This window comes from Medicago truncatula, chromosome 3 (assembly GCF_003473485.1).
Source record: "Medicago truncatula cultivar Jemalong A17 chromosome 3, MtrunA17r5.0-ANR, whole genome shotgun sequence".
NCBI classification, from domain to species: Eukaryota; Viridiplantae; Streptophyta; class Magnoliopsida; order Fabales; family Fabaceae; genus Medicago; species Medicago truncatula.
In genome coordinates, this window is record NC_053044.1 from 42,689,315 (window position 1) to 42,831,278 (window position 141,964).

The 141,964-nt window shown below is 33.2% G+C and overlaps 17 protein-coding genes, 1 long non-coding RNA gene and 2 other non-coding genes across 26 annotated transcripts; 12 read left to right on the forward strand and 8 right to left on the reverse strand.

Moving 5' to 3' along the window:
* Positions 1–470: 470 nt before the first annotated feature.
* LOC11416112 (uncharacterized) lies at positions 471–6,017 on the forward strand. The gene is made up of 14 exons (XM_003601851.3): positions 471–761; positions 1,101–1,266; positions 1,347–1,604; positions 1,805–1,979; positions 2,514–2,575; positions 2,686–2,849; positions 2,977–3,086; positions 4,187–4,245; positions 4,348–4,482; positions 4,568–4,818; positions 4,924–5,071; positions 5,297–5,372; positions 5,480–5,530; positions 5,677–6,017. Exons 1-14 carry the CDS (start codon positions 700–702, stop codon positions 5,889–5,891), a joined length of 1,932 nt encoding a protein of 643 aa, XP_003601899.2. The 5' UTR covers positions 471–699; the 3' UTR covers positions 5,892–6,017.
* Positions 6,018–7,227: 1,210 nt separating this feature from the next.
* LOC11422677 (sufE-like protein 2, chloroplastic) lies at positions 7,228–8,377 on the forward strand. The gene has a single exon (XM_003601852.4). The coding sequence runs from the start codon at positions 7,310–7,312 to the stop codon at positions 7,892–7,894; it is 585 nt and encodes a 194-aa protein (XP_003601900.1). The 5' UTR covers positions 7,228–7,309; the 3' UTR covers positions 7,895–8,377.
* Positions 8,378–11,446: 3,069 nt separating this feature from the next.
* TRNAR-ACG (transfer RNA arginine (anticodon ACG)) lies at positions 11,447–11,519 on the reverse strand. The gene has a single exon. It is a non-coding gene; the product is annotated as a tRNA-Arg (tRNA).
* Positions 11,520–11,981: 462 nt separating this feature from the next.
* Positions 11,982–16,044, forward strand: LOC11419459 (uncharacterized). 2 transcript variants are annotated; one of them, XM_039831625.1, is made up of 4 exons: positions 11,982–12,137; positions 12,450–12,603; positions 14,530–14,646; positions 15,580–16,044. In XM_039831625.1, exons 2-4 carry the CDS (start codon positions 12,487–12,489, stop codon positions 15,841–15,843), a joined length of 498 nt encoding a protein of 165 aa, XP_039687559.1. In that variant the 5' UTR covers positions 11,982–12,137; positions 12,450–12,486; the 3' UTR covers positions 15,844–16,044. The 2 variants fall into 2 exon arrangements, with proteins under 2 accessions (XP_039687559.1, XP_003601901.1); XM_003601853.4 differs by having other exon boundaries at positions 14,530–14,640.
* A 1,955-nt stretch (positions 16,045–17,999) lies between these two features.
* Positions 18,000–22,306, forward strand: LOC11422678 (uncharacterized). 2 transcript variants are annotated; one of them, XM_024779729.2, is made up of 16 exons: positions 18,000–18,306; positions 18,648–18,699; positions 19,192–19,337; positions 19,455–19,566; positions 19,687–19,827; positions 20,010–20,114; positions 20,225–20,308; positions 20,393–20,508; positions 20,660–20,761; positions 20,845–20,958; positions 21,057–21,113; positions 21,204–21,270; positions 21,377–21,430; positions 21,590–21,664; positions 21,761–21,796; positions 21,951–22,306. In XM_024779729.2, exons 3-16 carry the CDS (start codon positions 19,318–19,320, stop codon positions 22,065–22,067), a joined length of 1,200 nt encoding a protein of 399 aa, XP_024635497.1. In that variant the 5' UTR covers positions 18,000–18,306; positions 18,648–18,699; positions 19,192–19,317; the 3' UTR covers positions 22,068–22,306. The 2 variants fall into 2 exon arrangements, with proteins under 2 accessions (XP_024635497.1, XP_003601902.1); XM_003601854.4 differs by lacking the exon at positions 18,648–18,699.
* A 5,944-nt stretch (positions 22,307–28,250) lies between these two features.
* Positions 28,251–29,017, forward strand: LOC11408932 (probable E3 ubiquitin-protein ligase XERICO). Its single transcript, XM_003601855.4, has one exon. The coding sequence runs from the start codon at positions 28,459–28,461 to the stop codon at positions 28,912–28,914; it is 456 nt and encodes a 151-aa protein (XP_003601903.1). The 5' UTR covers positions 28,251–28,458; the 3' UTR covers positions 28,915–29,017.
* Positions 29,018–33,236: 4,219 nt separating this feature from the next.
* Positions 33,237–34,125, reverse strand: LOC11411486 (hornerin). The gene has a single exon (XM_003601857.4). The coding sequence runs from the start codon at positions 34,074–34,076 to the stop codon at positions 33,429–33,431; it is 648 nt and encodes a 215-aa protein (XP_003601905.1). The 5' UTR covers positions 34,077–34,125; the 3' UTR covers positions 33,237–33,428.
* Positions 34,126–35,130: 1,005 nt separating this feature from the next.
* Positions 35,131–38,312, forward strand: LOC11414782 (WPP domain-interacting tail-anchored protein 1). Of its 2 annotated transcripts, XM_039831626.1 has the most exons (3): positions 35,131–36,024; positions 36,431–37,641; positions 38,183–38,312. In XM_039831626.1, the coding sequence occupies exons 2-3, from the start codon at positions 36,487–36,489 to the stop codon at positions 38,249–38,251; spliced, it is 1,224 nt and encodes a 407-aa protein (XP_039687560.1). In that variant the 5' UTR covers positions 35,131–36,024; positions 36,431–36,486; the 3' UTR covers positions 38,252–38,312. The 2 variants fall into 2 exon arrangements, with proteins under 2 accessions (XP_039687560.1, XP_024634758.2); XM_024778990.2 differs by lacking the exon at positions 35,131–36,024 and having other exon boundaries at positions 36,140–37,641.
* A 133-nt stretch (positions 38,313–38,445) lies between these two features.
* Positions 38,446–39,735, reverse strand: LOC11433785 (putative clathrin assembly protein At4g40080). The gene has a single exon (XM_003601859.4). The coding sequence runs from the start codon at positions 39,568–39,570 to the stop codon at positions 38,584–38,586; it is 987 nt and encodes a 328-aa protein (XP_003601907.1). The 5' UTR covers positions 39,571–39,735; the 3' UTR covers positions 38,446–38,583.
* Positions 39,736–47,857: 8,122 nt separating this feature from the next.
* Positions 47,858–48,382, reverse strand: LOC11415009 (E3 ubiquitin-protein ligase ATL31). The gene has a single exon (XM_003601862.2). The coding sequence runs from the start codon at positions 48,380–48,382 to the stop codon at positions 47,858–47,860; it is 525 nt and encodes a 174-aa protein (XP_003601910.2).
* Positions 48,383–49,837: 1,455 nt separating this feature from the next.
* Positions 49,838–53,590, forward strand: LOC112419875 (uncharacterized). Its single transcript, XR_003009942.2, has 5 exons — positions 49,838–50,104; positions 50,360–50,513; positions 52,054–52,196; positions 52,301–52,409; positions 52,660–53,590. It is a non-coding gene; the product is annotated as an uncharacterized lncRNA (long non-coding RNA).
* A 1,163-nt stretch (positions 53,591–54,753) lies between these two features.
* LOC11417614 (E3 ubiquitin-protein ligase ATL6) lies at positions 54,754–55,419 on the reverse strand. Its single transcript, XM_003601865.2, has one exon. It carries the CDS (start codon positions 55,417–55,419, stop codon positions 54,754–54,756), a length of 666 nt encoding a protein of 221 aa, XP_003601913.2.
* A 10,065-nt stretch (positions 55,420–65,484) lies between these two features.
* On the forward strand, positions 65,485–66,815 carry LOC11427787 (protein MIZU-KUSSEI 1). Its single transcript, XM_003601866.4, has one exon. The coding sequence runs from the start codon at positions 65,525–65,527 to the stop codon at positions 66,257–66,259; it is 735 nt and encodes a 244-aa protein (XP_003601914.2). The 5' UTR covers positions 65,485–65,524; the 3' UTR covers positions 66,260–66,815.
* Positions 66,816–67,437: 622 nt separating this feature from the next.
* Positions 67,438–72,718, reverse strand: LOC11416113 (probable glucan 1,3-beta-glucosidase A). 3 transcript variants are annotated; one of them, XM_039831629.1, is made up of 11 exons: positions 71,774–72,354; positions 71,614–71,705; positions 71,398–71,513; positions 70,906–71,025; positions 70,437–70,622; positions 70,058–70,216; positions 69,351–69,520; positions 69,095–69,250; positions 68,484–68,836; positions 67,911–68,090; positions 67,438–67,830 (listed from the first exon to the last, which is right to left on the reverse strand). In XM_039831629.1, the coding sequence occupies exons 2-11, from the start codon at positions 71,687–71,689 to the stop codon at positions 67,745–67,747; spliced, it is 1,602 nt and encodes a 533-aa protein (XP_039687563.1). In that variant the 5' UTR covers positions 71,690–71,705; positions 71,774–72,354; the 3' UTR covers positions 67,438–67,744. The 3 variants fall into 3 exon arrangements, with proteins under 3 accessions (XP_039687563.1, XP_024634213.1, XP_024634214.1); XM_024778445.2 differs by having other exon boundaries at positions 71,609–72,351; XM_024778446.2 differs by lacking the exon at positions 67,438–67,830 and having other exon boundaries at positions 67,940–68,125; positions 71,614–72,718.
* A 609-nt stretch (positions 72,719–73,327) lies between these two features.
* On the forward strand, positions 73,328–74,681 carry LOC11422679 (uncharacterized). Its single transcript, XM_003601868.4, has one exon. It carries the CDS (start codon positions 73,859–73,861, stop codon positions 74,483–74,485), a length of 627 nt encoding a protein of 208 aa, XP_003601916.1. The 5' UTR covers positions 73,328–73,858; the 3' UTR covers positions 74,486–74,681.
* Positions 74,682–74,740: 59 nt separating this feature from the next.
* Positions 74,741–81,530, reverse strand: LOC11415010 (ATP-dependent RNA helicase DEAH11, chloroplastic). Its single transcript, XM_024778444.2, has 3 exons — positions 80,536–81,530; positions 77,177–80,312; positions 74,741–76,202 (listed from the first exon to the last, which is right to left on the reverse strand). The coding sequence occupies exons 1-3, from the start codon at positions 81,382–81,384 to the stop codon at positions 74,992–74,994; spliced, it is 5,196 nt and encodes a 1,731-aa protein (XP_024634212.2). The 5' UTR covers positions 81,385–81,530; the 3' UTR covers positions 74,741–74,991.
* Positions 81,531–99,980: 18,450 nt separating this feature from the next.
* LOC11415011 (homeobox-leucine zipper protein ATHB-6) lies at positions 99,981–102,351 on the forward strand. Its single transcript, XM_003601871.4, has 3 exons — positions 99,981–100,438; positions 100,581–100,957; positions 101,525–102,351. Exons 1-3 carry the CDS (start codon positions 100,372–100,374, stop codon positions 101,987–101,989), a joined length of 909 nt encoding a protein of 302 aa, XP_003601919.2. The 5' UTR covers positions 99,981–100,371; the 3' UTR covers positions 101,990–102,351.
* Positions 102,352–103,185: 834 nt separating this feature from the next.
* TRNAS-AGA (transfer RNA serine (anticodon AGA)) lies at positions 103,186–103,267 on the forward strand. The gene has a single exon. It is a non-coding gene; the product is annotated as a tRNA-Ser (tRNA).
* Positions 103,268–117,964: 14,697 nt separating this feature from the next.
* Positions 117,965–118,726, forward strand: LOC11411487 (uncharacterized). Its single transcript, XM_003601874.4, has one exon. It carries the CDS (start codon positions 118,082–118,084, stop codon positions 118,544–118,546), a length of 465 nt encoding a protein of 154 aa, XP_003601922.1. The 5' UTR covers positions 117,965–118,081; the 3' UTR covers positions 118,547–118,726.
* A 236-nt stretch (positions 118,727–118,962) lies between these two features.
* LOC11414785 (LMBR1 domain-containing protein 2 homolog A) lies at positions 118,963–128,654 on the reverse strand. 2 transcript variants are annotated; one of them, XM_003601875.4, is made up of 14 exons: positions 128,162–128,651; positions 127,203–127,282; positions 126,530–126,688; positions 125,348–125,561; positions 124,587–124,673; positions 124,349–124,488; positions 123,952–124,032; positions 123,761–123,825; positions 122,497–122,669; positions 121,370–121,500; positions 121,180–121,267; positions 120,341–120,554; positions 120,104–120,207; positions 118,963–119,939 (listed from the first exon to the last, which is right to left on the reverse strand). In XM_003601875.4, exons 1-14 carry the CDS (start codon positions 128,327–128,329, stop codon positions 119,481–119,483), a joined length of 2,163 nt encoding a protein of 720 aa, XP_003601923.1. In that variant the 5' UTR covers positions 128,330–128,651; the 3' UTR covers positions 118,963–119,480. The 2 variants fall into 2 exon arrangements, with proteins under 2 accessions (XP_003601923.1, XP_039687564.1); XM_039831630.1 differs by lacking the exon at positions 118,963–119,939 and having other exon boundaries at positions 120,104–120,224; positions 128,162–128,654.
* Positions 128,655–141,964: the final 13,310 nt, after the last annotated feature.

Here is a 141,964-nt window from a genome sequence, read left to right on the forward strand (position 1 = left end):
ACATGATAAACAATCAATTCCATGAACTCAAAATCTCAAAAATTTTACTAAACGAGTTTCAATGTAATTCTATATCATTATATTTAATCAACACCGATTCATTTTTAATCATCTAAATATTCACTCCAGCCTAATATTCTCTTTTGAATATTGTCTCTAACACTCTCTTTAATAGTCAAATGTGACCTAACAATGAGAATCAAAGGTTACATCAATACTATTTGAAAATCAATTAATCATGTGGATATAACTCTTAATATCGATTGTTGAGTTGGGTTAAAGAATCTGCGGTAAATGTTGTGGGAGAGAAAGAAGAATTGATTGAAGGAATATTGTTTAGTGATTTTGGTAGAATAGAATGGGCGAGAAAAAGGGTGGGTTTACATTAGTGGAGCTAATTCCATTTTTGAACGTTTCTCTCTTTTACTACATAAGAGAGTTAGAGTATATATCTATCTTGGGTGCGTCGACAATTTGGCTGCGAAGAAAACAAGACCACTACACGTGTGCAACAACCGTCCTCATTCACTTGATAAACTAAATTGATGACAATTAATAAAAGTCTCAATCTTTATCCATAAATGGATTGATTAATCATTACTAGTAGAGTAGCGTATAATTAATACTAATTTACTATGATTACTTAACTGCGTGCGTTGGAGTTGGAGGAACAGCAAAAGCAAGAAGAGTAAAGAAACAATGAAGTGTTTATGTTTATCCATCTTTCTCTTCATTCTCCTTTCTCTCTTCTCTTTTCACGGGTAGGTTTCCTTATTGCTTTACCTGTTCATCATTTCTGATTATTGCAAAATTCAATCCTAACACACTTCAACTTTCTTTCAATCAAAGCTTGTTCTAACCAGTTTCTTGCTTTTCAAGTTTTACAATATGCCATTCATATTCATTATCATTATCATTAAATTATTAAAGGGCTTAATTTCAAACTACTTGTTGGTCACAAACCATCAATTATGTTCAGGCAGTATTATCCATAACTAGATTCAATCGAATCCCAATTTGTTCAATCATGTGAGGTATTAGACAAATCAGTAGGGTTATTCTTATTTCTAATCAATTTGTATGTGTTATTTCAAATTCAGCGTGTCATCTAAAAATGTATCTGATACTCAGAGTCACCTACAACTAGCTAGCACCCCACCAAGAGGTTGGAATTCCTATGATTGCTTTTGCTGGATAATTTCTGAACAAGAGTTCTTACAAAGTGCTCAAATAGTTTCTCAGCGGCTCCGCGATCATGGATACGAGGTATGTATTTGTGAGATTAAATATGTTAGTATTATTTTAGTTAGATATAGATATGATATATTTGCTTCAAATACTTGTAGTATGTTGTGGTGGATTATCTCTGGTATAGAAGGAAAGTTCAGGGTGCTTATCATGATTCTCTTGGATTCGATGTGATTGATGAATGGGGGAGGATGATTCCTGACCCAGAAAGGTGGCCTTCTTCACAAGATGGGAAAGGGTTCAGCGAAGTAGCTAATCGAGTGCATAACATGGGTTTAAAGTTTGGGATTCATGTTATGAGAGGGATAAGCACACAAGCTGTCAATGCAAACACGCCTATCCTAGATACAACAACGGTAATGCTTTGTAAATCTTGTATAACTTGAATGAGTTCATTTCTTTCTTGCTTCTTTTTTAACGAAAAAAGTTTGGTTGTATTATTCCCTATGTAATATATTTTTATCTAAAATTAAAACATTATGGGCGAGATATGATGATATTGTTTTACCTTAACCCCAAGTTGCTCCTTTGACTTCCTCACCTTTCAATTTCTTAGGGAAGTGCTTACAAAGAATCTGGCCGATTGTGGTATGCAAAAGACATAGGGATCCCTGAAAGGGCTTGTGGCTGGATGACTCATGGTTTCATGAGTGTAAATACTACGTTGGGTGCTGGCAAAGCCTTTTTGAGGTCCCTTTATGTGCAGTATGCTGAATGGGGTGTTGATTTTGGTACTTGGACTTCTATTTTATAATGTTTATGCTCTGTCGCAACATAGTCATGTCATGGATGACAACCATGATGATTTTATACAATTTATTGCATCAGCTTCAACAAGTTTGCATAAGTGAAGCATTTATGCCTTTCTTGGTACATTATTTTCACTGTTTGTTACTTTGTTTCATCAAGATTATCGTTTATACTTCATTACATAGAATTGGTAATTTAGCGGTCTCACTCATAAGCCATAAACATTGACTGATTTTTTCATATCATATTACTAAAACTTCTACTTGAAACTAATTATAAAATTCACATAGCCTACTTCTTTGGGACACACTTATGGTAGTAGTCTACAAAATAATTTCTCATTTATTCCAGACATCTACAAATGAGTAGGTATGAAAACAAAGATTATGTTTTTGAGTTGGGGCCTTGGGGGTTAGTGGGTTTACACAGAAACTGTTGTACGGACTCTAAACTATAGTGAGAAGTTGTGACTTCCCTTGGCAATAAATTTGATAGATTTTCTATTTCCCTTGCAGTGAAACATGACTGTGTATTTGGCGATGACTTAGATTTAAATGAAATAAGCTATGTATCAGAGGTATCTTGCAGTTCTATTTCTTCCACATACTTCTTTATCTCATAAACACCGACATTGGTAATATTATGCCAGATGCATCAGCAAACTTACCATATGATATGTCACTGCAGGTTCTCCGGGAGTTTGATCGCCCCATTGTCTATTCTTTGTCTCCCGGAACAAGTGTGACACCAGCCATGGCCAAGGATGTCAGTGGACTGGTCAATTTATATCGTATCACAGCAGATGACTGGGATACATGGGGGGATGTTAAATCTCATTTTGATGTATCAAGGTGGTTAAATTACTTTGTTTTACTTCAAAATATTTGTTTCTATGTTGCAACTTTGTTGCTTCTCAATCTGTGATCTGTTGTTCCATCATCCTATCTTGTAAATTTAGTTTATTTAATTATGAATCAGGGATTTTTCAACAGCTAATATGATAGGAGCAAAAAGTTTAATGGGGAATTCATGGCCGGATTTGGACATGCTACCATTTGGATGGCTAACTGATGGCGCGAGTTGTTGGAGTAAGTCCTAATAGTCTACCTATGTTGATTGAATTTGCTTTAGTATCATGATCTTGATTTATATATTGATTAATATATAAACATATAAGTCACTGTGTTTATTATATTATTACTTGTTACATAATAAAGTCCTTAGAATAGATTGTTTGTTCAATAGAATATCGTGTATGATTTGATCGTGAGACCCTATTGAATAATAGAACAATATTCTTAATCATCTGTGATCTAGTGTTATTGTAAATAAGGACGACAATAACACCTTCAGGTTATTGTGTGAGTAAACTGATAATCACACATATCGTGGGTCATAGATATGTGATATTAAAGGTACATGATATGAACTAGGATATGTGGTATCACAAATATTCAGTATCAAGTCAGCATCCATGTTTAAATGTTAAGAGTGACAAGTATACCTGATTTTTTTTATGACATCAAGTATACCGGATTGACCCACTATGAGAAGGCTACAATCTACATGATAGCCATGTAAGTGTAATAAGTGATTCTTATGGTGACCATAGTGAGTAGTAATTTGACTTAATTATGAATTGATTAAATAAATGAGGGTTGACAATTAATTGAGTTAAATGCGATTTAATCTAATTAATAGTTTGTATTTAATTAAAATAGTTTAATTAAGTACAAAAACTATATCGCTTTTTTTGGGAGAAGCCTAGAATAAGAGTCATGGTTTTGGTGGCTCACTCTTTATAAATAGAAGACGAGCACAATCCCCGAGCAATCTTAACGGTCGTGTCCCCTCATGAAATGCTAGGATCACGTTTCGTTTTGTGTTCGTATGGATTATGCAGAGACGCCGCCGGTATTTCTTTCGCATCGGTTGTCAAAGTTAAAACACACTTCTAGAGGTAAAATCATTAAATGCGTTTAAATTGGTCTTTGATTTGTGATATATGGTTAATCAAGTTATGCTCATTGGAATTGTTGAACTGAGAGGACTATTTTTTTTCCTGAAAACTCCTCTTAAATCCCCGGCAGTAATAAAGTTGTGTTGCTGCTTTTTCTTATTTCTGTATGAGCATATCATTCATGACCCTTTAACCATGCCACTGAATTTTCACCTTTTCCTTTTGAAGGTACAAATGCAGGTCCACATAGGTATAGTAACCTCAACCTATCAGAGAAGAGGACACAGGTATTAGTAAAAACGATAATTGAGTTGCTTTCCCATAAATTCATATGTTGATATGCGTACGTGCCTTATCAAAAGAAACTGAGTTAATGTACTCCTACACAGATGACCCTGTGGGCAATGGCAAAGTCTCCCCTTATGTATGGGGGCGATGTACGGAAGATTGATCCCACAACATACGATCTCATCACAAATCCCACCCTTCTGGAGATTAATTTTTTTAGCTCAAATAATATGGAGGCATGTGAACCATCAACCTTTTTTTTGGGGGGGAAGGGAAATAATATGTTTGCCAATTTAATATATTCTTTTGCGGCATTAGCAGTTTCCTTCTATCACAAGCTTGAAGAGTGAAGATCAGGACTATGGAAGGCAAATGAGAAGAAGCTATACAGAAACAAAAACATCATATACACATTCAATAGGCCTCACTAGCTGCACTGACTCAAAAACAAGTGGTTGGATTAGTGAAAGTCTTGACCAATATCCTGAAAGAATCTGTTGGAAATGGAATTTAGGAAACAATCATCTTCTTCCTCCCTTCTGCATGCACAAGAGAGAATTGAACTTGGCATCGTAATCATATTTTGTCTTGTCATTCTCTGTTCTATTTGCCTAACTTTGATTTGATTATTTATGTTCTTGTTAACTATAGTAATTGTTGTATTGTTATTGATGCAGAGATGAAGAGAATATGCATCAAGATTATCATCATTTAGTTGCAGTCAACAAAATAAAATTTTGCTTGGATGCTTCTGCAAGACGAAAGCTTACTTCTAAAGAGTTCAGGAGAGGTACATTTTCGCCCTGCAGGTTGGATTCAAATCAGGTATGTTGTTCTGTGTTTAAGTCATGTTAGAGTGAGATTTCTTGTAAACATGTAGCCAATGTGTAATCTTGATATATTCAAAGATTATCTTGTTTGTGCATCACTATTTTTATCCGTATACCATACATTAGCCAATTTGTCTTCTTAAAATAACCTTCTGATTTGCAATTTTTTTTACACCTGTACTATATACTATTGGAATTTGATATATGGAGTCTTTAACAGATGTGGCAGTTGAATCTTAATGGGACCCTGGTAAATAGTTATTCTGGCTTATGTGCAACAGTAAAACCTGTCAAAGGTGAAATTCGCAAATACTTGCCATTTTATGGAAATATTGTCCTATGCAATTTGTTGGGTTTATCTTAGTTTATCATTATTCATAATGCTGTTTGGTCATTTGTGCAGCTCCTATTAGTTCTGCTGGTTTTCGCTCTTGGGTTGCAACAGGAAGAACAGGTCAGTTCTCTTGATTTTTCTTCAACTTCACTCTAACATCAAAGCAAATTAGTTGATCATTGACGTATAAGCATTTGAACTAGTATGCTAAAACAAATAATTATTTGTTATTCTTTTCTAACTCCAAGAGTTGTATGTTTATGCAGGAGAAGTCTATGTTGCTTTCTTCAATCTAAGTGATCAGAAAACGGTTATATCTGCGCAGACATCGGAACTATCTAAGGTTTTTCATGGGAGAGACTTAAGTTCTTGTAAAGGCAGTGAAGTTTGGAGTGGAAGTGACATTATAGTAACGCAGGGGACGTTATCAGCAGAAGTAGAAATGCATGGAACTGCACTATTTGTTCTCAATTGCAACTAGTTTGGTCCCAAAAAGAAAGTTATGTGTAAATTGTAACATTTAAAATGCACTTAACCCAAGTCAATTTGGGTGAAGTTGGGGCACACGAGTGTATATGTTTATTAAAAAAAAGAAGTATTACAAAAATCTTATAACTTTTTAAATAACAAAACTCAAATTAAAACTATATACTAACATTACGTTTGTCTGAGTGAAACTAAACTTAGATAACTTGAGCAAGATGACAGAAAGGTGGTTGAGAGGGAGGGAAGATTTCAATAGAGGTGGTCGTCAAACTGTAAAATAAACTCTAATAAGGAGGTTTTCTTAAATGAAAGACCACAAAAATATTTTAATTAGAAAGAAAAATTGTTTATGATGGAAGTCAAGATGGGCTGATATGAATTTATAAAATGATGAACTAGTAGTCGTTCAAGGAACTTGGACACTTGTTTGTTTTATTTTAAAGAATCTAACGGCGAAACTCATACACGCTAAGTAGAGAGAAGTGGCATAATCGGAATGCTTAAATTCTGTAGACCGTAGGCTCTTAAGTTTTCCCAAACTTTCTCCAGAAGCTGGTCTGCCACTAAATGTGTACACTAGGGTGATGATCTTCTTTCTTGTTGGCTTATGTAATGGGTTTGTTTAATGTTTACAAGATTGAACATGTTGAATTAACTAAAAGTAGCATGTTTTCTTTGAAAAACAAAAATTATTTATTAAAAAATTATATATTTAGTTTTGATACAAAATTACTATTTCAAACTTTTTAACATGCATAAATTTGTATAAGATAGAAATAAACACTCACAAGTGAGGGAGGGAGTGTTAAATTTTTGGTGGGGTGACCGGGCGGCTTTAGTGGGTTGTTGAGTGGCAGCAAGTCAAGTCTCCTTGATAATTTGTTTATTTTTTTGTTGAGGAATTGTCCTTAAATAATTGTTTCCATGTACATAACTTATGCTTTTAATTTAACATTATATATAAAATCGTTCAACATTTAAATTAATTTACTTCATCTTCCACATAGAGTTACCGACGATGTAAGTGCTTTAAGTTTAAAAACGATTTCAACATACCCTGACTATATATATATATATATATATATATATATATATATATATATATATATATATATATATATATATATATTTAACTTTTTACATTTCAAGATATTTTAAAAGTATATTTAATACTAATAATTCTTGAGTGCATCCTTCAAAAAAAAAAAAAATCTTTAGTGCAAATAATAACGGAAAGTATTTAGGTTAGAACTTAATTGAAATGATGTCATTGCTTACATGCATTGTTTAACACTAGTATTTTTTTTATAAAAAAGGTTAGAAGTCGTATTACATATCTGACCGCACCATCCCTCCTCTTCCATATCCCATATTCTCCTTCTTTCTCTCCCAATTTTTTTCATTATCCTTAAAATGCTATATCCATTTCCATTCCCAACTTCTACCCTATTAACCCTCCCTCCTTCTCCTTCTCCTTCTCATTTCTCCTCCAAACTTAACGCCGCCATTACTTCCAAACAAATCCATCTCAAACTCTCCGTTAACCCCCCTCCCTTCAACAACACATTAACATCATCTCACGGTGTCACCGACAAGCTCAACAATCTCACCATCGAATTTTCCTCTCTCTCCGAACCCATCGACCGAGTAAAAAGATTATTACATTACGCATCTCTCTTGCCACCCTTAGACCGGTCCGACCGGGTTCCAGAGAACCGGGTGACGGGTTGTTCGACAGATGTTTGGGTGGTGGCCCACATAGACAAAGGTAGGAGAATGAGGTTTCAAGCAGACAGCGATTCGGAGATATCGAAGGGGTTCTGTTGGTGTCTTGTTTGGATGTTTGACGGCGCGGAACCTGAGGAAGTGCTTAACGTCGAGAAAGATGTTTTGGTTGGTATGAATGTAGGTTTGAATAATGTTAAAGCACGTTCTAGGATTAACACGTGGCATAATGTTTTCTTTGCCATGCAAAAAGCTACACAAGATTTGATTTAAGAAAAATGTGTTGTAAACCAAGTATTATTGCACACGTTTATCCGAGTCTTGTAGGATTCAGATGGTCGGAAAATTTGAATCACGATTTGATATGTTTAATTGGTCTTTCTCACGTGTGGAGGATGCTAAGGCTAGCTTAATTTTCCCTATTTTTATTTCTCCTCATAGATATATATATAACCTTTCTTGTATTGGCTGGGTCAATAGATTATAATAGGGTTGGAGGGGTCAATTTCTTTTTCTTCTCTTGAAAAATTGTATAAAGAATAGTTTAACTTTATTTAGATTAAAATTTAGATTTTGGGTGATGGGAGAAAACAATGTGCTTCATAGATTATAAGTTTTTTTGTTTTGAATAAATTCATAGATTATTATGAGTTGGATGCATGTTGTTACAACATTGCATTTGCATTTGTTTGGTGTACTTGTAGGTTAGCCCTTAAAAATATTGGAGTCAATGACAAAACATTTGCTTTTCAATAACTATTAAAATATGCCACACCCTTGCTTTTCAATAAATTAATGGAAGAATCAAGATTCAGTTAGCTAAGCACATGAGGTGTTTCATAAGCTCTCTTAATCTAGTTGAACATGGACAACTTTAAACAAGATGGAAATATGATTTAATGTCTTTCATCTTTTTTATATAAGAAATGTCTTTAAAATTACTTTGAGATTATACCTCCCTTCTTCGTTGAATCAAACAGATCCTTATTAAAATATCTGATGATCTTGACCAGTAACTAAGTATCGGTTGCTACGGAAAATATGTTTACTTATTCTTAGGATTCAACTATATATTTGGTATTTCTCGGTCTTAATCAATCTCTATTAAAAAAAAAAAAAGACTACATATCTGTTTAAAGGGTACATTAATCAGAAGGAAAAATATAGTATAACAGACCCCTCAAACAAAATGGGTGTGTATGTATGTGTTATGATTATGACAAGATTTTTGGACCTGAGTGAAGATTCTAATTAATTTGTTTATTATGTTAAATTAAATGATCATGGTGGGGTTAGTTATGTTTTTTGAAAGGGTAAAAGCTAAAGTTTTTGTCAATGTGATATGATAGGGACCAGGAAAAGCATTGATTTTGCTTTACATTAGCCAATGTAGTAATGTGTATGTCTGACTATAAAAGGTTCATCATCAGTGGTAGTTAGTTGAGATGAAAATTTCAATCTATCATGCTGTTGGATTATGTGGGGTATACCCCTTAATTTCAACATATAGATTAAGGTGTTTTAGACTTCTTTTTTTCAAAGATTCAATTTCATCCCTCACAATTTTTTTTACGGTTCAATTTAATCCCTTACAAAAAAATAATACTGATAGTCCATAATTTTGTTATACGGATGATGGATTAATCTTCTACTCATTATAACAGAGAGACTAACTTGATGTTATTTTTTATCGCGGAATAATTTGAACCGCTGGAAAATTGTCAAATTGAATCTTAACACTACCTTTTTTTATAAATGAAATATATATGTTTGTATAAAGTTTTCTGTGAAAAATTAGTTCACTATTTAGCCTTCGAGATTTAAGTCGTATAACAAATGCCACAGACCCTCTATGAGCCTGTTTAGTTTGACTTTTCAACACCAAGAAGTGATTCTACAACCTTTAAAAGTGAAAAACTGAATTTTTAATGGTGTTTGATTTGACTTTTAAGAATTGATTATATCCTCCAAAAACAATTATCCCTAAAGCTACAAATCCTAACTTCTAACTTTTTTAGAATCAATTCTACATTAAATTTTCTATTTTGATTATTACAACATATTATTTTTCTTTATTGCCCTTTATCAATTCTCCTTCTTTTTGGTTGGTAATTTAATTTGATGAACCAAATTTAATTAGAAAACTTAACGAACCAAATTAGCCCCCGAAAAATGTTTATGGTCATGACTTACCAAATTTTGAATTTTTCTTTACGGTCCCCATTCAAATTTACTGTATTTTTTCTTTTACATCTCCTTTACGCTATATTTTATCATTTTTAGCAACTAATTCTAGCATTATTTAACTTAAATATATTTTATCAAAAAATATAAAATATATGAACAAATATTTTGTAAAAAAATTTAGTTTAGTGATCGTATTTATTATGTTTTAAATTAATATATAGAAAATTTATTTATTTAAATTAAATAATATATCTACATTTAGTATTGATCTACATATACATTCGACTAAGCACATTTACTTGAATTTAACTATGTCCATTTTAGTAATTATACATTCAAAAGCAATTTTGATAAAAACTATCCAAACAACATTCAGTTTGTTTAATCAATTCTGCATTATTGTATCCAAATATAAATCAATTAACTCAAAATCAATTCTATCAGAATCAATTATATTAGAATCAATTATATTTAAAGTTGAACCAAACACACACTTAAATGATGAATATTTTAGTGAAAGAAATGAGATGGATGAAATGTGGGAGATACATAATTTTTCATTTTATATTTTCTCCTCTTAATTTATTAGAAAGACAAGGAAGATTGTACAAAAAAAAGACAAGGAAGAAGCAAGCATTAGTGCGAATAGAACTAGATTTAGATCTCTTAAACAATGTTTCGTGTTAAAAACTTTGTGGATAGAAAAAACACCCTGCAGAATGAGAGACTCTACTAAAAGTGCCCAAAGAATAATCAAACAGAATATCTCAATCAAACATAATTTATTTTTAATCGACCCATTTTCTAAACAAAATATGCAACTGTTTGAAAGTAGATGTTTCTGCTGCTGGTTTTACCGGGTATTTGATGACTTTGTTTTTTTGAACACATTATTTGATGACTTTGTTAATTAGGCGTATATGATGCATGAACATTGCAAGTTGTTGAATTAATTAATTATAGTATTATGTTTGTTACATCACGTCCATTCTCTAGGACTATAAGTTTAATTGATTCAAAAAGTGAAAGGAGACAAGTCCATATTGATAACTAGTGCACGGATGATAACATATTCAATTTTGATGGTCGAATTTTGAATGTTGACATTATTGCTGATGGAGTGAACATGGAAAATGAATTGATTAGGAGTTTGTCCCTTGACAACTTCTACGACATACTTATAAAGTAAGGTGTACCGGTACTTTTATTTCATAATTTTATAAATTAACAATTATTTTTTATGTAATAAATAGCTATTTGTCAATATTTATATTTTATAAAACATCATTTCATAAGAAAAAACATCATTTCATTGTTTATAAGAATTATAGTAATTTTTTTTACATATTATCATAAAAAATAATTTTATTTTGTTGACATTTTTGATGAATAAGATTTAGTTATTATAATTATAAATGATAAAAGATAATATTTTTCTTCAAAAAACAAACTATAGTGAGTAGTACACTCAAATATATTAGATTTACAATATAATTTGGCTTCTACTTTTGTTTTTTACAGTATACTTTTAAGAATTTCATATTGACAACATCACGTAGAAGAACTTGTTATCTTGCAACAAAAAAAAAAATTAAGAGGAAAAAAATTTTACAAAATAAAAAAGCATAAACAGAGCTTCGACTCCACTGGGGATCGAACCCAGAATCTCTGGTTCCGTAGACCAGCGCCTTATCCATTGGGCCATGGAGTCATTTTTGAGAGCAAGTTCGCACAGTAAATACTTAAAACTACTTTTTATTTGACAGCAAAACCATTAATCTAATTCAATTGTAGATATACATTGTTATACAACTTTGGGTTATACAACAATGTATATCTACATTTAGGTTGGTCTAGTGGTATTGATTTAGGATCTCTTATTCGATTTTTCTCGATGTTAATTTCATTGGACTAGTTTGACTCATATAAAAAAATACATAATTCTTCTTTTAAGTTTGAGGTTTGTAAATCCACTTAGGTTGACCTAGTGGTTAGACTTGGGATCTGGGAGTGTGCTCCTCTTCAAGGTCTCAGGTTCGATTCTCTCTGATGCCAATAAGTTCTTTAAGTTTGAAGTTTGTAACAAATTGGTCCTTTAACTTATTTTGATCACACATAGTTTAAAAGAACGGTGTAATTTAATCACAAACATATTCCAAAATATAAAAGTCAATATTTTTTAGGATTCTCCCTTGAGGGGTAAGACGGGTATTTCGCGCGCGAGCCCTATTTCCTTCTCTGAATGCGATGTGATTCTCTCCTTCTCCGTTGTGCTGCCATTCAGCCCCGCACAGCCTCACTCCACCGTTAACCCGCCGCCCACGATCAGGTTATTTTCAATTGCTTTCTTACTAGTGAATTTTTTTTATCAACAGATCCAAAACACTGACATAAAAATTTATTTATAATCTTATATATCTACTTTGTTATCAACAATTGTTATAAAATTCCTTCGTCTTATGAGTTTAATTTTGAAATTGCTATTAACACTCAAACACTAACACTGGAAATGATAACGCAGAATTGGATCCAAATCTATTCTTATAAAATAGCTTCATCTCATGATTTTGATTCCATTTCATGAAGTTTTATTTCTATAGCATTTCTGAACTTGATTACTTTTATTTTTTTGTTGTTGCAGAAAACTATATAATAAACAGTGTTGATGATTTGTGAATATGAATAAGCTATTGGAATATGGGAGGACTGCCATGTTTTATATCAGGGTACTTTCTGGATATGAAGAGCGAAGAATACGGAATTATAGGATGCAGCTTGAACAGCGTGTCCGAGAGGTCTTACATCTTATCTTACTTAATTATTTACATTATTGAGTTAGTTTTTGTTATCTGTTAGAAACCATAGGAGTGTTGTTAGCATTTAGACGGGACATGGGGATTTCATATGAATTGGGTCTCTTCGCAAATTGCAAAAGCCAAGTGGTTAGTCTCATTTTGAAACTCAAATAGACGTGCCTTATTTTAGAGACACATTAGTGAATATAAGGTGTAATAGATTTTAATGGAGCCAGTGTGTGTGATGCATTTACCGATTCTAGAGTTAGTTTAACACTTTTTTTTTTTTTGAACGGATAATAAATGTATTATTTTAGAGCCAGTGTGATGCATCTAAACGTTTCCTCATGCAATCCTGCACCCCCTGCCTCGTCCCATACGTGTCCTCTCTCCAACTCATTTAAAATCTGAAGAAAATGGTTTTTGAAAATAAAACAGCTGTGCGCTTGTGACTAATAACAACATCAAACTCCAAACCATGATAGATTTTGAAATGGAGAAAACGTATTTTACAGCAAACGTACTCCAGAAAAGTTGATTGGACAAAAAGTCATCAACCACATACACTTGAAAGAAAAACTCAAAGTTATAATGGGCATATTTTTTCGAAATTTTTGCCAACGATTTTATTCACAAGGTGTAAATTGAGGGCTCTTGCAGATCCTCAGGAACAGGTAGTCAAAATCGGGATTTTACTTATAATCGGTAAGGGGGAGTAAAATCGTAAATCATAGAATCGTTACATTAATCGTAGGATTATAGAAAATTCATAAAACTCAAGTATATGCATATACATGCATATAAAATAGCATAGGTAAGATAAAAAACCTTAAAGTACACTTGAAATACTTGTGTAAATTTAAATTCAGAAGCATAACTCACATAATAGCATAGTTGCATAACACTTGCACAATTAAAACTTAAAATACTTCTGTAATTATGACACTTAACACTCAAATATCAACAATATAACACTTGAAATACTTATGTAATTAATACATTAAATCGAAGTCATAAGTCTCATACAAAACAGCAACTAAAACTGTCTTTTGTAGCTCCACCACCGCGACCATAATCGTAGAATCGTTTCACAGAAAAGTGGATTATACAGGATTCCACCCAGTTGGGATTTTGTGTATACTCATAACCGGTGAGGGCAAGAATAATCGCAAAATCCTAGGATTTTAGGATTAAAATAGGGATTTTGACTACCATGGTAACAATGGTGGAATAGAGAAAGAGTGGTCTTGTGTTTTTTGGTGATCTCGTAGTTCTTGGTTTGTGAAGATACGTTATTAGGTGCCCTGTTTTTTCTTTTTCCATTGGGTCCAACTAAAATTGTGCTCGATAGATAGTTGTCCATATGCTGATGACTAGTAATATTGGCATCCTTTTCGGTCTTCTATAAATTTGCCCCATGGCTCTGGAGCAATAGCTTCAGGAAGATATTTGCTCGTCCTAATGAAAGACCATAATATGAACAACATTATTTTGCACTCAACCAAAAGCATGTTCACAATTTTGTCAAAAATTTAAACTGCCAACTGGGTCACCTTCAAAAGCAAGTGAGCCAAGTTCTTTTATTTGTAGCAAGTAGGTCAATGTAGGGGCACTTAATCCCAAGTTTACCCCTACTATAAGTTACGCTTCACTTGGTCAAAAATATCATTTTAAGGGTAAGTTTCATGGTGAGAGAAAGAATGGCGGTGAAAGAAAAAAATGTCTCTTAAGGAGAGAGAAAGATGGTGTTTTGAAGTTCCTATTTACATCGGGAAATATAAACATGACATTCAGTTTTTGTTGCGGTAAAGTTGGATACAAGATTTTCTCTTTAACAATGCTTGCTTGCTCTTAAAGTCTTTCTGATATTTATTGTCTTATTTAATTAATCAATATCTGATGTTTATGATTTTCTTTGATGAAAAGGCACAAGCAAGGAAAGCAGCCATAAATAAAGTACCCGAGCAGATTATTTTAACTGAAGTTCGTCGTATGGTTGAAGAGATGCAAGCTTTGAACAAGAAGCTGGAAGAAACAGTAAGTGTGTGTTTGGTTCCACTTTTGGAGAAATCAAAATTAGTTCTAGAGGTGTAGAATTGATTTTGACATGTTTGATTACTCTCAAGTAGAATTGACTTTGACTCCAAAATTGTTTCTGACTTGAAGGAAGAAACTGGAGCTTTTAATTCTAAAATTGATTTTTACACTCACTAGTAAGATACTCGTGCATCCGCACGGGTACCCGTAGGTGTGGATGTTTTGTTTCAAATTTCAATTTCTATATTTTATATATAAGCTGTAAAAAATAAATATTAGTATCAGCTATAACTTGTTATGTGCATAATATTATTTTAAAATATGTTTTGGCAATAATTTATTCCGTGTATAATGATTTTTTTTTATCACAAACAACTTCTCTCGTGTATGACATCTATTACTCCCATCATCAATTTTAGATGAATGAATCCCAATATAAATCACTTTACTTTCAAGTTTCAACTCACCTTTAGCCGAAGTTAATTTTAGAGAATCAATTTACTCAAAATTAATTTTTGTCACCACGTAAACAGACACAAAACAAGTTGTATTCTCATGATTCATGAAAAAGATATGAAACTTTTTAAATTTAGGATTTTTTTTTATTTGGGATTTTTCTTTGAAAATCTCAACCCGTTTCCTTACATGTGAGTTGTGAAATGAAGGTACAATGACTTCTAAATAAAAAAAGTTATATTTATTCTTCTGTGTGAAATGCAATTTTTCCCCAGTTTTGTTGATATTGAATTTGTACCATTCACATTCTTTCATTTTTTTTTTGAGATAAAACATTCATACTGTGTCATGTTTGTCTTAATTGAAATCTTTGTCATATTAAAGTTGTGTGATATATGACTTCTTTTCATTAATGCATGCTCTACAATTGGTCCATTTATAGCACTCAAATTTGTTGCATAACAAGATGCAATTTACATGCAGGAGGTAGCCATTGAAGAGTACTTCAAGCCTCTTGACAAGGAGGCAGAGATTTTGATGACAATGCAACTACAAGGGGAAGAGAAAACTTCGGAGATGATGATGAAAGCACTACAGGAACAAGCTATGCGTCAACAAGTTGAAACAGAAAAAAGTGCAAGTATGCATCAAACAGACAACATTGAAACCAACCAGAAGGAATCTGAGTCTGTGGTGAAAACGTGTATAGGAGAAGAAGAAAAAACTTTGAAGGACAGTGCGCATTAAGAAGACGAGGAGGAAAAATTTCGAAGAACATTTATTTGAATTATTTAAAATTGCATCTTGATGTGCGATCATGTTAGCAATAAGCTTTTTTATGAGGAATGGAATGGTTAAATAATATAATTCCTGTATGTCCGAATACATGTAAAAACATGTAAATTTTGTCATAGTACGTATTTGAGTACCAGAATGAGCTTTGGTGAATACTGTTAGTTACTAACTAGTTCCCCAATGGAGGAGGATTAGGGGAGCTTAAATTGTTCTCGACTCCTCGTCCCAACCCCATGTTTCATTTGAGTTATGCGGGTTCTAAGAAAAGGTAAATTGTGATGATTTTAATGATAAAATGAGTTTTGTTTACAGAAGCACTTTTATTAATTGTAGTCGGTATTAAATGAGTTGAGACGAAGGGAGTATTTTGATACCTAACCATTAAGAGAAGAAGTTGCTTTATTGGCAATTCTTAATTCATCATTAAAGAATTGGAGACCATTTTGTTATTGGCAATGACACTTGCCCAAGTGCTTATTGGTAGAGTAGACTTATTAAAATGTCGGAGGTGTTAGGTTGAAGGAATTAAGTGCTCAAGTTGAAAACGGTAAATTTAAGTGATACATAGAAACTAGTGTTGGAGAAGAGGTTTACATCACAAATATGATATTTTCAGATCATATACTGCTTTATGGTATGCTTGGTTTGGCGTCTAGGAGGTACAATCTTGCCTATTTATGATTTCTCAGAATACTTTTGCAGCATCAGGTAAAATATACAGTGATTGAGTAAAAGGCTAAAATCCATGCATTGGATAATTACAGTACTAACTAACTTCTAAACAAGGCCGAAACTACACACGTTTCACCGTCAATTACGTTCACGTATATGAACATGGCTATGTATGTATCATAAATGGCTAGAAGTGAAGTATACTTGCTTAGGAAAAAACACTAAGGGGGCGTTTGTTTGACGGTTTAAAATTTCATTTCTGGGATTAATCTTTCCTGGGAAATAATAATGGGCATCTTATTCCTGAGTATTTTTAGAAAATGGTGTTTGGTAAATAATTGTCAGATTCATGGGAATTGTTTGTGATAGTGGGTATTTGGGTAGTTATTTCCATTTTAGTACCATTTACATGGGAATCTTTTATTCCCGTCCACTTTCTTTGGGAATAAAATCATGGGTAAGTGGAAGTTATTTTTTTCCTAGGAATTCTTTATTCCCGGGAGTTATTTTTTTAACTTTGTAACAAACATAGGAATCTATAATTCCAACCTCCATGTTCCTGGGAATAATTTTTTAAACCAGGAAACAAACACCCCCTAAAGATTACTATGCAAAACAAATAAGGTAGCACGTAGTATTGCTATAACAACTCTCTTATCTAACTATACTCATATTTTCTATGATGTACCAACTACCCTGTACTCATTGATTATGAATGAAATGATTCGGTTTTATCTTTGTTAATTTTTTTTAAGGAATCTTTGCTAATTATTACTTCCTCCGTCCCAAATTGTATGTCGCTTTAGGAAAAAAATTTGTCCCAAATTATATGTCGCTTTACAATATCAATGCAACATTAATGTTATTTTTCCTATTATAACCTTAGCTATTTATTACTCTCTTTTCTTTCAATTCTTTCATTTATCTTTCCCAAGTTATTTGTTAAGGACAATTTTGTAAAACAACTTATAATATCTCTTTTATACACAATATTAATTGCATTTCTTAATATGTGTGAAATGTCCAAAACGTCATACAATTTAGAACGGAAAGAGTATTACTACTATATTTCTTTTTCGCAAATTTGACATTTTTTAAATACAACAAAAATGAACCGTGGTATCATAGAACACACAAAGATAAAATAAATTAGAGTTTTGGCTCTCAAAATTACAAGACAAGACAATTTACTCTCATTCAAGATTTTGATATAACAACATACACTTTACTTCATTAAATTAGAAAATGTTGGTCAATATAGTCTAGTCTACTTAAATATCACACTCCAAGAAAACATGTATGAAAATTAATAAAAGTCCTATATTTGACCCTGAATAGAATTTAATATTTTCCAAATATCACTATAATAAGTTTTTATTTATTTCCTTAAAAAAAAAAAACTTTTAATTATTCATAATTTCCAACAAATAAAAATTGTAGAAGAAGAAGGGAAACTCCTCCAAAACCCACCTAAAAACCAAACTCAACAAGAGCGTGACTCTCTTGTTCCAAACTCACAACACAAAGATCTTGTTTCGTAGTGCTTCTCTATAAAACCAAAACCCCAACTACACTGAAGGTTCCATTCTTGATTCTTCTGCCGGAAAATTCATCCTCCGTTCTTCACCTTCTTCCACGTTCCGCCTACAACATCATCACCCCTCAGCTGGGGTTTTCTTTTTCTCACTCAAAACTTTTTATTTTTTATTTTTTTTGTTGCTCAGATCTTCATCTCTTTTTCCGGTACGTTTGGTAGTAGTTTCTGTAATTGATTGTTCCTTCAGTTTCTTTATCTAATCTAAAACCCCTAAATTGAAACTTCACTGTAACTCAACTTTTTGTGTGTTACTTCATTTTCTTTAACAAGGAAAATTTGAATAAATTTATGATCCTTCAATTTATTATTGATAGATATAGTTGCTTCTATTTGATTAATGAAAATCAAGCTTGTTTATGATAATTGGTACAATTGTGGCTGTTTTGATTGGCTTATTTTGCTTCCAAAAATAGATTATCATTAACTTCTTTAAGAGACTTTTTGCTTGATATGCTAATCTAAATATGAATCTTTTCTTTCATGGTAGTTCTCATAGAAACTGCCACATGCTTTTGTAATTGGGGAGCTACTAATTTTAGGTAATTATCTTTTCGGTGTGAAAGAGATCACATGCGTTGCTTAGCCTTTTGAGTTAATTTGGTAGGTTATTGAGGAAAAGTGCAAGCTTTTCTTGCATATATGGTTTATTTCAACATCAGATGCTAGCTATATTTGGTTCCTTTGTGGTTACTTCAAGGAAACTTTATCACATTTATAGATCATGCCTTCTAGAGGCGCTCTCACTTTCCTAATTGTCGCTAATCTTATGCTGGAAAAGTTCAACTGAATGTCACTATGATTAGTTGCTTTGCACATTATAGTTTGTTGATTACCTTCATAAATAAGTAGAAGTAACCTAATGTGTCTGTCATTCTCATATTGAGGATTTTAGGTGATAGTAGGAGATACCACACGCCAAACGATATAATTCTTTGCTCTAATAAAATAATTATCCCTTACTCTTAGGAGTTTGAACCATTAACCGGTTTGGTTTATTAATATATCTTTTCGTTATTTTTTTTCTTCGGCAGGGGTTTTTCTTCTTTAAACAAGCATATTTGTTTCTTATACGGAAGATACCTTCTAGTTGATGAATGGTGAAGTGTGAATTTTGCATATAGTTTTATGAGCATACAGCCAGGGAAGTTCCGATATAGATGGGGACCGTTACTCGCAGGTCAGATAATTTGAGATAGCTGACTTTCTGATTCTGTTTGTTTTGACAAAAGCCACATATGCTAGTTTATGTCAATAACACCACCACTGTGTGACATTTTTGTTTTATTGGATGCAGTCCTAATGGTAGAAAACCCAGTGAAATTATGAGGCTTATTGTCACAACTTTTATTGGAGTAGTTTTTGGTTTCTTTCTAGGAGTGTCGTTTCCAACATTGTCATTAACAAAGGTGAAGACTTAGTTTCTTCTTCCTCTTTACGACATACCTTTGTGCTGCAGTAGACTATTTTCAGTTGTTTTTTGTTATTGGATCCAATGATAAAAGTGAAAGCTGCATAACAATTTGCAGTTCAATCTCCCATCTGGCTTGCTTCCCTCGATTGACCTCTCTTACATTGAAGAAAGATATACAGGTCGTCGCGCTTGGTCTTTTATAAACAATAGTAACAGAAGAGCTTTGCCAAATCGCTTATCAAATGACACATCAAAGGTACACACTGTATCATGTCATCATTATTAAGGACATTTTCATGTTCTTGTTCATTAATCATTGATACATTTTTGATATGGAGTTTCAAGAATGATATTGTTTTATATAATATTGGGAAAATGGATACTTATAGTCTGTATATTGATCAATAGCACGCTCCTTATTTTGTTGTTTCTCTACAGATATGGGTTCCATCAAATCCAAGAGGAGCAGAAAGTTTACCTCCCGGCATTGTTGAAGCTGAGTCCGACTTTTACTTGCGTAGATTGTGGGGCAAACCCAGTGAGGTGTGTATCTTAAGACAGTTTATAGGCCTAATATGGCTATAAATTACACATATCATGAACCTTCTGACCTTCCTTGTTTACTGAGGATTTAACTAAGTTGACATTTTCAGGATTTAACGTTCAAGCCAAAGTACCTTGTGACCTTCACTGTTGGCTATGAAATGAAAAAAAATATTGATGCAGCCGTGAAAAAGGTCTTTCTTAGTCTACTTGCTTTCTCTGTTTGACTGTGATTGTTGATGCGTCATGTTTGACTAAAAAAATATTTACTTGAACAGTTTTCAGAGAACTTCACAATCCTTCTATTTCATTATGATGGCCGAGCTAATGAATGGGATGAGTTTGAATGGTCAAAGAAGGCTATTCATGTGAGTGCTCGCAAACAGACTAAATGGTAAGAAACCAGTGTGTTATTAACTTTTGGATGAAAGATTTTCATTGTGGCTTTTGCAGTTAATATACTTAATAGTGCTTAACCTAATTAAAAGTGAGTTGCTATTCCATAATTGTTATCATATCAACTATTTGAGTTTTTACCCTTGTAGGTGGTATGCTAAGCGATTTCTGCATCCTGACATTGTGGCACCATATGACTATATATTTATATGGGATGAAGACTTGGGCGTTGAGCATTTTAATGCCGAAGAGTGAGTATTTGATATGGGAAGGATATCTTTAATTTTTTTTTTTTTGGTTTAAGTTTCATATGCCTCTGTCATTTCAAGTGCAGGTACTTAAAACTGGTGAAGAAGCATGGCCTGGAGATTTCACAGCCTGGTTTAGAACCCAATAAAGGGTTGACATGGCAAATGACAAAAAGAAGAGGAGATAAAGAAGTTCACAAGTAAGAACGACTAGAGTCCCATAGCAGTTTCTCGCGGTTCATGTTTTTCTTTTTGCGAGAATGTGCGTTAACTACTGATTTTCTTGGATTTTTATTAGAGTGACGGAGGAGAAACCGGGATGGTGTTCCGACCCCCATTTACCTCCTTGTGCAGCGTAAGTAACTGCCGGTGTAATGTATTAGTCTTGTATTATCTGGTCTACCGGGCTGTATCTAACTGTGCGTTCTCTGTCACATGAATGCAGGTTTGTTGAGATTATGGCTCCAGTATTCTCGCGAGAAGCATGGCGTTGTGTGTGGCATATGATTCAGGTTGAATGGCTAATCCTAACCGTTTTAAAAGATTCCCACTAATTAGTTGTTTAATGATTCTTTAAGCACTCAGTAAATTACAATTGTATAACTCTTGGCATTGCAGAATGACTTGGTCCATGGATGGGGACTTGATTTTGCCGTTAGAAGATGTGTTGAGGTTAGTTGATTCTCACATTCTCTAAAATCATCAAGCTTCTTCATTCTTACTTTTATGGCATGGCCTTAGCAGCGGCTTACCGGAGAAAGTAAAAAACTGAAAACTTTACAATCTAGACATGTGCTTGAGCTTTAAGTTAACCACTCTTTCCTGATATAGCCTGCACATGAGAAGATTGGAGTTGTCGATGCTCAATGGATTGTTCACCAAGGTGTTCCCACACTAGGAAATCAGGTAAATTTTTCCCCTTATTATTTTGTATATTAAACTTACTAAATTTACTCGCGAGTGACACTATAAAATGCTTACCAATTTTCCTTTTATTTGCAGGGTAAAACAGAAACCGGGAAAGCACCATGGCAGGGGGTATGTTTTGCATTTTTTACCTGATATATCACTTGGCTTTTTATTTTCCCCTAACATTAGGTATATCAAACTAATCAACAAGCCGTGAAGTAGTCTTTATCAGATAAGCTTTGATTATGAATTCCGCTTTATGTTTCGATGTTGTTGATGGTAGGTGAGGGAGAGATGTAGGAAGGAGTGGACCATGTTTCAGAGTCGGTTAGCGAATGCAGAACATGCATATTTCAAGTCCGGCGGTGGTATTGATATGTCTAATTCCACTGGTCATTAGAGACAAAGCTCGAAGCTGACTTGTACACAGCTATGGTCACCATTATGCGTAGACTCCCCTCCCCCCTTTTTTGGAATATATTCTAATGTAACATTTTTTACATGAAGTAGAGTCCTAGCTAGGGACCAAACTTAAATCCAATGTAGAACTTGAGAGCTGATGTGTGATAAATAACTGAAGAAAATTAATACTGCGTTATGTCTCATAAATTACAGTAGAGGTTGCTTATTGGTTTGTAATCCTGAGAGTGAGAGGTGTCGCTTGTTCTTTTTTTTTTCTTTCCTTTTCATATTCTTTCTACTTGGTTTCTAAAGATTATGAAAATAGAAAATTGTCCTTGAAAGTATACAAAATCAGTCTTTTAAGTATTTTTATTAAGATGTTACAGACTAAATAGACAGATTTTTATATATTTTATGGATTAAGAGGATTGGTTTTTATAGATCTTATAAATTACTTATTATTTTGACAGTACATTTTAGAGATTAAATATTTGAGCAGCCACGTTTTCAACTCTGGTTAACTTTCTAGATTCTTTTCAGAATGGACATTGTGGTCACAATTTTTTTTCCTCAGTCATTTAAATCAAATTATCAATGTAGTTTATGTTAAATTGAATACTTAAGCAACTATACATGTCTATGATTCTGACAATTCATGTGCTGTGCTGTGTTGTGTGTGAGCTTCCTTCCTTCCTCATAGTTGGAACCACATAGCTATCCAAAGATCCAACTAGTTCAGGAAACTAAAGTTTCAAAGAGTAGGTTGGAACTCTCGTGTGTTTTACACAGCGGCAAAGCTTTCTTTTGATCCTTTTGTCAAGCTGAATAAAAATTTATTCACTATTGATTGTTAGGCATACATATAATGCAATATAATTATTTAAAAGTCTAACAGTATCAATTTAGGGTATTGGAAAAATAATAATTTATGTAACATTGAAAGTAATTTAGGCATACATATAATGCAATATAATTATTTACAATGTTAGGAAGCATGGTAGAGAGAGTAGTTTTTTTCCTGGAGCATGGAAGGATGTCAATATAGTAATCACACATTTTTTTATTTTTTTTTTATAAAATAAAGTTTAGGTGAGTTAAGTAGTGATACCATTATACATTTCATTAGTGTTGATTGAAGTAAAGTTTTTTTTAAGACAATAAGTTAAGTGTTGACTCCAATTGTGATCCGACGGTCGAAATCGGTGTTTGCGTTATTGCATAAGTATAGTAATCAAACACCATGCTTTTATAATCAAAGGGTAAGAACCAATGCTTTATTTGCCTAACTCATGTTGATTCTTTTTAAATGTTTCTATTTCCAGCTTCTATAATTCTTAAAATTTGGTATGGGATTGTTATTAACATCAAAGTGTTTTTTATTTTATTTTTAAATTCACCCCTTCCTCATTTTACCTCTTTATTTTCTTTCAAATTTCATCTTACCATCCAACTATATTTCTAGAGGTAAAGTAACAAACTATTTTAAAATGACAAGACATTCCCACAAAGCATTTCTCATACTTATTTGCATCATTTCAATCTACTCATTTTTCTATTGCAATATCATTTCTCAGAGAAGGAAGAGTGTCAAACGAAACCAAATCAACGATTTGCTTCCTTTTTTTCTTCACATGAGCTCAATTTCATTATGCATTTGTATTTGTTCCTCTTTTCATTTGGCTAACTTTCTTTGTTGTGCAACAACAAGTGACATTAAGTTCTGTAACTATTTGTTGTGCTAAATCTATCATTGTATATATTCATGAGTGCTACTACTTATATCCATAGGGTCGCTTGGAAACATACGGTGTTTTAGCTCCTTGTTGACTTTGCGTTGACCATATGATTTGTTTGCTTTGCATGATCAACTTGTCTTGAGTTTAGAAATTTTGCCACATGTCCATATTATGAATGTTGATATTGCTTTTGATAGGTGATGATGACAATGTCAATGGTGTTTTTAACATTAATTAGGAGTCATTTCAAAGTCGTTTGAGTAAGTTTTCATTATGTTTTAGTTGAGTTTTATAAATAAATCAATGGATGAACATAAAAGAGTAATTATGCGTATAAGGCCTTGAAACTATGTCAAATCACACAAACCAGATAACTTTGTAGTCGTGTTATACTTTTTTACAAGATTTATTAAGTGATTTCTTGTGGTATAGTCATCATAGACGTTTGATGAGGATAAATGATACAAGAGATGAAGAAAAGTAGAAGGTTCAACTACTGATACATGCACATTGCGTGCTATGAGCTGCGTGTTGCGCAACTGGAGAGAATTTATAAGTGTTTCGATATTGGCTAATCAATGCGTGCATTGAGTTGTGCGTCGCGCAACTTGAAAAGAATTTGAAGATGTTCAACCACTGTCTCATGTGTGATGCACACATGGCTGTGTGCGACGCATACATATTTTCCCATAAATATTGGAAAGACATGCCTATAAATAGAAATGTTCGGCCTCATTGAAAAACCATACTCTAACGACTGAAACACAACAAAATCGCAATTTATAAGGCTAGGAGCAACCAAAAACATTCAGGATGTGAGGATTTATCATACAATGATCTTTTATTCATGTATTTAATAACATATTCAATTGTTTATGTTTAGTTATCATGAGTAGCTAGTTTTCTAGATTTGGTCAGAAAGATGACATTCTTTAAAGCTACTTGAACCATGAGATCTCTTGAATACTTTTGAATGCAATTGAGTTACTTAGTTTTATTCGGTTAATGTTTGTTATTAATGTTTTTTTATGTGTTTACGAATGTTCATAAATCGATCTAGGTCTTGAATGCTTATTAAGCCTAACTTGGACTTGACCTAACGTTAACCATTTAATTTATAACAACATTAGACATATTCTATTACAACCTTTGTGATAAGAGTTTTAACGCACGATCAAACCTTCAATTGCTACAGACTCACCTGTGACATTACGAGGTTGTAACCAACATAGAGGGTTAAGTACAATTACATCGGGCTTAACTATTTTTGTTAGAACGTCGTAATATCAACTTTGGATAGAATTGATTCTGCCAGAATTGATTATGGTAGAATTGATTCTAATGTAATTGATTTTGAGAGAATTGATTTATGTTTGGATACAATAGTGTATAATTGATTAAACAAACTAAATGTTGTTTTGATAGTTTTGATCAAAACTGCTTTTGAATGTATAATTACTAAAATGGACATAGCTAAATACAAATAAATGGACATAGTTAAATGTGAATGTTGATCAATACTAAATGTAGATATATTATTTAATTTAATAAATAATTTTTTATATATAAATTTAAAAAATAATAAATATGATCATTAGACCACTAGTTAAATAATGGGCAAAAAAAAAATCACAAGAAAATTAGCGTTCATACTGCTGGACTATACAACTCATTTTATTCAACACGGCTGCCCAACAAAAATTATAGACGCATCAAAAATTCATGTTAGGCAATACATAATTTGTGAAAGGCAAAAGAAGGAAATAAGAATTTATGAAGGACAATGTTGGAAAGTAATGAGCTCTAATAACCAAAGTATAAAATTAATTGTAGAATTGATTCTACCAAACTCAAAAGTTAGGATTCCTAGCTTCAAAGAAAATTGCTTTTGAACAAGAGAATTGCTTTTGAAAAGCCAAAACAAACATGTGTGAAATTGATTTTTTTTTCTTCACTTTTGAGGATGTAGAAGTGCTTCTAGACTAACAAGAAGCTAAACCAAACAAGCACTAAATAAACAATGGTAGACTCTAGACCCAATTACCAAGTAACGAAAGAGAAGGAAGTCGAACATGACCTAATCGCTTTTAATCTATTTTTACTTCGTTAGTATAAACCAACCATTGCCAAGTGCACCACAATTTATACAACCTAATTTTAGTCGTAGTAGTTGAGTAAGAATTCCACAATCCCAGTTGATACTAAATTTTATAAATTTTACTACTTGCCAAATAATTTAGTAAATTTGCTAAATAGACTATCAATAAATTGGATTTTGTGAATTTTCTAGTCAGCTATCTATCTCTACTTGATGATTTGCTGAGACACTTGGAAACCTACGCATCGAACACACAGTTAGTTAGTAGACAAATTGTTTCTTTTACTATGTTATCATCAAACCATCAGACGATGTTCCTTTGCTCTATTATCATCGAAACATTAAGTGAAGTATTGTGATCAAACAGAACCGATCCTTACAAAAACAATCGGTAGTAGCTAGATCAAGTTCCAGCCGAAGCAGAGTCTCGAAGTATTACACTAAAATTTAATTTAATTTAAACTTACATTTACAATATCCCTTCTTCAGGGAAAAAATCTAAACCAATTGTCATAATCAAAAATCAAAATCTTCGTTTCCTTATTTATGGGGTACAAGTCAAGTCATGTCTAATGTCTATTGTCCAAGCCTTTGACAACTACAAATTAAGTAAGTTACGTACGGTCACATAATCGGTACGTGTTACAATTTTAAATCATACAAGTGTACGCTAACATACAAAATAATAATAAACTCAAATAACGTGACAATAACATTATCCATCAATAAAATGAAGATAAAAATTAACCATTTGAGTGAGATCAATCAAATGTAAACACAATGATACCTATAAGATGTCATTACCCGACCAAACTCCAAAATACTTAAAATTTACCTCATCAAAATCATCCATTCACCTATTTATGTTAATAACATGAATAATAAAAGATAAATCAATGATTTTGATTGAAGTTAATTTAAATGGATAAAACTCTACTCATACTCCGATAATGACTAAACCAAAATTTGTCGTAAATAAAATTCAAAAATTTGATCTACATGTTAAAAATAAAAGGTTATGTTAAGAGTCTCACATCAGATTAAGGAAATTGGAGGTCTAACTCATCCTTAAAAACCGGTTTATAAGGTGAGGATTACCTTCTCTATATAAACTCCTATCAATAGTCTTATCTATCCGATGTAGGACATAGGTTTTTTTCAATACACCTCCGTCACGCCCAACACTCTTTGGGCTTGATGCGTGAATCGGTAGGTGGCCCTTGAAATCGATAGGATCTGATACCATAAGACTCTTGATAAGAGTTTATATAGAGGAGGCAATCCTCACCTTATGAACCAGTTTTTAAGGATGAGTTAGACCTCCAATTTCATTATGATATCAGGGCCTCTCCATGATCCATTGGGCCACCTGCTATCAGGTGGCCGTTATCGGACCACCCACCATTTATGTCCACGAACCAACCCTAATAGTGTTGGTCGTGAGGTGGTGGGGGTGGGGGTGGGAGTGGGGGTGTTAAGAGTCCCACATTGGAGAGCACATGGTCTGACAATGTGTTTATAAGTGGGGGCAATCCTCACCTCACAAGCCGGTTTTGAGGGATTGTGTTAGGCCTAACTACGATTTTTAAGATGGTATCAGAGTCTGTCGAATTCAAGGGCCACCTACCGATTCACGCACCAAGCCCAAAGAGTGTTGCTGGGCGTGACGACCGAAAAATCCATGTCCCACATCGGATAGATAAGACTCTTGATAAGAGTTTATATAGAGGAGACAATCCTCAACTTATGAACTGGTTTTTAAAGATGAGTTAGGCCTCCAATTTCATTAGGTTAATTTTAAATTCAAGAGTTTTGAGTTGATGTTGTGTTGTCTTTAAATAATATAAATGTAAATTTCTTTATAATGTAATGTTCTTTGAGTAAGAAAGTTTTCTGTCCCTTAAGCTAGAACCCCATCTCACCTGAAATTTCTTTCGTACAAAAAACACTATGTAAGCAAAAATTGCCGTCATCAAAGAAAAACTTTGTAATGTAAGCAAAAAATTGACATACACGCATTACACTATACATATATCAATACAATTATATATGTGTTAGTGATGATGATGACGATTGATTGAAACATTTACGTTAAAGAGTTCAAAACGGGTCATGTACCCAACCGGAAATCTAGAAACCTCGGAGGCTCCAATTGAAGGGCAAAGATGATTGCCAGCAGTCACAACCTCTGTGGCCACCGAATACACGTGGCTTTCTCAAACATGCTATTTTTGTGATAGTGAAAGCTCCATATATTTTTTTGTTTTATCACCTCACTCATATACTTACAAAACCCTACACGTGTCGCCACGTGTATATATGACCATGGTTAGTGTTTTTGTAGTCATAGATATGTGACCATAATAATAATGTATCTATATGAGTTTCATGTTTTTTGCCATAATAAATAATTAGAATTAAATGTTGATGTAATATATGTTTGGCTATTAATGTTGCATTGCATTTTCTCTTTATATTTAATAATAATATCCTCTTCTTCTTTGTTGTAAACTCCTCTACTCCTCAATTAACAAGAAACAAATTAATTGAGAATTATGGGCCTCTCAAACTTTCCCTATGCAGCAGAAGGTGTTGTACCTGTGATTGTAATGAACACTGTTCTATCTATGGTTCTATTAAAGAACATGTTTAGATCTATGCTTCAAGTAGTTGGTTGCACATCAACAACTAATTCTTCTTATTCTCCAAATATTATGGAAGAATTAGAAGAAGAACAAGTGTACTCCCAAGAGATTAGTAATTCAAGGGAAAGGAGGGTGTCAATAACACAATACAAGTTCTTGTGTTATAACAGGTCCAACATAGCAAGAAGTAGTAGTTCATGTGGATGGACAAGTCCTATGGTAGAGTGTTGTGTTTGTTTGTCTGGTTTTGAAGCAAATCAAGAGGTGAGTGAGTTGCCTTGCAAGCATTTCTTCCACAGAGGTTGCTTAGATAAATGGTTTGATAACAAACATAGTTCATGTCCTTTATGTCGTTCTATGGACTAATGTCTAGTTGTTAGTTTGAGGCTAATTAGAGTTAATTGTTATTAATTTGTTGTAGTGTTGAAGAAATTATAAATGCTTGTTATTATTTGTTAGTTCTGTGAATCTATCCTCTCTAATTCTGTATGTTTACTCTTTAACTAAGCGATATTGGTGATAATGCTGCCTTTTGCTTGATTTGTATGTGCAATCGTGAATGAGTTAGCTTACATTCTAGTAAATAATTGGGCCATAAAAAATGTTTGTGGGACAAAAGTTAGGTACAATTCTTACGTGTTTTTCCTACAATTCTTTGCTATAAGGAATTTTACCAAGTTTTTTCCTTAAAAATAACTATGAAATATGAATTTTGCTTTTTTTTCTACCCAAGCGGTTCGTAACTTCCAAACTTTTGATCCAATTCAATTCCCCGATCCATTTAATTAAATTAAGTTTTACTAAAATAAGCTCAAAATTGATTGAAACTCTTATTGAGGTAGTTTCTTTTTCCACCACTATACTCTTTTTGTAAAACCTATCTATTTTACTTCTTAGACGAAATTACTCATTTTTGGAAGTATACTTCCTCTCTCAAGTGACTATTGCTAAGACAAGCTTAGTTCATGGTTTTTGATATCGACAGAACTCTTATATGAACAAGAGCATTTCAAATCAAGACTTGGTAAAACGCTCTTACCATGCACCTTATCTTTACTATTCCTTAGAGTATGTTATGTTTGGATGAATGAATATTTTGAGATAATGTAATTTTTTGAGGTAATTTAAATCTTTTAGGTTAGATTTTAATGTTTGGATGATTAATTTCAAGAATTTTTTATATCTATAAAAATTTATGAAGTATTCTGTCCAAGTTAAATTTGAAAATTTTCAAATTTCTCCCTTCCATTTTTTTTCTTTCAAATTTTGCAAGTTCATCCCTATATTTTTCAAATTGATCCTTAGAAATTTTCAAATACTAAAAATTGGTCACTCAAAATTTTGGAACTTTGCAAATTAGTTCTTGTATTTTTCGATTTACAAATTTGACCTAAAAACTTTGAAACTTATAAAAGTAATCCAAAATGTTAACAAAGAATTTTTCTAATACTCTATACAAATTGAAATATTTAGAAATAAAGACAAGAATTAAATTATTTGAATTACCTAATCCAAATATACTCACTCCTCCTAAGAAGAGTGTCACTTTGGCTGTACTATCTCATTCTTGTTAGAAGCGCTGTATGAAATTGAAGTTACTTGGTGTTTTCTAGTTTCCTTAGGAGCTGTACTATCTCTTAGAAAAGCAACCAGTCACAAAAGAATAAAGTAATCAAAAGTGAAAGACAATGAATACGACCGATCTTTGTTTATACAGTTTGGTTACAGTTTGGTCAATGGTGGCTACCTCTACGATTATAGGGCATTTATAGTTCGGTTTTATTGCTTTGCTAGTTCATCTCCTTCTCCGCCCCTTGCCTCTTTTCCGTGTATATATATGAACCATACTCAACAAAAGGCAGGGGAAAACCTATTGCAACAATCAATTATAAACTCAAAGAAAGGAATAATCAAATACAATCAAAACTAAAAATTATTCAAAACAAGAGAGTAAAATATTGATGCATTATTTAGGTGAAATACATTCTCTGAGAGGAATACTACTAAATAAGTTTGAAATTAAATTACTGTATATTTTGCATCTGTATAAATAATAACCTCCATTTGAAGGCCCTTATAGCTAAAGCTAGCAGCTAGCTTCAAATAGAGGATCTCATTCAGGCAAGCCCCAAAGACTTGAGTCTAGAGAATTCAATCCTCCTATGCTCCATCTTAATAAACGCATCAGCTTTTGTATCAACACTCTGAAATGAATTTACACGTTCAGTAGTGGCAATATCAGTCTCTGCTACAGCTGGTGGTGTTATAGGCTCCTCTAGCACAGTTTTGAATGCTACATGACCCTTCTTATGATTTCGTGGACGATCATAGCGTTTCCGAAGCATAGGCTCAGTTACTTCATGGACTTGGTAATTGTAGGAGTTGGAAGGACACCAACCGCGATATATGATGTTTTGTTTTTCCATTTCCTATATATATGGAATTGAAAGTGCCCAGTTCTGTTTGTGAATGGTGTTGAAATTGTGTTCCTACTTCATCTTATATTTATTCATTCATTTTTAATATTCTCATTTCTTGAGTATATATGTCCATTAGTTATATATTCTGTAATGATATAAAGTGATTGGATAGGATCTAATACCTCTCCCTCCTTTTTACCATAAAGTTTGAAATAAGATGAATATTTGAGGCATATTATATTATGGTATATATCTGAAGACTGAAACAGGAAAATTCTTTGGGATGGGCATGAAAACGAATCTATCACTACCACCATTGAATTTGATTCGTTTAGCATTTTTGGTGATGGTCTAAGGAAATGATCAATTCTGTTTTTGCAGGGAATACAAAACTTGTGCTATTTTGTCTTTAAGCCCTTTAGAATTTGGAATCAAATTGTTTGAAAAACAACTCATACAAACTTATTGGACACAAGAATGGTATATAGAAAAGGAAATTAATTGGAAACTTTTGAAGCCACAAAATTATTTTAGACTTCTAATCTCAGTACCCGAATTTTTCCTTGTATGATTCGTACTTAAAATTTTCATCATGGAAAAATTAATGTTTGGGATCTTTATTAACAGAAGTAATTCTCAAGGTTAAAGATGAATGTTAATAAAGGTTGCAAGTGAAAAAAAACCAAAATACTGAATAATATTCAATAGTCAATTCATTCAAAGTTCACTGGGATTAATCGTAAACCTTGAGAATTACTTCTATTAATATTCATGGGTTAATATGTTTTTAGTCCCCTGTAATTTGGGCGAATTCCAGTTTACCTCCTGTAAAAAAATCAGTTTAGATTTCAACCCTGTAGATTCTTTCATTTTAGACCCTGAGGTCATCTGACTGTGCAAACATGATGATGTGGCACGCTGAATCAGCATTTTTGGGTGATGTGGCGCGCTGACTATATAATTAATTTTGTTTTTAGTTTTTTTATTTTCATTTATATTAATTTTAAAATAAAAAAACTGAAAAATTGATTTTAAAAATAGAAAAAATTTCAGATTATTTTTTTTAAAATGGAAATAATCAGAAAAAAGTAAGATTTTTTTTTAATTAAAAAAATTCGAAAAAAACAGAAACAAATTCAAATTTATTCTCAAAAAAAAATCTGAAATTAAGATTTTGAAAATTAAAATAAAATCGATTTTTTTTCATATTATATAATTTTCAAAGTTTTATTTCATATTTTATTCTGAATTATAAATAAAAGTTATATTCAGATTTAAAAAAATAAAAAAATTCCATAATATTTATTTTTGGTAGAAAAAATTAAAAAAAATTATTTCGAAAAAAATCAGAACTTTTTTTAAATTTCAAATTTGGTTTTTTTTTATTTTGAAAATATGTTTCTCTTGTAAATATATTGTTTTTTACAATTTTTTAATTTTCAAAAATTATTTTTCAGATTTTTTAAATTATTTTTTATTTTAAATTAATATAATTTCATTTATGTTATTTGTTATTTTAAAAAAATAGGCAAAGTGCTACGTGTGCCCTTAAAAAAATAAAAAACATAATTAATTATACAATCAGCGTGCCACATATCAGATATGCACAGTTAGCGCACCACTTAGCATGCCACATCAACATTTTGTCCAGTCAGATGACTTCAGGGTCTAGAACGAAAGAATCTTAAATTACACGGTTGGAATCTAAACTTTTTTTTTTACAGAGGGGTAAACCGGAACTCGCCCAAATTACAGGGACTAAAGACATATTAACCCTAATATTCATGGTCCATCTACCGGTGCCTAAAACTTTGACATGCATGGAAAAATTCAGCCCCAAAAGAAGAGTAGTAATACTATGCTATGTAGCTTTTGGACAAAGAAAAAGCTTGCTGGAACAAAAAAAATGGACCAAAGTGAAGGGAATTTCAGAAGGACAAAAAATTGTGAAGGATAAAGATACATGAACTTTGTGTAAATGAGGGCTCTTCTGACTTGGTATATATGAGAAGTGAGTGAATGAAAGAAAGGTTTAGATCTTTACTTGCTAACTGCTAGTAAAAAAGGGGTATGCAAGGTTAGAGTCGGTCCAATAATCTTCAAAAGGAACTGAGGTCTAAAGCAAGTTTTGTTATATAAGGTCTTTTTTGCTGGTGGATCTCAGAAGTTAGGTTTTATTAGTTTCATTCGCATCTATATGTGGATATTTAGGTAAAGAATGATCTGATTTGATGAAGCAAATTTATTATTAATCACAAACTTTAATCATAACATATATATAAAAGTCCATATATTTCATAGCTTCAGAATGAGTTACAGATAACATTGATCATATATAGGAAGCACCATTTATAATCAGGGCAAATTATTAAAATATGAAAACAGCAAACAAAGCACACAATTTATTGATACTCGATCCGATCCAGAGGTAGTAACAGTAACCAAGCAAGCATGCGCATGTTAGACCCCCTTGAGTGTCCAATTGACTTTGTGACTTCCATGACCATGACCATGACCATGAGGCTTAATCCTGTTGTTATTATTGTATCCATATGGATTAGCATAGTGAACATCTCCTCCATATGTTCCATGACGCTCATATCTCATCTCATCCATCTTACTCGCGCCAGAACCAACACACTCCTCCTTGTAAGCTTCAAACTCATACTCCTCATGCTCTGAGACATAGTCATTGTGGCCACCACCATGATGATTGAATGGCCTAACACCACCACCATGATGAGGTGAGTGTTTGTTGGTAGCACCAAAAGGGAATTTTTGGCCATTGCCATGGCCATGGTTGTTGTTACCAAAGCCATGTCCATTAGACATGCTATCCTGATGAAACATGTTGTGGTTTCCTCCTATATTGGAGCCATGGCCATGATGTTTTGAAAAAGAATGATCAGATTCTTTGCCAAAACCACCTGGCTTCATGTGCATGGCAGGGAGTGGAAATTGTTGCTTATCGTAGTAGTTGCTATGGTCAGTGGTATAAGAATCTTGATGGAAACCATGGCTCTGCTGTTGTTGAGCCTTAGCTTCCATCCACATGCCATCTTCACCATAGCATTGCTGTTGTGGATATCCAAGGAACTTCCCTTGCATCTTGTTTTTTCACTACTTTTGCTTCTATTTGAATGATGAATTACTTGTGTTGTGGAATGTCCTTTATATAGGCTATTTTATATGTTTTTAAACGGATGGATGAGAATGCTTCTTTTCACATATATTTATTTATTTAGATGCATCTCTTATCCGAATTTAATTTGGTCAATTACACTGGAATTTTAAATGCTGGGTGTTACATGACGATGGATGATGTAGGTAGATTCTATTAGACATAAATGTTAGTTATACTAGTTAGATCCAAAAGTGTATTCAATAGTAGGTTGTTAGTTGTTACTACTAGTATTTTCCACCCTATAAGTCTTCAATATCGTTTGAACGGAGGTAACACAGTTTTGAATGATGAAACTATCAAATTTTAATTAAAAAAAATGATTTTATATGATGATGGATGATGATATATTAATATAAGATCCTATGGCTTGTGTGAAGGAACCAACTAAACTAATTTGTGTAATTAGGACAGAAACGCATCTGATTCGTTATTATGATGTGTCAAACCATGGAGGATTCCCATGGAACCATATTCTACACTCCATATAAAGAATCTGGTTCTAGCAATTATGTCAGTAGTGCTCAAATATGTACGATATATAATTAAAGAGACAAATTTTCACCCTGCCATCAAATCAAAGCATTAATAAATTTTGCTGAATAAAGGAAAAACTTAATGGAAATGGGCTACTAATTGCAAATTGTTAAAGACTTCCAAAATGACCCAAACCAAGGTTGAACCGTAATTTTTATTTTCTTCTTACTATTGTACAATAGTAGCCACTAAAGTCTAAATAATGATGATATTAGAACAAGGAATTGTTTCATATCGTCTACATGAAATGGTACTTTTATATGAAAAAGGAATATTAGTGCTAAAAAATAAGTTATATTTGTTTTATTGAATCAACAATGATCAAATCATTATCTCAGTCTAAGAATGTAGATGACCTTACATGAATTTACTATACGATGATACAATATTATACAATTTTAGGTATAATTGGAAATTTTAGTTGTGTAATTAGATAAAAATAAAGGGGTGAATTTTTAAATTACTTGACAAAAAAAATCAATTGAAAATTATTCTTAAAAAAGAAATTTTGTTAGGACCGGTTAACTTGTAGCACCAAATTAGGGATTGGATCAACATCACCATTTGATTTCTCGTTCTTCCCTAAAAGCAAATTTGTCATTTTTTTTGTTGAGAAATTCTGATTTTGCTTTCACATATTCAATTGTATAAAACTTATCAAGCTTTGCTTCAATTTTGTAATTATTCCTTTTATTTCTTCAATCCTTTTCATCACATTGTAAAAAAAAATTGATTTTTCTATCAATTGAATTCCTTCATAGGTTTCTGGAACAATTGGGGTATTAGAATGAACACTGAAATAGCTGATCTTGAAACCCTTGTTTCATTATCTGATGAGGATAATGTAATGGGAGATCTAGGTGTTGTTAGTAGCACAATGGTTACAAGGTTGGATTTGAGTTTAGCATGTTTCTCTGAGAAAGTTTCAAACTTGGGAAATTTTGTGATGCATTTGGCAACAATGGAGAGTGAATTTGAGACATCAGAGAAGGATCACATGATGGGGATTGGTTCAGTTCTAAAGGTTCTTGAATTTGATCTGTTATGTGGGGCGTTGGATTCATTGGTTAGAGAATTGGATGAATTTTTGGACAGTTTACATTATGGGATTGTTGAAGTTAGAGAGAGAGTGTGTTCTTGCACTCATTTGGTACAGAGTTTCATTACCTTGCAAGACAAGTTACTTGATTATGAAGAATGTCTGAGGCAGTCTGTAGAGATGTTTATTGAAATTAAAATACATTCAGCTAGTTTTCAGAGGACTTTGTGTTCTTTAAAAAAGATCAAAATTGGTACACAGTGGATCTCATTTTCAATTTCATGAAATTGTTAAAAATGGTATTGTTCTATGAAGCATATAGACATTGACGCGTAAACAAACACTTGACATGACACATGTTAGACACCCGACATAACTTCGATTTGAAGTGTCGATGCGTACATATGTATTTCTTTTGTCTGTAATATGTTTTGCTTAAATCTATTACCTTGTGAAATTGTTTTGCAAAAAGTGGTTACTTTCTTGTGGAGTTCTTCTACTATAACTTTTTTGTCAAGTAAATTGCTTTTATAACAATATTTGCAATATAAGAAGGGAAAAGAACTAAGAAGAATATTGAAGTGACTGGCTCATAATTGTTGTTTCTTGATTGAAATGTGACAAATAAGAATATATTTATGTAAATAGTTTCTGTGTTTTCTTATAAAATTTTATGTTTTTTTGGGACATGTTTGATGACAACAGGTAATAGTGAAATCGTTAAAGAGGGTAGTAAACCTGTGAAAGTTAATGCTGCAGAGATGAAGCTGCAGACAATTGAGCAACAACGAAATATTTTGACAATGCTAGAGAAATCTTTGGCAAAAGAAAGGGATCTTGAGAAGAATTTATATCATTCTAGAGAAATTCAGGAAAAGCTGAAACAAAGTATGTCCTCCTTAGAGCACGAGCTAGTTCAAGCGGAGGAAGAAACTATTGATGTTTGGGAAAGATTGTTTGAGGCTGACAATGCACATGAGATTCTGATGGGAATTTCAAAAAGTCTGTTGAGTAGACTCCAGATTTCTCATTTCAATTTGAATGGTTTAAGTCGGCGTGAATCCGAGCTTCAAGCTAAGCTCGAAACTTTTGTAGAACAATTAAATACCAGGGATATTATTTTGAACAAGATTGAAAGCAGCACCGGTGAATTAAATGTCTCTCTTATAGGTCAGACAAATGGTTCAGAAGCTAGTTCAAAAGACGCTGAAGATACACAAATCCCTTCTGATCCTGAGGTCTTCGCTCTAAGAGGTAAGGTGTCTTTACTTGAGAAGCAGCTAAAAGATTCTGAAATTCATCTACGGAATGTGAAGTCCTCTTCGAATGAATATCAAAATATGTATGATGCCTCATGTGCTGAAGTAAGTAATACGAAAACTCATATTGCTGAACTAAAAGAAACTGTACTTGATGCCGAGAGTAGGGCTGATATTGCAGAAGCTAAATGTAAGTTATTGACAGAGACTAATTCAAAACTCAATGAAGAGTTGAATCTTTTGAAAGGTGATGGAGGCATTATGAAATTGCATTTGCTTGAGAGGCAGCTAAAAGAAATTTATCTACAATTGCAGAATTCAGAATCATCTGTTGAGGCTAATAAGGAGAAACAAAGTATGTTATATTCCACAATAAGAGATATGGAAAATGTGATAAATGATCATAAGTCAAAGGTTTCTAAAGCTGAAAGTCGGGCTGAAAGTGCAGAGGAAAATTGTATCATATTGTCTGAATGCAATGATGAATTGAATGAGGAATTAAAGTTCTTGAGGATTGGATTCAAAAATATGGAGGAATCCTTGGTCCGAGAGAAGGAAGAAAAAATGACGACTGCAAAGGACATAGGAATGCGGGCAAAACTTTTTAAAGAGTTAGTAAAACAACTGGTTATTGAGAGAGAGCGTCTTAAAGATCAGGTATGTGCCACGATAGAGAATACATTTCATGTTAACTATATAATATTACAAATATTTCATGGTCTGTCTTAGCCAATGCCTTCTTATAAACTTCTAGGAGCATTTTTTTATTAGCTTCATGTTTTTCGGAATCCCAGTCTGCCATTATGATTTTGGCAAAACTACACTTTAGAACTTCAACAAAATCACCGTGTCACCGTGATTTCGTCAAAATCACCGTGATTCCAAATATGCACTAGGACTATATAAATTCATTCTCACCCCTCCTTATATTTTACTGCCATTTGATCTTCACATGTGGATCTATTTTGCTCCCTTTTATTTCATAGAATTTCATCTGCATCTCACTTAAATAAGCAAGTTGATGCCATAAGTATGTGATGGGATAGCTTCATCAATGATATATTGTATATGCCTATTTTACCTCACTCTTTTTTATTTGATTATTTACTGCTTTCATAAGCGCGTGTTCATGCGAATAAGTCAAGAACTTAGTTGTTCTAGTGTTTGGCTTACTGAAACTGTTGTGTTTTATCTGTAGTTGTCTTCCCTGGCAAGTGAGAACAAAATTTTGGCAGTGAAGCTAAAACAAATATATAAGGAGGCTTAAGAAGCCTGTGAAACTTCTGCAAGGTCTTTGAGGTTGGTACTTTGTAAATGAATGATTGACAAGAATCTCTTAAACTATTTCAATTGTATTGTAAATTCCCCGAAGTTCAGCCATGAGAACCGAACACGATCCGGACATTGCACTCTTTTATTAGATAACGATGTAAAACCCAGCAAACGAACTATTCCTATTTCTTTCAAGTTTCAACCAAAACAATCCATTACTTCAATTACTAACATCACAATGCTATATACACTTGCAGTGCAAGTTAAGATATCAATACAAGAGAATCAGGCAAAAAAACAATATGTATTATACTACTATTTACATATTTACAAGAACCTTGAAGAAGGAAACCTAATGGAATCAACAGACCTAAGAACTCTGTCATCAAACCGATCAGACTCGGTTCTTCTGTCTTTTGTCACTGTCCTGTTAAGCTTCCCTTCTTCTCTATACACCTTCATCCTCCCAACCTTTTCCTTCAATTCTCTCACCAAATCCCAGAATTTCTTCTCCTCAACCACCTCCATCATCATTATTCTCTCTCTGCACATTTCCAATCTCTTCAAAACACAAACCAATTCCACCACTTCTCCAAAACCAAGACAGCCCAGTTTCTCCCTCTCCCCAAATTCATTAACTCTAACCAAAACTTCATTCATCACCATAACCCCATCATCTTCCACCAAATCCATTATCTCAACAACCACCTTGTTCTGTTCACTCATTGGAGTATTAGGTTTTTTCCCAATTCCTTCCATCAAGGCCAACAAAGAATCAGTTTCTCTTAACAGATCACTATTGGTAAGATAAGAAACTCCTTTCTCTGGCGTCGTTTCACCGAGGAAGAAACCAAGAGTTCTAGAAGTACACAGAAGGTTTTCAATGTATTCCGCGTACCATCGAACCCAAGAAGAGAGTTCCCAAGATATTGAACTTGTTTTGTCTCTGAAGTTAGAGAGGTTGAGGTAGTTTCTACCACCAGTGTAAGGGTAAACGGAGAGCTGGTCACGGAGGATGAACGTGCCATGTTTGACAATGTGGTGAACGGAGATTAAACATTTAAGGGCTACTGCTGAGTTATGAGTGGTTTGGAGACGGTCCATGAGAAGCTCCACCGCAGAGGATGCGGTGGCACGTGAACCGTCTCCAGAGGAAAGAAGAGTCAAGAGGTGTTTGTGTTTTGGAGGGTTGTAAGAATCGTGTGTCGTGGCGCGAAGGAGGGAAAGAGTTTTGGTTTTTGATAAAATTGCAGCTTTGCTTTGTGATGCTTTGTCCTTCATTATGCCTATCATCTCTTTCAGTTTCTTCTTCATTGAAACGAACAACTCTTTCTAGCTTCAATGTGGATTATTACAGATTATGAATTATTGTTACTTGATGATAAAGTATTACTGTTTTGGTAGAGAAAATGAAAATGTTGAATAGAAGATGTTTTTAATGCTAACTTGTTAATGTGCCTCGGTTCATTGTTTGTGTTAATTAATCAAAAGTTAGTGAGACTAGGCTGGGTCAACCCTTTAAAAAATTTGAACAACTTGATTTATAAAGTGAAGGATCACCTAATATCGTTGACTAATTCTAATCTCTAATCTCTAATTAATGGACAACATAATCACTGACGATTATCCAACGCAAGCAAATGAGAATTGACTGTTTTTTTTTATGGGGTGTTTAGTATATTTCTTATATATTGGGATAAATTACATCCATTTCATTTGCGTAAGTTTGAATTATATGTTTTAATATAACACTCATTTCATTAGCATAAGTTTGAATTATCTGTTTTAAGTTGAAATCCATAAGTTATTTTTTCTTGCATTCAACACGTAGTATTACACTATTATTTTTTTAAAAGTAGGATTACACTCATGACATGTGCCAAATAATTTAAACTTGCGAGGATGTTCTACGCATATGTTATGAACTAGGTCTAGACCCAATCGATCATTAATCTAACCCAAAATATCTATATGACCAACTTGAAGGGGTAAGCTCTGTATAAATTAAGAATATGTTTGTTAAGACTTGCTATGATTAAAAATATATAGTCAAAGGCATTAATGAGATAATGAAAGAGTACCTAATTTGGCTGCCTCCCCTCTAAGTTGTGATTATAAGCAAACATTCTAGCAGCATAAAGTACATTTTTAAATACTCAAAATCTTTAATTTATGTTATACTGTTTCATAATTAATAATCAAATTTGTCCTCAAATTATTGCAGCTGAACTGTATGAGTTTTTTTTTTTTTGAGGTAAGCTGAACTGTATGAGTTGAAACATTGAAGTAGTAATAAAAAGGAGGTTTAATGTTAAACTTGGCATCATAAAGGGTCATTAATCTTCAAAAGATGATAGTTTTTTTTTTTTACCATGATAGTGTATCTTCATCAAAAGTATAAAACATAAAATGTTGAATGATTGGAACACATCATTCAGTATAATTATAATCTCAATTATTTATAAGGAAAATTCTATGGTGAAGTCATGAAAATGATTTTTCTGATAAAATTAACACTATAACATCAAAACTGTGTGAGTAATACCCCACTGTTTATACAGTGGCATCAAAAGTTCAGTTCTCATATTATCATCCATTCATCAGATTAACAAGACTACACTTAATCTAATTTTATCCTACCTTGTTTCAAGTGTAACACCCCACAAAGTGTAACACTTAAGACTATCACATAATATCATCAAATATGTTTGCCTGTTAAAGATGTCAACAATAAAATAGTATCTGTAAATCCAAAATGTTGCAAGCATTACTAGATGAATTACTATTAATCATTAATCAGTAATCAACAATTTAAAAATGAATCAAACATTAAAATCAAAATTAACTTTTTCAAAAAAGTCAGTTTCCTGACTGCACCGTAGAAGCTCCTATTATAAATGTCCAGTCCACCATTTAATTGCAATAGATGATCAATTAAAATTAATAGGTTTAATTCCACTTAGGATCCCATTATTGAACTCAAGAAAATAATTCCCTATTTTAAAATTAAATTTTTTGGGTCCCTCTATTTACAAATTTGTTCAAATTTTGGTCACAACCCATGTTTTGTGCCCTGGAGATAGTGACTTCAACTTGACGCAAAAAAAAATGTGAATTTTGGTCTCAAAATTGATAATTTGTCTTGAGATTTACCATTTGGGCATCAAATCACTTTTTGGCGCCAAAAGTCCACATTTTTTTTAGCACAACAACCATGATTTGAGACCAAAATTTTTGTGAATGTGAAAATAGAGGGGCCAAAAAGTTCAACTTTAAAAAGGGAGATTATTTTCACGAGTTTGATGAAATAGGAGGAGATAAAAAAAAAAAAAAAAAAAAAAAAGAGTAAGCCAATTATATTAATATACAAAAGGTGATCAATCATAACATGTGATTAGATTAATAAAAAAATTTAATTAAGCAATAAAAAGTAGGAACTTACTAACTTGTATTCTAAGAGCACATGATAAAGAATCTAAAAATTGCAACAATTTTGCAAGTAGCAACTTTGCTTTGAAAAAAAGAATACTTAAACTTTATAAAGTTTTTTTAAGAAATATATAAACTTTTATAAAGTTGAATATACAACTTTTATGACAAATATTTCTCCATTAAGTTATAGTAAAATGGAGCAATAAGACATTGTGCGAAACAAAAGCAAGCAAGTCACAACTTACAATAGAGAAAACTGACAATCATACCGGAGGAGAACAGGCGAAGGTTTATACCTCCCTATAAAATGGCATTCTATATATGTGGCATCACCACGTTATCCCTACTTCTATATCATAAACTCTTGGAACGTCCATTCATGTGGCTGCAGAACTGCAATGGTGTTGTTCTCTCATGCTGTTGTTGTTACTCTATTATAAGGATTGAAATCTCGGAAACAGGATCCCTTGTGAGTTTGTTTGGATCGACAAATAGGACAATTCAGGTTACGTAAATCAATACAACCTGTGTGAAAAATGTGATCACATTTCAGAAGCAACCTTATTTTGTCGCAGTGTTGAAACTCATTCAAGCAAATTTTGACGCATTCAAGTGTAGCTTTCCCGATCTTGAGTTCTTTCACGGTGGAGTAAAGGAGGGCACTTGTCGATGACTGGGCGGATGAAAGCGCGGCGCAATGGATTGGTGGCGCCGGCGAAGGGTTCAAGGTGTAGACAGATCAAAAGAAGAGGTAGAATGAAAGGAAGCATCCAAAAATACAACCAACAGATAACAATTTTGCTTCAAAAGTAGGATCCGATATTGTTTCTGGTTGTGCATCAGCGTTGTATGAATGAAATACTAGCACCATAAGAAAGACCAAGTGGGCCCATTCAATTTTTCAACAAGAATTCTCAAATCGATCAATCTTAAAAGAAAAAGAAAAGAGGAATGATATATGTACGATCAATTTTAGACTACCTTTTGTGACAACCATTTTTTTCCTCTTTTTATTTGACAAAAACAATAGAGAGAGAAAGAAATAGAGAGATAATAAAAATACATATGAGTATGAGAGAGAGTTGTTTCAAAAGTTGTCAAAAAGTGAATATACAAATATCATTTCTCAAAAGAAAAATACACACTAGACTATAAAATAGAACCTAGGGTTTAGATCTTCATGATCTAATGAGGTTGAAGATGTGGAGGCCGGGGGAGTGAACAAACCTAGAGTTTTCAACTTCTTTTTTTTGTCACACTAGTCAACCTTACAAAGTAGCGAGATAAAAGCCCAAAAGATGAGTAAATAGTCAATTTCTCCCTTGAAATTGTAAGTTTTGTCAATTACCCCTTTGAAATTAACAAAACTTCAATTACCCCCTCTGAAATTGCATAACGTTAATCAATTTACCCCTCCGTCAAATTTTTCTGTTAACTATTTACGCTTATGATCAAATACCCTCCTGAAATTTTGCACTTATGTGCAAAATGCCCCCTAAACTTGAAAATTTATATATGTATATATTTAAAACACAAGAGAGTAACATACATTCCACAAAGATTTATATGACCAATAGCTGCATAAAACATATATTCCATACATATTTATATGATCAATAATTGTTAATTTGTTTGCCTTTAATATCTTTTGAGTCAATGATAAAAAAATCTAAATTTTTAAGTTTAGGGGGCATTTTGCACATAAGTGCAAAATTTCAGTGGGGGTATTTGATCATAGCTGTAAACAGTTAACAAAAAAAAAATTGACGGAGGGGGTAAATTGATTAACATTATGCAATTTCAGGGGGGTAATTGAAGTTTTGTTAATTTCAGGGGGTAATTGACGAAACCTACAATTTCACGGGGAAAATTGACTATTTACTCCCAAAAAGATGATCTATAAGTTTTTCTATCATTTAAAAATTCGCATGGTATAATTTTTTTTTTTGTAGGGGACATATAATTTTGTAATAAATAATTGTCGTTTCAAATAAAAAAATTATCATCCTCTTAAAAATAAAAAAAAATAAATAACAATTTTAGTTATTTTAATATGCAACATTGTATAAGATAGACAAACTCAATCTACGATATGAATAAGAGAAATAGTAGGAACGTTCTTTTTCTAACATTCTCTAACTACTTTATGTGACATTCATTTTCAAAGTGTTAAGAGTGTTAAAAAGAGTGTTCAATTGTTCATCTCATTTATCTACGAATGATGCTAGAAACACACTATCTAACACACATCCCACTACATTCTCTTTTATTGGTTGAAATTCATATGGGTCATACCAAATTATGTGGATAATATAAATTTAATGAGATATATATGAATTTTAACCAATCAAAGAGAATGAGTTGAGATGTGCCTATTAGAGACTGTGATGCTAACAAACATATATTGGATACATACTATTGGAGTGACTTTTTTCCTTTTCAATTTTACCCATTTAAATAAACTATTTTACTATGTCTTCAAAATTAGACTGGTCATAAGCCGACAAGTTCACGAGTATAACTAGGTCATTGGTTGAACCGTATGACTGAATCGGATTAAACCGTCGACCGTGTAACCTGGTCGATATAAAAAAAAATTGTATATATGTAAAACTAGATTGAACCGGATGACTCGATTTATAAAAATTTAAAGAAACTATGACACCAATGTCAAAAATTATTAAACAAAATAACATAATTTCACAAACTATTTTTTTTCGTATACAGAGTAAATTTAGGGTGAGGTGTGGACCTTGATTTTTACATGGATGGGTATTCAACCTCATGGATGGAGCAGTGAAGTGGTATCAAATTTCCTTATTTTCAACAATGTATGCAAAGGAAAAACGAGGAAAAAGGTATCGCATCTCATATGGTTAACAATGACGTGTGTATTTTGATGGAGCGTAATGATGTTCTCTTTAAAGATAAAGTTGCAAATGATTTGGAGGTGGTTGATCACATAAAGCGTCTATCGTGATCTTGGTTCAAATGTGAGGGACGTAATGAAAAATTTGTTCTCAGATCGGTGGTTGAACCCCATTGTATGTCTTTCACACATGTAATTTATTGACTTATTGTAATGACCATCGAGTACCTCTTGTACTCGATTTAACAAAATCTTGCTTATAAAAAAAAAGGTTTATGCTAATAAGTGCCCTTATGGCATTAGTTAAGAAGTCAAAAATAGAAATAAATTATAAATTAGGTACATTTTTTAAGTTTCAAGGTGTGGAATACATCATTCCCAAGATAAACATTCTCTTTTAAGCTTCTTAACAAGTGCCCTTTGCATTGTTAGCATTTCCACAACAAAAAAAAATTAACTATAATATTATGCATATTCTAAAAATAAACAAATTCATATCATATTTAAATAAATAAAAAATTAATTGTAAGACAAATATTTTTAAACAAGTGGTATATGTAATTATAAATTTAATAAATTAGAAGAATCAACTCAGAAAAAGTAGTCAACAGTCAAAGTCATGTCCCTAAAAAAAAGGTCAGAGTCATACATTGAACAATCACATATTTTTCTCCAATTTTAACTAGTTTCTACCGATTCTTTTACATGACAAGTCCAATAACTAGATGAGACTGATTATCCTTTCGATTTGACCGTTAAGTTAGATTGAACCTGATGACTCAAGTTATTAAAATTTTAAAAAACTTTGACTCCTATAAAATGTCAAAAATTATTAAACAAAATAACAAAGTCAGTCTAATTATATATAATATGCATATTTTATTTATAAAAAAATTAATATCATATTTAAATAAATATTAAAATTATTTTTAATTGTAAGACAAATATTTTTAAACAAGTGTTAAAACTTAAAAGTATATGTAATTATAAAGTATATGTCTTGGTCCCTTAACTTATTTTCGGATTTCATTTTGGTCCTCTAACTATAAAGTGTCTCAATTTGGTCCCTTATGTTTTCTGTCGTTACCTCTTTTGGTCCTCTCCGTTAGTTTGTTTTCAAAAATAGTTTAAGATTGGTGATCAAGGGCTAGATTTGAAAAGTACACAAATATACAATGGGCTCACAACATATAATCATTTCTATTTTTCTTGATTTTCCTAAAAATATAAATTTAAAATCACCATCAATCTTCATCTTTTTATATATTTTTAAAATAATTTGTATCCAGATTTTTAAAAATTAAAATGTTTTTCAGAATTTTGTAGAAAAAAATTTTAAAAAAAAAAATCTGACCTTTTTTTTTATATTTCGTAATAAAATTATTTTTTTCAAATTTTGAAAAATATTTTATAAAATTCAGGAATAACTTTTTTTTCATATTATAAAAATCTGAATTTTTTTTATATATTTTTCAAAATTCAAATATTTTCCAGAATTTTGTAGAAAAAAATTAAAAATAATCTTTTTTTCGAAAAAAATATGACATTTTTTATAACCTTTTTAAATTAAAATATTTTCCAGAATTTTGTAGAAAAAATTAAAAAAAATTTTTTTTTTCGGAAATCTGACCTTTTTTTGAAATTTCGTAAAAAAATATATGTTTTTCAAATTTTTAAATCTTGGAAAATATTTTATAAAAATTCTGGAATATTTTTTTTTCTTCTAATTTTAAAATCTGAATTTTTTATATATTTTTCCAGATTTTTAAAAATTAAAATATTTTCCAGGATTTTGTAGGAAAAAAAATATGACCTTTTTTAAGAATGTCGTAAAAAAAATCAATTTTTTTAATTTTGAAAATGATTTTATAAAAAATATGAATTTTTAAATATATTTTTGGCTTAAAAAAAATCAGGTGTTAATCAGTCAATTCAAATAGATCAAATAGTTAAAATGTAATGGAGAGAACCAAAAGAGATAACGACATAAGACATAAGGGACCAAATTGAGACACTTTATAGTTAGGGGACCAAAATGAAATCCGAAAATAAGTTAAGTGACCAAAGCATGTATTAAGCCTTATAAATTTAAGGCTAAAATATGGTTTTAGTCCCTGCAAATATGTCTCGTTTTGGTTTTAGTCTCTGGTAAAAAAAAAATTGTTTTTGGTGAGGGACTATTTTCAAAAACAAAAAATTTTGCAGGGACCTTTTTTAAAAACAAAATATTTTGCAGGGACCAAAAACTACAAAATTGGTTCAGTTATAATGTGTCACGTATGCAAATCATCACAAAAGTGGGGTCAGGGACTATTTTCAAAAACAAAAAATTTTGCAGGGACCAAAATCAATTTTTTTTTACCAGGGACTAAAACCAAAACGAGGCATATTTGCAGGGATTAAAACCATATTTTAGCCTAAATTTAATAAATTAGAAGCATCAACTCACAAAAGGTGGTCAAAGTCAAAGTCATGTCCCTCAAAAAAAGAAAGTCAAAGTCAATCATCGGATATAGAAAAATATTCAGTTCGCATTTTTCTCCATTTTTGATCGGTTTCTACCGATTATTTAACATGACAAATTAAATAACTAGACGGGATCGATTATCCTTTCAGTTCGACCGCTAAGAAATTTTTTAACACTTTTCTTTTTTGAAAAAAGACTTGCTTTTAAAAAATGACCCACAGAATTATCCTCCTTCAAAATTACACAAAAGTAGAGTTTAATATCATACATACATTCACCAGAAATAGTTCATAAATAATGCAAATTCTATAGTACATCTAAAAATTTGAGTCTAGTGGTAAACCAAATCATTAAATTAATAATTAAATAAGTTACTTATTTTAAGAAAAAGAATTATTTTCTATTATTGATAGTTATAATAATTAAATCTTATATACCAAAAGCTTCGACGCAATAAAATTTACTTTTTTTAATTTTTATTACTCATAATAAAGAATATTGATTATTTTTTATGTGAAAATATTAAAAATTTAATATGATTCTTATAAACAATGAAATGATGTTTTTTCTTATGAAATGATGTTCTCTAAAATATAAATATTGATAAATACTCCCTCCGTTTCAAAATATAAATAAATTTTACCTTTTTAAGTTCATTCAATTAATGATGTATGTGGTCCATATTATAAACCATTTACATCATTAATTAAATGAAACTAAAAAGTAAAATTTAATTATATTTTGAAACGGATGGAGTAGCTTTTTATTTCATAGAATGATCATTAATTTATAAATTTATAGAGCAACGATATCGGTACACCTCATAAATAATGTCACAATATGTACCTATCTACTTTCTCCTCATTTTCCGCTAAAAAATGTCCCGTTGAATGTGACCTCGGGAAAGGATACTTGTCCAAAATTCTCAATTCCCGTGAATGGAAAATCTCTTCATCAACAGTGTTGCTCTCTTCTTGTTGTTGCTCCGTTGATTCCGTCGCGGCATCGATAGGGATTGCAGCGTCGGGGACATCAGGGGTGAGTTTGGAACGACATACAGGACAATTCATATGAGATAATAACCAAACATCAATACAATCTTGGTGAAAAATATGGTAACATTTTGGCAACAACCTTATTTTATCATTGTGTTGAAACTCATTCAAGCAAACAGCACATTCAAATGTGGCTTTACCTATTTTGTGGTCTTTCACGGCGGAGTAAACGAGGACAGGGCATTTGTGGATGATTTGACGGTTGAATTCACGGCGGAATAGGTCGACGGCAGCGGTGATGGGATTAAGGCGATTGTGGTCGTAGGAAGAGAAATGGTGGAGGATGAGTGCAAATAAGGGCATGAGTATTAAGCCGAATAAAAAAACAATAAACATGATGATCATTGTTGCTTTAAGCCTTTAAGGTTGTCTTTTAATAAGGTTGTTGTTCCTAACGGTGGATGTGATGTTGTTGGTGATTGTGCATCAGTGTATGAATGGAATAGTAGGACCATTAGGAAGAACAATTGGAATAATTTCATTTTTCAACAATGATTCTTAGATTGATCAATCTAGAATAGAATACTAGCAAGTACTCCCTCCGTCCCAAATTGTATCTCGCTTTGGAAAAAATATTTGTCCTAAATTATATGTCGCTTTACAATACCAATGAAACATTAATGTTATTTTTCTCATTATATCCTTAACTATTTATTACTCTATCTTCTTTCAATTCCTTAATTTATATTTACTATACAATTTTGTAAAACAACTCATAATATATATTTCTTACACAAAATTAATTATATTTTTTAATACGTGTGAAATGCTTAAAACATTATACAATTTAGGACGGAGGGAGTAGCTAGTTGAAATAATGGAAAACAAATAAAATTATTAAAGACGAGATATAGGGATAGTCATTATTAAAACAAATAAAATTACAAAAAAAAAAAAACTTAAAATGCAATACAGCACCGTAAGCACACAACACACCCAAAATGATTCCTTAAAAAAAAAAAAAAAAACACACCTAAAATGAAACACACATATATTAATTAGTACAATAGACTCAAGTCACAAAAAGAGTTTATTGGAGGCTAAATAGAAAAATTAGAGAAAAAAATATCGTTTTTTTTCTATGTTCAAATCAAATGAACCAAGTCTCTATTTATAGATAAAAAATGAAAAATTTTGGTGAAAAAATTTTTACTACGAAATACTTGACTTCAAATAATTAGGATGAGATAAAAATTTGAAAATCACAACAACCAATAGGATTTTGCCAAGTGTATTAAATTAAACCAATAGGAAATTGTTGGACCCAACACCCTCCACCACTATCTCCTCATTCCACGGTTGAAAAAATTCAACCTCAAATAATCAACATGCTTTTCGACATGCTATTACACCAATTCAATAGTTGAATGTTTTTTCAATACCCCCATTGTAAATGGTCTAATTGAAGGAATCTAAAATGTAGATTTTTTTGTTATAATAGTGATCGGATGATGTATATTTTTAAAGTTTCAAGGTGTTACTACAAAATATACATTTAACATCACGGGGGTTTCAGTTTTCACATCAGCACGAAAAATTTCTGAAGGAAAAGATACACACTGTGAGTTTTTACATCAGTTGACATAAGCACATGAGGGGAATTCTTAATAGCATATAAAATTTACATCAGTGGATAATTGAAATGAGGGGAAAAACACGCGGTGGCATTTTCGCAATTTGAGTAAATTTGGTATTTTACATGAGTGGAGAAAAACACATGAGGGGAAAACCAATTTATCACTATTTTCCTTTGGCCTCTCCTCGTAAAACACAATTCTCAATTTTTTTTCTCTCTCACCTCTCACACTGGCCGTCAATCAAGAACCCTGACCTCAGTTCCATCGCCATTTTCACAGATCATATATCTCATACTCTACATCACTTCATCACTCAACACAACACCCAAACACCATGCCCCAATCCCTTTTTCTATGTTCACTCTTACGGCGCAATTCTCATCTCTTACGGTGGTTCTCGCGGCCATATACGGTGCTTCTCCGATTTCGATTTTACCTTCATTGTTCGGTTAGATTTCTCAACTTCACTTCCAATTTCTAGATCTGTTTTTTCTCTCTTGCTATTGTTTCAATTGCAATTCATCGATTTTAGTATTTTCGTGTTCTGAATTTGGCAACTGAAAACCTAATTTAGGGTGTTTGTGTTTTGTTTTTAACAATTTTGATGGTTTTGCTGAACTCGATTATTCATAGATATGTGATAGTTGATGGAGTTGTAGTTAATCACTTTATTCATATGCTCATAGTGTTTGTGTTTTCACAGATCTGGACCGTTTTCAGAGATTTGTTGTAGTCTTTCGCTGAATTGTCATCATATCCGTTTTCCTGCTTTCACAAACAAACGTCGTCCTCGTTCCTGCCATTAACAGATGTAAAACCTCGGTTGGAAATTTGGTGACGTGAAGCTTTACCAATCTGTAAGCTTTATCAGATTTTATCAGTTTGATTTTAATTAGGTTTTGATTTTTCACTGAATATAACCATCAGTAACTTGATTGTGTTTGTTTATTAACTCTTGAATTCAATCCTAATTGCTTCTTAGTAATATATGATGTTGATAAATTTTGTATTTGTTAGCTTCACTGTTATATTACTATTGATTTTATATTTACTTATTTTGTTTATTCTAAATAGCTAAGAAAGTAATGGGCTGATTTCACACAACAAATTATCAATGCATTGTTGGTCACATGTTTGTGGTTTCTCTATCTGCTATCCCAAATAGTTCTCTGCTGCGTGTTAATAGAACTATCTATATGATCATGAAGGGATAATAGTTATTGAGAGGGATATGCCTCTTTATTGAGAGGGATAGGCCTAGTACAGATTTTGTGATAAAAGAAATTGAGAGTAATTTTATTATTTTTGTATATAGTTTCTGTCACTACTATTCTAATTTTTATTATCCTTAGACTGTTTTTTTTTTTTTCACCATTCCTTTTGCTTTTTGAGGGTTTTGGCCTAACTCCCTCTTGTATATATATATATTTTTTCCTTTTTAATAATATATATCAAGTAGTACACAGTAGAGAATGAGTGTTTCAGTTAGGTGTCAACCTAATTGAGATTTTTTGATTTTTTTTGATGCCTAACCTATCTCTTGGGTTATCGAAAAAAAGACTAATTGAAAATTTTGATATCAAAATCCATAGGAAAAAAAAAAGAAGAAATTTTGAAATTATGAACATACCGAGAGATAGATAATAAATTAACAAAGCAATCATGAAAGTGCAAGCGTAGTAAAGAAGCACCCATACGGTTCTCTCTTTGAACTGCAGCTTTAACAACACTTCTAATAGTACTCAAAGCATTAAGGTATGTGTAGTCATAGTAATTTGTTGTGAGTGCTGAAAATGTTGTTGTTGCAAGAGCTGCTAACACTATTGTGTGGAAGAACATTGATGTATATTTATTAGTGACACAAGAAACGTGAGCATGCATTAAAAATACCTAGTGAGTGGTGGACTAAGCCTAAAATTCATATTATGTGAAACACGTGGAAGGTGTCTCTTCCGATTGGTTTAACCTGCCCATTATCACTTTAATTTAATTAATTCATATAAAATAGGCGAAATCAACTTTGAATCCTATTTTACTCATTCTTAGTTTTTATTTTGAGGGGTCATTCTTAGTTTATTAACTATTATCATGTATTCTCAATAAAGAGGCATATATTTTCAAATTGGCCTATAATTTTGGGATAATAGTTATTGATTTTATAACTATTATCATGTATTCTCAATAAAGAGGCATATTAACTATCTATATGCTCGTGAAGAGATAATATTATAACCAAACTATCCTGGGTTCATTCGGGTTTTTTAACTGAGATTAGGCTTTATCAAGAACGGCCTATAATTCAAACCTTTCATAGGAGTGCCCAAAAAAATCATGTATTAAATGGAAGTGAGAACAAGTTACGCTCTTAGATTAAACATGGAGTTCTTTTGATTTCAGGGAAAACATTTCCAACACTTGATCCACGCACAGGGGAAGTGATTGCTCACGTTGCTGAAGGTGATGCTGAAGATATTAACCGTGCAGTTTCAGCAGCTTGCGAGGCCTTTCATAATGGACCTTGACCTAAAATGAGTGCTTATGTAAGCATTTCCTTCAGCGTGTCCTTTCTTACATGAACTTATATGAGTTTTAAAATTACGTTGATGATGACTTATTGCTGCGTTTTGCTGATTTGGTTGAGAAGCACAATGCCGAGATTGCAGCTCTGGAGGCATGGAACAATGGAAAGCTTTATTAACAGGCTGACAAAGCTAACGTACCTATGTTTGTGCGTTTATTTCGTTATTATGCTGGTAAGATCAGTAACAACAACTACTACATGTTCCTTATGCCAATGCTTTTTAAATTGTTGTAAAAAAAAAAAGAATCATGCTAATATCCCCATTGTACGATGGTTAGTTGGCTCTTAGCTGGCCATCTGTCACTGGACATCTTCATTGCTTCTCATTTTTGTGTAATTCACTTTCTATTGGATTCTTTACATATGTAGGACTTGATTTTTTTCTCTCTCTAGAAAAGCTTATGTGCACACTGTTTTTGCAGGATTATGGTATCGATTTTGACGATGATGATTAGAATGTGGCGCTGTTTTGGTGCAAATATGGCAGTAAATTTTGCAGCTGTTGCAAATGCGGCTGTAAATTATGTAGGAATATAAAGCGCTCAAATAGTAAGTTTAATCTTCCTTTCTATGTAATGTGCATAAGTTTGTTTTATTTTCAACATGATTATTCAATTCCTACACCGTGGCCTTCTCTACTTCGTTTAAAAATTCTTTTTGCATTTTGAATTTTGGGTTTCATCCTCCGTCACGTCTTCATCCCCTCTTCAATTGTAGAAATGATTTATAGAGAAACACTTTTACAATTAACTTTCATTTAATATAAGCGCTTAACTAAGTGTGTGAATATAAGTTGTTTACATAAATGCTCCCTCAATTGCTTGCTTTTTTGTAGATATTGTAAGCTAACTAGTTTTTGCACATATCACTAATAGTCTATATATCACATAGTTGATTCTGCTTGAATGCCAAGATGTTAGGCATTAACGAGGCTCAATTAACAAGACTCTTGATTGTGTTCTGTGCTTGTTGCAAATTTAGAGTCTTGTGCTTACAGTTTAGTCATCAGTGAGTCATGTCTGTCGTGCTCTATTCCATGAAACTTAATGCAGGAATAAAATGTTATTAATTTGTTTTACCCTCTCATAATGCATGAATCATTATATCATCAATAACTGGGTGATTACTAGGCATTCTCTGCTAAACTAAATTTGTTGTCAGATATCCATGATGCTGATTAGTTGTCCAAGACGTAGGCTATTGAATCAGGCCTCTTCTATTTTCACTTGTGTGTTTACACTATATTCTGTTGAGAGTATACTTGTGAGGGTTATAAATGAATTTTTGTATTTGTTAGCTTATTAACTTCCTTTTTGGCATTAAAATATCCATATTTGTTTTCATATTTTTAATATAAATAAAAGAAAAAAACATGGTCGCAAGCTGAATTTGGTACGCAGTTTTAAAAAAAAAATGCCTATTTTTTTTTTTTAAAAAAAAAAGTAGATTTCACATCAGTGGGACAGAGGATTGATGTTAAATATACTTATTTAACTTCAGTGTCTATCACACAACTGATGTAAAACCCGTGATCTTAAATTTTAAAGAGAACGTATCACATCAGTGGGAAAAGGCCGGATGTGGAAAATTTGTTATCACTTTACATCGGATGCCACCTGATGTGAAAAGTACTTTCCAACTGATGTAAAAACTCATTTCTGTAGTAGTATCATTCTCAAGATAAACTTTCTCTTTTAAGCTTCTTAACTAGTGCCCTAAGGACATTTGCCATTGTTAGCATTTCCAAAAAAAATAAAAATAACTATAATATTATGCATATTCTAATAATAAACAAATTCATATCATATTTAAATAAATATTAAAATTTTATTTTTAATTGTAAGACAAATATTTTTAAACAAGTGTTAAAAGTATATATATGTAATTATAAATTTAATAAATTAGAAGGCCATAGTCATACACTGAACCATCCGATATTTTTCTCCAGTTTTGACCGATATCAACTGATTCTTTGACATGACAAATCCAATAATTAGATGGGACCGGTTATCTTTTGGTTCGACCGTTAACTTAAGAGTTTTTTTTTTCTAAAAAAAAAACTTAAGATATTTTATAACACTAAATATTGGTAAGCCAGATATTTATACGGTGGCCAACAATTGCTTTTTAAAAATGACCCACAGAATTACCCTTCTTCAAAATTACACAAAATTAGAGTTTTTTTTTTTTTTGGTGGTAATCCCGAACCTTACATATATTATCTATTGTCTTTACCGACTAAATACTAAATTAAGTTCACGATGGCACACAAAATTAGAGTTTAGTATCATATATACGTGTTCACCAGAAATAGTTCATAAATAATGTCACAATCAAAATTGCTCTTAACCTGTTCTGTAAAAACAAGCGCACTAGATAATGGAATCATGAGATAAAAATGACATTATTTAACGTTTGTTCATAAAAATTCACTAGATAAGTGGATATATTATGTTAAAAATATAGCAATAAGACATTGTACAGAACAGAGACATTCATTGTTCCAACGTTATTATTCAGAAAACTCCAAAGTGAGTCATGGACAAAGACCACCGCTCCACGTTGTTGTTACTTCTATACCATACCCTCTTTGAACTCCATGCAGGTGGCAGATGAAGAACAACATCATCATCATGATTATTCTCTACTTTCTCCTCATTTTCCGCTAAAGAATGACCCGTTGAATGTGACCTCGGTAAAGGAAACTTGTCCAACATTCTCAATTCCCGTAAACGGAAAATGTCTTCATCAGCCATTACTACCTCTTCTTCTGAAACCCTAACGGTGTTGCTCTCTTCTTGTTGTTGCTCCGTTGATTCCGTCGCGGCATCGATAGGGATTGCAATGTCGGGAACATCGGGGGTAAGTTTGGAGCGACATACAGGACAATTCATATGAGATAATAACCAAACATCAATACAATCTTGGTGAAAAATATGGTAACATTTTGGCAACAACCTTATTTTATCATTGTGTTGAAACTCATTCAAGCAAACAGCACATTCAAATGTGGCTTTACCTATTTTGTGGTCTTTCACGGCGGAGTAAACGAGGACAGGGCATTTGTGGATGATTTGACGGTTGAATTCACGGCGGAATAGGTCGACGGCAGCGGTGATGGGATTAAGGCGATTGTGGTCGTAGGAAGAGAAATGGTGGAGGATGAGTGCAAATAAGGGCATGAGTATTAAGCCGAATAAAAAAACAATAAACATGATGATCATTGTTGCTTTAAGCCTTTAAGGTTGTCTTTTAATAAGGTTGTTGTTCCTAACGGTGGATGTGATGTTGTTGGTGATTGTGCATCAGTGTATGAATGGAATAGTAGGACCATTAGGAAGAACAATTGGAATAATTTCATTTTTCAACAATGATTCTTAGATTGATCAATCTAGAATAGAATACTAGTTGGAGTAGTAGAAAGCATTAACACGAGTAGTAGAAACTATATATATAGAGATGGATCATGGCTTGTTACTAGTATGAACTTGGGCAGAACTGAAACAAATAGTACTTCCTCCCTCCGATAATATATATAAGAAAATATTCTTTTTTTAAATATATAAAATAATTAATGTATCTGGTCTTCATTTTAAATTAGATACATTAACTATTCAATGTACATAAAAAAGAATCTTTTTTTATTTATAGGATCAAAGGGAGTATTAATAAGACAAATTCTTCTTTAAATAAGGATAAGGATAGAGAGCGCTTCTTAATGATAAAAAGATAAAGAAGAGATTTGTCTTTGGTACAAGATTTGACTCATTTTATTGATCATTGTACTAGAGAAAGTACAAAGTCATATATAACGTACTTAATGAGTCATCAATATTTTAGATTTGATGAGTCACTTTTTTGCATATAATAATGCATTGTCCCCGCCAACTGAGCTATGCTCACGGGGACTAATGAGTCACTTTTTAATGACAATATATTCACTCTATTTCTTAAGTTTAATGATAATTCTTTTGGATTAGACCATTACTCTCCTGTGCCTCATAGTTGTTGCTTCATTGGTGCTAGTGACCTTGCTCGTAACAATGAAAATATCTCAACTTAAAGCTTTGTTGAACACCTGAAGGTGGAGTATATTTATTTTCCAAATTACCAAGGATTAAATATTTTAAGTATTTGAATATTGAATTAGATTATTTTGGTTCTCACAAAAAATATGGAGTTTATATTAGTTCTAGAAAAAAATGTGGGGTCCAGCAACTCCCACATGGCCAACATAGGTTTGACAAAATGGAAGATTGCATGTGATGATAAGTATTAAGGTGCATGGTGTACACATAGTGTAGTGTACGAGTAACATATGTTGTGATGCATGCATTGCAAGAGACACATGGTGTGATGCATGTTTTGCAAGGGACACTTGGTGTTTTGCATGAAAAGCAAATGACAAGTGTCTTCATGCATGTAAATGAACTTTGGCTTGCTTCTCCTATAAATAGAACCATGAGTAAGCATTCACAACACACCACAAGATAAGAACAACAAAAAGCAAGAGAGAAAGAGAGTCTTGCTCAAATGAGAAAAGTGATCCTCATGGAGAGTTCCTTTGTGAGAGAAATAGTGAGCCAATTTGTGAGAGTGTCCTTACAAATTGAGAGATATATTGTAGTTAGATCCACCTAAGGGTGAAGTTGTTGTATTCCCTTTATCATTATAGTGGAAGTTTAAGAGGCACAAGGGTCCCGTGATTTTTCCTTCATCACATTGAGAAGGTTTTTCACACTAAAATTATCTTCGTGTCATTACACTTATATTTCACGTTTCTGCTAATGCGCTATTTTAAGTTCATGAAGGAGGGAAATTATGGAAGTCATTTCCCAACAAAAAAAAATTGCTATTTTTACAAAAATAAATAGAATCAACATAGTCTTTGAACCAGTATATTTCAATGAATCATCATATCTTAATCTTAAATGATGATAAAGATTGTTAGGTTATTGATGCGGCATTAACCGTGTCATTTATGTGAAACTAATCATCAAGGGGCAAGTAAGTCCCTGGTTCCTTTAATAATAATAAAAATCTCAGGTTAATAGGAAAAAAAAATGACCAAAAGAAGTGATATTCATTAGAGTATATTAGAACATAACGGAAATTCAACATTGCTGAAAATAAAAAGGATAAATTTGTGAACAAGTTCACAACATTTAAGTTAATAGCATAAAATAGAAAAATGAATACAAATAATGTAATTAAATCAAGATTACCGAATACACATTCGCAACATTGAAAATCTAATCATTTGTTTGAATTGAACTTTATTTGCCGCTCCAAACTAAACAAACAACGCAGCAAAACATGGAATCAACAAACATTGCACCAAGACGAAGAACAAAACAACGTTACACTGAGACGACGAGTGATTTTGAGTAAAATAAAAAATTCAAAACCATCCCTTAATGAAGAAAATGGAAGAGAAATTATCTAGATAGAAAAGTAGAGTCAGCTTGTTGAAGAAAGAGTGAATTTTTAAGAATACAAAACTAGAAAGGAAAGGATACTACAAATTATAGAAAGAGGAATGTGACGGAGTGGAAGTGTGGAAAGAGAATGATCTTGAATTGCAATCTCTCTCATTTATTCCCCTCCATGTGAGCAGTGGCGGAGGCAGGATTATTATAAAACATGGACAAAACAAATTTGCAACATATTTATCAGGGTTTACATGAGAAATTGCACGTAAACAATTAAAATAAAAATTAAAGAAATTGTCCAATTTATAAAGGCTGTCCGAGCTCGTCGGGCCTTGAATCTGCCACTGCATGTGAAGTCCATTTCGGCGAGTACCAGTGTTTTTGCAGTTCGGTGTTTTTTAGATCAGATTTCGTTCACTTCCCCTTGCGATTTCTTTCTTATTTCTACTTGGTTTTGTTCCTATTCAACGTTTTGAAAGTGATAGTGTTCCTAGGTGAGTTTTTGCATGGTCCAATTGTAAAATTTCCCAATATTAGGCTCATATATCTTTACCGGCTGGAACCTGTAATTTCCTAGTTCAGTGGTATCTAACCGGTTATGTACATCAATATTTTTTTTTTACAAAAATGTCAACAAATAAAAAATGGAACAAAATTTCTCTTTTAGAAGGAAAATATAGCGTCAGTTTTCAAACTAAATAATTCCTTGTCAATAATATATATTTATATAAACTGAAAAAAAATATTACTTTTTTTTTCTCGCTAAGACATAAAATCCACATAAATTAATCCCCGTGAGCTTAGCTCAGTTGGTAGGGATATTACATTTTATAGCAGGAGCTGGGGTTCGAACCCCGACACTCCATTTCTTCACAATTAAATTGTGTGAGCTCTAGCCATTATGGCTACTTGACAAAAAAAAAATCCACATAAATTAGTTATACAATAGATTTTTCGTCCCTAAAAATATAGTTAATTTTAATTTTAATTTCTCAAAGACAGCAAAATATTTTTATCCTAACAAAAAGTTTTTTTTTTGTTTTTAAGTCAATTTATGTTCATATTAATGTCAAGATTATCACTCTTTTATGTTCAAGATGTATCCACGTATGTCTATTTATTATGTTCAACATTTGTATGCCCGTATTATGCTAAAGAAATGTCAAACACGTGTCAAGATTATATTTATGAAGGACAAATAAACAAAACGATTTTTTTTTTAGAATGAAAATATTTTGTTTTATTTTTTTAGAATAGAATCAAAATTGCTTATATTTTTAGAGACAAAAAACTTATTTAACCCTTAATAATATTTATGAAGACACCTAGAAAAATATTTATGAAAGATACAACAAACAATATTGTTTGTGTTAGCCCTTCAGTTCTTGGGGAAAGAGGGCTCTAATAATCCGATGTTTAGACAAATGTAAGTAAAGTCTGATCTAAAATTGTTGATATATCCAGAAATCAAATTTAAATTCTTTTATTATTAACCACTTGAGTTCAATTACTTGATTTTTTCTTTCAACTCAAAATAATAAATAGAAGCTAACAGTGTTAGTATTGGAAAAGTCAAAACATATTTCAATAACCACAAATTCAATTATAAATGTGCGATATTTCAATTTTATATTTTTAAATCCATATAAATTGTGCATTAAAACAAATGCATATAAATTTAGGTCACTTAATATTTAAACCTTACAAGTTACCTCTTTCAAAAACAAAAACAAAAAAACCTTACAAGTTACAAGTCAATAAGACAAAGCAATCCTAGCCATCCCTATTAATTTATATTAAATCAGTGGTTGAGTTTAGATGAGTTTAAGAAATTTCCCCATGCTAAACGTCGCCGTGTTCCTATTCAGCATTTTTTGCTCTATATGTTGCTAACTCAGAAGGTACCAATGTTACTTATTTTACGTAAAATTATTTGGATGGTATTTTAAAGAAAACTATTTAAACAAATTAAATTGTTTCCTTCGTTCTTCTATTGTAAATTTTTGTGTGCTCTAATAGTCGAGAGTTTCTATTTTGTGAATTGTTTAATGGTGGTGAATTTACGTTGATAATTTTAATAGACATTTTTTACCCTCTTTAATTGTTGAGGACCTAACATTAACAAGAAGCCAACATAGTTTTCATTATTTTATGGTTGTGGACAATGTTTAATTTTATTTAACTTTGGTTTACATTGTATTTTAAGGTTGTAATGACAACTTATGTTGCTTTCATCTACTATAGTGGTGGTCATCTTTCATGATGAAATATATGAATGTAGTGGTAGACAACATGCTTTGAATGGTCCTTTCCCAAAAAAAAAACATGCTTTTTGAATGACATTGACTTCAACAACGTCAAAAAAATAGACATTGACTTAGACAATTGTTTGAATTGGTGACATTGTTCAAGAACATGTTGACTCGATCACTATGCACTACATTCAATTGTCCTTCAATATTATTAATGGAGAAAATTATATTCACCATAATACCATCATATCCACTTTCAATAAGATCAAGCATACGGTGTGAAACAGTCAACTAAATCATTTGTTTTGAAACAGAAGAAGTATGTCTTTAAAATGAAACTATCATTGATTGGTGGTGCAACCAAATTATATTTTGATATTGTCTATAATTTCATCTGATCGATCTCATCAACTTACCATCATTCGACAATTTTATTTGTTTATCCTTAAATAATAATATATCAAATATTTTTTTCCTGTCATATCGAAGTTTGAATTGCAATAACATACATACATAAGTAAATTTCACAAAAGAAAAACGTTGCATATGCAAGTTAAATTAAATTCGTCCCACAAGACATGCCAACTTATTTATCCTTACTATGTTGAGAATTGTTCTTCTCCCATTTAAAAATGCTCATTTTCCTAAAAAAGTCGAGTGTGAGCGTAGCACGAGAATGAACACTAATAAATGGGAGCCGAGCAATTCTCTACTATGTTTTTGGGCATGAATGGAGCTCTCGGCCCATACTATAACTTCAATTGGTCCAAAGACTAGGAGTGCTACTTTCCTCATACTACAATATCTGCTCAGATTTAAATTAAAAAAATTAAAAAAACTTCAAATTTGTGTGGTATGTATGTGTGCTTGTGAACAATTTGTATGAACCATATGTATATTTCCAAAATGATAGAGTTTTTACTTTTAAAGCAGTAGTGGAAAAAACATGCTGGTGAACGTGGGTTCATGTGTTGGTAATAGTATGATGAAGCATCAAATGCACGACACATGAGGATTCAGAACCCACCAAGATTCTTCCCAATCTATCTGGATAGATAAATCATAATTTGATAACCCAATAATACCATAGCACAAAAACATGTATCTGTTAACTTGCAGTATATTGATATTGAGTACAGCTCAGCTCACAATCAAAAAATGATTTTGGAAACACCAAACATGAATGAGTCAAATCAGAATATATATATAACTCACTCTTTTGTCTAATCTATTGCCTATAAAATGTTTCTTGTCGCTTATGATTGTGACCTTTATGCATGATTGTAATTTTCCTCTTACAATAAACGCATAAACAAATAGAATTCTACTGCGATTGTGACATTTTTTCACAAACCAAGATTTAATTTGATCTTTCACAATTTTTTCGATGATTTAATTTAGTCATGGACAAAAAATCAAATCAAATTAGTCACTAACATTTTTAATTAAAGACAAACTTGTTCTTGTTAAAAATGTCATTGGGCCGCGAGAAATTTACGAGGAATCAAATTGAGTCTTTTACTGATCTTTTCATTCCAAGTCTCCATCTAGAATCGACCAAAAAGTGCACCATGAATAGAATTGTAGACCCACTGCACTGCACTATGAATAGCATTTTCCTTTTGTCTATCCTCCCCGTGTACAATAAGCTGTGAATAATTGAAAATCAATTCGGTCTGCGGATTAATTTGCTTAATTTGTAGCAAACACTAGTGTCTACGGGCTATAGTTATGCTACAAAAGAAAAGGGAGCATACTATAGATGTATACCCAGATTTTGCTCAATTTCCAGCTATTATAAATTTCTTAAATGCATAAATTAATGATTAATTATTCAACTGTGAATAAATTCTTAGAAGTTTATAGATGGATTTTTGCAGGAAGTGATTTCATTTTTCAGAATTATCAAAGAAAAATAAGATATTCATAATGATGATGATATCGATGAAAGAAATTATTTGTGAAAAGTGACAATTGACCGAAATCCATAAAAGAGATAACATCGGATAATGGAGGTGTACCTTAAAATATGTACATTCTAACCCTCAAATTAGTATAACAATGAGTTATTATACGGGACTTATGCAGGGCTTGTTTGTTTAAAAAATAAATAAATTATGTTTTAGTTATATTTGTGTGTAAGCTTTTTTTTTTAGATATCATGTCGTTAAAATATGATTCTTATGTTGAAAACGAAATAGCTATTTTGACAAGTTTCTTTAAAAAAAAATTAATAGGAATGAGAAAAGTTATAGTTTATTTTTTGTGGGGAAAAAGTTATAGGTTATTGTGTCTATGATATTTCAACTATACTAACAAAAATCTAGTATTTTAGCATATGTAGTTTTTCAATTTGAATATTTTTGCAACCATAGTTTATGTTTTCAATAAAAATATCTAAAGAACAGTCTCTAAATTACTTATGTCAAAATCACAGCTATTTTTTTATAAGCAAAAATTACATCTATTTTAATCTACAACAAATTGATCTATAATCTGAAAGAGATGATATTAAGTTTGACTGCTTGAGTCAACCTGAAACATAACTCTAAAAGAAAGTAAATAAGATTTTTTCTGAAAATTGAAACGTGAAAGCTAAAAAGTAGAAGATGAATCATTAAAACAACAATGTGACCTACAAGACTTGCTAGGCAAAAAAGTAAATAAGTAAAGGAACCACCTTGTGTGTTTTGTCTTACTTTTTTCTTTACAATTTTAAACAATGTGAAACTTCTTCAGTATATATATTTTCAACCATCACCAACGATCTCCATTACCGTTTCCTTTACAATTCTAAACAATGTTAGACTTCTTCAATATGTATATTTTCAACTAACACCAACGATCTCTGTTACAATTGACTTTTTTTTCTCACTATCTCAAAGCTGTTGAAGAATATACTTTAGGTCTTTTGAAGACTCTTTAATTATTGTTGGAGTCAGGATATTCTAATGTCACTTTTGAAGTTAATTCTCAAATTATGGCTCGAGGTATTTCTCATCCTAAACTAAGCAAATAATATGATTATTCCTTGCAAAGGAAGCGCTCGCTACCCGTTTATCATGTTCTACTTTGTATCGAAATTTTGATTTTTATTAATGAAATGCATTGATTTTCTTTTGTGAAAAACAAGTAGTGATGTATGTGAATATTTGTAACTTATTATTAGCCATTTCTTTGACTGACCAATATGTTTACTAAAAAAATGGCAAAAAAATGAAAACAAAATACAAGCCAGCTCAAATTCAACACTAGTTATTATTTTTTGACACATTTTTTTGAGACAATTCAATACTTGTTTATTATATTCAGCAAAATAAATAAAATAGCTTTGAAAATTAGTATAACTTAGATTAGAAATTGCTTTATTTCTTAATCTTATTGATACAAAAGATACATATTAAATAATACAAAAAACTGGCACATGTTAAATATTTAGATTTTTAAATTATTACTTTTTTATGGTAGTGTGTGTTCTTTTGAAGGAACATTTTTTAATATAATGGGTCCCTTGCTTATAAAATAAGGGAACTAAAGAATAAAAGGGTTTGTTTGTGTTGTCATTTTTCAGCAATTGGGAAGAGAAAGGAGAAGACATGAGTGGAAAAACCAGACTAGAAAGCCAAAGCCAAAGCCAATAAATTTCATTTTGGCTTCTACATAGCACGCTTGGCCCCCAAAGTTTTTTTCACATGATATTTGAAAACATATATGCGGGTGCATGTACTTTTAACCCCACACAAAAATAAATATGTTTTCTTTTTGGAAGAGTAGGGTCTTATAATTGAGTAAAAGTGCACCCTTACGTGGCTGTATATTGTCGTGCATGAAGATGTATACTATATAGTAGTTTTTTTTTTACAAAATTATTTAGTAGTTGTTCAACAGTTGTATAGTTTAATTTATTATCCAAAATCTAATAAAGGGATAAATTAATCATTAGATGATGGTGGATTGCTGTGGTACGGAAATCTTCATTCCCAATTAGTTTATTCTCTCAATCATATAGAAGAAAGCAATCAATAAAAAAATGGCACCAAAATATTTATCATGATATATATTGTTTTAGGGGCTTATAGTGGTTCCACAAGAAATGTAGAAAGGATTAAGTAAAAAGTGAAGAAACAAAAGAAAACATGCACGAGCAAGCAGCGCAAAATATGAGACATTATTGCATTGGTTGTGTCAGAATCCAAAGAGAATTGGTTACACTAGATTAAGCATTCTATAGTTGGTGGCGGCTAAAAAAAAAACTAAACTTCAATTAAAACTAATCAATAGATTCATGTGGAAAAAGTGTAGACTAGGACCATGAGGTCAACCGTTGAACACAATAAAGAATAAGATTAGGATCTAAATTTGAGGTATATCTTTTTGTTAAAAGATGTTTTTTCTTTGGGGTGAATGGTAAACCCTACCAAAAGTTAGGTTAAGCATGTGTTTGGTTTGGCTTTTGAGGCTGTAAAAACACGTCTAGATAAGATTGTGCCGTGATTTTAGAGAAGCTACAAAACTAACCTTTTGTATGGACTTGTAAAACTAGTGCAATTGTTGAGCTATCGTAAAAGAAACAAGGTGAGGTGAGCATTCACCATTAGGGAGATCGAAATTCAAATCGAATTAAAATCTCATTATCTCCTATTTGTAGATGGACAACCCTACTCTAAGAGATTTCTTAACAATTTGAAACAATGAATACAGCTAGAGATATTGTTTATAGTATCGTTTGTGCATGACAATAATCACACTTCTTGCTTAGGCTTACTTAGTAAAGATATCCTACTTAACTAAAGTGAGGAGTGCAATTGAGAACACTTCGCACAATATGAATCTATGTAAGATCAAATTCGGAAATTGACTCTTTAAAAATTGGAAATTGTCATGAAGAGATCACTCAACCATCCGAGACAAGAAATGCAACTAGAGATATTGTTTATAGTATCGTGAGTAAGGCAAAAATCACACTTCTTGATCAGGCTTACCTAGGAGAGATATCCTACTTATCTAAAATGAGGAGTGCAATTGAGAATACTTCTTACAATATAATGTTAGATAAAAAACACAGAAATTGACTCTAACTTTGATATTTGATGATGACTTTAGTGATTTTAGTGTATATAGATTTATAAAGAGATAGATTAAAGATTAAAATAAATTATTTTGATATTTAAAGAGAAATGGTTGGTTAAAATAGAGATGAAGAGAAATAAAAGACAGAAAGGTAGATAATAATCATTTTTCAGTAAAAATCACACTTCTAAGTTGAACCTCATGAGTTGCATATACTATTATCACTTTACCTGATAGCACCATGGGTGCTCTCATAGCTAGCATTGTACTAAGCAAAAAGACAAAGAACTTTTAAATAAATAAAAGTGCAAACACTAATTAAAAAATGTCATAATAATTTATAAAAGGGAATAATTATGCTGAAATTTTGCAACTGTTTCTTTTCAAAGTAAGTGCTTTTTAATTAAAAGGTACTTTATTAAAATAAAACTATTGCATCATAATACATACATGTACTATATAAACTGTCCCAAACCATACATAAGATCAAGTGCAAAACCAAAGAAAAAAACCAAGTAAGGTACCACAAATATATGACAATGGCCTACATCACCAAGGTTGGTAGTAGCAGCATGACCAATGGTGTAACCACAGTAGATTGTCAAAAACAAGTTCGATCATGGAGGCTTCTACGTTCACTCATTGAACTACTAATCCCTACTTGCAACTGCACCTTAGTAGAACAAGACCAAGATATTAGTAATTCAAAACACTCTCACCAAAACTATAACAAATATCCATCATCACATTCTTCACTCATGACATCTACAACAATTACTGGCACGATATTCGGATACCGTAAAGGAAAAGTAAGTTTTTGTATTCAATCCAGCTCAAATTCCACAAACCCTATTCTTCTTTTAGAACTTGCAATTCCAACAAGTGTTTTAGCAAAGGAAATGAGAGGAGGAACGTTGAGAATTGTGCTAGAAAGTGCTACCTCAGGATCTTGTAACAATAACAGTAACTTGTTTTCAACTCCTCTTTGGATTATGTACTGTAATGGGAGGAAAGTCGGGTATTCGGTTAAGCGTAAGCCTTCAAGAAGTGATTTAGAAGCACTTAACTTGATGCGGTCGGTTTCTGTTGGTACTGGTGTTATAAATGGAAAAGAGATTTGTCAAGAAGATGATCAACTTATGTATCTTAGAGCTAACTTTCAAAGGGTTCGTGGTTCTTCTAAATCTAATTGTGAATCTTTTCATTTGATTGATCCTGAAGGAAGCATTGGTCAAGAGCTTAGTATTTTCTTTTTTCAATCAAAATGACCTTGTTGATGTTTTCGTTTAGAAGTCATGTCCGCTGCATTTTTTTTTCTGAGGTATTGTTCGCTTTGGATCTTGAGTGTGTCCTCTGTGACTTTGTCGTTAAAAGGCGTGTGAATAGGTTGGGGAGACGGGATGTTTATAAACTACTATTAACCTTGATTTGCAAGTCATGTCTGATTTTTTGTTGATCCGGACCGGTTTCAATCATTCAACTTGATTAATTTAATTATCCCTTTTTGAGCTATGCCAAGCTATTGTGGTCAATCATGGCTTTAGCAGACATGGCTTTATGATTGTTATTTGTTAATAAGTTTAATTTCTTCTTTTTTTTTTGAAAATGTATTGTACTTTTTTCTTCATTGGTTGTACTAGCTAGGACCAGATGGGGTGATAAATTGGGAGAGAGAGCACGCCAAGCCTATAGGCTTTTTTTTCCCTCTCTTCTAATGGAAAAAATAAGAATTGTGTTGTACCTAATAATACTTACAATTTCCATTTAGTAGTGTGTATGGTTTGAACATTAATTACACTTGGATTCTACTAATCCTTTTGGCTATGTATGTACTTATTCTTACATGATTACCATCAACCAACCTTCCTCGAGTTTTGCTTTATAATTTCTTTTCTTTATGTTATTTTCATTTTATTTTTCTAAGAAACAATATTTCAATTCAACTTTGTATCACAATACATTTGTCAACGAAGTGTTAACTCAGTAGAAAGAGTCTATCTTTGTAACTTTAAAGAAAAGAGTTTAAATCCTCTAGGATTGTAAAATGATCAATGATATCGCTTTACTCGATAACAATTCATTTGACATATAAAGACCGAGAAAGCAACTATTTATTTATTATTTTTATTTTGAATAAGGGAGCTATTTGATATGAGGAATTTTTGAACATGCATATTCAACCAAGAAAGACAATTATGTAGGAAAATAATTCAACACATCAATATATGATATTTAAAACTTTTATGGATCTAATAGCATTTAAATATTTTAGCATAAATGACAACTCATAATATTCTTTTTTTTTTTTTACAGGGCATAATATTCTTCTTAGTTAACACCATTAAGCAATGTTAGAGAAATTGTTTATAGCCTACAGCTTTAGCAATTTAAATTAGAAATCAAAAGACATCGCATAGGAAATTCAATTTGATTTGAGAGATCTATGATGATTAATTTATAGCTAATGCTTGCTTGGAAGATGCTGCTTTTATATTTACATAAATTGTCTAGAAGTGGACAACACAAAATTAGTGGTTTTTCTGATGTGTGTATATCAAAATCTATGTAAAATGACCTTGAATATCAACCAAACTTATAAGTTTTATTTGAGTGAGTATACAAAACAAGCATAAGGGGTTCACATCCTATATCATTGCATTCTTCAATTTCCATCAATATAAAGTTAATGGCAGAGTGAAACAAAAAATCTTGAAACAGCTGCATCAAAAATGCCTTCAATCCAAGTAAAATTTTCACAAAAAGTGAGGAAGATAAAACAAGGTGAAAGCCAATCCAGACAGTCCCAAAGTGTGTATGTTCTGATTGTTGGGTGAGTTACCTGCAAAATCAAACAGGTAGTTTGTTAAAAATATCATAAATATATCAGCAATTATGTGCCACCAAATATATAGTCCTTACCTAATTGAAGATAGTTGTTCCTAATGTTCCATTCAAAATCCCAGTGATCCCTGTCATTTTTTAAAGTCCAATAACACCAACCAAATGAAGCTGTATTATAGACATCTAACTGTGCCTTTCCAAAGTCCTGATAATCTGTTAGAGATCCGCTTGTCACATCCCACTCATTCACCCACTCTCCTGATATTTGAGATTCAAATTGTGATAAGAAGACACCGTTTTCAGTCACGTATCAAATCTTATTAAGAATCGTTAGATACATGATCAATAAAAAAATGTCATTTTAATTAATAACAAGTGGCATACATAAAATAAAATAAAGCTGATTGATCATGTTCAACTTCAAAATAATTCAAGAATCAAGTCGTAAATCAAAATGACAGAAAAAATCAGCTGGCTATAGAAAGTTAAAGTCTTCAACTCCTCAGAAAAACACAGTGAATTGAGATTCATGTTCAAAATAGATACGCACAATAATATGCATTCAAGGGTTTTTATGAAGTTGATATTGAAGGTTTATAAGTGTGAAGTATCTAATGCAACGCCAAACGAACAGAAAGAAAGTTGTCTTACCAACAAAAATGAGTGGGCCATTTGAATTGTTGAAGGCCTGCAACAGACCTTCCCGACTTTTGTATATGTATTGCACATTATCACCAGCACTCATATTAACAAAGAATGTGTCAAAGAGGTTGTAGAAATGCAAATCCAAAACTAAGTTGGTAGATCCTATGTCGGCTTGATAAAGCTCCAAAGGATCCGCATTGCCAATTCTTTGGCACATTATCACATAAGCTGACGATGAATATTTCCGAACGATTTGGTAGCCTTGCTTGTAATACGAAGTTAAAATATCTAAAGAAACTGTGCCAGCTGATGGTTCATTCAAAAGCTCAATTCCCAGCAAGGCAGGATGCTTTGCATATCTGCAAATCACAAAGTCTATTCAGCAAGGTTGACACATGGGTTCGTGAAGCATATAAACAAATGATATGTTACTCTTACTGTAAAGAAGATGAATTCAACTTGTTTACTGATTCTCAGTAGTAACAAGAATTGTGTTCAACAGATAAAATTACGATGAGCAAGTAACTTTGCCCTCCAATTCATATTCTTGAGTACATGAGAGTTGTTTACTCAATAATAAGAAATTATACAAATATATTTACGCATCCAAAACATACCTAGAAATTAAAAAGTCAATAACATGTAATGACTTTGAAATGTAATCTGGAGAAGTTGGCCAGCCTGTAAATCCATCTCTGCTTGCACTATGCTCCATTCCATTTTGGGAACCAGGAGCAGCATGAAGGTCAATAATGCATTTTATATCATATTCTCTGCAACATAATAATCAAGCACATTTTCAAAAGGAAAAATTAAGTTTCAATTGTGCCTCAGTAAACCCTGGATGATAAATACAGAGAAAGTAAGACCTACTGTGCCCATGAAAATGCATTATCTAGAGCTTCAAGACTTCCTCCAATAAATGGACTTGGAGGATCAGGATCAAAAGCAATCCACCACCCAACCGGTATCCTCACAGTATTTATTCCATGCTCATATAGAAATTTGAAATCCTCTACTGTAATATAGCTATTTCTATGTCTCTGCAGTTACAGAAAGCGGAACAATTAACTAGGAAGCAAAATCTGCTATTTTGTTTTTCAATATTATGTATGGTTTTCACTAACAAAAAGTATATCCCATAAATCAATACAAATAAGTTGGAGGAAATAAACAGACGAATTTGTGAAGACTTAGGGCTTGGATTGGTCTATTTAGTTAACCTACTGACATAAGCACTTGTGAGACTATTTTGGAGAGCTTATGGAAACAGTTTATGATATTTCCACAAATTTTTTTCATCTTATTTCCATAAACTCTCCAGTATAGCTTATGAAAACACCTTGTAACATGTTCCTAAGTAGTTTTCTACTTACTTTCAAAAACTCTCCCCGGATTGCTTTGAAAACAGCTTCAAACTTATTGAAAAGACAGTGAAACTAGAATGTTTTAACTACATTATGCCTTTACCGATTTGCAATGTGATAGTCATAAAAGATAAAAACTAAATAATGCCTAACAAACCTTAATTGCGACACCAGATAACTATATAGAAAAATATTTACAATGCAAGAGTTTACCCTAAGAACATCTTCTGCACTCTCATGTCCATAACCATTTGCTAGCTGGTAATCTCCATGTAGGTTATTTGATACAATGGTCATTTCAAATGTGGCTGAATTATCATCCCATCCGGGTACGCCTGGATAGTCTGCTGTGAGCTGATTACCAGTTGTAGCCTATAAAGATAGTGGTATAAGCATTCATGTGAATCTGTTAAAAGTCTGAGATCAATATGGCTTGCCATAGGAAAGCAACTTCATATAGCATCTTAAAAACTTTAAAATGTTGTTAAATGGTTTATAGAGAGACTAACATGGTGGAGTGTGTTAAAACAGCATTACATTTTATATGGAACTAATTGACTTCCAATTTAGCAGAAAGCAAAAGGATAAATACCTGCAGATAGGGTCCATCCTTTATCTTGATGTGAACCTTATTTTTCTCGTTACGCTTAACTTCAAATATCTCAGACGTTGAAGGTGATTTTGCTGTTGCAGAGACAGTGCAGCCTCCACCATCACATGTAAGAAATGGGCCTTGATTGGTACGGAATTGAAATTCAGATTCAGATACTCTCCACAACTGCAACAGTAAAAAGGTCAATCTTTTTATAAAACTTCAAGTTCTTCACACATCACTCTAACAACTTCAAATTAGAATCATATTGAAGTTCACAATCAACAACGTTTATACATTCAGAAATTCAACTGATTTAGGTATGAAACTGTGAAATGGATAAAGTAAGCACAGGAAATGGACTGACAAATTAGACACATAATCCTTAATCTGAAAAAATCAAATCGTTGCAACATATAATGCTGGATAGAAAATTAAAATAGAAGACAATGGCAATTTTAGATCTTACTCTGAATGTTTCCCATGAAGATGGGGCATCCCTATCAACTGTCACATTCATTCCTCCCCCATTGTCTGCAGATACATACTTCTGCAATTTCACTGACTTAAGCTGCACTTCTGTCCCATCCTACATTTTTTACATATATCATCAGCACATTTACCATCCAGATAAGTCAATTTAGTCCCACAACGAGCAAGGTGGTGTCATTATAATCTCTGAATGTATCAACATTACTGAAATATCCCTAAATTTATCTTCTGTTAGTAATTTCGTGCACAAATTGACTAATGGAAGACACACATGAGGACGAAATTAACCAACGAAAACAAAAACGAGGACCAACTAACTAACGAAAGACACATTCGGGTATGATTTTGTAATTTTGATACATTCAAGTTCTGCGGTGACAACGAGGGACACATTAACGAATATGAATATTTACTAAAATAATAAAGTATCTCGCCGAAAAATGAGTGAAACAAATGTAAAGTCACTCACAAGCATGTCTCCATTGGCAATGCCATCAAACAAAGAAGGTTTGATCCAACCTTCAATAACAAGCCACCCTCCTAAGTTCACTCCTCTAACTTTAGATCCACCATGTAACCCGTCCACTTCAAAGAAACAAGAACAATCAATTCAACAAATGAGATATTGGATTCATAACATAAACATTGTAATGAAAACATTGAAGTTAAAAAGAATTTACCTTACCTGAATATACTATAGAGGTGATGCAAGAACAACACAGTAAAAAAATGAATGCCCATTTGGTAAAAACAAGTCCCATCAAGAATGCTAGCTAGCTTCAAAAGCACCAAGAAAGCAAAAATGCAGACATCATAGGAAAAAAAAATATAAAATATAAAAGAACCTTGTGGAGTGGGGGAAGAGTATAAAGGAAAGAGAAAAGTGTCTCAAAAGGGAAACTTTGCTTGTGGGATTCTTTCTTCTAAAAAATTAATTAAAATTAATAATAAAAAATTGATTAGTTGGACTTGAAGGAGAAAAAGAAGTTACAGAATTAGGAAGGACGAGGTAGTTAATATCTTATCTAGATTTTCAATGGTGGTTGGTGGATAAGGATTGAGTACTACTGTAAGGACTAATTTTCTTTCTCCTCTCCTCTGCAGTCTGCAATAGTTAGTTTAATAATGCTAAATGCTAATGCATGCTTGCAGCTAAAGAGAATAAAAATGCACTGTGCCTTTTTGAACTTCTTGCCTTTTCAAATTAGTTGAAAACATAAATTTTGTATGACTTATCAAAGCATTAAAAAGTGATCATTCTAAGTAGAGAAATGGTATGTTTTGCATTGATGTTCGATTCTCTAATAACGATTCATGTCGTTGATCATATGTAGAAGTTTATTGTATTACACATCGTCATAAGTGAGATCATGATCCATGGTCAATCAATGTTGGTCCGACAAAAATATCATAAAGGAATATTGGTGTTCAACCATATTGTAAAAAAAAAAAAAAAAAAAGATAAATGTTTTCTTTTATTCTTATTGAATCGACGACATTAATAAGATCGTTGTCTCGACCATAGAAAAGTGGACATTCTTAAACCTATAATTAAATTTGGTGACTTCAACCAAACCAGACCATTGACCCAATTGCAAGAAAATAGACAATCTTAAACTTTTACTTAAATATGGCAACCCCGGTGATCTCATAGTTTTATAAGATTTTAAAGCATATATCCAAGGTGATATTTCTCCCCATCCTAAAAATATATTTCATGATTACTAAATTGGACTTAAATCAATTGTCTTATCGATAATTTTAGTATTGCGTGTAACTTTACTTTTTTTAAGAATTTTTGTCAAAAAATAATTGTGTACATGATTATAAAGATAATTTAATCTAATATAATATAAGTGGTATAATGATATTGTGGAAACAAATGGTATATTGATAAGAAACTGTCGGATAGCATCTCACAAAAAAAAGAAAATATTGTTGGATAGATATTTGCGTAATAATATTAAAACAAAAAGAATCTCCTTTCTCTTCATTTCCCCTTCTTCTCATATCCTAAATCATCATTCATGTCAATAATAAATCCTTCTTCAAATAACCTATTATATTACTCACGAATATTATATAATTAAACTGACATTGACATTGATATTGACATTGGCATTTTAATTTGTGTATTTTGGTACCAGTCAAAGACTAGAAAAGCATGAAATTGACTTGAACGCTTCTCATTATGTAATCTAAAAGCAAGTTGCAACTTGTGCAAAATTATAGTAGTCTATTGAGGTTGGTTATGTTTGGTCGATAAGAAATTGATAAAAATATGGTTTCAACTACCTTTTTGCTCGATAATTTGTAAGTAGTATTGAAGTTTTTCCTAACCCTTAAATTTAACTCACCTAAACTTAACTTTATCAACAACAAAAAAATATGGTACACCGGGAATAAAACAATTGATTACATGCTTCTAAAAATTGAGGAAAAGCTGAGTGAATTCACAAGGATGTTGGTTCAATTTATGAAATTCCAAATTTTACGGGATATATTTAGACATCGTGTTTATGAATTAAAAGAAAAATGAGGTTGAAGAAAGAAAACATGTGGCGTGGCTTTAATTTTATAATGAGATAGGAATTTCTCTCACTACTAGTAGTAGTAATTTAATCTGTTGAATTGATCCAAACTTGCAAGCAAGGTATTTTTCAAAGCATCAAAATCAGAGTTACTTACAAAGCAAACATAGTCCTAATCACAAAAATTACTGCCTCTTCATCACGCTTTCTCCTTTATGAATTCAATGCTCCCACACAACTACCAAGTCCATAACCTACCACCTTTTTTCCTTCCACGCCTTAAACTGCATATTTTCCTTTCTTTCTTTCTTGAAATATTCAACATTAGAGTCCATTAAATTAACCCATAACTGCATCTGTACAAACTTCATCATTCGTAGTAAAAAGATTGAATTCTTAATGGGTGGCCAACAAAAGAAGATTAGTCAAAGAGCAAGGGATCATGTTATGGGTTTCAAAGTTTCTCACAAGCCTGCAGGGTTTGACCTTATGCAGAACTGTGATCTTCCTCCTCCTTCCAAGGTTTTTCTAGGTCCAGATAAGACCGTCATATTTTCCATGAATAGGGTCTGTAACATTTCAGGCAAAGAAGAAGAGCAAGATAGCAAACAGTATGGTACTTACCAGCTCGAAAATGGTGATGATGAAAAGGATAAAATGAAGCTTCTTAAAGCGCTGGAAGCATCTCAAACACGGGCCAGAGAGGCAGAAAAGATGGCTGCAATTCTAAGAAAAGAAAGGGATGGTCTCTCTATTGCTCTGTTGGAAGAGGCCATGCAGTTGTTTGCTTGTCGCCAACAGATGAGATTGCTTGAGCTTCAAGTTTTGAAACTGCAACAACCCCTTTGGCTGCAGCAACAACCAGCAATGTCGATGTTTGGTTGCTATGCCAGATCTTCAGAGAGAACTGTAGGATTTCCCAATGAAGATGGCCACGATGAAAAAACCACTAGTGTTACATGGGTTCTGGCTTTGATTTTTTCATTGGGAATTGGGGTTGCCAGTGCCCTTGCTTGGGGATACTAGTCTTGTTGCTATTGCATATGTGTTGTTGATACATGAAAGACGGTCTGTATATACAAAATTTTGCTTTATATTAATACTCAAATATAATTTCATTACCAATCCATTGTGCCAAACGAGTATCACTATATTGGTTTACTACCATTCTGTGCAACGGGTTACTTGTTTACGCAGAATACTTTGAATGGTCTTAATGGATGATACTGTGTATTTGTTTGGTAGCTAGATGATACTGTGTATTGAACAGCCAGAAAAGACTCGATCAATGCAACTTATATTAATTAAGTCTCGTTTACAGAATGGGTACAAAGTAGTACCAACTGCTGCTATATATACATTAGTTCGCGCACACACACACACACACACATATATATATATATATATATATATATATATATATATATATATATATATATATATATATATATTAAATTTACATTTTCATCCATCTATGTACATAATATTATTTACCGCTATACTAAACTTTAAATGACCACACGAATAGCGATTTATATGGTCATGTGTATAGTTCTCAAATGATCATAACATTCATCACTACTTGTAAAGATCTCCAAGCAAACCCAGCAGACATGTTTTCCGCACTTGCACTCAACGTGATTGCACCCATCTATCTTCTCAATTATTTGCCCACAAGCAAAACAGCTCTTGACTTGTTCTTTCCCTTTACACCACTCCTTCAGAGATGAGTCTGGGTCATCCTTGAGTTCTCGGTATCTCTCGCATGAAAGGTATGGATGATACTCTAAGTGGCACTTGGTACATGTCTCTGAATAACATGCCCCACAAACAAATGGCTCACTAGCTGTGTCGGAATCTGCAACTCGATAAACTGAAGGGCAGTCAGGAGACGGGCAAAACCTATAAGTTCCCGAACTCGAAGCTACAAAAGCTCCCAAAGAAGCCCTGAAAAGTTCGTCCAACTTATCATTTGACAGGAGAGTTCTAAAATCTGTAAGCAAAATAGGATCTCCACAGCCTTGGTGAGCACAGCATATTGGGAAACTGCCTTGGTTCTTAATAGCAGATTCACATTGCTCCACCAGACACAGCCGGCAGAACAAATGACCACAGCCTTCAAGTTTATATCCATCCTCAACCTCACACAGGCAAATTGGGCAACTAGGTCCAGTGTCAAGTCTCTCAACTAAATGATGGCTTGAACGCGCAATTTCCAGAGTTATTTCCTCCACTCTTGGTTTCAACTCCTTGTTGCCATGAAGAAAGATTATTTGTTGGCGGGTGTTAAGTTCGAGATCAGCCCCAGGTACCTTCTCTTTTAGCCCGTGAAGATCTGGCCCAAAATTCTTAACCACTTGCTTCATTAAGTCAGAAGGTAGGTCCTTCCCTCTCAGAGAGATTACTAACTGCTTTTTTTCATGGAGGGAGAGTAGAGATTGAATTAACTTCTGCTGAGCCAAAGCAATCCTGTTGGGTGAACCAAAAATCCGTAAGTTCAGATTTTGCCTGTCAAAAATAATGTAAGTTCTTGTCTCTTGCTGTATAGAGCTTTTAAGATTAAAGCCATCTCTGGACAACATGAGCTGTAGAGCTGCAGGAGTGATGCTGTCATGGTCAATGACTTTCCCTCTCGACAGTTCTTCCAGAGGCCTCCTAACTTCTGCCACAGTCTTTGTGGCATTGGCTGTTATCTTCAATCGGTGGGAACCGTTGGCAGTTCTGTTTAGGTTCCACTCAAGACCTAATCAGAAAACCGTTGATTGTCAGCAGTCAAATAGTGATAACAAAATGCAATTAAATGTGTCTCATAATCACAATATAAATAAGCTTCCAACAAACCATGGATGACCAATTTGTCAAATTCAACTTCAGAAATTTAACATAAATAGCTATATAGTGCCTATGAAACATTAACTTGACCCACTGTCCATATTAAAAACCTCAACAGTGGTCAATTTTACAATTGTGCAGCGAAAAAATTTATTAGCGTTAAATGGGTGATATAAGATGATTTATCCGGAAGAGATTTAGATCAATCTGAGAGGTTGGTTTCGTAGAAATAGTTCAGTCTTATATGTGACATTTAAAAATAGCAAAGTTTTTTAAAAATACAGCATAATAAAATTAGTAGCGATTGAGAACAAACAAATAGATGCAAGAGACGTGACAGAAACTAACAACCAACATAAGGATGATTTATTTTGGACAAAAATATCCTTAAATACAAGTTTCAAAATCGGTGCTTTTTATAATTAACTGTAACCAAACAAATAATAGCGCATCCACTTTACAAAAAGTTCAAAAATGAAAATAACTTACACTACCTTAAATTAGCACCTTAAATCTAAATCCGTATATATAATGCATCAAAACTACGAAACAAGTAAAAAAAAAAAAAAGGAGAACAAACAGTAGAAAAACACTACTACTCATTTCTCCTTTCATTATCCAAACCTGTTTCACCTTTGTTTTGGGGAATAGGGAAGGGGTACGAAAACAACTGCTGAAGTTTAACTGGATACGACAAATTTTATTTATAAAAAAATAAAATAAAAAAAACGACACAATTGAACAATAGACATAGGAAAATCAACATTTTTTAGGGGGGAAATATTAAGTGGCAGCCATATATGTAATTAAATGGATCTGCTTTTAAAAGGGCATCAACAGATGAATTACAAGCATCTAAAAATAAGGAGTATAGTCATGAAATACCTTTTAAATTGTTGAAGCTTGTGAGTATTTTTTCCAGTTGTTCTGCAATAACATGATATACTGGAGCAGGAAATATCAAGGAACTATGAAACAACTGCTCGCACTTTATCTTCTGCCAAGAAAGACATCCAGGTAACACCTTTCCTTCAATTTTCTCCAGAGCTTTTGCTGCCTCTAAATGTAATCTTCCATCAAAATTAATTAAAGCTCTCATGAAAGAATCTTTCGGCTCAGGTGGAAATACCTGAACACGGCAAGAACTAATGTGAGGGTTTATTTTGGGAATTAAGGGGGAAATTTCTTTAAAGAGCGACTCTTCGCAAGCACTGCATGACGGATTTCCAACAGCATCTCCCCTCACCAAGAAAAAGTCTAGAATCCTTCTACTTGTAGCAGTTCTTAGTACATCCAAAATTTCAGTTTCTAGAAGTTCTTTGTCAAGCCCACTTATCACAATACTGTCCATGGACTTATTACTGAGTGCACTGCGGACATACCTCCCTCCGATTGCAAGGTTATAAAAATCTCTCAAGATGAAATCAACATCATTTTTATCACATTTAACTATACCAAATCCTTTGCTAAATCTACGAGGCCAATAAATTTTTGCTTTCACTTCAGGAAATGAAAATGTTTTATCCCCTCCAATAACTGAATGTGAAGGAAGTATTTTCAAGGAGGAGCCGCAAAACTCCTCTCCATCCAGCTCTGCAGCTCTTTTGGCAGCATCAGGGGACGAAAATGTTATCTTGCCCCACTTTTCTCTATCCTCAACATCCTTCACCATGCCAGGGAACTTGTACACTGCACATATACAACCTGAGGTATTCTTCTCCAAAAACATCAGGAGCTCCTTATCATTAATTTCATTTATGTTTGGGTGACACACATCAACACTCAATGAATGCTTCTCAAGTTCCAAATGCTTTATCTCAGCACCAGACCCAAACAATGCTATAGGTGATGAGGAACCTGACCCATGATACAAACATTTTTCCATACATTCAGTGCGTAACCTCTTTTTCTCATATTCTAAAACATCATTCACCATCATACTAGCTGTATTCATATCATGTGAAGTGGCATATAACTGGATGAGATTCTCGTCAATATTTACTTCAACAAAGATTCTTTCATCCATACAAGCTTTCCTAATACGTGAAGCAAGACCAAACATATTACCGTTGCCTTTCCCACAAAATCTCTTGAGAAGAATAGTTCCAAAACCAGTCAATGTCTTCGTTTGTAACTTCCTCTCTTCCATCTTGGATACATCAAACAAGGGAGGAGGTTGAAGGCTGTATAATAATTGAAAGTCAACAGCACTCACACAGACCAAATATTCATTAGACACTGAGAGAAGCTCACCAAAAACTACCCAACTAGGCCGCTGAGCAAATACAAGCAAGGATGAAGATGGATGAAGTTGAACATGTTGTCCAGTTTGGGCTACTTCATAAAGTTGATTGCGTCCAGAGAACATGGCTACATTTTCAGCAAGTGAGGACAGTATAACCTTTTTCAAATTCTTATCATGAACAGAAGGCGTATGAGGGTTCCAACGCCAGTAACTTGGAACAACAAAGCCATGTTCACGCTCTAGGAAAGATTCTAACTCCAAAACTGTGTCTTGGCATCTCCTCATACATTTGGCATTGATGCTGTTTTCCCAACACCATTTATTCCTCCTATCTCGAGGCTGAGCTTCCCATTCCTTGTATACCGAGAGAAGAGTAAAAAGGTCACCATCAGGATGGCAAAATTGCACTTTGAGACAATCAGATCTTTGTTTGTCACCTTCATTACCAAATCTGCAAAATATGTTACTAGCATTGGGCATCGTGGCAGCAAGGACAATGCCTTCTCTACCCAAACCTAGTCGGAAACAGCCAAGAATAAGTTTACCATGCCTAGGTTCAATCCCCATTCTTGCCAAGTACCTACCTTCATAAGTTAGCTCATGAACATTGTTGTTCAGTTTAATGAATCCTAATTGAATTAGATTCCTGATTGCCATCTCAATAGAGCTGGGGCTTGGAGCATCCACAAAATCAAAATCCTGCACATTCTTCACCCCTAGAGCAAGGATCTTCAAAACTGCTACACCAAGATGAACTCTTCGAATCTCAGGTTCTTGATTTAGTTCCATAGACCTATAATCAGCTTCTGAGTACATCCTATAGCATCTGCCAGGCTCGGTCCTCCCAGCACGACCAGCCCTTTGATTAGCAGAGCTCTGGCTGATCCAGCAAACCTTAAGTACATTCATCCCAGTGCAAGGATCAAATCGGCAATCTTTAACCAACCCAGAATCAATCACATACTTAACACCAGGAATTGTAATTGATGTCTCTGCAAGATTCGTCGAAAATATCACTTTTCTTTTTCCAGGGTATTTCTGGAAAACATGAAATTGCTCTTCGGACGAAAGTTTCCCATGCAAGGGCAGAGCGACGGCAGATAGGGCTTTAAAGTTTTCGCAGGCCCATTCTACTTCTACCTGTGAGGTCAGAAAGGCAAGAATAGCTCCTTCTTTCTCTGTTTTGTGAATCTCGGTTGCCAGTTTGACAACATCAAAAACATATGGGGCCAAAACAGCAGAACCAGAATGTTCTCCATATTCAGAAGGAACGTACCTCACCTCCACAGGGAAGTTTCTCCCAAGCACATGGAATATTCCACAGCCATAGAAATAATCAGATAGCTGCTTAGCATCGGCAGTAGCAGACATGATGATAAGTCGCATTTCAACCCTCTTACAAAGTAAATTCTTAATCAACGCCAACAGTAGATCAGTATTTAAGCTCCTTTCATGTGCCTCATCAACTATGATACACGAGACCCCTGACAAATTCCTATCACTCATGTACTGCTGCAATAAACAGTGATCGGTCATGAATGCTATCCTGGAATCATCAAATTTCTGGCAGGATGAAAATGTCGAATAACACTGGATCGAATTTTCTTCATAACACCCTTTACTTTCTTCCTGAACCCTTTCAGCCAATGACTTGGCAGCAATTTTGCGAGGCTGAGTGCACACAATTGTCTCATCAGCCCCAATGCCAGAATCCGCGAGAAACTGTACTATCTGAGTACTCTTCCCAGAACCAGTCTCTCCAATCAACACTGTTATCTGCACATATACTGCTCGTAAGAACAACCGCAAAAATATAAATAGCAACATAATCAATAGCATCGACAGGCAAAAACAAAAACAAAAAATATCTCCCACAACTTACAAATACTAAAGTCGGAAACTAATATTGCTTCACAAGATCACATAATCGAATTACAACAACAAATACAACCAAAAAAATCATTTTTTCAAGCATCTATAAAAATAAAAATAAAAATACCTGTTGATGATGAATTTGTTGAAGAATCTCCCTCCGGTAAGCATAAATGGGTAATCCTTCTTCGAGTCTACGCCGTTCTCTAACGATGAGGCTATGAATCTTCCCCCAATCAAAACCTCCACCAAACCTAAACACGGGAACAAAATCATCACCACTGTCCACCTTACTATCCTCTTCCAAATGCTGCAGAATACACTCCATAGCAAACTCGAACTCCTTCAATCTCCTCTCAATCAAACTCTTTTCCTCATCAAGCCCTTTCTTCATCTGAATATTCTGCTCCTGCACTCTAATCGGAAAAGGCTTACCCAACAAACTCACAACACGCGAAATCTCCTTTGATACACGATCCCACTCCTCCACCCACTTCTTCACTTCCTTCCCTTCCATCAACTCCTTCACATGGCTTGCAAAAACCCTTCTGAGACTCCCTTCCAGTTCAACAGTATCAGAAGGAACCATAACATTCGAAATCAACTCCGGCGTAAAATCATGACCTCCAGAAATCCTCGATTCCCAGAACCAAACAACAGCATCACGAGCATCCGTCCATTGCAGAAAATTGAGCGACGCAGCAACACCGTCGCAGGGGTAGAAACAATAATTATCAGGGTTGGGTTTACATTTACCGATCAAAGAGTCGACATCGTCGCGGTTGAGTGCACGACGGCCGAGGTGGAGCTTGAGGATGAAATTGGGAGGACGGTGAGGTGGATTTCGCTCCGGAGGGCGGTCGAAACGGTGGTTGGAGTAAAATCCAGGTCTCCGGTGACGGTAAACGGGGCAGGCGGAGTGAGGGGTTTGACGGTGGAAATGGGGGGTGTGGTTGGTAGAAAAAGTTTTCTTCATGGTGAATCGATTTTGCGATGAAAAACGAAACGAAACCCTAATGCGTAATGCGTTATGTGTGAGAGTGAGTGGGTTTGATCTTAAAGTATTTGGGTTTTCTTGGTATCTACTCCTTCCTATTCCTACTGGTTAGTGTAGTGTGACCTTAGTTTTCTCACCTTTTAAACTTCTTTGCTAAACGACAAACAAAGTTTGTTCCTGTATTGTCACATTTAAAATATGAGCTGTGTCAAATAAACATAGTAAAGGTATTTTATGAATTAGTTAATTAAAAAATGGTGTTATAATTAATTTCATTGAATGTATTGTAAATAAAGTTATATTGTTAGTGTGAGCAGATTAAATTTTTAACAAAAAAAAGGGAAAATAGGATGTATTAATTTAAATTTGAGATAAGATTGAGTGTAGATAACAAAAAAAGTATGAAAGTTTAGGTTGTTTAGGAGTCACGTTAAGTTATGTATGAGTTGTATAGGTATGACATGATTTTAGGAAACTATTTGATAATAGGTTATGAAACTCATGAGTTTCTTTAAAATTATCATGAAATGTGTGCTTAAACTAGTTAGTAATACCTTTTTAAATATAACGAGTTTTGTTTTCTATGGATATCGTGATTTTTGAAGATAAAAAAATTAACTTGGCGTATTTTTAAGAAGTTAAAAGATTCTTGTTTATTGGTAGAAGTTACCTTTAGGATTTTTTTTTTCGCACTTTTATTAATTAGGAGGGAAGAATTTACCTAAACTAAATCTCGCCTAGATTGGTACCTTATCATGCCTAGTCCTTTGTTAACTAGAATAAACTATTGTATTTCTGGTCCATTCCTAAACCACAATATTACCTACGCCTGCATTTTGGTTAAACTCTTTGCCCTGTTTCGCTTAACCTTACCTATTCCCGATGTATTTTCATCAGAAAGGGTCGCATGCCTTATTTTGTTTCTCATTACTTGTTCTCGAGGTATTTTCTTTGGGAAGGATCACGTGCCTTATTTTGCTTAATCTTACCTATTTCTGATGTATTTTTATTTCCAAAATATTCTCGAGGTATTTTCACCGAAAAAGACTACATACCTTATTTCGCTTAACTTTATCTATTTCCGAAATATCTTTATTGACAAGGTCCGCATACTTTGATTCGCTTAACTTTATCTATTTCCGATATATTTTCATTTCCCAAATCATAATATTATCCCTTTAAAAGTATTTGGTGATTGTTTTGTCTTTTCAATTTGTTGTTTACTTTTTGGTTTTTTTGTTACATTTATTTCTTGTTCGGGTTTTTTATTCATTTTTTGTGTTTTGGCTTGCTGGAAGTCGATTTCCTCCCATTAACATGCTTGGTCTAGATTTTTTCAAATATAATCGTCTCATTGAAGGAACATCGTTGTAGTAATTATGTTTTACAAATTTTTATACTTTTTGGCTTGCTTATGATATTATCCCTCTGATTTGCTTATTATATTATCCCTTATACACTCATTTCTTGAAGGAACATCAAATATACTTTTTATCTTTTATGATATTATCTCTTTTTGGCTTTGTTTATGTAATAATTTTACTTTTTGACTAGCAACAAACTCGTGTCAAGCATGAGTTCGTATTCCATATTTATTGAGCATCGAAGTACGGATTATGAGTTAATGATAAAAACATTGCTAAGCATGAGCTCGTGCTCCGCTATTGCAATGTTATTTGTATTTAAAAAATAAGAAGAAAATAATTAATGATAAAAATGACGTTATTGGCAAAACAATGAAATAGTTATTTTTTCGAAAACAATGAAACTGTTTTTTTATCAAACTAATGGATATACTGTATAATTTTATAGTGTCGGAATATATTGTCACATTTAAAATATGAGCTGTCAAATAAATATAGTAAAGGTATTTAATGAATAAATAATTAAAAAAATGGTACTATAATTAATTTGATTGAATGTATTATAAATAAAGTTATATTGTTAGTGTGTACAAATTAAATTTTGAAGGAACGTCGTTGTAGTAATTATAATTTTTTTTATACTTTTTGGCTTGCTTATAATATTATCCCTCTGATTTGCTTATGATATTATCCTTTATACATTTATTTCTTGAAGGAACATCAAATATACTTTTTAGCTTTTACGATACTATCTCTTTTAGGTTTTGTTTATGTAGTATTTTTACTTTTCGGCTAGTAACAAACTCGTGCTAAGCATGAGCATGTACTCCATAGTTATTGATCGTTGAAGCACAGATTATGCGTTAAAATGCAATTGCGGTGTTATCTGTATTTAAAAATAAGAAGAAGAAAATTAATAAAGATGAGGTTAATGATAAAAACATTGAAATCATTATTATTTTTTAGGTAAACATTGAAATAGTTGCTATTACTAGATATTATAGAATGGTAAACTATAAATATGTTAAAATATTACAAATAATAAATATCTCACTAATGAAAAAGATGGCATTAAAGACCCGTGTTTTTTTTATATATCATCAAAAATATTTCTATTTTATTTTTGTATATAAATGTATAAATAATTTTAGAGATAGGTGGAGACATAATTGAATCTAGAGTCGATCCACATGATGCATTGCATTAATAGAAGAAGACGTCTAATTCCAACACAATCTTTTTATTCATATCAACTTTCTCTAGAAACGGTTTTCCAAAACAAGCTCTTTAAAAATCTTGATTTAGAATAATTCAAAATTTAACGATCAAAAGTTCAAAACTATAGTGCAGTCTCTTTGGATTTTTTTTTGTTTTTTGTTGATGAAAACGACATACCTACTAACACGTGAGGATAGAAAAGTCCTCTTTGTCAGCCCCTACATATCAAATCATGGAAGCTACAGAATGAGTTGTACTTAGAGGACATTTCTCAAATGTATCTATTGTGTGTGTATATATACTATTGCCTTAATGTTCAAATTGACCCCTAGTGTATGCGCAATCTGAAAAATCACCCTGTAAAGAAAAATCTACCCTATAATAGTTTTTTTGGATGAATATTTAGAATATGAAAATACGATTTTTCACAATTTTTTTTGACAAGAGATAAATTAATTTTGAATTTTTAAAGTACCAAAAACTCAACAAAAAAAAATCAACCTAAAAATCAACTTTTGAGCTTGTTTTTTGTCGAGGCCTCCATAAATATGCATAGGGAGTATATCCAAAGTTCATAGCATTGCGACTACGTCTCAACTTATCTTGATTTTTCAACCAAATTGTGCAACATTGCAATTTTGTTATGAATAAACATATATTCACGAATCAAATTATGTTCCATAGTTTTGTTAGTATTTTCATAACAACATAAGAACTTCAACCGCTAATTTTTGGAGTTTTTAAACAAAAGACAAATTAATTATGAATCTCCATTCCCATAATTCTGAATTTCTTAAACAATTCATAATTTCCCATAATTCTTACCACTTATTTCTTGATAATGCGTTGTTAGTTGCAATATACCTTCAAGATTCAATGGTTTAGTTTTGATAAATAGATTTTTTTTTACCACTTATTAAAAAATAATGAGGTTTTTGGTGGATCACCTACCTTGTTGGTTCACTTTAACTATTTGCAGGTTAAATCTTGATGAAAGAGACCAACTTATTTAACAGACCCCGAAGAAACAAAAATTATTTATAAGATTAAAGCAATACTTCAAAAATAATTAAGACATCAAAAGAACATTTAAGTCTTGTTTTTAATAACATCACTTAATGGCCAGCAGCGATATTCTAAAAAATTGAAAGAGTTTCATACATGCATTCAATACAAGAGCTGACAGAAAGTGTTCAAAATTGATTTCGTAGAAACACAGAAGAGGTTATCCAGAACTTGGAATTGATGTTGAAGTAGAAGTCTAGTGGTGCCTTATGGAAAGCAAATGACAAATGAAGCACAAGCACGCTAACTCTAAGGATGAGGATGTTGGTAACAATAGTGTCAAAATGATGTTATTAACGTTGTAAAAAACGATCACATGATCTTGTTTATAGCTGCATCATTTTTTGTTTGTATTGTTCAAGTGAAACCTACTTGTTAAATCAAATTTTACATTATTTACAATAAATTCTAGTACATATTTAATTTTAATGACATTAACTTGCCAAAGAAACAAGAAATTCACCAAAATGTGTTCGTTAATTGCATATAGAAAAAAGTTATGAAAAATGAAGTGCATGTCAAGATTATATTTTCGCTCAATCAAATGGTGAGAAACCGGACGACACATGAAAAGTTGTGTTATACCACAATTTTGCCCACGAAGTCCAACATGACCACGACTTCGGCAGGTCAGAAACAAAACAGCACATATATATGCTTCTAAACAACGATTAATTACCTCTGTTTGATTGTCAGTTTGGGGATGATAGGCTGATGACATTTTCACAACAGTACCTAACAGTTTGAAAAGCTCTTTTCAGAAAATACTCGCAAAGAAGGATCACAATCTCTTAAAATTGACTCTGGAATGCCATCAAGTCTCACCGCTTCCTTCATAAACACCGCGCCAATGGAGCGAGCCAGGAAAGGATGCTTGAGAGGAATAAAGTGACTATACTCGGATAAACAATCAACAACATTTTGGCAAGCCGGTGATGAAATCCATGGAAATCTCACTCCAAACTAACACCGGAATGGGGAAAGGCTTAAGTAAACCACTTGTTGTTGTCGCAACATACTATTGTCTTTGGCACGTATCACATGCCTTAACAAAATCCTGAACCCTTTTCATCATAGTATCACACGGTGCCAATACAAGGTACCTGCCATCCTCCTATAAGTTTGAAGATACCCAAAATGTCCCCCACTAGGGGATGAGTGAAAATCTATTAACAAGTCCTCAATGATGGCTGATTTAGCAGAAATCACCAATATATTTTTGTAGAACAGAGTTCCTCCTTTGAGAGAGTATCCTCCCTTGGAGTCCGTATTAACAGTTATGGTGTCAATGATCCCTTTTAGAGCTGAATCCAGGACCGTATCTGAGTCAGGGCGAATAGGGCGACCACCCTAAGCCTAAAAAACTAAGTTCGAAATTTGGGTCCCAATTTTTTTTAGGGGTTTATTAGGCCCTGGAAAAATTGCTTAGTTTTTTGTATCAAGTTTGATGTATATATATGGGGTTTGCTAGAAGACACCTTTTATGAAGGTGTCTTTTAGCAAGTTATCCTATTGACATTTCTTAAAAGACACCAACTAATTTTTATGAAAGTGTCTTTTAGCAAAGTTATAACTAAAAAGTGGAAATCACACCTTGAGGTGTGGATTGTTAAAAGACACCTTCATTGATGGCTTCTAGCAAAACCCTATATATATATATATATATATATATTAGTTAGGACCTAATTTGTAGGTTCACCCTAGACCACCGAAATCTCATAAACGGCTTTGGCTGGATCCTTCAAAACTACTTGCTGCAATCGACTTCTATGCTGCCAAATAGGATATGACAACATGGTTCTCACCTCCATATCCTCGTCTTGCCGAGACAATGCACCTACCACTGTGTTTTCCACCTCCACTTTGTACACAACTTCGAAGTCAAGCCCCAATAACTTGGCTATCCATTCTTGTTGATTACCCGTAATGATCTGATGTTGAATCAAATGTCTCAAACTTATAAACATATCATAAGTCGTTTTTCACAAATTCTCCTCAAACAGTCTCACAAAACTTATTTCAGTAGACAAGCTTAAATTCAATCAAACATGCAAGTATGGATTAAATTTTGAAGAAAAAGAAGTCTTAAAAAAAGAAAATAAGATTAGCGTTAAAAATGAATCAAAAGAAAATAGAAAAGAATATTTTTGGGGTGGGGGATTGTAAAATTCCCGGTTTGACTTTTGTAATAGAAAAAAAACACTAACATAATAATTAATCATTGACATTAGTCATTTAAAAAATAACTTTTAATTAGGTTTTAATTACTGTGTATAATTATCCATTTTTTTTTTAAATCATACAACTCTCTTCCGTTTTGGCACCTTAGAAAGTCACAACTCACAAGGCTACACAGAATGAAAGGTATCCGTTGGACCTTTTAACAACTTATCAATCTTTTTCTTAAAAAAAAAAAAAACAATTTATCAATGTATGAATATAATAAATCAATGAACATATGAATATTTTCATTGTAGTATATGGCATGCTATACGCCAATTAACTGGTATAAAATTTAGAGTTAAATATGTTTTTAGTCTTTATAAATATATCAATTTTTTATTTTTGTCTCTCTAAAAATTTCTTCCACTTTTACTATATATCAAATCATGTGTAGCCTTTGTATTTTTCAATGACATTGTGCACAAATGTGTAGAATATAGCAAAAATCTCTCCCATTTTTTTTAGAATTTTTTAACAAAAAATGAATTAAATACTCCCTCCGTCCCGTTTTATCTGAGCTTTTTTTTTCTTTTCACACATATTAAGAAAAAATGTATAAGTGAAAGAGAAAGATAAATAGTTTTGAATGTCTTGTTAAGTATTGGTGCATTCTTTCTTATCATAAATGCAAAGTAGAATATATTGAATTGAGAGTGATGAAAGTAGTATTAATTAGAATTATAATTGGAAAAAAGTAATTATTGTTGTATTGAAAAGTGAAATGAGTCAACTTTTTTAGGACAATATTTTTTTGCAAATGACTCATTTATTATGGGACGGAGGGAGTAAGAATTATTAACTGCAAAAAAAAAATTAAAATTCATATTTAATTCATGTTTTATTAAAAAATTCTATTTTTTTTTATATTTTTATAATATTATAGATATTTCTGCAAAATTTTATTCAAAAATATGAATTCTACATGTGAGTTTACTTAAAAGGAGAGAACAAACGTAAAGATGAAAATTTTTTGAGAACTAAAAATCGAAAAAAAAATTAAATGGACTAAATTTATATATTTATAGAGATCAGAAATATATTTAATCCTACCCTCCGTCCCCACCCTAAATATTTTTCATGCCTTTCTTTTAAAAAAATAAAAGACTTTCCAAGTCAAGATCAACAAAAGTCTTCAAGAAATTTTACCATATAGTTTAGCGTTGAAAGTTATAAGCGCACATTGCCCAAATCCAAACTTGATCTGATCTTGTTGTAATGTGGTTTGGTTTTCAAAAGTGAAATTGATATTATCCTATCGAGTAGAGTTTAATCAAATCAAAGAATTGGAGCTTTAGGGTTGTTTGAATCTATTTTATGGCAGTAGGAATTGTAGTGGCCCTCGTTATTCTTTATTTTATTTATATTATGGTCCCTTGTTGTATTTCTATTAGCGTCCCTGTTCGAATTAAATATGGATCCTACTGATGTAATACACAATGGCTATTACTTATTTCAACCTATATCCTTCTCATGTGCCCTATTTTTATTTTATATTTTACAAAAATGCTCCCGGAGATTTTTAGATTATAGAATTCGAACAAAATTTTCACCCTATTTTTGGATGAAAAATTAGTTTTTAAAACAATTCAAATTACTGACCTAAAAAAAAACAATTCAAATTATACCACCCGATAACCCCAATATAACATGACACGTTTTTTTTGTTTTTTTTTTTTCTGATTATAAAATCCGAACATTCCATACATACCCCTCTTGTGCTAAGAATTCATGAAAAATGGGTTCGAATTATATAATTCAAATTGTATCAGCAAAAGGATCGAGTCTATTTAAGAACTATACTAAGTATCATAACCCCCCTCCTTGTGTTTCAAGTCATTGTTAGTTGTTCTTGTCGAGTCCCACTCAAAAATCCAGTTTTTAGGCTATTTGATTTGATTGCTTCGAAACTTGATCATAAAAGGGACTTTGCCTCTCAAAATTCAAAATTTCATCATTTAGACAGATTTGTCATTTTTTCCCCTTCATATTCTTAGAAAAATCTCAAAAAAAAGTTCATTAGCTTTATTTGATTTTTAAATTATTTTTTTGCGGTATTTTTATATTTTTATGATTCTATTTGACATATCTTATGATTTTTTTACTTTGCTTTTTGCTTGTTTTTAAAAACAAAGTTCAATATTGCTGAAATGAGATATATTATGATTGTTGCTTGTAGGGCTTGCCTATTTCAGACTTTATAATCCCAAAATTACTAAAAAAGTGTTCGAAGATTATAATCCGACCTAGAGGTATTTTTGTAGAAAAATAGGACTCATGAGAAACTCATAGAGTAGGAAAAGTAATAACGATACATAATTATACTCAAATACCACCAAGCTCACTCTTACACTGGACCAAAATGGATATAAGCCCAATTTTGACCAAAGCCCATAGATATATAAGCTTAAGTCAACGAGAAAGAGAAAGGAAACCCTAACGTATTTGCGCCACTGCAAGAAAATTCATCATCTCTCTGACCAGAAATTCCATCATCCCCAACCTTTATCATAAATTCTTTTTCATCCATGTCATTCTACGTTTTTTTTTTCAACTGAAATTTCAACCAACTGATTCAACTCGCTCGACAAATCCGATAAACCGCATAAACTGATCTAACAAACCGCATAAACCGAAGTCATTCAAACAAAGGACACCAAGCGGGTGGAGATGGGGAAACAATATCTCCATTTAAGACTTTGTACCTATGAAGTACCCCTAATTGGGAAAAAGATATTCTTAGTATCCAATGAGATCAAGGTCCTAACGAAGCATTTCAATCTTAAGTGGGATCCAAATTTTTTTTAATATTGATATATTAAAATATAATGATATTGACTTATTGATAAATGATTAATGAGTCACCTTCAAAAAAATCGTGTGAGATGTTAGGTTTGATGAATTGAATGCTTATTAGATATTACTGTTAAAAATTATTTATGTTAACACTTGTGACTCATTTAAGTATCTAAATATTAACACTTGCGACTCACTTAAGTATCTAAAATAGATGTCTAAATTCTGAAAGTTCTTAAACATTTTGATCAAGAGACCAATTAAAAATGTGCATTGTTAACAAAAGTCACAAGGACCTACCTTGTTTGAGAAACCCACAAAATAATTACACAAATTTTTTATATAAAAATTAATATTTTTAAGTGTTTAAACAATGCTCAAGATATTTGTTAATATTTAAAAAATCCACTCAATATTTTTTTAGTAGTAATTGTGTCTTTAGAGCGCACTCACATTCACAAACTAGAAAAAGAGAACCCAAAGAAAGCTACCTACCACTAAAGGGTAATGAGCTGTCAGACAAACTTTAATCAGTTACTGTCAAATTTATTTTCCTCTCATCTTTTCCTTTATTGGACTCTATACATCAATTTGTAGGTCCCAGGAACTAGCCAAAGCAAAAGGTTCATCTCTTTTCTATTTTCTAAAGCACCGGACAATGGTCATAATGAAATCACTCTTGTGGAAGCCATGTGATCGTCTCATTGGTTTTTGGTGAGATTCAGGTTTTTGCCAATATGGTGCTAGCACACTATTGGTCTTCATGAAACTTGCATGCACACTGATATTAGCCTTCTCTTTTTTTTAAAAAAAAAAACATGAATTTCATAAACATTTTCAACTACATTTAGACAGAATTTTGCATCTTAGACAAATCCATCAAATCTTGCGAGTCTCTTTGGGGAAAGTAAACATGAATTTGGAGGACTCTTCAATACCTAATATTAAACATGCTTTCCCAACCTGTGCATGTGCTCAAGTTTAATTGTTTGAATATTGTCTTGATTGGGGAAGTAATTTGATATAAAACAAAGTAAGAATCAAATATATAGGCCACACATGGCTATCTAGCATGTCTTGAATCATAGTAATCGATCATTTTCACAAAATTAGGTAGCACTTTTAATTTATAAAAACTCAAAGTATAAATTTTAGTATAGTTACTCGGTCTAATTCATCGTCAATTCAAACATGCAAATAACATAGTAATCTAGCAAAGTTGCTATGCACTTTCTTATAAAATATAAAATAAATAAATTTAGTGTATGTTAGTTAGTCATTGATTCAATCATACTACTAGCAAAACATTCATCTGCAGTACTCCCTCCGTTTTAAAATATAAGCAAAATTCATTTTTTAGGTTCATTTATTTAATGATATATGTGGTCCATATTATGAACCACATACATCATTAAATGAATGAACCTAAAAAGTAAATTTTGCTTATATTTTGAAACGGAGGGAGTACATCTTTATCCTCTAATAATCATTTGTAGTTTGAGATTCATTTCTAGCCTTTTACGGGGGGAATGATTGATGAGCAAATAATTCCCATATCAGAAATTTTGCTTTAGAAGTTTGATTCTTTAAATATCCATTAAGAAATTATTACGTTTAGAGAAAATAGAAGAGAGTTATGCAGAATGAAGATACCTGTGTCCAAGTCAGCGACATCAATGAATATGTCCCATGCCCCATGACCATGCAAAGTGGCAGTCTCTTCTATAGAGCTTCTGCATATCCATTATACACTTGGTTGGTAATTTATTTATATAGATCCCAGCAGAGTCGTGGTTTTTTTGTCTATACCAGAGGGCTCATGACATGTGAAAGAACTGCATTAGTATTAAGTATAAGGAAAATGTTAATAATTGTTTTTGGTGTACTCTTTAAAGAACTTTTTTTTTTGAGACAATACTCTTTATTAAAGAACTTAAATTGTAAGTTTTTGTGAAAATTTGTATATTCAATACTTTAAAAATTAAAGTATTTGACATTTTTATGGAATAATATTTTAATTTGAAATTCTTAAAATGAATGATAACAAAATATGTTATAAAATGCTTTTATGTATTGTGATGTTTAAAAAAATATTTACATCGAATGATTAACAAATTCTCAGTCTTAGAAAATGTCAACTAATTAACCTAGTCTATTTTGATATTTCAATCACCCATAATTTGTAATGTGTATGCATATAAAATTATTGGTTTATTTATTTATCAATGAGTATATATTTTTCACTTTATTATGTAAAGTGATTTATTGATCACTTTAGGGAGATTTTGATCGTAAAAAATAAGTAGTAAGTAAAAGAGAAAAAACAAAGTTTTTTTTTTTTGTTATGTTGTACACGAAAATAGCCTATTTATTTTTGAAATCGATCTTTTAATGTTGCTACTGCAGCCCAGTAAAAACAATAGCATGGACACGCTTTAATAGAATTAGTGATCCGTCCCATGAGCAAGACTCGCTTGACAGAGATATTGTAGCATAGAAGAGGATTTCAAACTCTGAATTTTCTACTTATTTTTTGAAGAGTCCTATATCAAGCGAACATTTTGTTCGCGAGAGTTCACGATTGAGTATATTGTAGTTAAAATGAATAAAATGACAAAAGAGATTCACGATGTTTACTCTTCATCTTTTTTTATAACTTGATTATGTATTTGTATGTGGGTTCGCTGAATTGCGTTGGTGATGAGTGATTATTTGTTAGGATTGATTAAAGTTAATCCATTTGATTTGATTTATCAGGATGAATTTTGATTTCAGTTGTATGAATCGAGTTTAATGCACCTCAATCTCAGTATCTCGCTCAATGAAGCTGATGAAATTTCATCAAAAATAAAAATATTTGCATGAGGGATGAGACTTTACCCACCAATATGCCACCATCCTATAGTCTGTGCCACCTAGCTAGAAGGGATGATACTTAGATCAATACAATAGCACATGGTATTTTCTTTGAAATTTTTAAAATTTCTACCAACTACACACATTTAAAAAACACATACAAACTGTACCAAGATGAACACATACAAAAAACTTTTCTGCTGAAAAGAGAAAAACAAAATAAATAAAATAAGACGAATGTTAACAAATATTTTAAAAGTACAAGCTAAAGAATCAAAAATAAAATTTTTATTTCATAATTTGTTTAAATGATCGATTATTAAAATTCAAGGAATTAAATACAACTTTAAAAAAAAAAAAACATATCTTTGATTGTTTTTACGTGTCTTCCAAGAGTAATTTGAAAAGTTTATGTAATGAGAAATATTGAAACAAATTTTTTTTAATGTTATCTTAAACACTCATTCTTTTATCAAATTAAATCATCCTAAGTTTCACAATTTTATGTGAAATTTATTTTTAAAGTATGAGATCTATATTTATTTAACTAGGTAAAAAAGTGATTGTTATAGAATATTAAAAAGGAGAAAGTTCAGCCTGATGTATTAAAATACTCACATACGCATGAGCCGGGAAGAGATCAAATATTTGAATTGACATTTTGAGGATAAGGGTTCTTGTATTTATCATGCAGTACCAGGGATCCTTGGTGATGGTGTTGAATAAATTACGAGTAGGGTACTTGCGTCAACTACAACCTTCTTCTGCAGACAAATGGGGTGGTGTACTTGTACATACAACGTCGATCAAGTCTGTGTATAATATAGGGTAAAAACTAACGTACCTGATTCAATGTCTATAACTTAGTATTAATAGTGTATGTTCTAAAATGTTAGTGCTTAAACCTTTATCTCAACAACTATAGTCCTCAAGGGACACAAACTGTGAACATATTACGAGGAGATGGCCTCTAATCAAGACTAGAGGTTTTATACTCCTTGCATGAGTCATTATTTTGTGCAGTCTTGCATGAGCTCCATATCATGGTCCCTATAGACCTTATGCAAAGAGTCACTTGTAACACATCTTAAGTTAAGCCTTAAAACAAATGAGAACACGTTTTTGTTGGTTCACGAGGGGAGTCAAGGGGGACTACCCACATACAGGCAGAGCAATCACACAAGCGAGAGAGACACCACACTCTTACCCAAAACCTTAAGGCAATGATTTTATGAGTCTTATCATTTATAAAGTGTTCAACCTCCTCATGCCCACCCTTCAAGCAGATACTCTTTCATCCGCACACAACGAAACTTGCCGCCTGAACACCCATGGTCAGGAGGATCCGATCGAACCCTTCGTTGAACCACGACTCTGATACCAATGTTGGATCACGAGGGGAGCCAAGGGGGACCATCCACATCCAGGCAGAGCAACCACACGAGCGAGAGAGGCAACACTATTATCCAAAACCTTAAAGCAATGAGTTTATGGATCCTCTCACTTATAAAGTGTTCAACCTCCAACTTTCTATCCGATGTGGGACATATAACTCACACTTGCACACAATAGTTTTTACATGGCAGATTTGATCTTATGACCACACAATTGTTCATTAAAAAGAGAAATGTTATTCGAACATCTAAAAATCAACAATTTGATAATTCATATGACAATACTTAATTTATAAGGGGTAATTGTCTCTTTGGTCCATGAATATGTAATGATTAGTTACACTAGTCCTTTAATGTATCAAAATTTAAAATAGTCACCGATTGTGCACTTTGTTGGTGAAAATAGTTTATGACGCTAAAATAATCTTTCAATGTTCACAATAACTCCTTTCATATAAGGATTGAAAAGACAATAAATAAATACTTATAAGGACGGATATGATAATAAGTAAGTATATTGAAGGATTAATATGTCAATATAAATGAAGCATTTTAACAGCAGAGATTATTCTGACTAACGAAGTCCGCAATCAAAAACTATTTTAAAATTTTAATATATTAATTGGACTTTTGTGGTTAGTAATTACACATTCAAAGATCAAAAGTGACGGTTACTCCAATTTATAACTATTGATGTGATAATAAAAGATATAGAAATAATAAATTGAAAACAGAAAATAATATTCATATGATATTTATTTATAGAGTTTTAGACAACAAAAAATTTCTAGATAACATTTCTCCATATATCACTTTTAACACATTTCCCATAAAATAATATTTTATGAAAATTTGCGATCAAGACCCCCACATCACATGGCACATGTTCTGTTTTCACACACAACTGATGAGAAGAGAACAGTGACTTTTCATGAGTTAAATTTGTAGTACTCTTACTTTTATAACTATGATGATGATGAGCCCACCTCACACGTGTTTTTGTCGTTTTAGAAAAATTGGGTCCCATTTGTATTGTTTAACTTTGTCAGTGGGCTCCACCAGTCAGTGATGACGAGTAATGGGTCCTACTTTTATGCTGAATCTGTCTTTCCCTCCCATCCATGCCTGCCTGTCACTGGTCGGCATCTGTTTCAGAAAAGACCTTGTTGAATTGAGCACATACACATCTATCTAGCTTAACATTGTTATAAATGATAAATTAGGAGGTGTAATGGATTGAGATTTTAAAAGATTATTTTGATAAAAAAAAGTTTTAAAAGATTGTGGAGGAATGTATTAATTTTTAAGATTTTGAGGGATTTTAGCTCATAGACTTTTAAAGATTTGAAAGTATTTTATGAGAATTCATAAGATTTGAAATGACTATCAAATTTTAGCAATAATTCAAAATTACAAGAGTTGACTAAATAAAAAATCAAAGGTTTGCTAAACCAAAAAAAAAAAATCAAAGGTTTGCATGATAAAAAATAAAATCGATACAATTTTTATGGGATTGACTACTAATAATAATATATTATAATAATAATTACTTAATAAAATCAAACTTACTCCTTAAAAAAAAAACTTATTGATAATAATAAAATAAATATGTAAGAGCAGGAAAAAGAAAACATGAAGTAAATAATGTGATCAACAACAACCAATTCGTGAAGAAAATAAAAATGACGAGAATAAAAAAAATTAAAACCTGGAAAGAAAAAAAAACATGAAATAATGATACTGAGAGAAACAAAAAACTGAAGTGGGAGAAAGAGTAAAAAGTCTCAATAAATCTCAAGGCTATTTGTGGGAGACAAAAAGTCTCAATAAATCTGAAGGCTATTTGTGGGAGACAAAAAGTCTCAAGGTTAGGTGTGAGATTGTTAGTAGGTACATTTTACACTAAAAAGTCTCAAAATCCATTACTCACAACAATCCATTAAAATCCTTACAATTTTGAATACCAATAGACAATTTTTAAGTTGTGCAAAATCTCAATTGAATACCACTGGATTTTATTGGACTCATTAAAAAATCCTAAAAATCCTAATTGAATAACACAAGAATATTTTAGATTCCTTAAAAGTCTTTATTGAATACCTAAAGACTTTTTTAAAACAAAAAAAATCTTTTAAAATCTTTTAAAATCTCAATTGAATACACCCCTAGTTTCTTGCTAAGTAGTAATAGATTTGTTAATTCATATTAAAAAATTCCAATCAAGATATTGAGGTAAAAATGAGAGAAAATGTAATAAGCCATATGCTCAATTGAAATAACATCTCAAAGATAATTATGAAGTTGTGATCTTGGACTACCCTTATTTATAAACTTATCCATGTTATATTATATTTAATTCATTGTTTTTAACACCCTTACTTCATGCACATAAATGAATGAGTTATGTTATTTAAACAACCACATATATGATAATTTATGAGACAATTATATATTAACAAAGAAAAATATGTATAACACAAAAATCAAAACAATAGAGAGAAAAAGTAAAAATATAATGTGACTATAGAAGAGAAAGTTGTCACAAAAGTTATAAAGAATAATTATACAAATAGCATTTTTCTAAATGGATATCTGAAACGGAGTAGTTCAATAGTGATGACATGATAGTCGTGATGAACAAACAATTTTTGAAAGAAACAACCAAATTTTGAATAGGTTTTATTATCATTTTAGAATTTTAGTTGAGTTTGTAAAGAGAATTCTCCCTCACATATAAACTTATGTTCATGTTATATCTCATTCAGAATGACACTTACCATCGGAAAAATACACTATAAACTTGTGAGTGAAAACTCTTATCAAACAAATTAATTTTAATCACACAAACTTATTTGCCATAGTTTGCGGTTTAATCTTGGCAACTAGAGTCTAGTTTTTTTTTTGCCAGGGTTTGAACCCCAAACCTTACATATATCATGGATTAATCTTTTTTAAAACTAAACTAACGATGATAACTAGAGTCTAGTCTATATGTGTACCACAAATTTAGGTACGTGGACGAGAGATTCATATGATTATTTTCGATGCGACAATTTGGTGGGCAATGTAAAACAAGCAATTTCTGATTGAAGAGGACCAAAACGTGTCTGCCAACTACCATTGTAATTGTTTCCTCCCTAACAAATTTTTGGTTTTTTTCAAATACATTTTATTTCATTTAATGAATTGAAACAAATTGCTGTCAAATTGTTAGATAAGAATTTGTACACTCCTTACTGATTTGTAATTTTAGTTTCAAGTTTTATGCAATCGTTAATGCTAATGCAATTTGATGAATGCCTTATTGAGCACATGATCGAGGATTGTTTTACAGCAATAGCTAGTAGCATGATTATGATCAAACATATTCTTGTTAATACTTTTGACAAGTATTTAAAATTTATGTTTTATATTCACAGCTTGAGACTTGAAGTAAACATGTTTCATTGTACTACTATCATTTTTCCCGAAACACAATGTACCACTATCTTTTTCACTAATATTGTTGTCTTTATGCTTTATCTAAAGTTGTTTTCTTTAACTGGTTGCTTGATTGTTATATAGACATCCATCCTCAATAAATGTTTTCTTCTTGTGGTTACACATGTATCAGCAAAGGCAGTATATGCAGCTAATGTGTAAGTACAAAATGACTTATTTTGTGCACCCATTGACGTGTTTCATTTTTGCGTAGCACCAATATATATAGCAGAAATAAATATTACTTAGTGAATATGTAGTTTCTTCAATTAAAGAAAGATAAATTGATTCTAGAAGCATGGGATTAATTTTAAAAGTTTGAGGTTTTTTCAGTAAAATTACTTTTGTCCTCCTAAAATTAAGTTTAAATACAGTAATTAAGACATGTAATACTAGATTATTAAAAAAAAAAAAAAGACATGTAATACTAGTGGAGCTCTTCTCCTTCTCTCTTGTGTGAACCGTCACCAAAATCCCACTTTCTTTTCCTTCGTTCATCAAAAAGGGATGATTTAGGGTCAAAATCATCCCTCTAACTTGTTTTTCTCTTTTCTTTTTATTGAAATAAGTGATTTTCACATCTATTCCGTTTTTTCTTTCGTGATTTTACCGTCTTAGTGCGACTTTGTTTTGCTCGTCGTCTTTGTGCGGCGTTGTTTGTCTTTCTTGTTTCGTTAATGTATTTGTTCGGTTTAGATTGTCATATCAACTTAGATCTAGTGCTGATTCAATCAATGACTTTGTCGTCGTCAACGTTGCAGATCCGGAGACATGTGTATTCCGGAGACTTGAATATAGTCATATGTGTAGGCTTTTATACTTTTCCGTTTTATGCTATTAAGATGTTGTGAGTTTGTTCGCAAATTCATCCTTTTTGTTTTTAGGGAATTTGCATTGTATCGATATACCCTATCAATTTGAAAGAATGAATATTATTTATTTTTGTTGAAAAAAGGTAATGCTAGTAGAGACCGATTTATTTATTGATTGAATTTATAATTGATCGAAGTCGTTTTTTTCTACGCTACCCTTCGATGAGTTGAGGGTAACTTACCCTTATAAAATAAAGGGTTAAATATGTTTTGAGTCCCTACAAAATCACTAGTTTTTAAGTTTAGTCCCTATAAAGTTTTAATGGTAATTTTAGTCATCCAAAATATTGTAGTTTGTAAAAATAGTCCCTATTTTAATTTTTTTACAAAAAATGTGTACTTTTAGTCCTCCAAAATAGTCATTATAAAATGAAAATAGAAAGTAAAAGTGAATAATTTTTTTTGTAGAGACTAAACTTGAAAGCTTGTAATTTTATAGGGATTAAAAACATATTTAACCCTAAAATAAATATTCTATTTTCTTCATTTTTTTCTTCTTCTTATAATCGGTTATCATTTTCATATTGAGAATATCAAACTTCTTTACGTTCTAAAGTCGAATCATATTTATCGTGAGGGGTAAATTATCCTCAATTAATCAAGGAAAAATATATGCTCACCGATATAATTTTTTCTTACTATGAGTTACCATTTTCATCTTAAGAATATCAAACTTTTTCATCTCCTTCATTCAACATGAGATCTCCATTTACTTCGTTCTAAAATTGAATCTTATTTATCATTAGAGGTAAATTACCCCTAATTCATCAAAGGGTAACATAGACCTCACCCGATATTAGATACTCCCTCCGGTCCTATTTACAAGAGAAAATTGACTTTTTAGATACATTATTAAATAATGTATGTATCTAGTCAAGAATCTAAATCAAATATATAAATTATTTAATATATCTAAAATGTAACGTATTTCTTGTAAATAGGATAAGAGGGAGTAATTGATTAGAGATAAGTTGATCCTAATCATTTAGAGAGATAAGTTTCACCTCCCCTATTAGTTACTAATCCATCAACAATTAACTTTATTGGCTTTAGTCTCTTAACAAAATGATTTGTTGACTTAATTGTACACTCTTTCTAGGATATAGACTCATAAAAATAACACCGTTACTTAACAAACGGTCGAAAAACCGGAAGCACCACCGGACACAACCGGTCTCCAACATTTGCATTTGGCTTGAATTTGGGTTCATTTCAATGCTATCTATCTAACTATGGTAACACTCCATCTAACCCAAGTCACATTCTAACCCCACTTGGGTTTACTATATAATAAACATTTTGCTATTGAGAACCCCGCTGGTTCACATCTTTTGCTCTAATCAATCTCCCTCCATCCCCACTTTATATTTCATTTCATAGTCTTATAATTTCATTTACTACTATACCATAATAATAATAATAATAATTTTACTGTGTTAAAAGAAGGATAAGATAAGAGAACATTGAGATTTGTGTTTTTTTGTTAATTATTGTTTATAGTATTGAAGTAAGTTTATTAGTTTAATTGTGGGATTTTTCCTATGTGTATGAATTGTTTGATGGATGAAGTAGGAGAAGTTGTGAAAAAACATGAACATGTGAAAAAAAATTCACTAACGTTGTTAATAAGGATCAAAGGAGTAGCTACTACTGGTACTAGCTAGTTTCTTCTATATTTTATATAAGATCCTATTTTCACTCATGAAGAGACTCAACAACACTTCAGATTCTTCTTCAACACCTCTCATCACAATCTCTCCATCAACAGGTTAATAATTAATTTCAGATATAGATCTATGTTTGTGTTTTTTTTTTCTTTCTATTTTTAGAAGGTACCATGTTTTTTTACTTTTACGTTGGTTATAGTAATTATGTTACTATTACTTATAGTTTTTTTTTTTTTTTTTTAGAGGAACATAGTCCAAGGAACAAACATGTGTATGGTATGGAGTTTCAATCAATGATGTTGGATGGATTTGAAGAAGAAGGATGTGTTGAAGAAACTGGTCATCATTCTGAGAAGAAACGTAGACTAAGAGTGGATCAAGTTAAGGCTTTGGAGAAAAACTTTGAGGTAGAAAACAAGCTTGAACCTGAAAGGAAAGAGAAGCTTGCCATTGAACTTGGGTTGCAGCCTAGACAAGTAGCTGTTTGGTTCCAAAACAGGAGAGCAAGATGGAAGACTAAACAGTTGGAAAGAGATTATGGTGTTCTTAAAGCTAATTATGATGCTCTTAAGCTCAAGTTTGATGCAATTGCTCAAGATAACAAAGCTTTTCACAAGGAGGTATAAACACCCACAATCCACAATAGTAGTTTAAGTATTATTTAATTTCTCTAGTTATAAGTGCAATAACAACTTAATTAAGCGTTTATAGCATAATCACTTATCATTTAAGTACTTGTGAATAAGCTATTTTCATAATACAAGATAAAATAAAGTCAATTGTCAAACTATTTTCATGTAAGTTATAAGTTGTTTTCATAAATTATTCAGAAGAGCTTGTGATATTAAGCTAAAAACAACTGTAAGTACTCATGTGATTATAAGCACTCTTTAACAGTCTCACAAGTACTTATGTCTAGGCTATAATAAATCAATTCAAATATTTTTAGGCTGTTGTTATTCAGTGTATGTTTGGATTGGCGGTGAGTTTAGCAAAATCACCATGGCATGGTGAATTTCTGAAGCTATGTGCTCATGTGATTATCCCAAACTTACTGTGAAATCAACATGCACTTGATCTTAGTTCTGAAATTGCGGACAAGTAATTAACTTTCTTTTTTGGAAAATGTATCATAAAATTGAAGTTAATTATCAAAATTGAGTGATTAATTTGTTGTATTTGCACAGATTAAGGAATTGAAATCAAAGCTTGGAGAAGAAGAAAAAAGCACAATCAATGTTTTGGTGAAGGAGGAGTTAACCATGCTTGAATCTTGTGATGAAGACAAGCATAACCCATCTTCAGAAACATCAAATCCTAGTTCAGAATCCAAAGATCACTTGGATTATGACTGCATAATCAACAACAATGATGTTGGTATTGGTGAAACTTCTTCACTCTTTCCGGTAGACCTGAAAGACGGTTCTTCAGACAGCGACTCTAGTGCAATTTCTTCATCCGGGGTCCTTCAAAGTCAGCAGCACCTTTTGTTGTCTCCTGAATCTTCCTCCATGAATTGTTTCCAGTACCAGAAATCTTATCATGTGAAGATGGAGGAGCACAATTTCTTAAGTGCGGATGAGGCGTGCAACTTTTTCTCCGACGAGCAAGCACCAACCCTACAATGGTACTGTCCTGACCAGTGGAGTTAAAATTAAAAGCAACAAAAAGGTTAAGGGTTTTAATGTGAAAAGAAATAATTTCTCAAAGAGATGTTGCAAGGTTTTTATGGAACAAGTTATATAACTCTACATCTTTGTAAAAAAAAATGGCTGGTTTGGTTGCTTTGTGGTTTTAATCTTGGACATCAAAGGTAGCAAAACTATGACTGAGTTGTTGCATGTGAAGAAAGAACAGAAGGGTTGGGGAAAGCTGCTTGTGGCAGCTAGAAGGATGGTTTGGGGATTAAGGTTGATTATGGCTCTGGTATGATATGAATAATTACTAAGTGGTAATAATGAAAATCCATGCTGTACATTTTTTTTTTTTAATTCAAGCATCAAAATTTGCTTTATCTTTCTATTAGTTTACTGTTAAAATTAATAAAGTTCAAATTTAACTTGAAAAAAAATTCCGGTCCTTTAGCTTAGTGGTAAAGAGCTCAAGTTTTACTTGCAAAAAAAAAAGTGCTTAAAGTTTTTCACTGAAGAACCATGAAAAAACCCTCATTTTTCGAAAAACCACTAGGATTGCGGTGTCTTCCCTTCACTGGTTGTTGGCTGTTGCTCCTCATCCCCTCGATGTAGTTTCCTTTGACTCCTTCGCCTTTGCACAATTTTTCTATGCCAGTATTGATGAGAAAAGCTGGACACCACGACTCCTTGTCCTATGCGCGACCTTTGGCACGGGTCTTCACCATATTCTTGAGGTTCTCCTACTTGTGAAAGGAGAGGTTGTATATGTGTTCTTAGGCCGCCAACACTGACCTTGTTGCTCCGCCGTTGTTATGCAACAAATTTTATTGAATTGTTTGGCTACACCCCTTTTCCTTCATCTTCTAAGATCCTCCATCATGTTTTCAAGGATGTTCCTTAACAGTCAAATAAGAAAACACACTTACCTTCACTCAAGCTTTAAGCAATAACGATGTTCCATCATGCCAATGGGTGTCCCTAATACCGAGCATTGAAACCTTGTATCAAGGGTGACTCGTTATCTGTTAAAATTTCTGAGGAATTATACCTATGTCAGTTGAAAAATTTATAGAACAAGCTACGATAGATTAATGCTAATACCTTCAAAATTAAGAGAGCTTCGATCCAAATTATCTCAATTTTGAAAATCATTATGCTCTTGAAAGATGATACCATGATTTAAGGGTGTTTTGAATTTTGATTGTTTATCAAATGTGGACGTGCCGGAGTGGTTATCGGGCATGACTAGAAATCATGTGGGCTTTGCCCGCGTAGGTTCGAATCCTGCCGTCCATGGTTTTTCCTTAATTTTTTTTTTGCCTCGCAAGAGGACTTGAGAAGCTCTAGGCTGTGGGAGCATATTCATGTTTCTGCAACTTGATATACTACGTTTGTTGCAATGGACTCTCCGACTATGTCATTTTCTTCTGGTCCTTGTTGATATTTCATATGATTTGAGACTATTAATTCTTAACATAACATCTCCCTTATGCGCATGACTAAACATCTCCCTTATGCGCATGACTAAACATCTCCATGTACTCGAAATGTCCGATAATGAGACTATTAATTCTTAACATAACATCTCCCTTATGCGCATGACTAAACATCTCCATGTACTCGAAATGTCCGATAATGAACGGTCTAACGAGTCTTGGATAGACGTTATTATCAATTTACCATCTTCAAATTTGAATTGACTTGAACTTAATCTTTACAAAATTGACTTGTTAGATAAAAAATATCTTCTAATTTTATTTCATCTAAGAGGTCTCATATTTTCATCCAAACGAGACTCTTATTAAAGTAGAGTATTTCTTGCTAGAGTAGATGCGGCAGCAGAGAAGAAAAACTTGTCCTTTGAGATAGGAGAGAACATGGTCCTACAATACAATACATGTGGGTCATCCTTTCTCTGTTTGCTTTGATTCTCATATTGGTAGAGCCATGTGATGTATGGGTCCCATACCGTGGGTACATGGAACGTGTCATTTTCAAACATGTCCCAGTCGCGTAGAAATAAGAACAAACCCGGAAGCTGAATGACGGGAGAGTGTGTGTATAGTTCCTTGTTTGGACTCTACCATTGTTGATCATCCACCCACCTACCATTGTGAACTTCTGCACTTAACCCACAACATATTCAAATATCTTTGTCCATTCTCAAATAGAGATTTGGATCCCTCTTCATCAAAATTATCTTTATATCATATTTATCTATAATTTAGTTTTCTTTTAAAAGTTAAATATATTTTTTTGTTTTGAAAATTCGGTATCCGACTAAATTGATGAGTCTAATTCCACCGTTCATTTACAAGAACCCATTTAATGTGTATAAATTAGCCCACCACCATTTATACGATAGAAACCAAACTTGATACATTAAGAGAAAATTTAGTTCTTTTAAGGGAAATTTTGTAGTTTCTATAAAATTGTTAATTTGGAACTAAAATTTTCATTTCAGGTCATGAATATTAGAAATTTCAATATCATGAATTTATATTACAATGCTAATTTAATTTTGAAATTCAGCATCGTACTTAAAAAGTCAACATCGTACTTAATAATCTTTGTAAGAGTAAATGAACCCACAATCGACATACATGGTTCAATTTTTAACGTAATTATTTGAAGTGCAAATGAAATCATGATTGAGAGTTATCAACCTATCATGAGACTAATTTTCAAATTCGACAACAATTACTATTGTCATTATAAAAATAAAAATGACTAATGATATTAATTAATGGCGAATTGTTTAAGAGAATCGAATCTTGAATCCCATCTCTAAGGTCTATTTCTCTAAGATTAAAAATCAAGACCTTTTCTCTAGCAATAAAATTAAGAATATTGTTTGAAATGTTTGTCGAATTTAAATTAAAATAACTACATTATTTATTCTTTAGTCGTATATTCATTCATTAAAAAAAAAAAATCTGAACTTGGACACTATCTGTTGCATTTTTGTCAAAAAAAAAAGACTTGCATACACATTACTACAGGCTTTTTCTGTCTCCCTGCAATTTATTTAAGACTATTATTTTTTTCCATCCTATGGCCTTCTCGTATGTCCTATGCAAATTATCAAAATACCTTTCAGATTTTATAATCCGGAACATCTATGCGTATTTCGGAATTTATATTCAGGACAACTGCGAAGTATAAAAGGGATTTCACCCCCCATTTTTACAGTTTTACAGTTTCACATTCAACATTCACTCTCTCTACATTATCCCAAAATCCGAACACCACAAATCTTGTCCAAATTTGGAGTTTTGTTGCTCAAAAGCACCACATTTCAACCAGCATGGAAGGTAAGTTCGATTTCTATACATTTGCATGGTTAATTTGGTAATTTTATTTTTGGAATTCTGGTCGGGTGCAATCCGAATTTCTCTTTCCGGATTGGATTGTTGATGTCCGGAATTTGAAATCCGGACGAACCCATAATGTTTTTTTTTTTGCTTCTGTTATGTGCAGTTTGATTGTGATGATTGATTACTCTAATTTGAATGTTACAGAAGGTTCAACATCTAATACTCGGCGCTTAAGGGAGGCATGACATGCTTCCCGTAGGAGAGCGCGTAGCCAACGGTTAGAGGATGAAGGTGGTGTTCCTCCGAGGCGTCGGGGTGCTAGAGGACGCCGTGCTGATGTCGAGCCTGGTGTCGAGCATCAGTCGGAGCAGGAGCTTGAGGAGGAGTTGCATGCTATGGACGTGGAAATGGAAGATGCCGAGCCACTGCAAAGGCAAAAGAAGAAGGAGAAGGTGGTGGACCCTGAGCCACTAGATGACTATCCCGGTGGCCCACACGAGACTGGCCTGTTGTGGAAGTACCATGTGCACGTGGCCAGGAAGGTGGTTGATGGCGAGATATTTATTAATGTTAAACTCACTTTAAACTCACTTAATTAATGTTAATCTGAGTGAAAATGATGTTGATATTTGTGAAACTGCCTGTTTATGTAATGTTAAATTTGTTTGTAAAGCCGTAAGTTTAAACTCACTTTGTTAATTTTAATTATTTGCTGTGGCGTGGAAAATTAAAATGCATCAACAACGGAAAGAAGATAGAAGAGATGCATGATGATGACATCAAACCTATCATGGCTGCACGGTGGTAGGAGAACAGATTGCAGGGCACCAGCCTTGGTTGGCTCTAGGATACCAGCTACAACATGATTGACCATGGTCTGATCTGTGCCTTTGTGGAGAGGTGGCACGAGGATACTTCCAGCTTCCACCTTCCGTTTGGGGAGATGACAATCACACTTGATGATGTGGCCTCTTTGCTGCATATCCCCATTTACGGCATGCTCCTGTCCCACGGATATAGGTGATGCTCTTATTGAGGTCGATAAGACCAAAGGTGCACATTGCCGATTTAGCTACCTAGAGAAGATCTTCAAGGAACGTTTGAAGGAGCAAAGGGATTTGGCGGTTGAGTATGGTGTGACTGAGGAGGTGGAGAGGTTGCGGGACCAGGCTGTCCGCATATATTTGCTATACTTGGTGGGGATCACGATATTCACTGACAAGAGCCAGTGGGTTGTTGATGTGGTCTACCTGAAGTTCTTCAGAGACCTTGATCTTATTTCTAGTTATTTATGGGGAGTTGCGGCACTAGCTCACTTGTATAAGGAGCTCAACAATGCTGCATGTTGGAACTGCAATCAGGTGGCAAGATACCTGACTTTGTTGCAGGTATAAATTAAAAACTATGTTTTATTTTTTTAAATGTAAGTGTATATGGTTTGTATATTTATATGTGGTTGTCTTTGGTGCAAGCTTGGGTGTTTCATCACTTCCCAGGTATGTGAAGCAAGGATGTCTGGGAAAATTATGTAGAGAATCAGTATCCACGCGCGATGCTTTTTTTACCATTGTCTGATTTAGGCACATTGGACCACTACAGAAACTATCTCGATGCGCTGGATTTGACGAGGGTTGTCATGGCCCCATATGGAGAGCACCGTCAAGCACGACAGTTTGAGCGGGTCAACCTTTACTTTGGATGGCTGAGATTCGGAGATTGCATGGTGAGATATCTGTCGGAGAGGGTGCTTCGTCAGTTTGGGTGGGTTCAAACCATACCGAGACATCTCGTTGAGAGTGCAATTGTTGATGTTAATTTGGCGAAGATCACAAACCGCTTTCTTCGTGCACTTGATTATGCGCTGACACCTCAGCAGTTGGGAGAGCCTACAGTTCATGGTGTGGAGGCAGAAGATGGATATATCGATTGGTTTTATCGACATTCTCATCCCCGCATGATTCTTTCAAACATGCCGGTAACGGTGTCGAGGCCATCAGAGCGTGAGATCCTTGATGCGCGAGCTGCTCAAGAGGATGGAGACCTTGCCTACTTACAGCTTAGTGGAAGGATGAGCCGCATTAGAGACCACATCTATGATGTGATGAGAAGTGGTTTGGTGCCGAAAGGGACTGAGGAATGGCATCATTTGGAGGACGCGTTGAAAGAGGTGCATGATGGGAAAGTTTACCGTCGTCAGGGAGCTACTGATGGTGGCAGGGGTGGTGGCAGAGGTGCTGGGGGTGTAGTTATTAGGGATTGATTATATTTTATTTACTTTTAATGTTTGAATATTTTGGATCATAATGTTATGTAACATTTGTATAATTATGTTTTATTAATGTTTGAAAATTATATTGTGTTGTTAATTTCGATTTTATAACTTGATTTTTTGGTTTGCATATGGTCAAAGGCCAACAACATTGACTAAATCTGCTCTAAAACAGAGGCTCAGCCAAAACAGATGGCTTCTGCCTCTGTACTGATGCATTCCGGATTATATAATCCGGACATGTTTATCACTTTCCGGATTATATAATCCGGAACCGTCGTTCACCACCCACTTTTGTTGACTTTCAACGGGGTGATTTACACTATTCGGATTATATAATTCGGAAATGATATAAAATGTTCGGATTATATAATCCGGATTCATCTATTCATCAGTGACATCTTCATTCATTAGGGTGATGAAGTTCCAAAATCCACGAATAAATCCGAAATTAATATTCCGGAAGTAGTTCAGATTATATTTTCTAAACAAAGGGTATTTTGGGAAAAAATAGGGCGCGTGAGGAAAGATATAGGATGAGAAAAGTAATAGTCCATATTTAATGTATACCGCTAGCACAAAATCTCTTTTATTTGTTTCCCGTTTCCACTTTCTCCCACTTTAGTGTTTCACATTGTTTGTTTGTATTATTTTTCAAAACCCGATTTGCTTTGTGTTTTATATTCCCACTTTTTTTTGCTAATCCTCCTCAATTACAGATTAAATTATCCCTATTTTCCCTGTCATTTGTCCTCTTTATTTTGTGTTTTTCCAGGCAGGTTACACCTAAGGTAGCATTGCTTCATTATGTTCTCACAACAAATAACATTAGTACAACATTGCTCCCACTAATTAAATTCAATTTTTAATAAAATATATCTAGATTCCAAATTACTTACCAAATCATGTGCTTACAACTCGAGGTGGAAATATGTCAAACTGAATGACATGAGCCTACAACAAGCCTATTATGCTTGGCCATTGTTTCTTTTTAGAATTTAGAGTAATGATATTTATATAATTCTGTGATACAATTTTTATGATAATTTTAGTTTTCTCTTATTTGATTGGTCAAAAATAATAGAGAGAGAAAAATGAAGAGAGAGAATAAGAAGATAATATGAGTATGAGGAGAGAGAAAGTTGCCAAAAAATTGTTAAAAAATAATTGTACAAATATCATTTCTCTTCTTTTTATATTCAAAAGGCTAAAATATTTTTTCAAAAGCCTACTTAACTAAAAAAGACACCATGCAAGCAAGACAACACCTTTTAAGACATTGAACAGGGTAGCACTTGGGTGCCATAGTTTTTTGGTGCCATTGGTGCCATAGGTTCATTTTAGATGAAAGAGAATGATTAACCATTCTTGTATATATTTCATCTAGTTCATTCATGGACAACGTGTGATTAATTACTCACATATGAGTTTCAACAATTTTATCTTCAAGCGTCATCGAGTCTTCTACACCAATATATCAATGAGAGGTCCCTGCCCTCAACCGTTTAGCTATTTAAACGTCATCCCATCAGACGGTTAAATTTTCTTACTGACATGGTGCAAACCTAAATGGAATGAGGGTAGTCATCCCTCTCATCCTTCTGACAGCTATCATTCATGAATCATAAATCTTAAAGGTACACAATCTCTTATTTCTTCTTTGTTGTCTTGATATACTATAATTTATATCTAATGATCCATGGCTAAAATTACTAAAACTTTTATCATTTATATGACTTTTTTTAGGGTGGTGCTATATAGCACGACACAATCTCCCACACGAAAGCGCACGACAAGCTCATCAACACATGATTTTCTATGTAAATGGTTGGTAGCTTATAATGTTTAAAATAAATGATAAACCATGATAAATAAAACATATAGAGAAGACATATTATGTTAGTGCCCGTGGTAATATATTGGGTTTGAGGTACTACTACTTATTTTCACCTTTTGACAAACAAGCAAAAGATTGAGTTGGAAAAACACTACCAAAAGAGAAAGATGTTTGTCGTTCCTCTCATAAACAAACACATGTGAAACTAACTGATCATTTGGTGTAAAATCAAATTTAAAAAATAAATTAAATGAAAGTTTATATCCATTCGTGTGCTTTGTACGAACAATGTTGTCGTACATTTAAGCATTTTCCTTTTTTTTATTAATAAATTAATATATGAGAAAACACAAATTAAAACAGCTACATTGGAAGTTTAACATTCAAAATCACAATTCAATTGTGACAAGAAGATGTAACATGAATCTGGTAGTACATTTATAGCAAAAATGTTTAAAGATAATCTACAAACAGATAATTCTTCATATATACATTTTTATTTTCTTGAACTTCTCAAATATTATTGCCTTGACCCTTGACTTCCAATCTAGTACTATTAAATTTCGAAAGCAAAAAAAAAAAAAAAAATCACTGCCAGAGTTGAGTGTTATTATTGACGTATCAAACTTGTTGATGCTGCCAAACACCAATGTATATATGCCTCTCCAATCTCCAATGATAGGCCTTTGATTTCTAGAGACATGCATATCATTTTTGTGTATAAATTATAAATAATGAATATATTTTTTTTTTTGAAGGAAAATGAATATTAATTATTAGTATGTGTAATAGAAGATATAGTTTGATTTTATAAGCAAAAGAGAAGAAGACCGCGTTTGAACTTTGAACCCTTTTATCAAATATTTGGGAATACTCAATGGATAATGCCGAGGCAATAAAATTTTACAACATATTTATAATATGAAATTGCAAGCAAATAATATTTTTTTTAAAGAAATTGTTAAATTTATAGAGATTTATATAAGAAATTTAGAGAAATTTAATAAGAAATTGCAAAAATTTTGGACCAAAGTCTGGACAACCGGCTAGGCTAGTCGTAGGGATGACAATGGGTACCTAATGGGTAGGGTACTACAGTGCCCGTCCCCATACCCGCATTTATAAAAAAATACCCGTACCCGTGCCCTCGTGGGCAACAACTTTAGTCCCCTTCCCCATACCCTATGAGTACCTAAGTGCCCATACCCACACCCATTACCCGCACTTTAACTATGAAAAAAAAAAAAAAATCACAAATGAAATAAAACTACGATCCCAATTTTTTAAAATTAACTCATAAAATAATATGAATCGTGGTATTTAGTCAAATAGAAAATATCTAAAATATCCCTAAAAAATTATACACCGGCATGATGGAGTTGTTATTGTATTAAGCAGTTGTTTGGTTTAAGTTTAGGTTTAGGCTTAAATAACTAAATAAATTAATTAATTATACATAAAAAATAAATAAATAATTTATGATATTATATAAATATGTATATGCGGGGTTGCGGGTCTGGGCAGTATAGTACCCTTACCCGTGCCCATACCCATTTAATTTTGTGGGTATTACCCGTACCCGTACCCAGACCCATAAAAGCAGGGTTTTACCCTACCCATTGTGGGTATTTTTTGCGGGTACCCATAATTGCCATCCCTAGCTAGTCGGGCCTTGAAACCACCCTGCTGAAGAAATTGCAAAAATTTTGGACCAAATTTCCCACCCTGCTGCCTTATCGCGCGCCCTGTAAAATTTTCAAAAATACCCCTGGTCCGGATTATATAATCCGGACAAGATTGTTAGTGATTTTCGAAAAATTAAATCCGGACCAGATGTTATGTTCTTTTTTGTGTCTTTCTTTGATGTCAATGGTCTCTGTTGACCGTTATATGAACCCACACAAGCTGCAATGCTATTGTGGGTTCATATGAACGGTCAACAATGACCATGACATCACCGACACCCCTAAAAAACTAAAAACATTTGAAGAAAATGGAAGAAAAGAGGCGAAGTGAAGAATGAATGTATCTGTTGAAGATGGAAGCCTATTTATAGCCTAAAACAAATCCTAGGTCATTAATACAGTCAATGAAAACGTGTTAGTGGTTGTAACCGTCCAAACCCACATTAATGACTCTCTTTCAAAAGAATCCAATGCTGAGGTTTTCCGGATTTTACATTCCGGAGTGTCCTTAGCTCTACAAGAAGTGCCAACTTTTCCCTCGCTCACCATTATCACTTTAATAGCCTTCCAAACCCCACCATTTATGACACCATCCTCTTCCACCCTCTCCTCGTCTTCTTCCTTCTACAACCATGGTTTTCCATCGTTGACCTTTCATAGATAAGGGCGTCGTTGAAAACTTTCAGGGTTTGTATGAACGGTCAATGAGGCTGGAACCGCGCTGCAACTAAGTGCGGTTCATTTGAGGGTCATGTGGGTCAGTGTGGTTCTTAGCTTGGCCTGTCTGGGCGTAAGTTTGAGCACCCCCCACTACCTCAAGGGCATTGTTCTCTTCTTCCCGCCCTCCTCTTCCCTCCTCATCCGGTTTTCCTCCAATAGGGAACCGACTGCTATGTCCTATCACATAGCAGTGGTTAGGATCTTAGGAGATTAGAAATAGATTTAGGATCTTATGTAATAAGCTTAAAAAGCTTGAAAATTATTGTAATGTATTATTCATATATTAATAAAATGAGTTGTTTTTATGTTTGTGTCTTTTTATTTCTGTCTTTTATCTTATTCGCATTTTATTTTACGAATTGTAAAGCTTAAAATTGCAAAAGTTCTGGTAGAACATTATTCTGGATTTTCAAATCCAGAAACATCTGCAAAATTCTAACAATGAAATCCGGAAAACGAAATCTGAACCAAGGGTAAAATTGAAAAAAAAAAGGCGCACGAGGAAATGGTGGGAAAAGTAATAGTCTACTCAATTTCAATCACTTGAGCCACAATTGAAGGACACAGATGTGACTAGAGATGGAAAAACAGGCCAATCAGTTTAAAATGGGGTAAGATTGACCAAATAGAGGTGTAGTATTAAATATCTCACCCGCCTCTTTTTAGAAAGTGAGGAATGAAAACGCGGGGAGGATGGGAAGAAATAAGAATGGGCAAAATAAACACGAAAATAGTATATTTTTTAATATTAAACTTTTTTTTTTGGTACAAAAGAGGGCTTGAGACCCAAAAGAAAAAACTAACTTTAACACAATTTTTTTTGTATACAACCCCCGAAAATATCATCAAATATGAGACATCAAAGTTCATTAGGGGGAGACTCCAAAACATACAGATTCCAGGAATCCAAATGTAGGATAAAATTTGCTATGACACATTTGTTGCCTTCTTGTCACATATGGATAACCTGAGTATGCCAATCTCGCTGAGGATATCCTGAATGTGTTGAACCAAAGAAGGGATGGTTCCATTAATTTTACAATTGTTAGTAATCGTATCAATAAGCACCTTCAAGTCATTTTAAACAAGCAGGTGAGAAAAAACCCAATTCCAAGCCATATCAAGCCCCAAATAAAGACCCCACATCTCAATAAGCAAAGCATCACAAGTTCCAATTTTGCGACTAAAACCCTTAATCCATCTTCCATAAGAAGATGAAAAAGCCCACCACATTCAGAAAGCTCCCTATTACCTTTACACACTACATCATAATTGAGTTTAATCCAACCATTCATAGCTCTTTTTCAGCCAATACACACAATTTCCTTATGCTAAGGATTGCTTTGACTTCTTCAATGGCCCATGGAATTTTGTATTACATAAGTTGGAATATCCGATCTTTGGAATCATTCTTCAAAATTAGCTTTGGTTTCTTCAAGTCCTCAGATGCCAGCATGAAGTCATGAATGTTGTCGGCCACCAAGAATCAAAATCTCCGTTCTATCTTTTACTAATGTTTTTGAAAACAAATTACCTACACTTAAAATAGGAAAATAAATTAGTTATCAAATCTTGAGGCACAAGTCTAATCCATACCTCCAGATGCTCGCATATAATCACGAAGCACATGAAGTACCATCTCATCTGCATTACTACAACAAGGACAAGTCTTCTGACAGGAGAACCAAACAATTTATTTAGAGTAGTAAGGCATTTTAGAATTAATGACGTTTTTTCAAATAAAAACGCCCACCCTTACACTTGGAAACTTTCTTCTCATTAATTTAGGAGTCACAATTGCTTAGGAGTGTGGTCAGTTTGATTAGTGGGCCAGGTTCATTACCTAAATGAATTTGATTAGTTCCTTGCCTTTGATTTTACGAAGTATACAATTTCCTGCACTGCAGTAGTATAAATTAAACTCATGCTTTCAACTCAGGGTCATGGAAGAGATGTGGACTGTATAAATCCCTCAAGAGTTTGCTTTGCAGAAAGAGTGAAAACATTGCAAGTTTCATGTGGTTTCAATCATACAGGTGCTATATTTGAGTATGCATAGGTTTCGCTGCTCTGGAGTTATGATGCATGTCGTTGTAATAGAAGACATCTTTGGCAAGAAGGAATTCAGATTGCCTCTCATTCATAGATCTAAATTTTCAATATTTCAATAAATAAATTACTTAAGTATCTTATCTTATCCAATAAAAAAAAGTACAAAATATATATCATGTGCGTGTTTTTCTTTGCAGAAGACAATAAAAAAAAATAAAAAAATCTCACATGCATGATTAGGCTGCGGTCGCCTCGTGAGTCGTTTAGAAAAATGTTTTTTTTGAAGGGATAGAAAATTGGTTTTTGTTGTTGAAGGAAGTTTAATAAAAAATGCTATATCTACTTAATATAATAGACACACGTGCGAATGAATAATTGATTTCCAAAAAACATTAAAGTAATCGATTTCAGAAAAAAGAAAAAAGAAAATCATACACACTCACATACAGCCTCAAATTAAAAACTAATTAAGTGTCAATTTGAAATTATAAATGAGTAATCAACAAACCTCAAAGTTAAAAAGTATTAAAATATTTTATAATAATTTGGAGTTATTTAAAAAATGATCTATTGTATAAATGAAATCACTTTTCGTATCTCATTTTTCCCAGAAACTATGTGTTTTTTAAAAATAAAACTCTCTCATTTACCAAAAAAAATACTCTCATTTATAACCCTATAAACTTATACTAAAATTCACATAACTTAATAATAATATTAAGTTTATCTTAATTGATCAAGAGGTTTAAGCTCCATGCTCAAGAAAATTCGAATTTTCCATGTGATAGTAGATGTTACTCTCTCCGGTCATTAATGAATGAATTAATTTTTACTTATAATAATGACCGAAGAAAATATTAATAAAATTTCCGCTTCCATAATTTTAAAAAACAAAAAATTTATCTTGATTAAATTTTTTTATGAAACTTAGTAAATTATATACTGACCTAGTATGTGGAGATAAGTGTGTGATCATGGAATACTATTCTAAGTTTGAATTTGTGACTACATCAATTTGAAGGAGCAAATTGTAATAATATTGATAAGAAGACTATCCTTGCTGATCAAATTGTCAACTAATCAAATACTCCATCCGTTTCAAAATGAGTATCGTTTTAGTTAAAAAAAATTGTTTTAAAATAAATGTCACTTTCAGTTTTCAATGCAATAATAACATTTTCTTTTCAATTGTACCTTTCAATTAATACTATGTTACACTACTTCCTGATAATAGATAGAGAGATTCAATTGCTTTTTACTTCCATAAAAAAGATGCATACACGTAACGTAATCCTGCAAGGGTTTGACCTCCGCGCGGCTCCCGGTGGCTACCAATGTCGGATCTGCCATCACGTGTGTTGGGTTCTTGAGTTTGGTACCCTTCGTCTCTGTTATTCAGGTTTCAGCTCCTCTTCCTTCTTCCAACGTCTAGGTCACTTCTGCAACTCCATCTATGTTTCACTGTTTAGTGCAGCGTTTGTGGGTTTCTGCTTATTGTGATTTCGTTTTGGGTTGTTGGGTTTGCATCGCTGTATCCTTGTTTGTCTTTGGGTTTGAATCGTTTTTGGGTTGAGGGTTTTGTGCTGCTGATTATTGTGTGTTGTTTTCATGGCTTCCACTGCTGCACAGTCGAGGGTTGCTAAATCCTTTGCTCAAGCTCTTACTAATTCATGTCAGATTCCTTCCGCTTAGTTGCCTAAACATTGTCTAAAAGGTAAGCAAATCTCCATCAGGATATCTGAAGATGAATATGTTACAGGTCTTTCAGAATGTCAAAATGTCCTCTACGGGAGGTTCACTTTCCCAAAGGGTTCATCCCCTGTCCATTTGCTAGACTTGAAGGACAAAATCCTAAAGTTTTGGAAGACTAGTGCTTCATGGTCCATGGCCCCATTAGGTAATGGTTACTTTGAATTTGTTTTTACATCCTTGAATGATCTTTGTGATGTCCGGTCTATTGGTTCTTCGAACCTATCACCGGACTTCCTTAGCACCTTTGCTTGGACTGCTGACTTCAATCCTCACACGGTGCAACAAACCGTTGCTCAAACTTGGATACACCTTCATGGTCTTGCTCGAGAATATTGGTGACCAGTTATTTTGTTTGAAATTGCAGGGGTCCTAGGCACTCCTCTGGCTCTTGATGAAGTAACTAAGAAGATAACTTTTGGTCATTTTGCCAGGGTTCTAATAGAGATTGATATAACTTCAGATTTGCATGAAAGAATCCTTGTTGAGAGGAGGAATTTTGATTTTTATGTGGATGTTGAGTATGAGAAACTTCCCTTATTCTATAACTCATGTAAGATTACGAACTCTCTTTTAAGAACTGTAAGTATCAGATTCCTTCCTTTGTGCAGGTTGTCAAGCCTACTGCCTCAAATGTTAAGAATGTAACACCTAAAGGTACACCAAACATTGTTGCAGGTAGCAGCAAAACTGTTGTAGAAATAGACCCTCTTATTGATGATATAATAAGGTCTAAAGCAGTTACAAATTGTGAGTTTGTGGGAAATGTTTTAAACCATGAGGAAGAAGTTTCTAATGTCTCTGTTGCAAGAGTTCATGAAGTGCAACCATTGCAGGTTGACGATTCTGTGTTGGTTGGGAAGCAGGCGGTGGTTCATCAGGACAACAATTCTCTGGATTTGCGTATCGTTGGTCCTTGGAGTGATGCAATAACTGATCTAGATTACATCCAAGATTCCCCTACTTGGAATGGCATGGTTCCTTGTGATGATGAAGTAGTAGCAGCAGACTTTCATGCATTGGGAGGCCATGTTTCAAAAGTTTTATCCAAAAAGGCTTTTGGTAGACCTTTAACGGTGGCAGACTCTAACTTGTCAAATTTCAATGCAAATGTTATTCACGATATGCAAGTTTTAGGGTTAGTTCCTTCTGAGGCGCAACAATTTCTGAGTGAATCATGGGCTAACATGGCTCAAAATGTTGAGGCTGAACAATTTCAGGTTGTGGTTCCAAGGAAGAAGAAGAAGAACCAGCCAAAACAATAACAAGCTGAGCCTAACAAAGGATTCAAAGTAGGTCGTTCACCTCGCTAATCCGTTGTGTGTTGTTGTTCTTTTTGCTTGTAAGCTGTTCGTTCTCTTTTGATCTTATCGTTTTCCGGGTTTTGGCTTTTGTCCTCCCTCTCTCTTTGTATTTGTTTTTCCTTTCTTAATAAATGATTTGGGTGTTAAAGCAGACATTCCCTCTGCTCCCCATCTTTTGCTTAAAAAAAAAATGTTACACTACTTCTAAAGTATTATTTTTTCTTTAATGAAAAACAAACCAATAGTTGATTAGGATAATTTGGTAAAATTGTTATGACATTTGACTACTTTATTTCATTCCTTAATTTATATACAATTGACTAAAACGACACTCATTTTGAAACGAATAGAGTACATATTATTTTTCAGTAACCGTAACACGTTAAGCATTAATCCACACGGCCAAAAGTATTTGACGGAAGACACACTTACAAACACAAGTGCAGTACAAAGATAGTAAAAGATCATGCAAATATTTAGGCATGAAGAACATTTCACGCTATTTATAATAAAATTAAGCATAAAGAATATTTAAAGACCATTGTTCCATTCTCTATAATAATACATACATACAGACATACATATACGTTATTGAACTTAAATAGTCATACACATAATTTTTTTTGTAACAAAAAAAGAGAAAATTTGTTCTTCTTATCGATGGCGAAAAAATCTTCAAACATATAGGCAAAAACATAATGATACTATTTGCTTCAAAAAAAATTATCATGTTTGACCAATTTTTTTTTTTTTTTTTATCATGTAAAACGCTACTCCTACTAAATTTTCATGGGTTTGATTAATTAAAAAAAAATTGCATGAGTTTGTTTGCCAGTCACTTTCAATTACAGATTTCGTTAGAGATTATCTTTTAAAAAACAAAATCAAGTAGATGAATTACATTGAACGCAGACGTAACCCAATAATCTCGTTCCTATATTCATTAATAATTGTTAATACGTTTTTCATATCCTGACGGGAATAATAATACAATAATAATTTAGTTTAATGATATTAAACGCAGCAATATTAGAAAAACAGGAACCTTCGAGGTTGTCGTACTTTGTATTATTGTTGCATTTTATAAATTTTCAACACATTATTTCCTTTGACCAATGTTGTATAAATAAACAATACACACGAGGATTTACGTATCCAATCAAAAAAGTTAGCAATAATGAATCAGATGAAGTGGTGCGAATTAGAAGCAACAAGATTAAGGTGCAAAGAACATCCAAATGATAAACAATTACCAGGTGTTTGTTCCTCTTGTTTAAGAGACAAACTCTCAAACCTATACTCCAAGAACCCTGTTGATTCTCTCTACTATTGTTCTCCTTCTTCTCCTGCTTCTCCTCAACCTATTGACGATGCCTCAACTAATCATGGGTCTTCATCTCATCGTAGTAGACGCTTTCGTCGGAATGCTTCACAAGCGACCAGTACTGCTTCTTGTATGATAAGCTTTAATCATGCGTTGAACTTGAAGAAGAGCAAGTCACTTGCCGTTGTTTCGAGGAACCGAGTCAGGGAGAGGGATGTTGGTGGAGGTAGAGGAAGAAAGAAAGATGGCTTTTGGTCCAAGGTACTCAAATTGAGGAAAAAGGATACAGAGGAATCTGTAGTGAATTCTAGGACTTGAAGGTGGACATGATTTGTTAGATATTATATATGCAGTTGTATCATAATTTGAGTGAGGTTTCTGTTGTGGATCGTATCAGAAATTTCAGTTTTCTTTAGATTTCAATTGTCAATTACGATGTTAGTATTATTATTGTATTCCCTCAACATAAATGGCAAAATCTTGCATTCTTTCAGTTCTCCATGTGTTCTGTTTCGTGAAGAATTTTAAGCAGATAACCTCATCGCCAAATATTAATTCTTCTGTATTCTGACACAAATATTTTATTTTCATTCATGTCTACAGTATTTAAAAATGAAGACAACATAGTCAAAATGAAATATGAATAAAATCATGAGTGGAATTACAGGGAAAAACGTTTTCCAGTCCAACAAGTTCTGATTTACACGACAAATATTAAATGTTGTCTAAAAATATACTTCTAACTTCTTAACAATTAATATCATCCGAAAATATATTACAAATTTAATAAAGGTTTTTGAGCAGCGATGACTTGGTGAAAAGTAACGTTTAAAATGAATCTATGAATCCAAGCCAGGCAAAACATGGTCTTTTTTTTTTTTTTTTTTTACAAAGCTAAAGCACCTAAAAAGGTATAACAACAAAACAAAAGAAAGAAAAACTACGCTATATGGAACCAAGTTCCCATAGAGTCAGCGGAAAATCAATTTTAAGTATTGTTTCTAAATTCTAAGGATCAGCTAGATTCTATGTGACATTGATTTGTAATGTATATGAGTTTCTGTAGTAGCCTATCTTTTCATCTTTAGGTTGTAATGGGTGATTAAGTATTGGTTTTCTAACATTTAAAATTTTCCCATCACTGTACAAGATAATATGGACCTGCATTGTCAATCCAATAACACTTTACACCCGTATGCTCTTGCCAAATGATGAATATCATCAAAAAGGACAACAAGCATCGGCTTCCATCTTAGTCCTCGTCATTGTAAGTAACTTGGTTCAAAGATGGCTGTTTTAGTCTTTGAAATATCTCATCAAGTGACTCAGACGAGGACCCACGAGAGACTGTATTTTCCAGAGTTTGCCGTAGGGGTAAAAACTTTTTGGCCCCTATGTTGGACTTGAAACTCTGAAAGCCTGTCTTCATTGTTTGCCATGTCGAAGCCAAACCCGAAGATGGTGCTCCAGCTGAATTTCTAGAATTACTACTGCCTTCATCAAGCCCAGAATAAGAGGCTACATTTTTCTCTTCTGCCTTCAATTTAGATGATGACCCACCCTGCCCTCTAATTGCAGCGTACTTGCTGCTTATGGCTTCTCTACTTGAGCCATATCTCCTTGTCTCTTCATCCATAGTTTTGGATATACCTCCGTTCACTTCTTCAGTAATTAAATCGGAAGTTGTCTTCATTTCAACACCGTTCCTCTCCTGAAGAAATACAAGGTATAAGATAAGTAAAAAGTATAGTACCAAAAGAAAATAGTAGTTCCAAACGTCATACACTGCAGCTAAAGAATCCATCAGGTCAAATTACATGATGGAAAACAATGGAGACAATATTGCTTCCACTTTTTGAAGGAATGTCTACATACCACATAGTTGTTACCCGATTCAATATCAAGTCCGTTGAAATTCCTTGCAAGTGGAACAACCTGCTCTTCCCCAATTTTGCGCCCTTGTTCTAGCCAAGACCGCTCTACAAATAAAACAGAACCAATCAAGCATAAGTATTGCAAAGTCAGCATTCAATAACTCACATAAGATTTGTCATGTACCAACTTGAACTAAAATATTAACCAACTTGAACAATGGGAATTTTCATTTCATACCTTTTTGTAAAATAATTATTCCGGATGGATCCAAACCATCCATATCCTCCGCTTCAGTTTTAAAAATATATCTCTTCCAGCTCCCCAGAAAATTAAATACTTTGTCAAAGAAGTTGCTTGCAACCAAAACGGTGTATGTAACCATAATAAGCGGATAAATTTTGTTAAACTTGTCCCCAAATAAAGGGACGGCGTTGTCAATGTTCCCCATTCGCTGCAATCATAGATAAATTGTGCACTGGATTAAAAAAGTGAAGGAAAGGAGCAAAAATGTTATGGGGAAAAAGTTTAGATAATTTAGTAGGTTCTAACTAAGTCAAACATAAACGAATGAAGTTATCATGAAACAAATATAGAAAAGACGTGTAAAACTAAATAGAAGTCAACAAAACTAAGAAAAACAGGTTATCTTATGTTGGACAAAAATTAAAATAGACAGAAGGAAATAAATTTTCGTCCATAAATTTAATGAAGAAATAGTTGAGTGCATTATGGGAGTGTTTGGCCCAGCTTATTGCTGACTTTTCTAGTCCTTAAGAGAAGTTGTGCCATACAATTTTTGAAGAAAGCACAGTAGGCAAGGTTGGCAAAATAGATGAAACGGCATCAAAATATCCTATATGAATCAAGTTGAATGATGCACCATATTAAATCTAAATCCCTCTTAATGGTTTGAATAATTAGGAAGTAATTTGATGTTTATGCCAAAAAGATAAGCACAGAGAAAAATCACAGCAGACAGTAATGCATGGAATCACATCCGTCGGCAGTTTTGTTGGATTAGGCAAGATAAATAATATTTAAATGGAATTCACGGATCAAAAGAGTCATGAGAATACCTTTTCAAATATAGTTTCTTTATTAGGACCGAGGCGAATGAGATTGAGGAAGTTGTATGATATAGGGGGTGCATAACGGGCAACCATCCTGGGAAAAAATAGGATATAAATATAACTGGTATCCATTTGACAGCATAGGTGAAAAACAAACAAATATGAGTGGTGGAAATATCAAATGAAGAAAACATACGAGCATATCATAAGTAAGTTAACTGAGCTGGTTTGTCTGGGCGTCAGTGAGTAAAACATCAACATTCCGATTTTGAACAAAGAGTAGTATGTACAGATGCACATGTACATGAGTGGAACAAAAGCAAATGCCTGTACAAGAAATTGAAGGTAAGTGATTCCATACATTCTTACAAAGATCAGAGTGTGAACAAAAAAGTATACCATAGTACATGATTCACATTACTAAAAATAGATTGTTGTATTTTACAATAAAGGGACACTGAACTCTAAATTGACATGAATGCATCTCTGATGCTAGTAAAACAGTTGAGCACAACTTTGACATGAGATTCAAAAAGAAGTTTGTCTTCATTTCAAATCAAAAGTAGCAACGTAGAATCAAAAGCATTTCATTGAAGCACAGACACATGCGAGATTCCATTAGTAATTTGTTCACATTATGTACATCCCTAAGCCAAAAGGGCAGTAAACTTATTTCATAAAAATGAGAGACAGACACACCTATTTTAGAAGAAAATGACATATGATGCCGACCAAAACACTAACAAAGCCCATCTAATCACAAAGAAGTTTATATCAGATAGGATAGACTTCAATTTTATTTAATACGTTATATGATTTCCAAAATATTTCTGTTAGATCATAAGATAATATCTCACAATATCTTGATATTATGTTGGAATATCTTAGTTTATTTATCTCCTAATATTAATTTCTAAATTACTTGGTTATTAATTATGATTTTCTTCCTAACTTTCCAATTTACTTAGGATTAGAAGGGGCCTTGTATCATAACTTTCCAATTGTTAGTAAGGGTTATTATTTCTATCCTCTTTTTATCTAAAATCCAATAACTTCAACGATTTCACAATAAAATCTTCACCCAAAACTCTTTTAAAAAGGTGAAAAAGATTTCACACACACACTCACACACACACACAGCATCTCAATATCCAGCATCCGAAGAACAAAAAACTCTAAGAAACTCGGTCTACCTGCACCAGCATCTCCCATGTCCAAACAAATTTTATAAGGATGGAGAAGCACATTTTAAAAGCTTACATATAAGAATCTTTCTTAATGGAAAACAATATATATTAAAAAATCTCAACAGAATCAGTCTACCTGCACAAGCAGCTCCTGTGTTCGAACGGATCTTATAAGAATGGAGAAGAGCGATAGATCAATGCTAGGCAGCAGAGTTGCCTCTGCTAAAAGAATTGCAACAGACATGATACCAAGTAAAACAGCCATGCCTTTCTCAACTTGTTTCCTTAAAACGCATTTCCAAAAAAATTCTGCAAATAATAACCATTAATACAAAACCACGATTTCAATGCCTCTAACCAAAATATTCCGTATTCAAAAGAGAAAGAAAAATGAGGAGTTATCCTTGAATGTTAAAATGGTACAACATAAGATATACCAAGAAACCTTATTCGAGAAAGGCAAAACAAAAGTGAGATAAAACTCAAGAAACTTTTATGCCAAAAACAAAAGTATGTATGAGCAAATATATTGACTTCTCACTAGGTTTGTAAATACTGTATTCAAATTCTCTCATATAAAAACCTAAGGAGGTATATTTATTTGGGGTTTTCAATCATTTGCAAATTTGCACATGTTAACAAGTTTTAAATAGTAACTTTGTCTTGTAACTTGTGCATTTTATATTAAATACTCCCTCCGTCCCGAATTAGCTGAGCCACTTGCTCATTTCACACATATTAAGAAAAATGTATAAATAAAGGAGAGAGAAAAAGTGGTTTTAAGTGCTCTTGTTAAGTATTGGTGCAAAGTGGAATATATTGAATTGGGAATGATGAAAATAGTATTAATTAGAGTTATAAAGGGGAAAAAGTAATTAATATTGTATTGAAAATTGAAATGGCTCAGTTATTTTGGGACACTTTTTTTTGGTAAATGGCTCAGTTATTATGGGACGGAGGGAGTATGTAGCTTTTTAATAAATAGTTGTTAAGTTACTACTTTTAGTAGCTTTAACATGTGCAATATTGCACATGTTAGACAAACCGTATTTATTTTGCTCCTACACAATATTGCAATCATCTACAACAAAATAAAAATATGTACAAAGAGATCAATATATTTTTTTTTGCTAATAGAGATCAATATTCAATAGGATAAGAATTGCTAAAGAAGTCTTATTTACAATAGTAAATGCATGAGTAGTCGGATATGGAGCGTTATTTTTTGTTGATATCTACTTCACAGAAGAGATAATGTTCACGAGCCATCACAAAAATCTAATCAAAAGAGTATTACAGATAATATATATAAAAAATAATCCATGCAATCCCAGATGCAGCAAAGAAATATTCTGTGAACATAAAAACAATCGGGTTTGATAATAAATTCTTGTAATTACCCAAAGTATTAAATAGGGATCCCAACTTGCCAGTCCGATCAGATCTGATGCTTGAATTATATTCCCTGAAATTATAGCATGAAAATTTGGGTAAGGTGGGGGGTTCTAGAACTGCAATATATTCTACAATTTATAGAATATTAAAGTATTGTTCTAAACCAATGAAACAGAAAACAAAATTAGGAGCAAACCATCCAGTTGACTTGCGGCGTTCATAATTCTTTATCGTATCTTCCAACTCAAGGGCTTCCAGTACATAAGTTATATACTCACTGCAAAAGCAACAATATCAAATCAATTTTGACGGTCGTTGAAGGAAATCTATGGTGCCTTTGTTGTAAAGATTTGACAGAACAGAAGTAATAGCTACAACAAACAATAAAGCTGCGATATATATCATATCACCATATATAAGACCACACATATGGTTTAGGCATTATCATTGACATGCAGAGCAAAAAAAAAAAACTCGATCAAATAAATGTTTTCCTCGGTGTAAAAACATAACAACTGAATTTAGCACACAAACGTTGCAACAGATTCAAGATCACATAATACCACTAGATACTAAATTGATTACATGCTTACCTTTTGTATCTATAATACTCCTCACGAGCATTCCGAAGATGACGCCTTAGTTTAGCCATTGACTTCTCATCTGTATCATAATCCATATCATTTTCCCCTAATTGCCCACCTTGTGGTTTGAAGGACGGATCTTCTCTAAACTGAAAATTTGAAAGTTATGTCTTAACAAAGATAGCAAATACGGATTCTGTTTCAAAATCCTTAATCAAATAAGGTAAGCTTAAGTGCTCAATAATACCATTTGAGTAAGCATATCGTCAATAATATTCATATAAGGTCTCAAAGGATCCCGCTTGGACATCTGCTTGGAAGTTGCTTGGGCAACCTATATAATTCAAATAAATGATCATTAAGCTCCAAGAACTACATGTAGGTGTTGGGGGTCAGGCTGTAGCATTACTTTTAAAAATAGAGTTACTCAAAAGCAAGCAATTCTTATTTTAAATCATAACCATGCCCGCAAGCAAAAAAAATAAATAAATTTAATGCATCTGAGATCTTTCGTATGTAGAAAAATTGATCAAAATCTAATTTTCATTGTTCTTATACCGCCAAATACACTGCTCAAAAGCAATGCTTTCCCCAAAAGGACAAAGAAATGAAGAATTGATGGGAATGCGCAAATGTCACCCACTGACACTGGAAACCAATACTCCACAATGCATATTTTCTGCTCAGCATGAGTTTCAAAAATTTAAATTTCTATTGTATACAGAACTTGAAATGAAGCTAACTGGAGAAAGACAATTGGAGAGGGTGGTTCTTTTTAATAGAAGTAATACACAAATTGTAAACAAGAAAAGGTGGTTCTATATTTTGCTTCAAGGTGAAAAATTAACAAATTTTCCAAACTTTATGTGCACTAGGAAAACTTTCTATAAATCAATTCACAGCAATGTCTTTCTTGTAAAAAAAAATTAAAAATTCACACACAACAATGTCTTCTCAACACTAAAATTGCAAAATCTATTTTACATTCAAGTTGAATGAACCACTTACAACAATAGCATTTGAAAGTTCTTGGTGAGCTTCATCAAGTTTGACAGCCATTTGGGCAATTTTGTGGGAAAGAACTTTCTGGCGGGTGCCCCAATCAGCGTTTCTCCAAATGCTTTTAGGAATTTCACTTAAACCAAAGCCAAGAAGAAATGCGCCAGTAACAAGTCCAAATGTATTTGAGCAAGTCATGGCAAATCCCATAAGACTCCCAGTCCTGCTTACAGAAGTATCAATTAACTAGAAATCATTCCTATAAAAAGTGTGGTTCTATTTAAAATAGAAAATAAACACATAAGACAAGTGAAAAGGTCCTACTTCATGCTAACTTGTCAACCATGACAAAAAATAGACAAATAGTTGGGAAGTGAACAGAGATGTTTATGACTGAACAGAGTCGTAACTCACATGCAATTTAGATCTGTGATTTATTTATCCCATGAGCCTAGTTCTCACACTTAATCGAGATACATGCATACAATTATGATTGGTTTGATGCAAGGGAAAGGAATGGAATGAAATCATAATAGGTTCCATTGTTTGGAACAGAATTGAATAGAACATGATGAAGTGCATTCGATCCCATTACGTTCAATACCACAATCCGTCTTCCTTTCAAACTTGAGGGTATTTGGGTTGGGGGGAAACATTCTTCTCCATTCCATCATTAAAATGTATTCCAATTTATTCCGTTTTTGATAAGAGGCTCAACACTATTGGAACATCATAGCACCTCCCCACCCACCCCGGTCATATTATTTTCAGGGTTTTTGAAACGTCCTCAAAACAGTGTTAGCCACGGAGTAAATGCGCATATGGCAAAAGACTATAGAAGTTAGATTGAAATCTGAACTTGCAAATGCAAAGCTTATTCAGACAGATACCTATATTGCAGAAGTCTCTTAAAAATCTCATTACTCACACACACTCGGAGGGAGGGAGAGTTGATCGGCACAGGCTCAGATTTCAAAACATCAGTCCCTCATATCATGACAATGCATGCAGTCAAACGTCTTAACAAAGCATGTCTACATGTGTGCCATTGAGGATACTGTATGAAGTTACAAAGTGAAAATAGAAATCTTGACGAGAGACTCTAAAAAGCAATAACTTGGAGCTAATATCATATTAAAACAAGCTAAAATCAACAATTACGAAAAGTAAGGCTAGGAGGATGAAACAAACCAGGTCCTGTGCATCATAATGAGAAGAATAATTCCGAAAAGACCAATGGATCCCACGATTAGATAGAAAACCAAGTTAACATGCACACTAGTCTTCAATCTTTCTGATACAGTGAAATCCCCAGCATCTTCAAAACCCTGAATAAGGGGTGCCACAGCCCTGCTTAGGAAAATAATTTTAATATGAGGAAATTGCATCTTTGATCCGTAAAAACTTATATATTTCCTTGCTATATCATGATTAATATTTAGGCATGCATATAAAACAAATTAGCAAGCATATACAGAATCAGCTAAATTTTGCAAATATACATAGAAGCTACCTCATACCTTACACATAAGGAAGTTGAATATTTAATATATTCAAAGTTTCAAATTTGTTGATCATTTACATTAAAGAGTTACTTCAGATTGACGACTTACAGGTTATAAATTAGATTAGATGCAATGCAAGACAAGGTCTGCAGTCCACAGACAAAAAACAAGGATTCTGAAGAAATGTTTGGGTTTAGAGCATTGAGGGAGCAAAGTAGCTATCACATGATAAACCAAACTGGCTCAAATAACCTTGGAGTTTGGATCATCAACATGTGGAGCTAAAAATTGGCATGCCTTTCTAGAAGGCTGTAAAAGTGATGCAAACATAAAATCACAAAAACTTTAAATTGGCGTACCAAGTAAGCAAAAATGTACTCCAATATGACCAGCTCCAAAAGAAAGAAATGCCTCCATTCTCATTGTGAGAAGCTATCGTCTGAAAGTGTCATAAAACACCATTAATGAACGAAACAATGCACATACAGTTCTTCAACTAACCACAATATTTTCACCTTATAACGATATAAAATTGAAAAAATGTACCATTCGAAGGAAAAAATAAAACTTATTACTAGCCCAATAACAGTCAAATTGAACTTAATATGAAAGAAAAGGCAATGCAGCAAATTAAAAACCTGACTTAATTTACACAAGCTTAACCATAAAATAAAAAGGTGTGAAGCTGTCTGCTCCATTATAAGGAGGCAGCATATTTTTTGTTAAAACTTAGGAGTTTAGACATCACTAATCCACAAAGTATATCTTTCCTTTCTGACTTTCTAAATCTTTCTCCTGGTTTCTAATTTAAAAACCAACTGTTCACAACTTCTCCATGTACACAAGCCTCTTTCGAAAGATTAGTCCATTGGGTCATGAGGGAGCCCGGGGATCACTGCATTGGGTGAATAGCAACCACATAAGGCTTTAACACCACATTTTCACCCAAAACCTTAGTGCATTACGGTATATAAGTCATCTCACTTTATGTTGCTAAACTAACATCTATTTTTTTATCTAGCATGGAACTTCTAACTCACACTTGACATACCAACACAGGCTTCCTAATCAAACATCCAATTCAACATTGTTTTTAATAACCTTCAAGATGGCATTTTTAGTGTCATGGTGAGTTTGTCAGAATCACGGCGGCTCATCTCATGGTGATTTTGAGAAACTCACCATGATACACAATCCTATCATATCCTAAACCTAGAGTGCTAAATAAGTTAAAAAATCTACAGAAGTAACACTACAACAGATTATATAACAAAACAATCGCAATTGAAGTGATGAAGAACAGAATGAGAATCGGTACCGCCCAAATATCAGCAGGGACGAGAATGATAATGGAAAGAGAACAGAACCAAGTATATCCAACGGTGAAAAGCACGTATCTAGGAACATCTGGACCAGCGAAGTACCTCAACGTGAAAAGCACCATTCCCGTTGTTAGAGGAAGCGAGATCAGGTAAAACACCCACATCTCTCTTACTCCCTCTCACACACACAAACGTGATTATAGATCCAATAATCGATTATAGATCGAAATTGCGAGGTGGCGATTGTTAGATACGTGCTCGCATCAGCGCCACCTCTTGGCGCGCCTTGAAGAGGTCAAAATTGGCGTTTAAGGTCTGAATGGGTTAAATTATGTTTGTTGCCACCGCGTTTTGGTTTCCGACGAAAAAAAGCACTTACTGTGATCGCTTATACTACAATACAAGTGTTCTCGTCTGTGTTAAGTTTTTGTCACGTTTATAAATCGTATAAAAGGTTGCTGAACGGAAGTTCTTCTTTTTTCCGTCGGCGTTCAACTTTTTATTTATTTAAACATTTATCGAAGAAAATTACCAAATTAAGACTCGGTATTCTTTCAAAAAAGGAGAGTTTATTTTTTAGCAAAGGAGAGTTAAATAAACTCAAGTATGGTTTTCACCTTCAAAAAAAAAATATTGAATTTTTGTATGAATTTTTTAAAAAGTTATTATTAATTTTTTTTCCGTTTTAAAAATTTTAAATTTTATTGTGAAAATTTTTATGATGTTTTAAACATGTCTATAAAATTAGAGAAGGAAATTTAATCGTGAATATATACTCGTACGAAATAATATTACGATTTTGCATGTTTCGATTGAAAAATCATAATAAATTGAGGCGTCTTCGAAATGTTATGAAAATTTGTAAATCCTATTTCTGTATTTTTATAGAGGTAATTAAGATGAATAAATGAGATGTTAAAAATTAAAACTTCGAATCTTAGATATATTATGTAATATCTTTACTAACTTAATTAAGCTAACATGAACGATTAAAACTTTTATTTTAATTATATCGATGTTTATTAAGTAACATATATTTCCATAGTTTTACTTATATCTTAATTGATTTTGATACACTTAAAATTTAAGTCTTACACCATAAAAAAAATTCACAATCAATCACATGCGCGTATATAAAAATAAATATGATTAATAATAATTTTTTTAATGATTTGACGATTGTAATTTATTGACAACGTATAAAATATTTTTTACATTCATAATGTATATGAATGTAAAAGGGGTAGGTTTATTATCAACCATGTACTGGGTTCGCGATCTGGAGTCAGGTATTGTGGACTTTGAGATTGATTCCAAAATTGTGATAAATAGTCTTTATGGCAGTAAAAGTGGCGTCTCTAATTTTAGCGCAGTAATAAATTGAAGGTGAGAAAAACACAAGAAGGGGGGGTTGAATTGTGTTTTCTTTTTCTGTCTAAAAAAATTCTTCTTCTGATAAAACTTCAGAAGCAGTTTGAGAGTGCTTCTGATGAAATGATCAGAATCAGATATGCAGCGGAAAGAACAGAGCAGAGAAAAGAAAGACAAAGACACAAGCAGTTATCCTGGTTCCTTCCACAACACGGAAGTAGTCCAGTCCCCCTTGCACTTCCAAGGAGATTTCACTATAATCACAAGATTACAACTGCTCAATACTTTCTAAGTATGAGACTTCACAAAACTATGCTCAAGCATACACGCAAGAGTCTTCCAATGCTCAAGCACTAAGCAAGAGACTTCTAATGCTCAAGCACGCAGGCAAGAGACTTCTAATCAAACAAAAATACAGAGAATTGAGTTTGAATTGAACACTTGATATACAATCAGTGGTGTTCACAATACAATACAGAAAAGACTCTAGACTATGAATTTCTAAGATGTATCAAATCAGTGCAGAAATTCAGTGTGCTTTGTAGTATCAAATTGACAGAGTTTTGGCGCTTTTGTATTTATGTATATCTCTGTTTTATCTTCAAGTCTTCACTCCTTTATATAGAGGCGTGAAAGAGACGTTGAGATAATCAGCACGTCTAAAGAGTCGTTTGAAATCCTTTGATTATCCACCAGTGATCCTTTGCCTGATTTGGGTGTAGTCCTTTGAAGAATAAACTTCAAATTCATTCCCATCTTGAGTTGTACAAATTCTGCAGGCATGGCTGTTGTTTTGTCTTGTAGCGTAGACAGAAAACAGAGTAGTGGAGGTAGTGGTTGTACACTTGTACTTTGTCAACTCTATTAATGAGAGACAAGTGCTCAGTGTTATCTATATATCCGTTGATACCTCCCTTTCAGTTCTTCGTTCTTCTTTGATAAGACTGAATTGAGAATCAGCAACTTTGAATCTTCAGTTTGATTAAAGGATCAAATGTAGCTTCTGGTGAAAATATTGCTTCTGATGAAAACTTTTGCTTCTGATGAAAATATTGCTTCTGATGACTTTCTGCTTCTGATGACGTCATCTCTTCAGGAGCAGTTTAGCTTCAGGAGCAGTTTTCTTCAGATGCTCAGAATTTCTTTTTCTTTCCATTGTTCTTCCAAGACCTATTGAAATAACTTGAGTAGCCTTTGGTCCTGTACACTTGAACAATTATTAGTAATAACCAATTGACAATTTTTAATACCTTGTTATCATCAAAACTTAATAAGGTTCATTGTGAAACACATTTTGTTCCAACAATCTCCCCCTTTTTGATGATGACAAACAATAGTATTTAAAATGTTCAATTGTTGTTGATCTAATTAATAAGTTGACTACTGGGACAGAGGTTTGTAAGCTCCCCCTGAGTCTAATAGTTCTTTAAGGTGAGGTTTGTAAGCTCCCCCTAAGTTCTATTCTTATTAATTAAATTTCAATAAAATACTCATAAAATCAAATCAGAAGTATTTAAAAGAAATTTAGAAGTGGTTGTAGTGGGGCTCAGTGCCTTAAAATTACTATACATTTACTCCCCCTTTTGTCATCAACAAAAAGAATAAGAACAAAAGACAGAGTAGCAGAGCATATAACCAAATAAAAACATAATAAGTATCAGAGCAAGAAGTATCAGAGCATATGACATTAAAATCAATAAATATCATTAGAGTTAAAAAAAATAGAACATAATATTTCAGAAACAATGATAATATTTATAAATGAAGGTTAAGGTACAAAGATAAGACTACACAGAACAAAAGTAAAAACAAGCTAGAGTTGGGTGTGCAACTAAGGTTGGGCTTGCTTATACAGCTGTTCTAAGAGATACTTGATCTGTTCATCTTTCTTCTTAAGTAGCTCATCCTTTTCCCTCATTCTTCTTACATGCCCAGCATGAATTCTTGCAGCTCTTGTGATATACTCTTCTTCAGGATAGAAAGGAGTGATGTCCAGAAGAGGTACATAATTCAGCTCTTTCTCCTTAGCTGCTTCATGCATATCATCCAAAAGCTTCTTCAGCATAGCAGAGTGAGATGACACACATTTAGTTCTAAGCTGATCCAGCAGCTCATCAAAGCTCTTCTGTAGATCCATCCACTGATCATAATAGTGAATAGGAGGTGCAGGAACTGTTCTGCGAAGAATCAGTGCCTGAATCTCATCACTAAGTCTGATCAGTTGTTCCTCTATATACTCAGACTCTAGGATATGGTCAGGGATGGGTGAAGGTTCAGTTTGAGTTGTATTTGATGTGGTTGGTTGGTCAGAGGTTAAGTCTATTATAGTGGGTGAGTCTGGTTGTTGTTGTTCTGTTGTTTGATGGTCAGAGGGTATTGTTTGATGGTCAGGAGCTGTTTGGTCAGAAGCAACTTGTTCAGAGGCAGTTTGCTCCTGAACAGTTTGCTCAGGGATGGTTTGGGTTTCTGTTTGGGTTTCCAAAACAGTCTTTTCAGGAACTGTCTTAGAGGCCTTAGTGGGTGTTGGTTGCATTTCACCACCTAGATGTTTTTCTAAGTTGTGAAGGGTTGAGGATTCTTGGTGTTGGGGAGTTTCTGAAGTAGTTGCATCTGAAGCTACTTCAGAGGCTTTTTGTGTGGTTGAGTTATGTGGTGAGTTTGTTGTAGGTTCTGGGTTGGGTTGAGGTTGTTGTACACTAACAGGTTCAGGATTATCTGGATAGAGTGGATGAGTAGGAGGCAAATTGAATTTCTCACAAAGTTTAATTCTATTCTTAGAAAATTCTATTTGAGTTTGCTCCCAGTCAAGTGTTCCTAAATCTGTTAGTTTGGTAGGTTTGGTTTTAAGAAGCTTGTCTATGTGTTGGCTAAGGGGTTTGTCATCTGATTCTGTTGATGATGAAGAGGGTGAAGAGGGTAGAGATGGAATCTGAGTATTAGTTGGAGCATTAGATGGATTACCTGAAGACTGAGCTTCTGGATGAACTGCTTCTGGAGCTTCTGAAGCTGGTTCTGATGAAGTTGCTCCTGAAGCTTGCTTATTCTTCAAGGCTTGAGAAAGCAGAGTTGCTCCATACTTAACAGTTTCTAACTCCGATGCTAAAGCAGCAATGTCAGGAGTAGGCACATACCCTGCAGCCTTGAGACGTTCATCCCTTTCTTCTTCATACAAAATCTTCATCCTTTTCTTCTCTGCTATCTTGGATGCAGCAACCTCCCTAGTATACTGCTCCATTTCTGCAGTCATTTCGAAGCTGGGCATGACTATGGGCTCAGAAGTTGCAGTCCTTTTTGCTTTCTTAGGGCTTGAGTCTTCATCCCAGTTCTCTTCCAGTTCTTCCAACATTTGTGCCCTTCTTCCTTCACCTGTCTTCAGATTTCTTGTTAAATTAGACCTCTTCCTTTTGATGGTCTGAAGAGCAGCTTCTCTTTTATTTTTGGGACTTGGAGGCTTTTCAGAAGCAGCTTGATCAGAAGCAGCTTGTTCAGAACCAGTTTGTTCAGAAGCAGGCTGTTCTGCTGTTTCTTGAGTACTCCTTGTCCTTTTTCTGATAAGAGGGACATCATCCAAATCCTCCACTTCCTCAAGAATGGTGGACATAGCAGATTTTTCCTTCTTAGCTTTCTTATGCTTCTGAGCACCCACCTCAGTAGCATCTTCAGCAAGGTATTCTTCCTTGGTGATCTGCTTCTTTTTAGATTTTCTGCCTTTGGCCACAGGCAGATCACCACCATACATTTCTTCTGGGATATCTTTCAGGCTGATTTTCTTGTTGTAGCTCTTGTAGTAGTCTAAGATGTAGGCCCTCTGCACATCCAGGGGATCTTTCTTGCAGATAGGGATGTGATGAGTGACTAGATCAGATATGACATCAGATTCATGCATATCTGTATCTAGTTTCCTGCATGTTGAAATCAGCCTCATCTTGACTAGAGTTGCCCCATTGATTATTTTTCCTGTGACTGCTCCCAGCTTCTGATTATCATAAATACCCACGTCTTTCAGGGCACTTAGGAGTCCTCCTTCTTGAAAGATTATGGAGAGCAGCCTTCCATAGGGAACAAACTTCCTGTTCTCCATCTGGCTCTTCTTGAGTTCCTTGATCATGTATTTAAACATATACTTGGGAACGTTCATTGTTGTTTCCTGAGAGATGGTATGATGCAGAAAGACTTTGTGACCAAGTGAAGGTTGATCATTTCCTCCACCTTTGGGAAAAATGTTTTCATTTTGGATCTTCAGCAGCATTTTCTTTTCCATGCTTAAGGTGCTGTAAGGCTTAGCATCCTTTGATCCGTAGATAGTGTTGTTTACTATCTCCTTCCATGGGCTTGTTCTGGGGTTAGGAATCTCTTCTCCATCGTATGTCCCAGAAGCATCCCTTCTCATGGCTTGAGCAATCACATGCTCATTGATTGTTACAGGAATCCCCATGACGTTTGATCTAATCTCAGTCCCAGTGAAGGCGAGTAGACCCATTTCTTCTCTGGTTTTTCCCTCCAAAGTAGGATCAACCAGAATCATCTGAGCTTCTTCCTGTTTAGCAGCAACTTTGTCAAACACTGAAGCTCTTACCCAGAATTGTCTGACAAGCACTTCATAAGTAGGACCGTTGAGAAGACTGAAGTAACTCATTAGCTTCTGCTTCTTGTAGAATCTTACCAAGTCGCATCCATGATGAGTTAGAGAAGTGAAATCCACAGGATTTTCCGCTTGAATGATTAGCTCCCATTCCTCAATCGACATAGTTCTTCCTTTGATTTCATAAGCAGGAGTATCTATATCCATATTCGATGAAGAACCACCGGCAGAACTTGAAGATGCCATTGATTTGAAGTAGAATTAGGGTTCTAAGGTGTTTTGAGAGGATGAGAGAATGCGTTTACTTTCGCAGAGGGTTAAGACGAAAAATAGAAAGTGTTTGTTGTGAAGTGAGTAGTGTGTGAATTGACTTAGTGTTTTTATTAAACCGTTTGCAATTCAATAGAGACAAACAAACATAGCATTAATGACAAATTGGGGGCGCGTGTAAGTATGTTAAAAAGCGAATAAAACATCATTGCCCTTTTTGTTATACTCCAATACAAATAAACCACGTCAGAGACTCTTCAGAAAACTACCTTTTGGGTAATGAGACAGCTGTTACATAAAGTAACTTCCACCGTTCCCACTAACCAAGCTATTCAGAAGCAAAGAATAACACTTCTGAAGTTTTAGTGCTGACGTCATCTTCAGAAGCACATTTTCCTCAGAACCTCAATTAAGAGCTTCTGATGAACCAAAATGCTTCTGAATAAACTTCAGAACCAAACTTCTTATTCAGAGGCAAGCAATTTTTCAATCAGACACAAAATGCATGTTCAAATTTTTCTTAATAAAATCAAATCTTTCAACAGACAAAGGTTTTGTAAATATGTCAGCCCATTGATGTTCAGTATCAATGAATTGTATATCTAAAATTCCTTTTTGAACATAGTCTCTGATAAAATGGTGTTTGATTTCAATATGCTTGGCTCTTGAATGTAGAATTGGATTCTTTGACAAACAAATAGCAGCAGTATTATCACAATAAATGGGAATACTGTTAGCATTGATCTGATAGTCTTCCAACTGATGTTTCATCCAAAGTAGTTGTGTGCAACAACTTGCAGCTGAAATGTACTCTGCTTCTGCTGTAGACATAGCAATAGTTGCTTGTCTTTTGCTTGCCCAGGATATCAGATTCTCTCCCAGGAATTGACAATTTCCACTGGTTGATTTTCTTTCAATCCTATCACCAGCATAATCAGCATCACAGAATCCAATCAACTTATAATCTAGGGATTTCCTATACAGGAGTCCAAGATTAGTTGTTCCTTTCAGATACCTGAAGATTCTCTTAACTGCAGTTAAATGAGATTCTCTAGGATCTGATTGAAATCTTGCACACAAGCATACACTGAATAAAATATCAGGTCTAGATGCAGTGAGGTATAACAGAGAACCAATCATACCTCTGTAAAGCTTCTGGTCTACTACTGTTCCAGTATCTTCTTTGCTTAAGGTGCAGGTTGGATGCATTGGAGTGTTCATCATTTTACAGTCTTCTAGCTTGAACTTCTTCAGAAGCTCCTTTGTATATTTTGTTTGATGAACATATACTCCTTCTTTACTTTGGTTGATTTGAATTCCCAGAAAGAATTTCAATTCTCCCATCATACTCATTTCAAATTCATCCTGCATTAACTTAGAAAATTCTTTGCAAAGAGATGCATTAGTAGAACCAAATATTATATCATCAACATATATTTGCACAATCAAAATATCTTTCTTAAGAGTCTTTCTGAAGAGTGTTGTGTCAACTTGTCCTCTTTCAAAATCATTTTTAATTAAGAAATTACTTAGTCTATCATACCAAGCTCTGGGAGCTTGTTTCAAGCCATATAGTGATTTCTTAAGTTTATAAACATGGTCAGGATGCTTAAGATCCTCAAACCCAGGAGGTTGTTTAACATACACTTCTTCTTCAATGACTCCATTAAGAAAGGCACTTTTGACATCCATTTGATATAATATTATGCCATGATTAATTGCGTAGGATAGAAGTAACCTGATTGCTTCCAATCTTGCAACTGGAGCAAATGTTTCAGTGTAATCAATGCCTTCTTGTTGACTGTAGCCTTGAGCAACAAGTCTGGCTTTGTTTCTGGTTACTTCTCCTTGTTCATTCAGCTTGTTTCTGAATACCCATTTTGTTCCAATAATGTTCTTCTGAAAAGGTTTGGGTACCAGATCCCACACGTCATTCCTTTGGAATTGATTTAGCTCTTCTTGCATAGCTAATATCCATCCATCATCTGAGAGAGCTTCTTCAACAGTTTTAGGCTCAATTATTGAAAGCAGTCCTATCAATGACTCTTCTTGTCTAAAATGTGATCTTGTTCTTCTAGGACTTTCTTTGCTTCCAATGATTAGCTCCTCAGGATGTGAAGATTTGTGCTTGAATTTAGGTTGTATAACCTGCTGAGTGTTATCTAGAAAGTCCTCAGAAGCAATTTCATTCTGTACTTTTGAGCTAGGTTCTGCTTCTGAATTAGACTCAGCTTCTGGAGTGATTTCAGCTTCTGGACTAGATTCAACTTCTGTATACTTTTCAGAATCAGAAGGTTGATCAGATTCTGATGCATCTTCAGAATCAGTTGTACCTGCATTACTTTCACTTTGCTCTGAAGTTTTACTTCCAGGCTCTCTATCATCAAATTTTACATGCATAGATTCTTCAACACATTGTGTTTCTGAATTATACACTCTGTATGCCTTTGACCTTTCAGAGTAACCTAAAAAGATTCCTCTTTGAGCCTTGGCATCAAATTTCTTCAGATAGTCTTTAGTGTTTAAGATGTAACAGGTACATCCAAACTGATGAAAGTAAGAGATATTGGGTCTTCTTCCTTTAAAGAGTTCATATGCTGTTTTCTCCAACATAGGTCTGATATAGATCCTATTTTGAATATAACATGAAGTATTGACTGCTTCTGCCCAAAAATGTTTAGCTAAGTTGTTTTCATGGATCATGGTTCTGGCCATTTCTTGTAAAGTTCTGTTTTTTCTCTCTACAACTCCATTTTGTTGTGGAGTTCTAGGAGAGGAAAACTCATGGAGAATCCCATGTTTTTCACAAAAAAGTTCAAATGGCTCATTTTCAAATTCTCCACCATGATCACTTCTGACTTTCAAAATTTTCAATTCTTTTTCAGATTGTATTTGAGTGCAGAAGCTGCTAAACACTTCACATGCATAGTCTTTACTTTTAATGAATTTTACCCAAGTCCATCTGCTGTAATCATCAACAATGACTAATCCATATTTACTTCCATATAAGGATGCAGTGTTAACTGGACCAAAAAGATCAATATGGAGTAATTCTAAGGGTCTGGAGGTTGATACAATGTCTTTAGATTTGAACGAACTTTTCACAATTTTCCCTTTCTGACATGCACCACAAAGTGCATCTGAATGATAATCAATGTTAGGCAATCCTTTGACCAGTTGTAACTTGCTAATTTTAGAAATTAATCTCCAATTAGCATGTCCCAACCTTTTATGCCATACCCATTTTTTATCATTCATTGACAGAAGGCAAACTACCTTCTGATCAGCCAGATCAGAGAAATTTATTTTATAGACATTCTCAACTCTCTTTCCCTTGAATGTAATGGATTTGTCATCCTTGTTAACTAGTGTGCAGTTGGTCTTACTGAACGTTACATCATACCCATTGTCACAAAATTGACTTATGCTCAATAGGTTATGCTTCAGACCATCTACTAGCCACACATTATTAATTGAGATGGAGGAATTACCAATAGTACCTGTACCAATGATCTTTCCAGTTTGGTTGCCACCAAACTTCACTTCTCCTCCATCTTTCATTGTAAGGGTAAGGAACAAAGCTTTCTCTCCAGTCATGTGCCTTGAACATCCGCTGTCTAGGTACCATGACCTTTGTTTCTCTCTTGCCCTTAAGCACACCTGCATTTTTGGCCAATTCAGATTTAGGTACCCATATCTTCATGAGTCCTTTTGGGTTAGCTTTGGAGGTTTTACTTTTCCTCCCTTGTACCTTAGGGTGAATGCTGAGTGGCTTCTGATCATTCAATACTTTAGGTTTGACACCTTTTGGTATTGTTTTCTCAGAAGCAGTAGCTGCTTTGTTCTTCTGATCCTTTTGTTTTGGAATTTTAGATTCTGGTTTAATCAGATTCTGATGAACAGGTTCTGATCTTTTCAGAATTTTAATCTTTTGACTCTTAGGATCAGATTTTGTCATTACCTTGATCTTAAGATTCTCTGGCTTTGATGTGATCTTAGCCTGTGAACCTGAAGCTTCAGGTTTTGACTGAACAGCAGTTATAGCATTTGTACCTTCAGGCACAAAGGTGGATTTCAATCCATCCTTGATACAATCACAGTAGCTCTTGAGACTGTATTCTTTGGATTTCTCCTCAGAATATCCAATCCCTTTGCCTTTGTTCTTGTATGTGCTGTAGATCATAGAAGCAACTTTGCTTCTGTCTATTCCAGCCATAATAAAATCATCCAAGGCAATCTCATGTTTATTGCCTGAACCTTTATCACATTTTTCTTGTAGCTTCTGACAAAGACTCTTGAGTCTATCTTCATATGTTGCTGATATGAGGTTAAACCCTTTGAGTTCTTCTTCAGAAGCTTTTAGTTCCAATAGAGTTGACTTTTGTTGTTTCATCAAATCAACATATTTTTCTTTTAAATCTGTCAACTCATTGGTTCTGTGTTCAAACAGTGATAAAAGTTCTTTTAGAGAATCAACAAGTTCTTGTCTAGGGATTTTAGAATATACCTCATTTTCATCTTCTGAATCTGATTCAGCTTCTGATACTGCTTCTGATGATACTGTTGCTACCAACCCAACGGCTGCCTTAGCATCATCATCAGCTTCTTCTCTATCAGAACCAGATTCACTATCCAAATCTTCCCAGGTCGCCATCAAGCTCTTTTTGATTTGCTTTCTGAATTTACTGGAATTGAAGCTTGATTTCTTGGATTTGCCTTTAAACTTCTCCTTCTGAAGATCAGGGCAATCAGCAATGAAATGACCAGGCTTCTTACAATTGAAGCATCCCTTCTGATCTTCTTTCTTGGAGTTCTTGTAGCTACCTCTCTTGCTCAAAAATTTCTTCTGCTTCCTTGCCAGATACTCAAGCTTGTTGGACAGCATAGCCATTTTTACAGATTGATCTTCATCAGAATCTCCATCAGGTGATTCTTCTTCAGATTCACTGGCTTTGTAGGCTTTGGAAGATTTTGAGATCTTTCCTTTAGATGGTAAAGCAATGGATTTACTCTTCTTAGAGGTTTCATGCTCATTTAAACTCATTTCATGCACTTTGAGTGAGCTAACAAGATCTTCAACACTTAAAGTATTTAGATCCTTAGCTTCCTCAATAGCAGTTACTTTGGGTCTCCATCTTGAAGGTAAGCTTCTCAAAATCTTACTAACATGATCAGAAGCAACATAGCTTTTCTTCAGTATTTGCAATCCAGAAACTAAAGTTTGAAATCTTGAGTACATTTCTTCTATACTCTCATCATCCTTCATTCTGAAAAGTTCATACTGATGAACTAGCATCAAAGCTTTAGCCTCTTTTACTTTCTTGCTGCCTTCAAAGTTTGCACATAGAGAAGCAAACATAGCCTTCGCAGTAGATTTGTCACTCATTTTCATGTATTCGGTGCGAGGTATAGAAGCCACAATAATCCCTCTGATTTTGTGGTGCTTCTTGTAAAGCTTCTTCTGAGCAGGAGTATGTATTTTTCTATCTATAGCAGCTCCTTCTTCATCTAAATCCAGGTCATCAACTCCATCTTCCAGTATGTCCCATAACTCTTCATCTAATCCCATGATAAAGTTGTACATATTAGTTTTCCACCAAGAAAACTCTTCTGGATCTCCATTAAACCTTGGAGCTTTTCCAGAGTCTGTTTTCTTGTCAGCAGTATCATAGTCATGCTTGACGCTTGTGTATTTTGGAGTAACTGATTCCTCATCTCCAGACATGTTTTTCTAATAGATCTTGAACTGTAACACGGTTAAGTGCTGTGATAACAGAGCAAGCTCTGATACCAATTGAAGGTGAGAAAAACACAAGAAGGGGGGGTTGAATTGTGTTTTCTTTTTCTGTCTAAAAAAATTCTTCTTCTGATAAAACTTCAGAAGCAGTTTGAGAGTGCTTCTGATGAAATGATCAGAATCAGATATGCAGCGGAAAGAACAGAGCAGAGAAAAGAAAGACAAAGACACAAGCAGTTATCCTGGTTCCTTCCACAACACGGAAGTAGTCCAGTCCCCCTTGCACTTCCAAGGAGATTTCACTATAATCACAAGATTACAACTGCTCAATACTTTCTAAGTATGAGACTTCACAAAACTATGCTCAAGCACACACGCAAGAGTCTTCCAATGCTCAAGCACTAAGCAAGAGACTTCTAATGCTCAAGCACGCAGGCAAGAGACTTCTAATCAAACAAAAATACAGAGAATTGAGTTTGAATTGAACACTTGATATACAATCAGTGGTGTTCACAATACAATACAGAAAAGACTCTAGACTATGAATTTCTAAGATGTATCAAATCAGTGCAGAAATTCAGTGTGCTTTGTAGTATCAAATTGACAGAGTTTTGGCGCTTTTGTATTTATGTATATCTCTGTTTTATCTTCAAGTCTTCACTCCTTTATATAGAGGCGTGAAAGAGACGTTGAGATAATCAGCACGTCTAAAGAGTCGTTTGAAATCCTTTGATTATCCACCAGTGATCCTTTGCCTGATTTGGGTGTAGTCCTTTGAAGAATAAACTTCAAATTCATTCCCATCTTGAGTTGTACAAATTCTGCAGGCATGGCTGTTGTTTTGTCTTGTAGCGTAGACAGAAAACAGAGTAGTGGAGGTAGTGGTTGTACACTTGTACTTTGTCAACTCTATTAATGAGAGACAAGTGCTCAGTGTTATCCATATATCCGTTGATACCTCCCTTTCAGTTCTTCGTTCTTCTTTGATAAGACTGAATTGAGAATCAGCAACTTTGAATCTTCAGTTTGATTAAAGGATCAAATGTAGCTTCTGGTGAAAATATTGCTTCTGATGAAAACTTTTGCTTCTGATGAAAATATTGCTTCTGATGACTTTCTGCTTCTGATGACGTCATCTCTTCAGGAGCAGTTTAGCTTCAGGAGCAGTTTAGCTTCAGGAGCAGTTTTCTTCAGATGCTCAGAATTTCTTTTTCTTTCCATTGTTCTTCCAAGACCTATTGAAATAACTTGAGTAGCCTTTGGTCCTGTACACTTGAACAATTATTAGTAATAACCAATTGACAATTTTTAATACCATGTTATCATCAAAACTTAATAAGGTTCATTGTGAAACACATTTTGTTCCAACATAAATGATTGTAGATGCCTATTAGCTTCTAATTTAATAACCTCTGATGTTAGGTTTATTCGGAGACAAGTCAACGAAGTCGTTCATAGCTTTGCTCGAGTGGTTTTGCGTCATGTTAATTTCCATATTCATATTATGATTCCATTTTGTATCTCTACTATTATTATGAATGAAATGCAATAAGTTTCTTCTTGTCAAAAAAAAAAAAATAATGTATATGAAATCATTCCAAATTTATTACAAACTACAAAAATATTTTGATTCTATAATTTTATTTTTGAAGAAATTAAATTAACCCACTCAAATTGACATCGAGAATCGAATCTGAGACCTTGAGTTTGAGGATGACACTCATAAATCTCAAGCCATTAGCAAGTAGCCAACCTAAGTGGATTTATTTTGATACTATATTGTCTACCTTAATATGATATATGTAAGTATCCTCTAGTATTTTGTTGTTTAAATAAACA

Excerpts from the sequence above, each read along its gene's own strand:
- LOC11416112 (XM_003601851.3), top strand. The coding sequence starts at position 700 with ATGAAGTGTTTATGTTTATCCATCTTTCTCTTCATTCTCCTTTCTCTC. Across the intron at positions 4,246-4,347 it reads TATCAGAGAAGAGGACACAG|ATGACCCTGTGGGCAATGGC; the intron begins GTATTAGTAAAA and ends ACTCCTACACAG. Across the intron at positions 5,531-5,676 it reads GGTTGCAACAGGAAGAACAG|GAGAAGTCTATGTTGCTTTC; the intron begins GTCAGTTCTCTT and ends ATGTTTATGCAG.
- LOC11422677 (XM_003601852.4), top strand. The coding sequence starts at position 7,310 with ATGCTATATCCATTTCCATTCCCAACTTCTACCCTATTAACCCTCCCT.
- LOC11419459 (XM_039831625.1), top strand. The coding sequence starts at position 12,487 with ATGAATAAGCTATTGGAATATGGGAGGACTGCCATGTTTTATATCAGG. Across the intron at positions 12,604-14,529 it reads TTGAACAGCGTGTCCGAGAG|GCACAAGCAAGGAAAGCAGC; the intron begins GTCTTACATCTT and ends TTTGATGAAAAG. Across the intron at positions 14,647-15,579 it reads AGCTGGAAGAAACAGTAAGT|GAGGTAGCCATTGAAGAGTA; the intron begins GTGTGTTTGGTT and ends ATTTACATGCAG.
- LOC11422678 (XM_024779729.2), top strand. The coding sequence starts at position 19,318 with ATGGGGACCGTTACTCGCAG. Across the intron at positions 19,567-19,686 it reads CAACATTGTCATTAACAAAG|TTCAATCTCCCATCTGGCTT; the intron begins GTGAAGACTTAG and ends AACAATTTGCAG. Across the intron at positions 21,114-21,203 it reads CATTTACCTCCTTGTGCAGC|GTTTGTTGAGATTATGGCTC; the intron begins GTAAGTAACTGC and ends ACATGAATGCAG.
- LOC11408932 (XM_003601855.4), top strand. The coding sequence starts at position 28,459 with ATGGGCCTCTCAAACTTTCCCTATGCAGCAGAAGGTGTTGTACCTGTG.
- LOC11411486 (XM_003601857.4), bottom strand. The coding sequence starts at position 34,076 with ATGCAAGGGAAGTTCCTTGGATATCCACAACAGCAATGCTATGGTGAA.
- LOC11414782 (XM_024778990.2), top strand. The coding sequence starts at position 36,421 with ATGACAACAGGTAATAGTGAAATCGTTAAAGAGGGTAGTAAACCTGTG. Across the intron at positions 37,642-38,182 it reads GAGAGCGTCTTAAAGATCAG|TTGTCTTCCCTGGCAAGTGA; the intron begins GTATGTGCCACG and ends TTTTATCTGTAG.
- LOC11433785 (XM_003601859.4), bottom strand. The coding sequence starts at position 39,570 with ATGAAGAAGAAACTGAAAGAGATGATAGGCATAATGAAGGACAAAGCA.
- LOC11415009 (XM_003601862.2), bottom strand. The coding sequence starts at position 48,382 with ATGCCCTTATTTGCACTCATCCTCCACCATTTCTCTTCCTACGACCAC.
- LOC11417614 (XM_003601865.2), bottom strand. The coding sequence starts at position 55,419 with ATGCCCTTATTTGCACTCATCCTCCACCATTTCTCTTCCTACGACCAC.
- LOC11427787 (XM_003601866.4), top strand. The coding sequence starts at position 65,525 with ATGACAATGGCCTACATCACCAAGGTTGGTAGTAGCAGCATGACCAAT.
- LOC11416113 (XM_039831629.1), bottom strand. The coding sequence starts at position 71,689 with ATGGGACTTGTTTTTACCAAATGGGCATTCATTTTTTTACTGTGTTGT. Across the intron at positions 71,514-71,613 it reads CACCTCTATAGTATATTCAG|TGGACGGGTTACATGGTGGA; the intron begins GTAAGGTAAATT and ends GTTTCTTTGAAG. Across the intron at positions 67,831-67,910 it reads GAACAACTATCTTCAATTAG|GTAACTCACCCAACAATCAG; the intron begins GTAAGGACTATA and ends TTGATTTTGCAG.
- LOC11422679 (XM_003601868.4), top strand. The coding sequence starts at position 73,859 with ATGGGTGGCCAACAAAAGAAGATTAGTCAAAGAGCAAGGGATCATGTT.
- LOC11415010 (XM_024778444.2), bottom strand. The coding sequence starts at position 81,384 with ATGAAGAAAACTTTTTCTACCAACCACACCCCCCATTTCCACCGTCAA. Across the intron at positions 80,313-80,535 it reads AACAAATTCATCATCAACAG|ATAACAGTGTTGATTGGAGA; the intron begins GTATTTTTATTT and ends GTATATGTGCAG. Across the intron at positions 76,203-77,176 it reads AAGCTTCAACAATTTAAAAG|GTCTTGAGTGGAACCTAAAC; the intron begins GTATTTCATGAC and ends TTTTCTGATTAG.
- LOC11415011 (XM_003601871.4), top strand. The coding sequence starts at position 100,372 with ATGAAGAGACTCAACAACACTTCAGATTCTTCTTCAACACCTCTCATC. Across the intron at positions 100,439-100,580 it reads CACAATCTCTCCATCAACAG|AGGAACATAGTCCAAGGAAC; the intron begins GTTAATAATTAA and ends TTTTTTTTTTAG. Across the intron at positions 100,958-101,524 it reads ACAAAGCTTTTCACAAGGAG|ATTAAGGAATTGAAATCAAA; the intron begins GTATAAACACCC and ends GTATTTGCACAG.
- LOC11411487 (XM_003601874.4), top strand. The coding sequence starts at position 118,082 with ATGAATCAGATGAAGTGGTGCGAATTAGAAGCAACAAGATTAAGGTGC.
- LOC11414785 (XM_003601875.4), bottom strand. The coding sequence starts at position 128,329 with ATGTGGGTGTTTTACCTGATCTCGCTTCCTCTAACAACGGGAATGGTG. Across the intron at positions 121,268-121,369 it reads AACTTACTTATGATATGCTC|GATGGTTGCCCGTTATGCAC; the intron begins GTATGTTTTCTT and ends ATTTTTTCCCAG. Across the intron at positions 120,208-120,340 it reads AATAATTATTTTACAAAAAG|AGCGGTCTTGGCTAGAACAA; the intron begins GTATGAAATGAA and ends TTTTATTTGTAG.